This window comes from Cryptomeria japonica, chromosome 6 (assembly GCF_030272615.1).
Source record: "Cryptomeria japonica chromosome 6, Sugi_1.0, whole genome shotgun sequence".
Lineage (NCBI taxonomy): Eukaryota > Viridiplantae > Streptophyta > Pinopsida > Cupressales > Cupressaceae > Cryptomeria > Cryptomeria japonica.
This window is the reverse complement of record NC_081410.1, coordinates 613430914-613575092: the sequence shown is the minus strand read 5'-3', so window position 1 is coordinate 613575092 and position 144179 is coordinate 613430914. Positions and strand designations below refer to the sequence as shown.

At 37.2% G+C, this 144179-nt stretch overlaps 1 protein-coding gene and 1 long non-coding RNA gene across 9 annotated transcripts; one reads left to right on the top strand and one right to left on the bottom strand.

Annotated features, from left to right (window-relative positions):
- Positions 1–33066: 33066 nt before the first annotated feature.
- LOC131037732 (diacylglycerol kinase 1) lies at positions 33067–134637 on the bottom strand. Of its 6 annotated transcripts, none has more exons than XM_057969918.2 (14): positions 134524–134637; positions 134282–134413; positions 92929–93184; positions 92373–92495; positions 92063–92191; positions 83669–83754; positions 83105–83228; positions 82562–82610; positions 81540–81622; positions 61369–61436; positions 44886–44960; positions 34579–34666; positions 34226–34342; positions 33067–33634 (listed from the first exon to the last, which is right to left on the bottom strand). In XM_057969918.2, exons 3-14 carry the CDS (start codon positions 93151–93153, stop codon positions 33317–33319), a joined length of 1485 nt encoding a protein of 494 aa, XP_057825901.2. In that variant the 5' UTR covers positions 93154–93184; positions 134282–134413; positions 134524–134637; the 3' UTR covers positions 33067–33316. The 6 variants fall into 6 exon arrangements, with proteins under 6 accessions (XP_057825901.2, XP_057825902.2, XP_057825898.2 ...); XM_057969919.2 differs by adding an exon at positions 133414–133505 and having other exon boundaries at positions 134282–134578; XM_057969915.2 differs by lacking the exons at positions 134282–134413; positions 134524–134637 and adding an exon at positions 126929–127249.
- On the top strand, positions 94640–96915 carry LOC131856133 (uncharacterized). Of its 3 annotated transcripts, XR_009358278.1 has the most exons (6): positions 94641–95325; positions 95442–95550; positions 95652–95720; positions 96078–96152; positions 96380–96564; positions 96818–96915. It is a non-coding gene; the product is annotated as an uncharacterized LOC131856133 (long non-coding RNA). The 3 variants fall into 3 exon arrangements; XR_009358276.1 differs by having other exon boundaries at positions 94640–95550; XR_009358277.1 differs by lacking the exon at positions 96380–96564 and having other exon boundaries at positions 94650–95550.
- Positions 134638–144179: the final 9542 nt, after the last annotated feature.

Sequence of the window (144179 nt, the reverse complement as noted above, 5' to 3'; positions counted from 1 at the left end):
TATAGCAGATCGAGACCACTCGTGATAGCCGAAACATAGTCTGATATGTCCCATCAGGTATCGACATAGTTCAATTTATGTCTCTCTAATGCCCCGATGATCTCAATATACCAGTCTGCATTGTGAGTAAGTCCCTTGCGTTATTGGCATAAATCACCCCGAAGAACACCTAGCAACTCTCCATCCGCCTACATAGTCCTATCGAGACTCGGCATAGCATAAAATTGCTTCTTCTGATGTCCCGATGAGTCCTAATGCATGTTTACTTTATCGGCATAGTTTACACCGATATCCCCGCAGGTGCTTTTATCTTCATCGGGGGTCAGAATAGATTTTTTCTATTCCTCCCGAAGTCTCGATTAGTCTCCGATGCACTTTTATGCTTTATGCTTCCAAGTTTGTTTTATCGGTATAGGTAATACTGATGGTTCCACCTTCCCGATTCTCCATGTCATCGGGGATCGATACAGCTATTTTTGTAGTATCCCGATATGGTGTTTTTCTCTGATATGGCCATTTTTTTTTAAAAGCAGGACTAGTCTGATATGCCGGGCCCACCATCCTTTCGCTACTTCATGAAAGATAAACTCCACGCTATTTCGCCCACTGAAATAACACAGACCATCAGATCCTTTTCAAGATGCACATCCTTTACTTTCCACGTCATCCTCATGCTGGGCCCACTTCCCTTTCGCTACTTCACGATAGACGCATCTATTCTGGCTCCAAAAGGGCAGTATGGAATGACTAACATGCGTGTTAGTCATGCATTTTACACTGTCAATTTTGAAGTTAACAGTTGCGATTGACTAACCTGTCACTAACACGTTGTACGACAGGTCTATTTTGGAGATAGAATACTTGTGGCCCTTCGCGACAGGTTAGTCATTCACAACCACTAACTGCAGGATCGACGATGTAAAACGCGCGACTAATACGCATGTTACTCATTACTGACCGGGTATCGGTATAGCAGACCGAGACCGCTCCCGATAGCCGAAACATAGTCCAATAAGTCCCATCGAGTATCGGCATAGTTCAATTTATGTCCCTCCAATGCCACGATGATCTCAATATACCAATCCGCATGGTGAGTAAGTCCCCTGCGTTATCGGTATAAATCACCCTGAAGAACTCCTAGCAACTCTCCATCCACCTTAATAGTCCTATCGGGACTTGGCATAGCATAAAATTGCTTCATCCGATGTCCCGATGAGTCCTAATGCATGTTTACTTTATCGGTATAATTTACACCAATATCCCCACAGGTGCTTTTATCTTCATCGGGGGTCGGAATAGCCGTTTTCTATTCCTCCCGAAGTCCCGATCAGTCTCTGATGCACTTTTATGCTTTATGCTTCCAAGTTTGTTTTATCGGTATAGGTAATATCGATGGCTCCGCATTCTGATTCTCCTTTTGATACAGTGTCTTAGCGATACGTTAGTCAATCGCAACCACACGTTACCGACAGGTTAGTCAATCTCAAGTGTGCGTTACTGACAGGTTAGATAATCGCAGAATGTTGGTCACAATATGGATACTGTAAAATGAACTACTAACACACCTTAATTGTCCTATCGGGACTTGGCATAGCATAAAATTGCTTCTTCCGATGTCCTGATGAGTCCTAATGCAAGTTTACTTTATCGGTATAATTTACATCGATATCCCCGCAGGTGCTTTTATCTTCATCGGGGGTCAGAATAGACTTTTTCTATTCCTCCCGAAGTCCCGATCAGTCTTCAATGCACTTTTATGCTTTATGCTTCCGAGTTTGTTTCATCGGTATAGGTAATACCGATGGTTCTACCTTCCGATTCTCCATGTCATCAGGGATCGATATACCTATTTTTGCACTATCCCGATATGGTAAATTTCAAAAACCCTAAACCTTCAGATAGATAGTATGGATTGACTGACACGCATGTTAGTCTCACGTTTTACACCGTCAATTTTGCAGTTAACGGTTGTGATGGTCTAACCTCTCAATAATACGTTGTACGACAGGTCTATTTTGGAGCTAGAATAGGTGTCCCTTCCAGAGGCAAGATGGCTGAAGCTATTCTGGCTCCAAAATAGACCTTTTTGACAACATGTTGGCGACAGGTTAGCCAATCGCAAATGGTTTATTACAAATTCAACGGTGTAACATGCGCGACTAACATGATTGTTAGTCAATCCATAGTCCACTTTGGAGCAGGAGCCCCTATTGTACAGCTTGTTAGCGTTGTGTTAGTCAATCGCTGCCTATTCATTGCAAAATCAACGGTGTAAAACGTGCGACTAACATGCGTGTTAGTCATTGCGTACTAACGTTTTGGAGCGGTCATGGGCGAAAGCGCATAACGCACCTTGTTAATCGAAGAAACTTTTGATTAGCTCTGTGCATCATATGGAAATGTGTAGGCCTACAAAAATGTCCACAGACTATTGTGCAGAAACCTAGATTGTAGAATAACATGGAACATGTGGTGGATGAACTTAGTTATTAGAAAGCACTAAAAAATTAAGGCATAGGTTGATAAAAATTGAAATAATTTATAGACGTTGTTGTTAGTCTGACATATTTGCATGTCCATTTTGGAATAACAGGTATCTTGATTTGAAATATGGAGGCTAACTTTTCTTTAGAAACAAGCAAAACACAGGTCGCATTTTGGGAATGAATAAGCGATGATAGGTTGATGAGCCTGTTTATCTATGAAGACACTGCATTCCTGTCTGCGGTGAAGTTGATCCTTGGGCCTGAGTATGTAGAAGGTGGATGGAAGTACAGAATGAATGTGGACATAGTGTCTCTATTTATGGCATGGTGTCTGGAGCTCCGACCTATTCTGAAAGTCAAAGAAATTATGAATAGGTGTGTGAAGAAGGAATGGCTAGGTGGAATGGAAGCTTTATTAGGATTGGCATGAGACATGGATGGCTTTGAAAGTGTGGGCGAAGCGTGGATTCACGTGAGTGAATTCAATCCTCCCTTGCGACCGTTCTTTCTCTGGAGTGCAACATTTGATAAAGAGGCCAGAAGAAGTGTAGCATAGGCTAGGATGTATGGTATTGTGCAATACCTTGAGACTGTCGATGTCTGGGAAGTGGGTGTGGAGATGGCAAAATGGGGACCTTGGTCGGAATATAGAGCACTTGTGCAACGAACAGTTCCTGCACGAACAAAATGATGGGGTCGACCTTGTGGAAGAACAACTAAGAAGGGTCGTGTGTTGCATTTCGGTGAAGGATCTAGTAGGGAGATAGAAATTAACCAAGTTAGGAACATGGAAGTGTTGGACGTGGAAGAGGGAACAGTCACTGTTCATGTGGTGTAGCGAGATGGCACATACAACCTTTTTTGAAGCAAGGACTGTGTTTTTTTTTTAAATGTTTTTGAATGCGTTATGTATGGACTGTTATGTATACCATCCACTGACTTCGATGGTCTAGTCAGCTAGCCATCGAGGTTTATCTTGCAGAATGTAAACATCTTCAGAATTAATATAAAATATAGCTTTACCGGACAAATAAAAACTTTGTTGACACCAACTAGTACTCTTATCTTCTCTGTTTTGAAATTGTTGTTAACATTTTATTATATATGGTGGAAAAATAGATGTTTTTTATTGTATGTGCATGAAATTGTTGTATAACATCAAAGTCAAGCATTTCGATATATATGACTACAAATAAAATTAAATTCTTGTAGCACAATCAAGTTTCTATTTTGGTCATTTTGATCATTCTCAGAGCATTTTATATGCCATTTTGGTCATAACCAATACTTCATCGGTTGCCCAACCAACTATTTGCTGAAAAAATGCAAAGTTTCTCAAAAAATTGCAAAAAGTTGTCAAGCAACAATGACAACTTTTGGTCAAATGTGTATTTTTGCCTTTTATGCATTTTTACTTATACTGAACCTCCTAGCATGACTTCCTAACATTAAACTGATATGCCTAAATGCCTAATGAGGCATTAGAAGTCATTTTAGATCAATACAATAAGAACCCAATTCTTAAACAAAATGTAACCCAATTTAATGTAACAGAATGTGATTCACATTACAGCAAATTCTTAAATAGATTTATGAAGAGGACAAAGCATGTTTCATCAACAAAGAAAGTAATCAGTACATTTGAAGTAGAAACAATGAATCTTGTATATTAATGTCTGGAAAATGATAGTACCCAGAAGATACACTTGGAGATACTTCATTGCAATTTGCTTACACAAAATGACACTTCTGCTTCCTATCAAATTTCATAATACAGATGACTTTCAGTCCTTACAGCAATGATGTTCTAAAACCCCCCCCAAAACAAACTCCCTTCGTTATGCAAGATGACTCAATACAAATAGAAATGCTGAAAGACATGAATGAAAGGACACACCCTTTCATTATCTTAACAACAAAGTGAACAGAAATTAAAATGCCTAACTAAGATATCAATTACATTACATAAACTAAAACACCACACTAGGACTTTCGATCCAGTCGCCGTCCACATTTTTTAATATGCCCCAAGTAGGCCGGATCCTTATATGTTGTAGCATTGAAGATGGCATCCTTGGCTGCATTCTCAATCGATAATTTTTTTCCAATTGATCGGTCATGTGATTCATGTCAAGGACATCTGCTCTGGTGATGGCTTGGGCTGCATTAAGCATAGACTTGCACTCAACGATCCATACAGTTTTGTCTTTGATCACACCTGCATCATCTACCAGACTAGGAACCCCATGCTCAACAATCTGCTAGCATTCATCAAATTCAGAATTCAATGCCTTTGTAACTTCGTCATGTGTAACAAGCAGACCCTACAGCTTCTTTTTTTCTTTCTCTTTGGTCGTTGCATCCTGTAACATCATGTCGAGTCTATCTCGAATTCTGGTGTGTGAAATCATATTGTCCATGTTAGTCTGATATTCACCCTAGAATTCGTTCAATGCTTTCTCCATATTGTCATACCTCCTACTTAGCAACATGCAAGCAGTATCAGCCCTAATGCTCTTCATCTATTTTTTCAACTTGTTATGTTCATAAGATATCTTTTCAAATTTTTTCTTCCATTCGCCTCCTGAATTTGTAATTTGGGGAACAGGGTGCCCACTCCTCTTAAGGGTCTCTTCATATAAAGCCTTATACTTATTCTTCTCTGCTATCTCATGTTTCATTTGGGCCTTATTAAATTTTGAAATATTGATACCCATGTCAGCTGTGACTATAGGATCTACTTCTCCAACCTTCAAGGTCATCATGTGACCAAAAGCTTTATCTACATCAATGATTTTTGACCTCTTATTAGGAGGATATAAGGCCCACAATAACATTTCTTCCTCCTTTGGATCATATCTTGATCCAATAAAAATATCTTGCACTCCTTGGATGTTTAACTTCATATCCTTATGATCTAAATGTAACAAAGAATCAAAAATAAATGAAGCACGCAGGTCCCATCCTGGAAACACAATTATTCCTGCGTCTACTAGCAATTGCTTGCCCCTTGTGGGGTCATAGTCTCAACTTCTCTATCAATGTCTTCCTTCAACCTCATCATCATGTCTGCTTCATTATCAGGGGTCACATTCGGCACTGCTTCCCTCAATTTCTTACCCTTGAAGTGGTACAGGAATGATTTGAATTCCTTAGACTTAATGAAGTGATCATCAGATACAAAAGAAATGTGTTCTACCATTCTTTCATCTGTCTCTGCATTTAGAGAAACAATAAGCCTATCCTCTACCTCTGAATCCTTCTCCTTCTCAGGGGCACGGAGCTTGGAGACTATTTCATTTTCCCCTGAATCACTTTGGGCTGGTTCTCCCTCCATGTTTTCTAGTCTCTGCCTTCTTTCCTCTAGCTTCTTCTCCAAGGTCTCCATAACTCCTGCAAGCTCTTCCACCTCCTTATTCTTGCACATGTCTTCAAATTCATCCTCCTCATGGAGGTAGTCTCCCAAATCCTGTATTTTCCTGCTTGAATGGATGTAACCCTCAGGATCATAGTGTGCTCTAGATACAGGCTGAAACAAATTGTATATATCTACCAGCTTCCTGTCAATGGCCTCGTATGCCCTAGTTGATACAATTTTAAAATCATGAAAGTGAAGTTTGCCAAGGAGGAAAGCTTGCTTGTGTGCTCCTCCGAAATGATTGGCATTAGACACACTTAACTGCCTTACAATTTCCAAGAAGGCAATCATGTCTGGTGCAAGCTTAGGGAGAACATATGGATAACCCTCAAATCCATAGCATCGAACAAAAGTGAAGTTTTGGCACGAGTACCAATCACTCCATTTGTGATTGACCTTTGGATTTTGGTGCTTGTGAGGCCTAAGAAACTTCTTAACCTCCTATGAAAATGATCCTTGTTGAGGCTCACCAAAAAGCAAGAAAACTGGTTTGACAAAGAACTCCTCAAATTTGAGGTAATGAGAATGCCCAAACCTGTAATCCCAAAGGGAAACCCATAATTGCACTGGTTGCTCCTTTCATCTTTCCCAACTGTATTCACATTCAATTCTTCTAGCCATAACCCTCTAACTCTCCCATAAAATAAAATGATGTGCATTAACAGTGAGTAGTGCTTGAAATATTTGTCTGGATTGTCTTTCAGGTTTAAGAAACCTTCATGCAATCTGTCTACCAGGAAAGAAGCGAAGTCAAATGCCCTAGGCTCATGCCTCTGAACTTCTGCTGCTAGAACAAGTGGTCCTATGTTTGCCACATCAGGAGCTTCAACTCCTCCCACTTGACCACAAGCCATATATGTATATTGTAGCTACTTCTTAAAAATAGTCATGTCATATGGAGGACCTTCTTCCTCTATTAGCCTCCCCTTCTCTGCTTTATTTATAGCAAGGTTCCAGCCCTGGTATGTAGTGTCCATCTTCCTGTACACTTCTTCCAAATCTACAAAAGATAAAGGCAATTCCACCTCCAAATCTACTGCAAAAACTTCCTGAATTGTAGCCTTTGCAAAATGCACTAGAGCAGTCTCATCAGGAAACATAATGCATCGCTTGTTTGCATTATAATTTCTTACTAAAAGCTTCAACAAATCAATGTTCACAAACACATTGGGTACTACAAGTTTACCGAGATCCATTTTCCATAGGTTCGAAATTGGCATGGGGTTATCCTTGTAGAAGTAATGGAAAAGGAACAACTCGTGCCCTCGCACTGTGGTCAATATATCCCCAATCCCTTTGTATATGTCCTCTAACTACTCGCGGATTGGCAAATTTGTCTTAGCTCTTCATGACCTAGCTCCTGGAGATCCCATTTGGTCTATCATGTCTTGATTCAGCTTCCTACCCGATTTCTTTGTTGCAGTACTCGATACTTTGGTAGCTTTTCACTTCCCTTTTGAGCTTGACCCCTTCATTTCTGCAAATTATTTCACTCTATAGTCAGTAACTCAAAAAATTTCTTAGTAAGCACTTAATATCTTTCTGCAATTACTTCATGAGAAATGCTGCTCTGCAATATTGGCTATTTGGGACAGATTTGCATGCAATCATTGTAATTTATTATTGCAATCCTTGACAGATTTGCTTCGTGCGGCAACGAATGTACTCAATTTATGCATTTAATGGAAACTATGTTGTCATAGTTAGTTCTTCTCATTACGAAAACCAACAGCTAATCAGTGACACTCCTCCCAATGATTCAAATGTTTGCCGCCGGTTCTTATTACTTTACCACTTTTTGCTTTCTGATCAGAACAAACTACCCTGACCCACTTATCGGGTCTCGGAATACCTATTTTTTCTTTATCCCAATGGTTAATTTCATCGCGATGGGAATCACTTCAGTCTCCTCCTTGCCTTTTGTTTCAACGCTCCATCGGCATAACTCTCTCCAATGCATTCACCTTTGGTTTCTTTTTACTTGAGTCATCTGGTGTGGGCATAGTTTATTTCTTGTCCCTCCGATACTCCGATGATCTCAATATACCAACAAATAAGACCACTGCATTATTGGCACAACTTATCCCGACAAACTCCTTGTTATTACTGTTTTGACTTTTGGGTGATTTTGTTCCATAGTTTGCTAAAATCTGCAAAATTGTGCTTATCACTTCATCTTGCCTGGACGTGGCTATTCTTGCTCCAAAACAGACCTATCGTACAATGTGTTAGTGAGAGGTTTGTCAATCGCAACTAAGCTGCAAAATGGACGGTGTAAAACGCACGACTAACACGTGTGTTAGTAAATCCATACATTTAGGGTTTTTGAAATTTACCCTTTTTATGTCTTGGAATCCCCTCATTCTATTTCTATGTTACTTTTCCACTTAAGTGGAAGGGTCAATCCATCGTGAAGGAAGGGGTCCCCCCTTTACTTTTCTTTTTGCCTTGGGCGGGTCTCTATTAATGTTTTATTTTGTGCCATTTTCCTAAGTTTTTAGTTCTTTGTCAGGTCCTGTAAAACCCATGCAAGTTCTGGTAGATCCGACGGTGTGCGTAAATTCGCAAAGGAAAATAGCATGAACTTTACCTTTCGCAAAGCCACGAAAAAAGAGTGGCGGGCCCGGCTGGTGGCTTAAAGAATGAAGGTTAACAGACGCTATCTTTCGGTTGATCCAACGGCCCGCTTTGTTTTGTAAAGGAAAGATGCTCAAAGTTTATCTTTCGCGAACCAGCGAAAGGGAAGTGGGCCCAACGTGAGGATGACGTGGAAAGTAAAGAAGGTGCATCTTCAAAAGGATCCGACGTTCTGTGTTATTTCGTTGGGCGAAATAGCGTGGAGTTTATCTTTCGCGAAGCAGTGAAAGGATGGTGGGCCCAATCTATTCTGGCTCCAAAAAGGCAGTACCGAATGACTAACACGCATGTTAGTCGTGCGTTTTACACCGTCAATTTTGAAGTTAACGGTTGCGATTGAATAACCTATCACTAACACGTTGTACGACAGGTCTATTTTGGAGATAGAATAGATGCGGCCTTAGACTAGTCCTGATTTAAAAAAAAAATGGCCATATCGGAGAAAAAGACTAGTGCAAAAATAGTTATATCGATCCCCAATGACATGGAGAATCAGGAAGGCAGAACCATCGGTACTATCTATACCGATAAAACAAACTTGGAAGCATAAAGCATAAAAGTGCATCGGAGACTAATCGGGACTTCGGGAGGAATAGAAAAAGGCTATTCCGACCCTCGATGAAGATAAAAGCACTTGCGGGGATATCAGTGTAAATTATACTAATAAAGTAAACATGCATTAGGACTCATCGGGACATCGGAAGAAGCAATTTTATGCTATGTCGAGTCCCAATAGGACTATTAAGGCGTGTTAGTGGTCCATTTTACACCATCCATATTGCGACCAACATTCTGTGATTGTCTAACTTGTCGGTAACGCGCGCTTGCGATTGTCTAACCTGTCGATAAAATGCGCTTGTGATTGATGATACGACAAGTTGGAAAGAGTGACCGTAGAATCACTAGAAAACTAAACTTAGATGTGGCTAAACTGAATCAAGATCAAATAGAGTTTCTGTTGAGGGAGGACTCTACATATAAGAGGCTATATGAAAAAAAGTGATGAAGACAAGCAAAGACTGCAAGCAAGATTAATAGTTACAGACCTTTCATGTCGTAAAGCTTTAATAGTTAATACTCATTGATCTATATTTAAAGTGATGAAGACAAGCAAAGACTGCAAGCAAGATAAATAGTTACAGACCTTTCGTGTCATAAAGCTTTAATAGTTAATACTCATTGAATTATATTTAAAGTGATGAAGACAAGCAAATACTACAAGCAAGATTAATAGTTACAGACCTTTCGTGTCATAAAGATTTAATAGTTAATACTCATTGATTTATATTTAATATTTACGAAGAATAATAGTCATTGAGCAATCTATCTTATGTACTTGTGATTCAGTTTATCCATCATTTATAAATAAGTATTTTTTCAGTCTATAAAAAGAAATTGCCATCATACAATTAGTGGTTCTTTTAAATCCTCTATAAAAAAAGCTTTTAACCTAAAGTTAAGTTTCAGGTATAGATTCACCCGCCTTGCTTTGCGAACATTGATTGGGAAGTCATATTAACTTATTAAGAGAAGTGTGAAAACCATTCATCATAGAAGACATTTAGAAAAGCCACATAGAACCATTCAAAAAGCATGAAAAAGTGTACAACAAACCAATCATTAACCATTGATGTTTAAGTGAAGTCAATCACATTTATTTATTTTTTATTTTTTTTGACAAGGTGCCAAGGCCACTTAATATATTTTTACAACTGGTTCAAGGGACTAGTTCAAGAAGGGCTCACAAAGAAAAGAACCAGAAAGAAAAAACTTCGATCAATCAAGTTTATTGAAAATAACCATTCATGAAGCATACAAAGTGTCTTCCTAAATGAAAGAATATGTCTGATTACAAAAAGTCTGCAACACTGCTGATGTTTTATTAAACAGGAAAACTTTCGTAACAGTACAAGCCTATTATAGAGGTAGAGGTTGAGTATTTAAATGACTTTTGTTTCCCCCAGTGGTCGGAGTAAGGGGAGGCACATCATTCCCATCATCTTCATCGGTTACAGAGGCAAACACCTCCGCATACCTCTATTTCCAGTACTGAGCAAAACATCTAGCATCCCCTGTATCTGGTCACTTATGATTTTGTTGTTTTTAGCACATGCCTCACGAACTACTTCCTGTCTCTCATTCGCCATCTGCAAACCACGCACTTTCAGCTCAAAGTCCGTATTCTTATCGTCCAAGTCCATGACCTTTTTATTGAGTTCCGTGCATTTCTTAATGAGTTTAGTGCATTTCTTATTGAGTTCGGTGCATCTCTTTTTCACTTCAGTGAGTCTCCATTCAAGATTAGAAACAATCCCCTTTAGCCTTTCATTTTCAGCATGGGCCATTTCGACCTTCTGCGTTAGCAGTTCTACTTGCATGGTGTCAAACTTCACTATGTCCATCCCATCGTTCAAGTCTGCAAAGGGCGGTGGTGGTTGTCTTACAGACTTCCCTAAACCGCCGTCGGAGGTGAGATCATCGGCCATCCCATTCGCCTTCGAATTCGTAGCAGGCGTTTCATTTTGTGGAACAGATGTTTCGACACCCTTTCTTTTTCCTGTCTGTGGTCTTCCCATTGCCATCCCTACAAACAATGCCAAAAAGAAGTGTCTGTAGACGGGTGGGAAAGACAACATGAAAAATGCAGGAAACAATAGTTCATGCCAACAAGAAAGGAACTGCTATCTATTGCATTATTTGGAATGAATAACATTATGCACGATACAAAAAGTTAACATGTTCGGTAAAGTTGACATGTTCACTAAATTGGGCACTTGGGTGGCAGGTTACTTGCCAATTGGGAATCCATGTTTTGGGAAGATAACTCCATCAGTTAGCACTCCTCATCCTACATCCAACTTATTACACATATGCCATGAAACTATAATGAAAGTCTAGTGTATTTTAATAGATTTTTTTTTTTTTTGTTATTTTTTGTTGTTAATTCATTTCAGATTCAGTGTTCAAAAACAAACAATAACAATGGTATATTCAACTGTCGTAAGCTATAGTGGAAAGAGCACATGGTTCACAATTTCAATCAAACATTCCGCTTCATCTGTATACGTAAAAGAGTTGTAGGGACCCTGTTGGTACGCAATAACAAAACCTATGCATATGCAACATATAAGAGACCTTGAACAAAACTTGAACAGTAAACGACTATCATTGACTTTATTGTACCATCCACTATCATTATTAAAAATGTTGTGCACCAAAGAAATGTTTGTGAAGTTATTAAAGGGTAGTTGATGGTGCAGGATCACCATGAAAGAGTCCAACAAATCAAGCCTTTATAGTTATTTTCCTTAAAATAATAGGAAAGGTGCTTAAAATAGCAGGAAAGGTTGAATAATAATGTACAATTAATCTAAGACAAACAATAATTCAGAGGGTTTAAACTATGCTAAGGTAAAAGCCATGTCAATATAACATCTCCAAATCCCATCTGAATAAAGTCTATCAAGACTGAAATTCCACCACAGTATCTCGCTCTAAATATTTGGAAAGAGGAACAACAACTATGATCAAAGAATATTATCGCCTCCGCTATCTGGATTGTGCAATGGAGTTGATGGCACCATAAAATGCTTTACGCTTCTTCTCATTCTTATGCAACTCAGGAGGGGTGATGCCAAGTGATCGCAGCTTGTGACTTACCCGTCTGATCACAGGGCCGCGTTTAACATCCTCTTTTTGTGGCTGGACAGTTTCGCCAACTTTATCCTGCCACATACAAACGACATCATACGAGTGCTGCCTATTTCATTCCATTGAAATAAGGTAAAGGATGGAATGAGAAGATGGAGGAAGGGATCTTGTCATCTTCGAAACTTACCAAGAGTGGGGAATAGACCAGGTCTTCAATGGGCCACATCACCCACGAGTTTAGGGAATCCAACAAGACATCGACGAAATGACCTGGGAAAGGCAGCTGGGCATTTGCATCAAAGACTTTGATGATGCGAACTTTAGCACAATGTCGTGGGAGTGGAATAGTATGACACATTATACCCTTCCCCAGGCCATCAACAATGCCTTCCCCAACCACTGCCCCATCCAAGAGTAGGTGGACTTCAACTCCAATAGCAACAGCATGAGCATCTTCATTGGCGCACTCTTCTCTGTCTTCCACGATTGCCTACATCAGTAACGAGTGGACATGGTCGCTTAAATAAAATTCTTTATACATCTCGATCAAACATAGTCAAATGAATTCATGCCAATGCAGTACAACAATACCGGAGTAGTTGTCTCTCCCGGCCCGTTTCCCCCATCGCGGTCACGGTCTGCATTTGTACATCCATCATCATTTCCCCCAGACTCTTTCTCAATGCTTGTTTCTATCGGATTATGCTACAAAACGTGACACATTGTATAGGAGTGTAAGTACACATTAAACCCATACGCCTACGAACACTACTGGACCAAGGCCGATGAATTTTACATGACTAAGGCAATAACAGGAACACAGATAATGGACACAAACCACAACATCATAAAAAATGCTCTAGTATAACACTGCCCCTCACCGCCTGTTATCCAAAAGAAGAGCCCAATACCTATTCATCTCTTCTCTTATCCTCCAATGTCTGCCCCAATTGAGTGGACTCCTCTACAATCTTCTCGCCACTGCATGCACTCAAATTTCCATTCACCGTCTTCTTCAGTTTCTCCCTCTAAATAGACTTCTAAAGTTTCTCTTCCAATACCGCGACCGACTACATAAAAAAAGAGTTACTGTATAGTATAACACACCATGTCATGATATAGCACTACATGTCATGCACAATGGCACCACATTACCTGTTCATCTTTGCAGCTATCCTCCAACCCCTACCCCAGTTGAGGAGAGTGCTCTGCAATTGTCTTGCCACTGCATGCACTCAGTTTTTCAATCGTCATCTCCTTCACCTTCTTCCTCCTAACAGACGTCCGAGATTTTGGACTTGGTTTTTCGGGAACACTACACACGGTCTCATCCGGCAACTGCATTGACTGTTCTTTTCTCATATCGTCCATCGTCTGCCCCAAGTCACGAGACTGCTCCACAATCTTCTTGGCACTGCATGCACCCAATTTTTCATTCGACGTCTCCTTCAGCTTCTTTGACGAAATGCACTTATACATAACAGACGCCCGAGGTTTTCGACTTATTTTTTTGTGCATACTGCATTCTGTGTCATCTAATACCATGGGACAGTCCATGCTCCCTCCACGGACCCCATCAGCCTACAATGACATGGACGAAATAGTCAACATACTACGCAGTGCAGTGCAAAGCATACCATGCAATGACAACACACATATGGACAAGCCAACAAACAGTCACCTTTGATGACAAACGCGTCGCGTCATCTAAAGTTAGACTTGTTTTTTCTGCGGCATTCTTCTTTTCTTGCTTCCTCAACGAATCACATGCAGGCTCATTGGCTAGCACGTTTGTTTCAGGATGTGAAGTTTGCCTTCTTTTTTCCACAGCATTCTTCTTTTTTTGCTTCCCTGACAAAATAGGTGCACCCTCTTTTGTTTGATGACCTGAAGTCGGCCTTGATTTTTTCGCAACATTCTTCTTTTTTTGCTTCCCCAACGAAACAAATGCAGCCTCATTCACTCGCATGTTTGTTTCGCGATTAGCCTTCGATGACAGAACCTCCTCACCATGGCCTGCACTGTCACTTAAAATTTGGGCACCAGGATAGGATACCTCAATAAGTCATTCTTCACATGTTTAAAAGAATTTAGTAAACTGCAAAAAAATACGATCACTAAAAAATTACCTCTATTGCAATATTCTTTCTTTGCAGTAACTCTAAAAGCTTCTTCCTTCTTGCCTCCCTAACCGGACTGTTGTCGTACACTCGCATTGCTTCATTTATCTCTTCCTTCCCTTCGGTAGGAAGCTCATCATGTTTTTTCTTGCCATATTTCATACAGACCCTGTCAGTGACACATTTTTTTGCATACTGCATCGTACACCCATTTGGTATTCAATATTAGACTCCCTAACTCCAACAACGATTTCTTCCTATGATCCGCGTTGCGCTTTCCACTTCCACACTGTTGACAACTACGTCGTGCAATCCCCAAAAATGGTAGTTGATGTTCTCTGGCTCTATGCATATTAAGCCTCCCCAAATCCCAAAACTGACGACCTCCATTTTCGAAACAATAACGGAAGAGACAAAAGTAGTGCAACCTGCCATTAATATGTTCTCTTTTGTGATCGGCCTGTTGCTGCACACAACCAACAGAGATAAAGAGTCACATTCAATTTTGCACTAATCAAGCATTATAAAGATAATCCAACATATAATGACTAATAGTGGACCTCCTTGTTACTCGCCCCTCCTTGTTCCTGTTCATGAGCGCTGACAGAATCATGTTGTCGTTCAGCCTCCTGCTCTATGCTCACCTCATTCTCACTACAAACATCCCCTTTTTCACTCTCACCGCCTCGAGCATCAGTATAATCGCCCTCATCTACACTTCCACTGGCCTCATCTTCCTCACCAGCACAACCACTATCATAATGTTGTTCAATAAAATAGCACACATCATCGATCCATTTTATGCCCGTGTATATATCTACATTTCCACTTATAAATCCCAACTTCCACCAACCATGCCATGCAATGATGGAAAAAATGTATAATGCAATGAGAAATAATTTCCAGTGTGGTTGTGCAGTCACTGAGAAGTCGACTTGACAATGGGTTAAAAATTGGAGACCCGACTGGTGACTCATTCAGATTTGAATCCCCAACTAGTCCCTGACCTGAAGGCCCATCCCTTGACTCTTTCAAATTTGGATCCCCAACTAGTCCCGCATCTAAAATCCCAACTCTTGAGTCTTTCAGATTTGAATCCTCAACTACTCGTGGATGTGAAAGTCCAACTCTTGAATCTTTCAGATTTGAATCCCCAACGTGTCGTGCATCTAAAAGCCCAACTCCAGACCCTTTCAGATTTGAATCCTCAACTACTCGTGGATGTGAAAGTCCAACTCCTGAATCTTTCAGATTTGAATCCCCAACTTGTCGTGCATCTAAAAGCCCAACTCCTGACCCTTTCAGATTTGAATCCTTAACTAGTCTTGGATACGAAAGCCCAACTCCTGAAACTTTAAGATTTGAATCTCCAACTGGTCGCGCATCTGAAAGCCCAACTCCCAACTCTTTCGGATTCGAATCCCCAACTACTCCCAGATGTGAAAGCCCAACTCCTGAATCTTTCAGATATGAATGTCAAACTCGTCCCGCATATGAGAGCCCACCTCTCTCCTGGGTATACAAATTAGTTCTCCAGTCATAAGCATTAAACAGTTACAATACCAAGCAATACTACATGTTACATAATTCATTAAAACTACTTAGCTTACAGGTAGGCCGATGTCACGTGTCACTGGGAAGCGAACACGTCCAACTCCCAGGAGATCATCTGCCTTTAGCTCCAACAACCCATAATCAAGATCAGCATTTTCCCTCAACCTTTTTCGCAACGCAATTGACATGATTGAACTGAAACATAAAAAAAATGCAATTCATATTCATCACACTATCAATAAGACCACACATTCACTACAAATGACACAGCCAACACACAACCGATTATGCCCACATTCCAATACAAAGTTAGCATGTCGTTGTGTTATGTACAACCCAGCTAACAGTTTAGCCATAAACTATCCATGACATTCCTCTCTAGAACATATTTGGTTGGAATTGCAATTAAATAATGACTATGATCCATCGCCAACGCTGTTAAAAAGGCTTCCTGTGTTCTCCCCATCCAAAATACAACACAAAAACTAGACTTTCTTAAGGATTGATAAAGAAGGATGCAAAACACACTTAACAGATTGGTTGTGTCTATTCCGGCTCCAAAACGAACCTTTCCTACAACGTGTTACCGATAGGTTAGTCAATTGTAGCCACTAATTGCAAAATCGATGTTGTAAAACAAGTGTGCAACAATTAAGATGGTCAATCTATGTCAGAGAATAAACAGCGATTCATTACCATTAACAAAGTCTTTCATGATAATTAATGGGTATAGAGACCTCCAATTCATTTTTTGAATGACACAAATCTTTTGAAACGAGTGTCTATTCTAAAGCTTCCATCTCTTTGTTGACATGGGAATAGTATTATTTATTAAAAACGTACTCTTAAGTTATGAAAAGAAAAAAACACTCTAAAGGATAGACACATGAGGAGTTCATCATGCCAACCCGGGACACCTCAAACAGAAGCCCAAATCACATTTCAGATTGGAGATGGATCATCAAACACATGTACTTCTCAAACATCACGAACATCAATAATCTAGAAATACAAATACACTACGATGAACATTAATACTCTCATGCAAATCAACAGAATGTATACAAATTTATAACACATAGTTCGCAAGAATCAGGATTTCTGGTTCATATATTCAACACTGGTTTCATGATTCAAAGATCCATAAATAACAATCGTACTGCGTTTAGGTTCGAAAATTATATCTTATTGTCTAATATGGTGCATCAATAGCATATAATAAAACACATCAGCCAATTACATTGTTCATTTTCATTATTATCAAATTCAGTAAAAGTAAGGACATTAATATTACATGATCAAGAACTGAAATTTATACATACATTTGTACCACATAAAAAAATTTATATACAACAAACTATATATATATATAAAACATGCGCCTTTCAAAAAGTTGCACAAGCCCAAAGATTATTAATAAGGGGAAATTAAAGTGCAAGTAGTATTAAACAAGGGAGAGAGAGCAACAACCTAAGAACGTCTGGACATTTGCTAGGGGACTACTCAATAGTCCTTGAAAATCAACAACCTACATGGATAACTAATGTTACTGGTAGTCTACATTGGGAAGTACATGCATTTCAAAAGACATAAAAGGAACCTACATGTTCATATATGAAATTGCAGTTTAACATCCAATATAAACTACCACTGACTAATTTATATCGCCTAAATTATATATGTCAATTTGCCATAGTACCAGAGCTGTACCAGAGTTGTCTATATCAACCACCTATTTTCGTACTATTGTTGTGCGCTCAAGGACAGACGCCTCTATTCCGACTTGAAATCAATGCTATGGTCTGACTAACACGCAACTTATTCACACGTTTTACACTATATTTTACATTCAATGGATGCAATTGGATAACATGTCACTAACACGCAGTACCATTTGTCTATTCTCAAGCCTTGTTATTGACTAACTCCATCTCCTATGGTAAATTGCATCGTGTGTTAGCCTTTGGCTTTACCGCTGTTAGTTGCATCAAATCACAACTCGTACATGAACAATGGTCCAAGAGGTTGTGTCTCTTCTGGTTCCAAAATAGAAAAATTATACAGACTAACAACGTTGTGCTAGACAAAAGCAGCCATCAAATGCAAAACCTACGATTAAAAACCTGCCACAAACATGGGGTGTTAGTCCCCCCATTTTGTTTTTTGCAGCCACAATAGAGGCATCCCACTGCGACAGTAACTTGAGTTTCGTGCTAGTGTTTTCTCTGACAAAAGTACCAAGTTTTTGCAGCCCGCGGCCTCTTCTTCCTGCCAGGATGCCCTCCAAATGTGATTCCTTCATTCACAAGCTTTTAATGTGCATGTTATGCACAATAAACTGGCAGTAACCATGAAGCATGTTGCAGCCATCCTCCAGCATTTCCACATAATTTTGGGTGGGCGCCAAGGACTGAAACCGAGAACTCGACAACAGCTCCACATCACATACCATGGGTCAGAGCACCACGAGAATTTGGCATGGTATGCATGTCTTGGAAATATATGTTGATGCATGTTGTTGGTATGATACGTCCACTATCGAGCCACAATACACATAGCCTCCCACATATATATGCATATATGTTTATTCTACACTTTCCGAGTGTGATTAGGTGCTTCCAACTTGTGTCAGACATGTCTATTATGGCTTCAAAATAAGATTGTAACAACGACATGAATCGACGTACATGACACACATCTATTCTAGCTCCAAAAAGGACATATCGTACCAATGACATGCATCAACATACATGTCCGAGAATAAATATATATATGCAAATACAAGTGGTAGGCACCTAATAGCTACATGAAAGACAAAGTGAGGCAAAATGTTTTGTTTCAAATTGAGCTTCTTTTACATGGTCTTCACCTCGTTTACATGTTATGGTTTTCCTTTTGATGCAAACAAACTCCTCAAAATTAGGTTGTTGACTGGTTGATGCAACCATTCCTTGACTGTGTGTGACTTGCTCTTGTTTAGGAGTTGATCTGTTGTTTGCTGACAATTACGAGTTGATCTATTGTTTGTTTGATGATAGCAAACATGGCACCTTTTTTATTTGCCTAATGTGGAAAAAGTAAGACTAATGCGTGAACGAAAACATTAATGTTGAAGGGCTCCTTGTTGAAGCAGCCTCTGTCTATTCTGGCTCATTGTTGAAGGGGGATTTATGGGACTATAGGTTTTCTTTTTTTTATCTAATGAGCACCTGAGAATAATGGAAATAGAGCATAATATTTCCATAGTTTCTTTTATCTATGTTTTATTTTGTTGTTTTCCTCTGTATTGTAGAGGACATGTTTGTGTGTGTCTCTCTCTCTCTCTACGAGTGTGTGTGTGTGTGTATTGCTTCATATTGACATATATATATATATATATACACCAAACCGCAAACAAACAATGCAAACCCTGACGGTTTTCAACAAAATCCCAAAAATTAGCCGTCAACAATCAAACAAGGAACCTTGGTATCCTGACACGACCATGCCTAATTTTCACAGACAGAACATAAAATGACACGGGAAATAAAAAAAAAATTATTGAATGTATTAGGGTTTCAAATTACCGCAGCCACCTAAGCCTCCACCCAAATTGTTGTCCTCTTGACACCTCCTGAGGGCACACTCACAACCACCTCTGCGATACAAAAATGATATAAAAATTTACAATTTCAAACAGTGGGTTGACGAAGGAATCATAAAACTATCTTTATCTGTTAGGGTTTGAATTTACCGATGCCGCCATAACCTTACACAACAATCTTCAATCGTACCACCCCCTGTACAGTACGATACCTCCTCCCTGCACATGAAAAAAAACCTGCGTGTTAACAGACGATAACAATACAACTAACAATATACCCCGACAACTTGGGTTATGCATGCGGTCGGCTTTTCTCCTCCCCTTCGGAGCCACACATAGTTTAAGAATGCACACCTATAACTACAATTGAAGCGCAACTCCTTTGCTCAGTGATTCAGCCGGGCACATGAATTTACAGCCTGAATTTTCACAGTCGAATATTTCGTTTCGCCTCCACCAGTGTGTTCTGCTTGTAGCTACCGGACAAAATATATTTTCAATTTTTGCGAAATCGAGATTTCATTCAATTTTTTTTTAAAAATGAATTGAAAACTGTGCCCATAACACGTGACCGCCGCCCGATGTTAGTCATGTTAGTCGACTCGTGGACAAAATAAAGTAGGTTAGCCAAAAAAATTGCCGCGTGGCAAAATCGAAATTGGCGGTCACTGAAAATGTAAAATGCTTGCCTGGCGGTATGTTAACCGCCTCGCCCGATGTAACCGTCACATCGCGGTGACAACGACCAGGAATGTGTTAACTGCGAGCAAGCTTTTCCGTCAAATGCAAAATGACAACATCATCCATGTCATCGCAGCCGTGAATTCCTCCATGTCATCTGTGGGTCCCAGGAACGTCGCTCTCAAGCCCCTCTCATGGACCTGTCGTACTTGAATGGTATGCCTTCGGCATCATATGGAGGCATGTCGTTTTGGAGCCAGAATAGCTACAGCCTGCTACTAATGTGTTTAGGCATGCACACCAACTTCATTGGTCGAGATGGTCATACTGGCTACAAACAATGGATTTCATTAATTTGATAGGATATCATACTATCCTCATGCCATCTTTGCCCTCATCCTTATATTAATTTATCTTTTCTTTTTACCATCTATTTGTGTAAAAAAGAGTTTGGGGTTTGTTGTCCTTGGAGATTTTATGCTTATTGTTTGCAATATAGATCAATAAAAAGAAAGAAAAATGATATTTATGTAATTATGTAAAATCAAAAATAAATATAGACAATGAAAGTTTGATTCGATGTGCAATGAATGCATATGTATCCTCTTTCGACAAGAAATTATAAACTCTCCTTTATAATAACTATCCAAAATTTTGTCTTCTGACATATAGTGTCATGGTTTAAACATTATGTTGATAAAGCGGCCACCAAAATTCAAATCCCTGTTAGCCCATTGTGCTCTTGACTGCCACGCATAGTTTTTTTTAGAAAAAAAACTATCCAAAATTTTCAAATATTTTTATGAGATGGAATAGAATCTATGTTGAGTTGGTTCTATATATATAGGGTGGTTGTATGTTTGCAAGATGAACAGAAAGCCACATTCAATCCACCATTTAATCCGTGAAGAGTGATACATTATTCAAAAAGTTGCAGGCATTTTCATGGGAATCAATCGCACAAAATCACAGGAAATACGAGTCATCAACCATAAAAAATCATCGGCAAAAAATCACCATTTCTGCAGAAATAGCAGTCACTAGAGCAAAGGAAATTCATGGCTTACATTTTTCATGAACAAAGGGTACTTATCAGTCACGAGCAATGGTATTTTGACCAACTGTGCAATATAGTATTTATCTCTAGCAGAAAAATTGTGGCTTTAATTTCTACACTTTAAAAATAAAAATAAAAATGTAATTAATGAACAAGAAATTGTGGGGAATAGTAAACAAGAATTCCAAATTTGTAAGGTAAAGTATTAAAGTTAAAGTTACTATGAGATGATGAAAATTAAATTGTATTTGCTCAATTTAGATTTTTTTTAAAAATACTCTATATTTGATATTTATTGTATGAATTACTTTACTATTCACCTCTTTCATCTGATGATGAGCTTAAAACTTTTAATTAATTTACAATATACTTGCACCTAATATTCATATGTGTTCATTTATTTGGTTCAGTAAAAATTATCAAATGGTAAGAATAAACTAATATTGTAAATCAACTCAACAAACATAAAAAGTTTATAACTGAAAGAAAACTATTTTATGGTGAATTTTAGATTACTCTATTACAATTCTTTAACTGTAACTGGTGAAAATATTTTGATGCTAGTTAATTAGTCAATTTAGATTTACAAATCTAAACGACAAGTACTAGCCACTACGTGATACTTGTTTAAATTCAAGATGAGTCATTATGTCTAACTACATAAACAATATTAGATTTCTCATTAAACAAATAGTCATTGCTACCATAGATTATATGAATGTAAGAACCATTTTGTTAAATAGTTTACCCTCTAAATGAATAAAAGTGAACAATTGCAAAATATACAAAGGATGATCCTCCACGTAAGATTGCATTGTGCTCAAGCAACAATTGTAGAACAGAAAATAGAGGTAAAGAGAAGATTGAATATTATTACTACAAGAAAATAGGTCTCGCAACTTGGAATTAGGGATTCTCACAGTGATGATGACTTTATTAAATATCAAATATATTTTTATTATTTTAAGAAGTCCTCTCATTAGAATTAGAAAGGGATCTGGTATAAATGAAATTCAATATGGATGGCTACCTAAATAGATTGAGAGTTAGTGGATCTTCAAAATTGCATTCTTATATAGGTCATAAGACAACTTGATTGAACAACATTGATGGTTATCTAATAATTTAGTAGATTGGCAAATCAAAGATTTGAGGAGGTGGAATTTCAAGAACCTATGAATTCAATTCAAGAGTTGCACCTTTACAAGAGCTATAAGACAACTTGATGGAGCTCTATTTAGCCCAAGAACTATTTTCAAAATCAAGTTTTTGAAGAATGTGTGATTTTGTTTGTTTCTATTGTTTTAGTTTGTGGTAAACATATTTTGGCTTAAATATGTTTTACTTTCATTACTAAAGTTTTAGAGTGGCTGCTATAATATAACCCATACCTTTTGTTGTTAGGATAAGGTGACATTAACTTCACAATCCTAAGTTAGTTTCATGTGTCTAGATGATATTTAGAGAAAAATATTTAATATTTATGAAAAAGAGGTGGATCTAATCATTGATAGCAATTACACAACATAATTGCGGAATATTCTTTATAGGTGTCCATATTTATACTAGGGCCACATGGACTTGCATGTCAATGCATGTAATAGCATGTTTTCCATAATGGGGTGTTAGGTAGCGCATGCCAGTGCATGTCAGTCATTGGAACTGTCAAGGGTAATGGAGCACTCAAAGTTGAACAATTTTGATTGGCTATGGGTTCTATGCCCATGTGAAGGTCATGTAATAACTTTTTTTTTTACTATGTTTCTAGGTGGAAAAATAAACTGGATGTATGGCTTTTGAGATGGTTTATGTTGTTTGTTTTAAGATACCACAGTGGTATTCTAACCTCACCTTTTCTATAAATTGACAACTTCGAGTAGTAGCACGTTGTATTATTATTTGCACATAATGGAATGTTGTTGGATTGAAGATGAAAAAGGTGTAATGGAAGTGAATGTATGATAATCTCCTAGATTTGAAGATAATACATACTTGACCTCTCTTCTTTGTGGAGTTTTTTTTCTCGCAAGGGTTTAACCATGTAAATCATGTATTGAGATATGTTTCTCGTGTTATGTTGTGTCATTCTTTGTTGCTATCTTATGGTGACATAATCCATTCATTTGATATTTTATGTTCATCTAAGTTAGTTATGTTAAGCATATTAAAGTGGTTGATTTAAGCATGACATTTGATATTAGAACTTGGCTTGCATAAACAAGAGTTGTTGGAAGTGTTGGGTCTCAAATCAACAGATTGGATAGGTTCTAAGGAAATGCCAACTCCTATGATCAAACCCTCCAATTGACTTGGCCAACTTATAGAGTGAACCTATTTGGTTACTAACTCTCTCACTTTAGGCTCTGCAGGACCTAGGCGGGTATACCTACTCACTAGTTGTTCCTTCAACTAATGCTTTTTATAGCAGATTTAGTGTCTTAATCTGATATCTCCTAGTCTCAAAATGGCATAAGTTTCTTAAACAGACTGATTTCAGATGTGTGTTTTGATCTATGTATCTTACAAAAGTATATATGTTACACTTTGGCTAAATTACCTACTATACCTACTCTACTAATCCTAATGCTTAAAGGTAAAGGGTATGGTTAAAGGGTTTGTTTACAAATGATTAGTGCCTTTCCTCCTATTTGGGCTACAGAGTCTTATATTTCTTCAGGACTTATTGTGTAAACTTATGAGACAGTTTTTAATCCCACCACCTCTCGATGAGTCTGTCAATTACTGTTTCTTATGAGCTCTACTTCAATGTCTATATTGTAAACTACTTGAATGAATTTAACCCTAACTTTTAAGAGACCATCCAAGGAAGAAATACAAGGAACAATTACAATTCGCGAGTAAATCTTTTTGATCCAAATCTACAATATAAAACACAAAAGTTTACTGAAAAAACACGAATAACCTTATCCACTTTTAGATAATATCATAAGCAACTGCCTTCTAAAAATATGTTAACTCTCAACACATATGAGAAAGAAAATGCAACTGGTTATTTTTGATAAAAAGTTTAAAAGTACAAAATTGCCTCCACCTCTTCTATCTCTATTCTCTGTTTTTCTTCTCTCTTTACATTTTACATCACACATATATATGTGTTTGAATGGTTTTCATACCCCTTTGGGTGAAAAGACACCCCCCTTTTAAATAAAAATAATTCCAAATCCCGAAATTGCCTTAGTTTATGTAATTAATTGTCACTTTACAAGTTGTTTAGGCATATTAGAGGTATTTTAAGGCTATTTTATGGGTATATAATGGATAAATGGTCTTTAAATGATGTAAATACCCCCTTTGGTGCTTCATACTCCATTTTTTATGCCCATTATTGTGTTTATGTTATGGTTTCATATTGTGCAACAAATATACAATATATTACTTGTACCTATTCAATATATATATATATATATATATATATATATATATTTAGAATTTTTCTTGCTCCTTGTCTTGGAATTTGGAATTCTAAAAATTGCAAATTTTAGGGTTCCAACAGGAGGCTTGCAGGTTGCAGTGGATGTTCTATGTGTTAATATAGTTTTACAGATATGTGAAAATAGAAGGCATGAAATATAAATTTAAAATGGATGTTGTCAATGCATCTATGGTGCTCAATGGAAGTTCATAGGTGTTCCTCATGGAGTTGGTCACGTGTTTTCTTCTTACATAATGGTGATTTGAAGCTCCTATTTGGCAATATGTGACTATACTCTTGCATGGTGATTATATTCCTCTTCCTTGTGGTCATGTGTAGTGAAAGAGTGTTCATGTTGGTGTGTGATATTAGACCTTCAATCACATGTGAAAACACTTACTATTTGGACTACAATATTGAATCTTATGTTAGGTTCATAGTTTCAACCTCTAGATACATGAAAGTACAAGATGTTTCCTCATGGATTACCTATGGGTTGTAATATTCTAGATAATTTGTTTTCTCTTTTTTCATTGTGATTTGTGGAGTTGGTTGTTCTATGATCTAAATGTCCTTGGACAACTTGGTAGGTTTGGTAGTTTTCCCTTTTTAAAAAACTAGTTTGTAGATATTTCCATTTATTCAAATGACATATTTGATGATGCAAATGTTTAAATTCTTAAATGGATTAAAATTTATAGAGATGGTTTTTTAGGTTTTACATGTTAATTGAAATTTGTGGTTTGTCGATCTATCGAAATATTATGTTCAAACTCTTAGAATTTTCTAGATGAAAATAATTATAGATTTACATGGTTGACTAAAAGGTTCTTGTTGATCTACAGTTACTCTTATGTGATTTTGTTTGATAAATCAAATCCAACATTGATCCTAGTGGTTAAAACTAGAAAATCTACATGTTTTACTTGGTTACCTCTATTTTGCATGTTGTTGATGTAGGGTTGAATCCATTTGTTTAATTATTTAAGATTGGAGCACAAATTATGTATTTGTCCTTTAAGATGTTGCATCTATGTAGATCTTGTAAAATTGTTTGATGTGGATTCTATTTCATGTCTTAATTTTGTCACCTTATTGGATTGGTATGTTTATTGCAATGAGAAATGGATTTTTTGGAGTGGCCGGTATAGTTGTTCATTTGAATCTATAGTAGTTGTCTAGGTGCATGAGAAGATTTGTTCACTTTTAGCAGAGTTTTAGTAATGATATTGATCATGATGTCATGAATAGATCAGTATCATTTTCAGTGAGAGTTTTATGTAATTACATAATATGTATTATCTTCTTTGTTTCAATATTTTTGTTTTAATCTATTGTTATTACAATGCATACTGAGCTATTAATATTCATTGATTAGAAGATGGACGATATGTTGCAATGGTTGTTGGTATCATAAGAAGCTCTTGAATTCCGCCTTTCGAGTTTTAATGAGAGTTTATTGACATTAAATTATAATGGAAAATGATGTTTGATCTTTATTTAGGAGATCATCATGATTCTTGGAGAGATTAGTATCACAATTCAATGGAAGCTTTGGCAATGATTGGATTAATCACTTGGTGATGGATGACCTTTCTTGTCGGTGTCGTGGAAGAGCTCTTAGATTTTGTTGTTGTAGTGAGAGTTCTTTCACACTTTCAATGTTATTAACAAGAGATTGTTACCCTCGTGCATTCAAAGAGATGTTAACATCTTTGTTTTTCATGGAGGATTCTTGGTCTTTGGTAAGGTGTCAATTTTATGTTTTGTTGTTTTGAAAGTTGATTGTTCATTCAAAAGTGTTTGATAGTGTGTCTTGAGATATGAATCTAGTTGTGAGGACTTATTTGAAGAGGTAAAGGAAATGGTATATAGCTTTGTACATATTTTCTTTCATAGTGGGAATAATCGGTTTGTTTGATCTACCTTTAGTATGAGAGGTTTACGTGTATCAATGCTATATTTACTTCATAATTTGAACATTAGATGTCAATATCTTTTTAATTTGAAAACAGTGAAGGAGTTTTTTCTTTATATAACTTGGTACATATTAGTGGTACAAGGATATTGTTAGATTTTTTGGATCTCTTTTTTAAGAAAATTTCTTTTGGAGAATGGTAATGAGAGATTTTTTATGTCTATCATTGCATGGTTCCTTAACACTATGCAATACAGGAGTTAGCCACATCCTCTATATGCAGAAATATAAGTAGACTTGGTATGTCTTGATCTATTTTTATATTTTATATTTCTCGTGCAATTGGAGTCTATGAATGTATATGTCATCTTCTTTGATATCTTAATAAGTTGTTGATATGATGATGATTTTGCATTCTTCATTTATTTAGGATCTTTGAGTTATGCAAGTTTTAGATTAGCTACCCATTTGATTGTGATGAGATGACTCAAATATGCATTGTCTACATCCATTAAAAAATTCCAATATTGTGTCACGAACCCTATTTTTCCATAATTATTTAATTAGGAAAATAATGTTTATTTTTCAAATGAAATTGAAATGAAATGAAAATAGAACTATTAATGAAATAAGATAGGAGATCGAATGTACTGAAATGAATTATATACAATTGAATGATCAATAATAAAAAAATTTGTAAATTGGGATCGTCATTGCTAATGAGCGATTGAGTGCAAGTGAATGCAGGAACAGGTGAACGATGATGAAGGCGAGAACATGGTTCAGGTAGAGTTGTCTTAGCTCTTGTATTTTGTTAGAATAGATGGAATCTCTCACACACCACATTAGTGAAGTTATGCATATACATTTATGTCTGCATTGATGAGTGATTTTAAGTCATGAAAATGTTATGTTTTATTTGTCTATGAAGGGTGAAAAATCGTTAATAATGTGAATTAAATAGTAACTCTATGATTTAACGTCCTTTATATATAGAAATATGTGAATTACCGAAACTATAATTAATGTTTGGTTTTCGAAATTAAACAATATTTGTACATATTTTATATATATACTAGGACTCGATCATATACATGTATATGGTAGGTAAATATGGCTCATGTTTAATTATATTGATTATTTTTAATATGATTATTTATAAGTTGAATGATTGGATTTTAATGATGGTTTTGTTTTTATATTGATGCAAGTTAGATATACATGGTAGTTAATAACTTTGGTTTTATCAAACACACATAAATACGTATATATTTTGAGGAGAATAATTAAATTAAGTTTATGCAATCATCGTCTTATGCTACAAACATGATTATTCATAAAATGTATTTATGAATATTCGCATTATATAAATTATTATATTATATTATTTCTTTAAACGTTTAAGTTTAATATTTACTTTGCAAATTATAATATAGTCGCATGTTATATATATTTTATTAGAAAGGTGGTGGGTTTAGTTGTTATAAGATAGCGACTATGTCACATGGCAATTTGGGTGGCCGATTAGACTATCGGTTAACTCAGACCTGGGCATAAACTATCGGTTAATGCAGACCTAGCACCTAGGCATAGACCATTAGTTAGATGCAGAAATTTAGAGGTTTTATTATGGAGATTATGGCATTTAACTATGCAAAGGCTATCAACTAAACGTAGAACTAAGAGGAGCATCAACATGGAAATGTGGCCATCGACCTGGCAGCTTAAACAAGGAACTCGCTAAAGACAAACACTTAAGTGTTTGTGATTACCTTTCACTTTGCCAACCTCTCCATGGAGCGAGTAATCTGCTATAGTATCCACGGTGAATGAGAGAAGAAGTCCACCATAAACTGCAGATAACTCTTTATTCCACGTAGAAATGGAATCGACTAGTATATCCACGTTAGAATTAGACCTCAATCGGTGGCTATAATTGTAGTAAGTAATGAGATAACAGGCACGTGGTGCCATGATTCTAGGATAGTTAGCGATAGGAAACTAATGCGTAGATAAATCATGCACGAGAACAGCAGAATTTGTATTAAGAATGGCCATCTCTATTAGACGTGGAGATGAGAGAAGAGTTAAACAAAGACTCAAGTAATAAACTTCAAATCAACAACAATCACTGAGCCTCTAAATGGGGAGAGATCGTAGGAGAAATTAGGATAAATAGAGATGTAGGATAGGAAGATGAACATATATACGCAAGGAAAGATGATAGACTCATGGAGGGAAGAAGAGAATAGTAGAGGAAATAGAGAAGATACTCATATAGTATCGAAGAGAGAGAGAGAGAGAGAGAGAGAGAGAGAGAGAGAGAGAGAGAGAGAGAGAAAAATTGCTTTAAGAATAGAGTGATAGGATAGATTGGTGATAGATTTGCAAGCAAGGCGTAGATCTATTTGGGAGGAAGAATGACAAGAAAAGATTAGAAAGAATAGAGAGAAAAGATTAGGAAAGGATTGGAGAATGGAATATAGAAGAAGATAGGAAGTTAGTGGGAAGCAAGATAGAGGAGAGCAAGAACGAAGAAGAGCGCCAAAGAGATTTGAGATAATAGAATAATGGAGATTTTGATGTGTTTACGACCGAGTCATAAAAGATCAATGATGATCATCTCCAGTATAGTGTTGAATTTAGAGGTTACGCTCGTGAATGAGTATTAATTACTTTATTATTATAAGAGGAATTCCCAGAATATAGAAAGGATATGGATTAGGAATAGAGAGCTCATGAGATAGAAGAGCGTCGAGAAGGAAACCATTGGAATCTGGACGTATTGTAGACAACGTGAAGTTATCAAAGATCGTAATAGCCATGGATTGCGCTTCTTGAGGTAGGCTCAAATCTAGTATGTTTTGTTGAAAGGATTTAAGAGATTAAGAATGATCTAGATTTATATTTATGAAATATTCTAATGGAAGAGTTAGAGTCACAATATCAATCAATTTATAATTGTTTAAATTACGATCATGCAAATATAGATGCATTAATGATATATTTTATGAAAGTTGGTTGATAAAACTTAGTGAAACTCTTAGAAATTAGATCACCCAATCCTCTAGAAACAGAGTCAGAGGATAGAAAGAGAAACTCTGGAATTGAACTACGAAAAAGATGAGATATTAGGATTATGATTTATTAAATAGTGGTGTTTGAGAAAAGAGGTAAATGAACCAAAACACATGGAAATATAGAGAGCTTAGATGATATAAAATTAGAATTCTAAACCATAAGAAATGGAATGCATGTTAATGATTACATTATTTAAATGTTTTGGTAATTGAATAAAAGAATGTGTGCTCATTTTATTCAAATTCTATGTAAAGATACATACATGTGTTACACCTTCTTAATATTTTAATTCTTGTCTTTAAATTGCTTGAAAGATAGAAGGGAAAGATTGTTTTCTTTTAGATGTATATTTGATTATCCGTAAAAGATTGTTTCCTGACAGATAGGATTGGTTGTAATAAAAGATTTATTCTATCAATTTCTATTCAAACGAAAGATTGTCTTCTTAGCATAGTATTTTTATCTTGCAAGAAATAGGAAGCTAGAATTGAAAGGTGAAAGATTGTCTTCTGTATGAATTTATTCTAGATTTATGTGAACAAAGCTAAATAGGCTTGTGTTTATGGAAAGTTACCTTCCAAGACAGGTGTCGAATGTGGATTATAGAGAGAATAATTGCTTTTCCAACTATCTATTTTTGTTGTGCATGGCATTATACTCGGTCGAGTAATCAAATTGAATAAACCATTGAAATAGATGAAATTCTTTTATTTTATGCTCTCTACCATATCCTTGAATGATAATGAATGCTTGTTTCTTAATAGAAGTAGAAAATTGAAAATGCATGTATCATCTAGCCACACCAGATTCCATCTTGCCTTTCGAATTCTTTTGCTAAGCAACTCGTGCAGGGTCGGGTATTCTTGATTGACCAAGAATTTCGGGGAAGCGTAAGCTTCAAGGTTGGGCGGAAAAAGCGTCTGAATCTTGTTCTCCTCTTCATGCTAAAGATTGCATTGGCGATAGCTTGGGTTGCAGATCAACGAACGCATCTCACCCTTTTCTTTGTATTATTATTATTGAACTTACAACAACTTGAAATGTGTAAGTATTGTATGATTGAGATACTACTTTTATCAATTTATTGAATGAAGAATCTTTATCTTTTATAGAAATTTCGTGTTTACTACGATCTGAATAGACTGATTAATTGAAGTTATTAATGAAAAAGTGGAATGTAATAGACTTATTAACTGATTTATGAGTTTATTTAAGAATAAAGAGTATTTCGGCTATATTTGAAGTTAACACGATTTATGTCTTTACATATTGTTACAAATTCAGTTAGTTGGCCCTATTTATGGCCATTTGTGCATTAGTATGTTGAATTTCAAGTAAGAGGATGAGAATACAAAAATTTAATTACAATTTTGGGTCTACTATTGATGGCATGAAGTTCTATCTATGATTGTTTGTTTACTCTATTTTTAAGGAATGTTCTATTAAATGAGACAACTTGTGGTTGCTATTCCAAATTTGGTATGAATAGTTACTCAGACTTTGCTACTATTTGAATTTAATGCTTGCATTTATGTATAAATTGGTGTAGGATTTAATGATAGTTGGTGAGCTTCACCTTAGCATGTTCCTTTTTTCTTCCATGGGTGACATGCCGGAGGATGTTAGTTCTTTCCCTGGCGCAAGAAGGCCATGGGCCTCAATTATTACAATTAATCATTATTTGTGCAATTAAGGGATGATTTTCTATGGTACAGGAAGGCCACGAGCCTTGATTACTACACTTGATTATTATTTATGTTTCAATATGGTTGTAATTGCAATATATAATATCAAGTGGGAGAATGTTAGCATAAAGTGACATTAACCTTGCAATCTTAAGTCATTTTTATGTGTCTCCCATGATCCTTGGAAAGTTGCCTAAGGACATGATGGACAAAAATATTTAATATTTATAACAAATTGTAATTACCAAAAATAGAGGTTGATCCAATCATCAATGGTGCTTGGAAGGTATAATGGTAGAATATTCCTTCTAAGCATCCATATTGAAATGGGGCCAAATGGACTTGCATGTCAATTCATTTAATTATATGTTATTTGCATATCCATAGTGATATGCCAAACAATGCATGTTACATGTTAAAGCCATCAAAAGTAATATAGCACTTAAAGTTTACCAATTTTAATTGGCTATGGATTGCACAACCATGTGAAGACCATGTAATAACTCATCATATTTTATTATGCTTACAAATCGGCCACTAAAAGTGGCATATGGTTTTGGAGATGGTTTTTGCCTCATTTTGAGATACAACAACGGTATTCTTACCCCAACTTTCTTATAATTTGACACCTTCAAATAATAGCATCGTATCATTGCTTGCAGATAATGAAATGCTATCAGATTAAATACAAAAAATAATGACAAAAACAGAGGTATTGTAATCTCATATATTTGAAGATAATCTGAAGTTGACCTCTCTTTTTCGTGAAGCTTTACCTACAAGGGCTTCTCCACATAAATCCTATGTTGTGAGATGTTCTTGTGTTGCTATTTTGTGTCGTCCATTGTTACTATTTTAAGGACATATAATCTTCATTTCTTTTATGTTTAATGTCCATCTAAGTTAATTTTATTAGGCATGTTAAAGTGGTTAATTCAAGCATGACAAATATATCTCTATAACTTAGTCGTATTAAAGCAGCTTAATTTTAGATTTGCATATAACACATTTTCAGTGTGGTCTAAATTTTATATCTCAACTATTCTATACCAATCTAATAAAGTCGCCCTAATGACTAGTGCCACGTAATAATGTTAGCTATTATGTTATTTTTATATTTTAAAATTTTGCAAAGTGTCACGTTTTTAATTTCACAGTTTTAATTGTCAGTTTTAATATAGAGATGAACCCGCTTGTGATAGGTACTCCACTTTTTCAAAAAATCATATTGTGTTATCGTGTTTGTGCTCAATGCTTATTTCTTAATACATGAGTACATTAAGCAACAGGCTTAAAAAATTTATGTATATCCTCTTGTCTCTATTTCTGTTCTTTCTTTTTTTCAGAGAATGCAAAACAGCAATGGGCATGAGTTTTAAAAGTTATTAGCAGGGTTGGAGGCTTGATGGGTATTGCTTATAAGGTTTTACTTATTTTAGAATACTTTTTAAGTGTTTGTTTTTCTACTTTTTAAGCATTTGATACGAGATGCCCTAAAATCCCTTGAATGGCTAGGGAACACCATGGAGTTCCCAAAACGACCAAAAAAGGAGGGACATCAGCAAACCTTGTGAACAAAAGGGGGTGGGGATCAAGTGTCCCCTCTAAGTCTTGAAGCCTCTTAGAGCATCCAAGAATATTAAACATTATTAGATTGTATTGTACACAACCAAAATCTCAATGCTACATTTTCAGCACTCAAAAGTGCCAAAATATCATATACTTACACAAAAATGGTCAGTCTTCTTTTCCAGGATAAATATGACAACTCAACCATGATTACTTGAAAAGAATATGTTATAATGTTACACAATATGCTACAAGCAATGTTAACCCTTGACATCTGTCCATCCTTATCCTCTAAAATTCAAACACCATCAGTCAAATACCATACCAGTTCATGATGAACGTAAATTGCTCCCTACTAAAGAAAATAAGCCTTTCTAAAAGAGTAGATGAAAATATACTGCAGTTACTGATGGAACAAATGAATAATGGCAATTGACAAATGATCAATCTATGTGATCTGCATCTATTTTGAAGGTACTTGCTGCACCAAATTTTCTTCTTAATTCAATTTCATCTTCATCTCCAATTTCTTCCTCTACTTCAGCTTCCTCTTCTGTAGTTGCGATAGAGTCCTTTGCATCATGTATGCTCTTAGCTATACGGTTTTCAGTAACAAGCATTGTAACTTGTCCAAAATGAGATATTTCAACAGTTACAGTGTCATCATTTGTTGGAAGAGGCTGCTTCCAGGGCTCTCCATCCATTCTCATGTATGTGTGTTTTGTAGCCGCCTTGTGAAATTCAAAACGAATCCTATGTGCCTGCATCCAAAAAGCGCACACAAAACATTACATAATCATGCATTGCAGTGTCTGAGATGTAAATGTTCTATCACATGCACCATAAATATCCACTAATATGCACATTTCGTTTAAATACACAAACATAATGAGAATAATGTTATGGGCATATTATAACTCTTTTCCCAAATAAGTGTAATATGATTCTTGTTGGAAAACATGGATAGGATGAAATTCAAACCAAGACCAGCTAATTTGTTTGGTCTACCGCTAAGCTAATTGCCTTGGTATAGCCTTTATGAGTGTGGATTGTTACATCCAATAATCCCTTTAAGCCACAATCCAGCTTATGTTCTAGCTATAGACGTCATTTTGAAGAGCGTGAACAAAGTAGCACTCAAACCCAAAGGTAACCATATAAGCCAATAGGCTGGTCTGCAACAAACCTTCTAGCCCTCTCAATACACAGTTTTCTTTTTAGAGTGTAGATTGTTACCTTCGACAGTTTCATCTAATAAAATTATCTTTTAAAAGTTAAAATATAGACAGTACAAGCAGTATTATAGAATAGTGGTCACTATCTAATTAAAGAAAGTAAAGTCTCTTGTGGACCTGTGCAAGGCGTGTTCCATGACCATTGGGAGTCAGTATAGCGAGTCCATGCCAACCATCTCGGAACCCAACCACTTCTATCAGTCCATCATCTACAAATGGAGGAGTCAATCCTCTCTTCATGTAATTCAAGAATAAGAAATAGTCAAAGTTAGGAATTATATGTATAATCCTTGTGATAGAAACTTCAAGGATGAATTCAATTTCAAAAACTAAAAAAATATTTTAACGAATTAATTGCAAGTGAAAATAAGAGGAAGTATGAAAATCAAATCATTGTCATGAAAAAATCAAAATATAGAAAGCAGAAAAATTATCAGCAAAGCTTTCTAAACCTGCGGATGGGAACTCACCTCTCGAGATTTTTTATCATTTGGCATACCCCAAGGATTTAAGCCACCAGAAAAGCTGGGTAAATTGAGGCAAACAATTGACCTAATGCTGTAATACAAACATAATACATGTTAAAATGACTTAATTAAATGCTTAACATGCCAAATGAATCTCAGATGTGAAATTAAACAATATACCAAGCTAGATATGACTAGCAGAACACCATATAGTGGTATGACCATAGAAGACAACTATTCTTTTAATCCTACCTAAAAGACAAATAATGAAGCCATCAAACAACATAATTGCCAACACATAAGATGATTTAGTACAATTTAGGTGGCTTAATATAGCCCATTTTTGTCTTTAGATGCCTACACAGAGGAATTCTTCCATGAACCGTTGTCACTGCCATCCATAACCCCATCACTGTATTCTAACAGAGTAATGAGATTTATGTTCTCTAAAATACTTTATTTGTACTTCGATAAGACTAAATTATATTTTATAAGGGAAAATTCATACATACTCTGCTCAAAAGGATTGTAGAAGATTTCTTCGAAGGGCCTGACATGAGCTACATATCAATGATCACTGTGCATTAAACTCGTGTTATTGGTTTGCAGATTCTATACAAGGCTTGTTTAGCAAATATAGGCTAACTAAACCTAGATTCGCAGATAGACTGTCTAGTGTGCAAAGAGAAGGATACTAGGCACATCAAGTCTTATTATAAAATCCATTACCAGCTTTAGGTAAACAAACATTTGTAGGGAAAAACGTTGATTATTTTGTCATGTTCCCACCTATCAACCACTTCTCACCTGCCTTCTAGCACCGAAGAAAACATAAATAAATAATAAGAGAACTAAATACTGAAGGCCAACTCCTACACCCTTGCTTACTGACCATAGGGAGCATTAATTAATTTACTAAGAGCAGAAATGATATTAACAACAGCAACGATTATGATTATTAAAAGTAGAAGTTAATAAGAAGTGAACGATTTCATTAATATACAAAGAGAACAGATATTAATAATAAAAGAAAATCAGTATACAACGATAAAGATGATTATTCTAGATACTTTATTAATGGCAAGGAAGACAGCGATTTGTTTTGGAGGCTTGAGTCACGTCTCTCCCAATAATCGTGTCCCTTACCCCATGTTAAATAGTGGGCTCTTTCCTTGCAAAACGGCATCGAAAGATAGGAAAGAGGAAAAGGCTGAGTCAGTGGATGTCAGCAATTTATATCTTGCTGCCAACAGTATGTTGATAATAATTGTATACTGTTAATGTTTCTATCTGAAAGTATTCTGCTGTAACTTATGATATCTAAAATATAATTAATAATAATATTATATTGTAAAATAAGAAAGAACTCTTAAATTAACATTAAAGAGTATATATCTGCTATTCATTCTTGCTACTACTGTCATTATTTAAGAAGAGGGGATTGAGTTGTTTCCAAGAGGGGCAGTCTAAATCCAGCCAATAGGATGATTCCCAAGATAGGGTAAGGATCAGTGTCCCATAAGTTTTGATGTCCCATAAACTTTGAGGGCATAGTCCCAAGATAGGGTAAGGGCTTGGATCCGTAAACTTTGAGGGAGCCTACTGAATTTGGTATATAAGCGCTTGGCAACAGTCACCTGCTTCTTCCTTAAAACTGGAGAGGTAACAAGGATTGAAATTTGCACTAAGAATTATAGATGATAAAATTAATTATTTAATATGATAGAATTAATTGTCTAGTATGGAGGATTGACAATTTATTCATTAATAATTGATAAATCATTTAAAACTATGGAATATCACAGATATGATTTATGTTAAGGAAAGAGCTAAGAATAGAGTTGTCTCCTAATCAATTTAGTTTAAGTCATAAGAATATTGAAATAAATTAATTACTGTTATAACAGACCTAAACTTAGTAGGGGACATTACATATTTTGTTAATTTCTTAGGTCTATTTCCATTCACCTTTTTTTGGAAGGTGAAGTGTATTAAACCTTTTGAAGGCATTGCTGCTCTGAACTGTCTGATCGAGATTGTATCCACAATCTGGTTGTTACAAGGGGAACATCTCAGACAGACTCAATCTCACAATAAACTCCAAAGAAGGTTGGTTCCCTCCATCTTTATGCTACTATCAACTTCAGGGAACAGGGCAGAAATAAAAATAAATGTGCATAAAAAGGGACAGAGACTGTCATGCCCCCAATCCTATCATAATGAATTTAGTCAAATAATTTATAATAATAAAATTCCTTAACACATCAAAGAAATTAGAAATAAATAATTACTCAGAAAATCGTCTTGTTCATAAGACTGTGATTTTCAGTTGACAGTAATTATCTTCACAAATGAGAGGGAGTGATGACTCCTAAATCTGTACCATACATAAGTGTACAGCAATTCAATTCAGCAAAGACTTGTAAACCCAACAAAGATTGTCCAATGCTAGCTGATAGGATAGATTACTGGGATCGCTGGTCAATGCCTTTTGTACTAATAAAATATAAATACTGTGCTAGCAGGCCCCATCATCAGGATAACATAAGGTAGAGGCTGCGATTACATAAGGTTAAGGCAGTGATTATTATCTCTTCTACCAAAATTAGTTAAGCATAACGCAACGGTCAACTCCAAGGGACAAGTCTTCCCACTTCATTGAAACGTCACCTTTGCATAAAGTCACATCCATTATGAAGAGGTAGTGTGGTATACAAGAATACCACCAAGCAATCGAAGGAGGCGAAGATATTAATATACTGGCAGATCATTATTATATGACTGGTGATTATTGTGGTGAGAGCAGATTGGTATGTTGTATCTACTTATGAACTAATGCTTATTTATGTTATGTTACGTCTGCATCCTATCATAATTAATGAGCAAATATATGTACGATATAAGTTATTATATATATTCTAGTATAAATACATAAAAAAGGAGTACTGTCGATAAGATTTGCATTTGGCAATAATAGGAGATCTGATTTATACTTAATTTCATTTATGCACATATATATTCATAATATAGAAGATACTAGCATGTTCATAGCCCAATTACTTAATCATTTCTATTACCCCACTCCCCACCCCCAATAAGGAGAAGGGTGGTGTTGTTAGGGAGAGGCAGAGTAAATCCATCCCAATTCAGGTGAGCCCCAAGGGGGATCTAGACGGATGTTCCTGAAACCGGGACCCAATTATGGAGGTTGTGTCATCGCGCCCTAGACAAGTAAATCCCCATTCAGGGTTGAGGATTAGAAAGGAAGTACGAATTGGGGCTTGAATATAGCCACTATCAATAGTACTATGAATAAATATGATTATCTAGTTTAATAAATTAATTAAAGTCAAGTTGATAATAAATAATGAGTGTTAATCATTGGAATTGGTAGCTTCCCAGTAGGAGACATTACAGAGACTAATCTAAAACATAAGATGAAAAGAGATGATGCACCAAGAAGGAATGTTCTATAGCCTTTATAAATGAAGATTAGCACAAAAAATCTACTATTCTAAATCTAACATCAATAAGCATGATAATCATCTGCAAGTGATAAGAAGTCCAATGCTGCTAATAGATTGAACTATCCACATAACTCAGGCCAGAGGTACAAGGTGATATAACTAGAAGACCTTACTCAATGCTCCAAAGAAATAACCAGTTGCATATGGCTTCAAAGACTCAACGACAATCAACTTGCAAAAAAGTAAATGTAAGGCTGAATATTTCACCAAGAAATCTCTTTAACAGAAATGGAAAACATTTCAAGGCCAAAGACCTGGTCAAAAGCTTCAAAAGCAAAAAAACCTTTAAGCTAACTACTCTATTATTAGCAAACTTATGCTCAAGGTAGTGAAAAATAAAATGTTCCACATCAATTGATATGTATCGTTCACAACACATCATTAAAGTAGATACTTTAAAATGGCATAATCCTATATCATCCTCACAAATCCAAGTTTTACATCCCCAATGTTCACCACTTCTACAATGGATGATTGTGGAAGAAAACGAATAAATAAATAAATAGAAAGGTCAATTAAGAGAATAGGATAAATAGGACAACAATCATTCAAGGTCTCTTTGATTGATCCCCTTCTTGGAACCCGATGCCTCTTCACTCATGATTATTCAATGCTTATTGTCATTATGATGTTCACTGGCTTTGATTAATGATAATTGCCTCTTTCTTATTCTAGTTTGTTTCTAGTGTAGGAGCACCCAGAGGCCTATCATGCCTCCAAAGGTCAAAATTTGAAGTTTTGTCTTGTTTTGTAAGATTTAATATGAATAAGGTCATTTTGGACCATTAGAGATCATATGGGATCATTTTGTGAAGTTTTAGGCCAATAGGGTAAAAGATGTAAAAGTTGTTCAAATATTGTCAAAGTTGTAATGACAACTTTTCAAAGTTGTAATGACAACTTTTCAAAGTTGTAAAGCAACTTTTTAATATGTTGTTAAAGGGTAGTTGTAGGTTGGTTGGGGGGTGAGAAACTAATTGTTATGTCATAAATATGTCTTGTAATATTGTTGCAATATTGCTGCTATTTCTTTTGGTACGGATTGTACAGTGAATTTAATGACTTGAAACCTATTGGACTTGAAAACCATGTGAATCTACTTTCCATTGCACTTGGTCTCATTAAATTTCATCCAGCATTTTGAAAGATATTGCATTTTTTGAATAGACAGGTTGAAAGATTGTATTTTTCTGTGTGTTAACTGTCTGCAAAAATGAATGGTACGGATTTGTACGGATTTGTACGGACTTACATTGGTCTGAAACCAATGGGAAAAAATAAATACACGAGTCTACTTTCATATTCTTTTGGTTTGATCAAATTTCATTAAGGTTTGCATGAGTTATGCCATTTTTGGTGAAAGCAGATCTAGGATGAAACTAGGGTTTCCAGCAACACAAAAAAAATCCATAACTTCCTTTCCACCGTTGGATCTTGATAAAAATTGGAGGAAAAGTCTATATATATGTTATCTTCAATCTCACCGAAGCGATTGGCTTAATAGTTAATTATTTGTTTTGTGAAAAATATTAATGACTGTTCTCACGTTGCAGAGTTGCAATCCTAAAAGGAACCTAAGAAAGGGAGAGTTTGATGTTGTGATGTTTTGCTTTGGTTTGACCAGTGGAAGAAATGATTGTATAGACTCTAAATATGTTGTGTAAGGCTTGAATAGGCCTGCCTTTGTATGGAAGTGAAACAAATTGAGAATCTATTGCTGTTATGTCAATGTAAAGACAATTTTTAGTCCTTGGCAAGAGAATTTGAAGTGTTGAAGTTTGGATTGGGTTGTTAGTTGAAAATCTCGGACTCGGCAAACCAAAATTTTGGACTCGGACTCGGACTCGTGAAAGACTCACGAAAGACTCGGCAAAAAAAAAAACCGTAGTTTTACAAAAAAAACATAAAGAAATTAATGCATTTAGAGAACATAAGTGCCATAATTGAAACATTACACATGTCATATGATCTACAAACAAGCAATATTTGAAATTTCATCATTCATGGCAACATATTCAAGTTTTGCAGCATATTCAAGTTTCAACTTTCAACTCTAAAACGTATAATGGCAGCATAAGTGTATAAATGTTCACAAAATTACATATAATGATATGTCCAACTCCAACTCCAAATGTGAAAAACAACAATGTGAATGAACAAACCAAAGAGAAGACTACATCTTCCTCTTTGTATTTTTCCTAATATAGCTCAATTTTCCAGGCCTTGAGCTAGAAGTAGTAGCAGTGGGTGTTGTGGTATCTAAATAGTGAGATGATTCTTCTTCAAAGTCAAAGTCCTCATCATCATCCTCATCTTCTTCCTCATCTTCATCCTCCATTTCATCCAATCTTGCTCCTTCTGCATCTTGTGCTGCTCCTCTCTCTATTTCTGCAATTTCTTCTTCGGTAAGGAGGACATCATCACCATCATTTTGTTCATTCATGGTCCAATCACCATATGGATCAATTTCATCCAAGTCAATGGCCTCATGTGAAACACCCTCCACCTGTCTAACTCGAAGGTGAAGGTTGTACCGAACAAATACTAGATCATTGAGCCGCTTTTGTGACAATCTATTTCTCTTCTTTGTGTGAATGCTCTCAAAGACACTCCAATTTCGTTCACACCCAGAAGCACTGCATGGCTGAGACAAAACACGGATAGCTATCTTTTGAAGATTAGGCATGCCGGCACCATAATTCTCCCACCATAAATCTACAAAAAACATTTAGAAATATTAGAATTGAGAAAAAAATGTAACAATCAAGTTTGTAGGTTTTTTCTTGCACAATTGAACTAAGTTACTAAATTTTTTACCTGGTTGTTGTTTTCCTCTCCTATCAATTGCTAGTTGTGATGAGAAGAGTCTCCCCTCTGCACTTTTGTAGATCTTGAACAATGAACATTTCCAGATTCAGAAATAGATACTAGATAGTCAAAGTGTCAAACTCAAATTCAATAATGAACATTTTCGAATTCATAAATAAAGATAGAGCAATTGCAAATGTCAAATCTCACCTCCAACTCATCAAGAACCTTGTCTCTCAACTCAAGATCAGGTGTCATCTTATCAATGCATGTAATAACACCTGCCATGACCTCCTCATCAGCCCTAAATGAATCAGAGAAGTAGAATTTCGGGTTCTAAAAGTAGGCGAAGGCATGTATCGGTTGGTGGAGTTGGTTTGTCCACCTACGATCAATGATGCGCCAAAGGATTTCACATTTTCTTGTATTTCCACGATAGTAATGTGAAATGGCCTCTTTGGCCCTATCCATGGCCTCATAAATGAAACCCATTGGCATGCCCTCTCCATCCACCATATGAAGAACCCTTACCAAAGGTTCTGTCACCTAAAAAAATGAAAACAAATTTTAAATTAATACAAAATCAACCCCTAAAAAATAAAATCAGCAAATAGACAAGATTGTATAAACTTTACTTTTGTGTTTGTTACTTACCGCAGTCAACTCCTCTCCACTTTTATTGAACCCTTCATCAAAAACAATGCTCACAATCTTCTCTGCTTCAGGTCTTTTGGAGTATGCAGACCCCAACCAAGCATCTGACACAAACATCTGCTTAAGATGAGGAATGGCACTAAGAATGCTCTGCAAAGTGATGAAGTGGCTAGCAAATCGTGTCACTCTAGGTCGCACAAGGTCCTTGCCATTTGTGTGTTTTCTCATCAAAGCAAGCACCCAAGTATGGTTGTAGATGAATTTGGTGACACTTTTTGCATCTTCAACCACCTTCTTCACCCATCCAATCTTCCCAATGTCCTCTAGCACCAAGTCCAAGCAATGTGCAGCACAAGGACTCCATGTAATCGAAGGATGCCTCTCCATAAGCATTCTACCTGCAGATACATATGCAGCTGCATTGTCCGTGATAATTTGGACAACATTCTCAACTCCAACTTCCCGAACCACACCATCCAACAGATTACACAAAGTCTCTGCATTTTTTATTTCATTTGAGGCATCAACAGACTTTATGAATACCATTGCACCATTTGAAACCACCAAGAAGTTGAGAAGAGTCCTATTCCGTCCATCTGTCCATCCATCAGATAAAATGCTGCATCCTTTTCTCTTCCCATACCCTTTCTGATCATCAACCACACCTTGTGTATTTTGCATAGCTTTCTCTAGCAATGGCCCACTGAAGTCATGACCTGTTGGGGCCTTAAACCCCTTACCCGCAACTGTACATGCATTAACAAAACTTTCCCAATACACATTGTTTGCTGCATTGAAAGATAGATTATTGTAAAACCAAAAGTTTGAAGCTGCTATCCGCGCTTGTTCATGCTTCTCTCTATTCCATCTTGTACCTTCAAGTGAAGGTTGTGCACCTGGAACATTGCGTGGTACAAAAAAATTAGGGTCTGATCTAACAGGAGTGCCACTAGCCTCACCTTCATTGTCACCAAAAGATGAAAGTGACTGACGACCCCGACTGTGACCAATGGGACCCGAAGTGGACAATGTGGGATTCATTGCAGCTGCCATGGCTTCTCTTGTTTTTTGCCTTTCTTCCTTATGCATATCATTCTCAGCAAGAATGGCCTTCATCTCTCTAATAATTTCAGGAGTTGATTTGGGGCATGCCTCCACACCATATCCAGGTATTTGTGCAAGGTGGTATTTTAATCTATTGATTCCACCAGTCATCCATTTTGTGCATTCAGTGCAAGTGACCTCCCCCTTTTTGCTTCCTGCAATCCCATATTTCCAAGCTTTATCTCTTTGTCTTCCTGACCTTGGGGTTGCCCTTGGAGTTGAACTTGCCATTGCTGATTTAACATGAAAAAAAGAAAATCAGCAGGGTTTTATGGAAAATCAACAAAAAAAATGACAATGAATCATTTGGGAAAAATAGCATTCAAAAACAAGAAAAAAAAAAGAGGAAATAACTTAGGAAAGAAAATAGAAAAAAATTTGGCAACATATCCCCTTGTTTTTCAAGATTTTTTTCAGTTTCAAAACAATGAAATGATTCAAATGAAAAAAAAAGAAAGAGAAAAAATCCTTACCTAGATCTCTCTTGCTGTTTTTTTCTTCTTCCCTCTACTCCTTCAAACCCTACAAACCTGCTAAAACCAAACAAAACTGAAAATGAAGTGAAAAATGAAAAAAAAAAGCATTTTTAACCCTTCACGGGCATCTTTTTCTGGGCCCACGAGTCCCTGCGAAAGACTCGCGAGTCCGAGCAAAAGACTCGCACCCACACGAGTCTTTCCGAAAGACTCGCGAGTCTTTCGTAGGGACTCGCCTGGACTCGCCTCGCGAGTCGACTCGCGGCGCCAAAGGACTCGCGAGTCCGTGGCGAGTCCGAGGCGAGTCGCCGAGTTTTAAAACTATGGGTTGTTTAATTAAAGGAGGTGTCTTGGTAGGTTGCCAAACGCAAGGAAAGAGGTTTGATCAGTCAATATTGAATGGGAAGGTTGGGCAATGATGAGAAGAATATATGCCTAATAGACCTAGTGGCAAGGTGTCTAGGAATGAGCACCTAGGATGCATATAGTTGCATTGAAGAGTCCATTTTGAGTCTTTGTGCATTTATAAGGTTTGAAGTTTTACCTCTGCATCAGTTTCTCCCTTAATCGCAGCATCATGAAATTGTTGACTAGTCAATGTTTACTAGAATATTAGTGTTTATTGTTTGCTGCTTGGTAAATCACTGATCAGGTGACCCTCCTTTTATCCGTTTCTGGTAAATGCCATCAAAAGATGACCCCTGAAGTGCCTAAACTGCATGTAGTTCAGCCATATTATTAGTTTGGGCTGCAAGAAATTTGCTAAGTACCATCAAAACATGACCCCTGAAGTCCCTAAACACCCCTCCAATCCCTAAATCCCCAAAGGTTTTTTCAGAAGCTCCATCAAAGTTGATTTTAATCCAACCAAGTGGAGGAGGGATCCATAATATTTTAGTTAAAACTTTTAAAGAAACAACATGGGCCACTGTCTAGATATCTAGAGAGTAGAATCCATCTTCTCATTAATGCAAGTGGATCCAGCTGAAGACTTTTGTATGAACTAGGATTCTGTGGAACAATTCATTTTAAAGGGTCACGTCATTTTATTTTACATTTGAGTTCCTTCAAATGGTGCTAAAAACCATTTAACGTCCCATTTCTGAATTAAATTAGCCTATTTTTATTACCTATAGGCTGAAAAGCATCATAAATAGCATTCTCATTTTTTGTTATAACCATCTCTGAATTCTGGTTTCAATGGTCTCCACTTTTTAGCCTAGTGTGAACTATTCAGATCAATTTCAAAAGTTCGAGGAGCAAGGGCCCAACTGATGAGAGATACAGAATAGTTTCATCACTTCGAGTTTGAATGTAGTTAGAACAGATGGAAAAATCAATCCGTATAAGTGCTCGAGTTTTTGCAATCCTGAAGAGAAACATATCTGTTTCCAATTGATTGCTGTAGCTTCACTTTTCTGGTTCAGAACAGTATATGCTTTACTCAATATCAATATCCATCCCTGACCATAACTGAGAATAACCTGGATTATCATAACTGACCATAATATCCATTCCAAATTTGGTTTATCATATATGCACTGAAGATTAGTTGGAATGACAATCACTTCACATAACATTTGCACACAAAAATGATCGTTCTCAAACAGCATTACCTACTTTTCAAACCAATGAACAATTTTATTAAATATAAAAATCCAATTAATTCCCAACCTAAGTATTTTGACAAATTAACGTAAGGCATGAAAATAGAAATGCAGGACTGGAAGCCTCTATATACCTGCGAGGTATGTGAAGTTCTTCCCACAAACCATGGTGGTTTGCAACTTTCACTTTAGTAAGTTCAAGGATATTCCTGTAATGTAGCCAAAAAAAGGAACTCATATTCAAATTGAGTCATTGAAAGATATGTTAACAAAATATCTTTTGTTCTAACAGATTACAACTCTATAATGAAGGCATTGTGTCTGGAAGCTATCCAAAAACCTTTCTATAAGAGAATGTATTTAATTCAAAAATTAATTATGCAAAATAATCAGTTGAAAAAATAAAAGATAAAAGAACTAATCTCATACAAATGGATCTAGACTCAATAAATCTGTTACAAGGTGCTTCTTCCATTTGTGTACTCCTCTAAATGTCCTGGAAGATTCCACAAAATGAGATTGGGAGATATTCTGTGCACTTAGTGATAGAGGAGATGTGAGCATTACTGATATTAACAAACAAAAAACTGCTCATGTGCCACATGGATTGTACAAGTTGTATCTTATAAAGAAGCATGCAAAAACTCATCAAACAATGCATAGAACAATGAAGCCACTATATTAAAACCAGTTGGTGTTTGGCAGTGCAAATGTCTTTGTTGCTCTTGTTCTAGATAAGATAAGAGGCACAATTGTTATTTTTTAGCATTTGCGAAACTTGAAGTCTGTCAAAGTCCACATAAAACAGATTGGAGATTTGTTTAGTCTTTCTTTGAAAGGCCAGTCTTTATAGTGGTGGCATGCCTTTAGCATCGATATATTGGATGAAATCTTAGAGATTTACTCAAAAAGACATCAAAACCATCGAAATTACTTTCAAGAACCACAAGGGATTGGGCACCATGGGGTCAGCTTTAGAGAAAACATAGTCTTAACTTCTAGTTTGCCTACTTCTTCAACAATTGCAGAGATGTCCTAAGAAGCATATCCTAGATTGGCACATCCCCAAGAAAAAGAAGAGAATAGGAATGGGGAGGAGACATTCTGTCCTTGTCCCAATGTCCACGAATGGGGGTACATCATAAAATCCACAAGATACACTTCTAATAAATACACAGCTTGAACTAAAACTTTCAATATCAAACATTCTAAAATGAATATGTAATAATTTTGTATTCACTTCTTGAAGCTCAAATGCATATGCATATTTGTAAAATCAGCTTTCAATATCGAACATTCTCAAAGACACTAAAACTTTGACAATTTCTCATTCTTGGTGACTCAAATCTGGAACCATCTGCTCTAGGAATTTCTCCATCTTGAAGTTCATTTTCTTCATAAGCTTTTGATGTGTTAGCATGTACAACTGAAATCTAGGAATATAATTATATCCCTCATAAAACACCACTTCTTTATTTATTTCCAATCATTCTCCTTTAAGCATTCCAGTTTCCACAATATCCTCTTCAGCTATTTTGCACATTATCATATCTTTTTGTTGTTCATAATGGAAACAAGAATATGGGAATTTGAATGTCGCAAGAACATAATTATCTCCTTACCTCGAAGGTTTTTCTGAGATATTTTCAATTATTTGTGACTTACCATTGTATTTTCATAAGCTCTAATCAAATCAAAGAATTCTAGTAGTGAATGCTTTCGTTCATCATTGTGATCCACAGTAGCAAGTAGGTGAGGTGCAAAACTTCTCTCTCTGTCTTTTGATTCCACAGCACTATAAGAGACCACGATATTGCTACAACTTTATTCATTGTGTTTGGATCAAATAATTTTAATGCGTATGATCTACATCAATGTTGAATATATCACTTAATTCAATTTCGCACTGACCAATAAAGTTATTCTTGTGAAGCTTATTGACCACAAAAGACTGAAATTTGGGCAATGCTTGGGACATTTGCTTCAAGCCTTTCCTTCGTGCTCTTATTAGGCGTGTTTCCTTTAGGCAAATGCCCACTATGTCCTCTTATAAGGTACGTTTTATTGTAATGTCCCTACTAGTTAGAGATTACTGTCCTGCAAAACAAATTGTTAGAATACAACATATAAATATATATATAAGCCATTTTTAATTTGCAATCTATCTTTAATACTTAATTAACATAATCATAATTTTCATCTAATAAAAAGGATACGAATGCCATACGAAAGTATGTCCTTAGGCGGCCGTGAAGCTCACCTTCTTGGAACCCCTTGGTTCCAAGCCCTCCAGGAAATCGAAGATGAGTTCGAATCCTATCTTGGGTGTAACCTCTTACACCCAAGCCATCCAAGGAAGACCCTTGTCTATTCCTTGCCTTGGGTGATGCCTCCATCATCCAAGTCCTCAGAGGGGATCGACTAGATCCGTCTCTTCTTGGTTGAGTTTAATCAACCAAGCCATACATATGCATATCAGTTTTCAGTTCATAATCTATCCCTTTGTGTTAACATGGATTCCTAATGTATTCTTTAACTTATATATATCAAATGTGCTTTACCATCTTTAACATATGCATCGCATTTTAAATACCTTTGTATTACATAATCCTTCCTAGTGTGTAAATTTGTGTATACAACAATTAACATTATCATATCCCTTACCTATGTTTAATGACTAGTGAATATTACACATTAATTAATATATATACAGTCACTAGACTACACTTAATATCAACATATCCCTTACCCTTGTTTGATGATATATATTAATGAACATTACACATTAACTAATATACTTATATTATTTAATATAAGTATCCACCTATTCCTTACCTGTTGTCCGCAGCAGAAAGCTTGTTCCCCAAATCTTCTACCGCACTCCTTCCCATCCTCCCCTCCTAACCCTTGCCGCTGCTCCCTTATATATCCCGTGAGGGGTTGTGCCCCTCCACGGGTCCCTTCCACATGAAGGGGTGCGGGGGTAATCGCAGCCTAGGCTGCGGTTATCCACGCACCACTTCGTGCGGAAGTAACCAGGCTAATATAGGATGTTAGGAGTCATCGGGTTTGTTTAGTATTTAAGTCATGCTTTTTTGGTAATATATATATATATATATATATATATATATATATATATATTTAAATATATTAAATATTACATATTATTTCCTTTTAAATATATTAAATATCAAATAACATTTCATTTAAATATATTAAATATTACATATCAAAAATATATTTAAGTATCATTCCATTTAAATATATATATAATTATTTAAATAACATTTCCTTTATTAAAACAAATTAAATATATTTCCTTTATTTTCATAGATTACTTATATTATTATTTTAGTTATTCATTTACAATAACCTTATTTAATTAATCCACATAAGTGATTTTACATCTCGTGATACCGTAGGGGTTATCACATTTATATATGTTGACCACAATGTTTGTTTTGACAAAACTTTGTAAAATAGGCACCTATCTATGTTGTGCAGGCTTTCACCCTTTGGTTGTAATTTTAGAAAAGACAAACTCTTCTAAAGGTGTGTTGGACTTCAAACTATTTTCTTTTAGCTACTGGCTTAGATCTTCCTAATGTTGATTGGAAGATGCTAACTTGACAGAGAAACTATTTGACTTGATTTGTCTTATTGCTGACTTGGAGGTGTACCACGATTCTTACATTTTGATTGTAGCTCTCTAAAAACTGTCAAAAGTTGTGCTAAAGTGCACTGACTTCTATGCTTTGTTTGATATGACTTCCTTTTTTTGACAGCAATTTATCCAAAACAAAATGACAAAAGTTATTAGATAGTGCACCTGCCTAAGGCGCGGTTTCCTTTAATTGGCCACACCTTTTAATAAATTGCAATACTTCACTAAAACATGTGTCATAATTCATTCACCAATACTTGTTATACACTCCTTCCAACTTGGTAAAAGAATTTGGTCTTTTCTGCCTTGGTCTTAGCCTAAGTCATGATCCACACTAGTCATTGAAATCCATTTTCACTAACTGCTCACCTGGGAATCGTATTGTCCAAACTGGTGGTTGATTAATCTTTGACTACAATTTCTTCTGTTCTGCTTTTTATTCTTGGCTGAAGTCTAAAATTGTCTCCTCAGAAGTGCTTGGCCACAACTTTTTCCTTTCTCTTTTCATTTTTTCCTAATCTGATTTTCAGATTTTATGTTGAAGCTTCTTCTTTTCTTTATTCTTTGTAAAGGGTTCCAGTTCCAGTTCCAGATTTGAAAAGGAAATGGGCAGTGATACATGTCTAGGTCAGCGGTTTTAGAATTTCAGGAAAATAATGCAAGTTTCATCCTATTAATGACAATCAGTTCAATCTGTGCATACATAAATATATGTGATGCTGTTAATGTCTCCAAAGTGTAAATCAATGTCTTCAAAAATCTGAATAATCAAGGATTTGCAGGGTTTTCATTGCATACTTGTTGTGATGAGCATTCAATTGATAACTTCTGTTCAAGGAGCAGATTGAATTTGGTTTCAGTTGATTACTAGGGATTTTGTGTTCGTATTTTGGATCTATAAGAAGATTATTTCCAATTGTTGGTCTCATTATTGTAAGGCAGTAATGATTTAATGACCATTTAACTTGTGTTTAGGTTGTTATTGGAAAGAGAAATTGCATTATAACTCTGTAATGGATAGGGCACTGATTTGGATTTGTTTCTCTTGTCAAGCCTTGGCTGGAAACACTTAAAATCTGTTGAATCTCTTTTGTTTAGTCTATTTTGCTTTCATGTTTAAAATATTTCATTTTTCTGTATCCTCATGGAATATTAAGGTATAGAGGCTAAATTTAAGAGAGATTTATCTACCATTCCTCTTATGTGTTGGAGATGGAGACACATTGTGCTAAAGTAATTTGCTCTCGGCAATATTCAAAGCAGATGGAATTGTGCTTGAATCTGATGGAATGTAAAACACCCATTACCCATACACTTGACAACCATGCACATTTCATAGGTCTGTAGCTTGTTGTTTGGCACAAGTTGTATCATATACTTAGGCCAACAATTAGGAACACCCTCCTGAGTCTTGTGGAGCTCAAAGTGCAGAAGGCTTTTATAGCCTTGTTTGTTGGCTTTTCTTGTCCTTGGTTTGATTATTGCGCAAGATCCTTGTCTGAAACACTTTATCCCACTGTTTGGGCATTGTGTTCTTCCTTAGGATTGGAAGTTGCAAGAAAATGAACCAACACTTTCCTTGTTAGTGTATCCAATGGGTGTGAAATTTGAGCAAAGCTTCTAATCAACCGATGATAGTAACCCACATGACCCAAGAATCTTATTCCCATGACATTCCATTGGGATTCTTTTTCTACAAATCTTACTTTGGCATCTCCTCTGCTCCCTTTGTTCTACAAGCCTTAGAGATCACCTGAACTCCACACCTTAACCACTTTGTGGTGTCTTCCCATTTTTGTTACGGTACAAGGGCATTTATTTTGGGAAGTACAATGCTGGTCTATGATTTGTTCCTCTTCTTTACATCAACTTCTATCCTTGTAATGCTGATTTATTGTGTGCTTCACATTCTTGTTCAACACATAAATCATTTAAGATTATAAAATGTTGTGTGAGGAATTTGGAGAGATAGTTCAGAAATGTATCCTTCTTCACTCCTAATTTATTCAAAGTTATAACCTACATGTCTTCTTTCGACTTCCTTATGTATATATTCTTTAATAGATATATCTGATAATAATACCAACTCTTTTGTAAAATTGTCCTCCCTTTGTTGATTAGATTTCAGTAGTCCCTCAACTCATCATCCCATTTATAAGTCCATCTTTTTTTTTCTATCTCACTTCTCAAAGACGATGGTACCAAATGTTTTGCTACACAATTGATAAACAACTATCTATTGTAAAGTATGCGGATTTTGTTGGCGGCATTATTGTACACGGGAATAACATTAGTTAATTATGTGTAATTGTTTTGGTTAGTTGGCAACCGAGGGGTGGAAGTTGCGGTGCGACAGTTGGCGCTCGCACCCCCTCGGTACCCTTTTATACTTCAGAATGTAACTTGTAAAACACACTGATGATGAATAGAACATCTGATATACTCGTCTGATATTTACGGCATTATTCTGCGTTATGTTCTTTATGTCTTAAGTTATTCACCCGAGAGGGCAAACATTTGGCGCCGTTGCCTAGACGAACTCAGGAACGGAAGACACGGATGGCGCACAGACACAATGGGCCTACCCGTTGGTGAAGTAAACCCGGAGGCCGACGACGCGCAGACAGAACTTTACACAGGAGAAGACACGGCAATGCGAGAATTTTCGATTTTGCTCCAGGTAGCCATTCAGACATACGTTCGACGAGAAGCGGCGGAGGCAGAAATCCCACCAAGTGTCGTGTGGACAGCACTGGAGGTTAGCCCGGCAGTAAACCGGTTAATGAACCACCTCCCCCGGTTGCTTGCACAGGCATCGCTGGCACAACAGGCCCGCCTGGAGGAGATTGCCCAGGAAGAGCGACGACAACAAATCCTGCAACGCTACGAAGAGAACAGCCGACAGGAAACAGAAAGAGATGGCGCCAGGCCAGGAGGGAATTGAGCTGTGAACTTCTTATTTTCAAATAAAAGTGTCATTGACACGAGTTGTACTTGAGCAGATGAATTAATAAAGATATGTTTTGATTTAAGAATTGAGAGTTATGGAAATGTGCGACAATTAATGCCAAACCTATTGAATAAAGATAGGAATCGAAAACCGGAAACGAACGAGTGGGAGGCCGCGCAGAGGGCTTTGATTCTGGAGCAGCAAGTAGAACGTAGACGGAGGCTGAGGCAACTTGCCGAAGGACAACCTGCCGAAGGGGGGCCTGAGGGGAACCAAGGAGGTGTCACAGAAGGTGCAGAGGCCAACGGAAATTTCTATGCGTCGCCAGATCATCGTAGGACGCGGAGCCACGAAGAATTTCTAGAAGAAACAAGGTTACGGCGAAATCTGGTCGAGGAGACTAGGGATCAGTTTAGGAACTTATCCCTTACGCCACGAAGTGAAGATCACCAACGGGAAGCAGGAGTAGGAGCGTGTCAGAGCGAAGGGGAGGGCAACAATACGGGTGTAAGTGCCACACGTGATAGGCAAAACACCGTACCTCCAGGACACACCACCGATGCCACCGGAGGTAGCAGCGCAGGGCCGCAGACACAGACACAGACACAACCGCCTCCAGGAAGACGACCAGGGATGGCGAGCAAACAAAAATTACCAAAGTTCACAGGGGACGACAAGGAAGACCCCTTACGGCACTGCCGTACATGTGAAACCATTTGGTCTGCCAACGGAGTAACAGACCAGGATGACTGGGTACAGCAGTTTCCAGCCACGTTACGTGGAGTCACCATAGATGGGTACTCCGATGTAGATAAGCAAAAAGTGGCCACATGGGCTACCCTACAAAAGGAATTCACGGAGGAGTTTCGGTTGCTCCGTGATGACAACGAAATTGTGACAGAGATATACTGTACCAAGCAAGGTACTAAGGAGACAGTATGGGCATACAGTCAGAGGCTAAAAGAACTCTTGGGTAAAATGGAGAGCCAGCCGGCTGAGGGCTTAAAAAAACGATGGTTTGTGGAAGGATTGAAATCCTCCCTACGGACAAAAATGAAGATTGTACCCCCGACGTCATATGACGACGCCTATAACAGGGCGATGGATCTAGAAAGCGAATACAAAACATCAAGGAAGAAGAAAACTAATAAATATTCATCCGACGATGATGAAGATTCTGGCAGAGAGAGCAGTAGCAGTGGCGAATCGAGTAAAAAGGTACACGCGCTCCAGAAGGACATGGAACGAATGCCGAGAGAATTCAAAGCTATGAAAGGGAGTAGAAGTAAGACGGAAGAAAATGAAGTGTGGTGTACAGACTGTAAGAGTGACGGACACACAAAGGGTACTTGCCCGAAGAAGGCATTCTGTGAGATTTGCCAAATGATGGGACACTCCACCAAGGAGTGCCCATACAATATGAAAACCCGAAGCACGAACCAGGTGTTGTTCACGGAGCAGGCCACAACATCCGCACCAGCAGGTACGGGCCAGCAGACTAACACAACGGCATCATCTAGAGGATACCGGGATAATAGACGCGGCGGCGGCGGAAGAAATAATAACAATAACAACAACAAAAACCGGATCCAGTACGATGCCAAGGGTCGGCCGATGATTCAATGTAGGGCCTGCAATCAGTGGGGACACTTCGCCCGCGATTGCACGAAGGAAGCCAACCCTCAGCACCTCTGCCGATGGTGCGGGCCAGGCGACCATGAGGACGCAAATTGCCCGAAGCCTGGTGTACACCTTCTAAACATAGAACCTACGAAGGCAAAAGTATTGGCAATCACAAGGGCACAGGCTAAAAAGATTGCCTACCCAAATCCCCACACGGAGACTGAGAGAGTGCGGGAGGCCAGAGACGAGATCACAAGGGAAATGGCCGCACTAGGACAAAACAGTCACCAGACAACAAGTCCACCACGGACGAAGGGAGAAGAGGAAATCTTACGGCAAATATTGCAGGTAGAGGTACCCGTGAGAATTCAAGACCTCCTGGAGACTATGCCGCAGCTAAAAACGGCTATTTTAAACTCTGTACCCCCACAAGTAAAAACGAGGGAGGTCGTGAGCCCCACAACCAACCCCGTGTTTAAGGAGGTCGTGAGCCCCGCGGTCGACTCCATGTTGTTGGTAGTCAACAGCGGACGCCACCCAACAGTGGTAGAAATGGGTATACTAGGGACCACCTTAACAGACACTATTGTGGACAGAGGATCAGGAGTAAATGTACTCCCAGAAGCGACATGGAAAAAATTGGGAAAGCCTACGTTGTGGCCCCCTACGTTCAACCTGCTAGGGGCAGACCAACATGGGATTAAACCCATTGGTACCCTCATGGGCCAGCAAGTGATGGTCGGCACGCAGCCATTCGTGCTGGATTTTGTGGTAATCCCCCTAAAGCAGAAAGGATATGACGCCATCCTGGGGCGGGGGTGGCTCATTGCAGCAAAAGCGAACCATAACTGGAAGCGGAATACCCTTTCTTTGGAAAACGTCGGGAGGAAGTACGTAATTGATCTCCGTACGCAGATGGTGAGCGAGGAGTTAGCCTCTTCCTCCGACTCGGAATCTGAGGGACACCAGTTAGCGGAGGGTGGAAATAGATGCCGCATGGAGCCCAGTGATGAAGGGGTGTTAGAACTGAAGGCATGCTCAGGGGACGATGGGGACTCCTTGAATGGCCTCTTCCATTGGCAAATGGGAGATTATGAACTATTTACACCCTCGTGCAACGTATTGAGCATCGAAGAAGAACCAGATATATTTCCCCCAGAATATGGCGAGTATAAGGAAGGGGAGGCAGCAGTGAATGAGACGCCGGCACACCAATTCCTGAAGGGGGAGCCTATTAAGTATCAGGAAGCCAAGTTAAAGGAAATGAATCTCGGGGAGACAAGTGACCCCAAGATCATCCTTGTCGAAGATGACTGGAATCCAGTGTTGAAGGCCGCAGCCTTCAAAATTTTCCTGGAATACAAGGATGTCTTTGCATGGACATACAAGGACTTGAAGGGCGTGCCCCCAGAGCTATGTGTGCACCGAATAACGTTGGTACCAGGAGCCCAGCCAGTGAGGAAGCGGTCGTACCGAATGAACAAAAATTATGTTGTACGAGTGAACGACGAAATTGAGCGGATGTTGGAAGCGGGCATAATCTTCAGAGTGCAGACAAGCGAATGGGTGTCCCCCATTGTGATTTCCCTCAAGAAAGAGGCCAATCAGATCCGGATCTGTGTAGACTTCCGGTGCCTAAACGCTGTCACTGTTAAAGACCCGTTTCCCATACCCTTCACAGACAGCATCTTGGAGGAAGTAGCTGGACATGAAATCTATTCCTTCATGGATGGATTCTCTGGATACAACCAGATATCCATCGCGGAGGAAGATAAGCTGAAAACAACCTTCGTGGTGGAGGACGGTGTGTACGCATACAACCGAATGCCCTTCGGTCTATGCAATGCGCCTGCCACCTTTAAGCGCATTATCTTGCACATCTTCGACAAGATGTTGGTGGGGAACTTTAAAGCATTCCTGGATGATTGGTCTATTTACAGCGAACAGGACATCCACTTAAAAACTCTCGGAGAATGCCTGGAGAGGTGTCGAAGGGCACGGTTGGCCCTCAACTCGAAGAAATGTAGATTCATGGTACCACAGGGAAGATTGCTGGGACACATTGTGTGTAAAGAAGGATTGAAAACGGACCCGGACAAGATTCGGGTAATAGTAGAAATGGAACCTTCGACGGACGTCACGGGGGTAAAATCCTTCCTTGGTCATGTGGGGTACTACAGGAGGTTTATCAAGAACTTCGCGGAGGTGTCCCACCTGTTGGATCAATTGACAAGGAAAGGAGAACCATACATTTGGGCAGAGCCACAGAGCAAGGCCTTCGAAGAGCTGAAGACAAGGTTGATGGGAGCGCCCATACTGGCATACCCGAACTGGGATAAGGAATTCCACGTTCACGTGGATGCCTCAAACTATGCCATCGGGGCTACTTTAGCCCAAGTAGGAGGACATGGGCTGGACCACCCCGTTTATTTTGCCAGTAGATTGCTCTCAAAGGCGGAGAAAAACTATAGTACCACAGAATGTGAAGCACTTGGTATGGTCTATGCCGTACAGAAATTCCGTCATTACCTCCTGGCCACACCATTCACATTTTACATAGACCACCAGGCACTCATGTATTTAGTAAACAAGCCCATTATACAGGGGAGGATAAGTCGTTGGCTATTGCTACTACAGGAGTTCACATTTTTAATTGTGGTGAGACCAGGGCGAAGCCATGTCATAGCCGACCAACTATCTCGGATTAAGTCGGGGGAACCTCCAGAGGGAGTAAATGACGATTTCCCGGATGCACACTTGTTCCAAATAGCCGTACTCCCTTCGTGGTACAAGAAGATTGGAGAGTACCTATCGACGTCCCGATTTCCGGAGGGTATGCCTCCAGGGGAACGAAGAAAGCTCGCATTAAGGAGCAGGACTTTTTCGCTCATCAACGGGTTACTCTACAAGATGGGGCCGGACCAGATATTAAGGCGTTGTGTCATGGAGGAAGAAGTCTCGAATGTATTAAGGGAGGCGCATGAAGGGCCCGCAAGTGGACACATGGGTCCAAACACCACAGCCCAAAAGGTGCTTCTCACAGGACTATGGTGGCCAACGGTATATCACGATGCCAGGGAGTGGGTCGTGGGGTGCGACACTTGCCAACGGGCGGGCAAACCTCTGAAGCGAGACTTCATGCCCCTCAACCCGTCGCATGCACAAGAACTCTTTGAGCGATGGGGACTCGACTTTGTGGGTCCTCTTAAGGCCAGCCGCACACGACGGTGCCGGTACATTATAGTTGCGACAGAATACTTGACCAAGTGCGTGGAGGCAAGGGCTCTCCAGGATAATTCGGCAGTAAGCACAGCGAAGTTTATTTATGAACAAATCATTACACGATATGGTATACCTATTCAGTTGACCAGTGACCGGGGAGGCCACTTCGTGAACCATGTCATACGGCAGTTGACATCAGACTTCAAGATTTTTCACTCATTCTCAAGTCCGTACTACCCACGTGCCAATGGCCAGGCGGAGGCCACAAATAAAATAATAATGTCGGTGATATATAAGTCTTGCGGAGTGGAGAAGGATGACTGGGAGGAGCGCCTACTGTCAGTACTTTGGGCATACCGAACAACTTACAAGGTAACTACTGGATAGACTCCCTTCCAGCTAATGTATGGACAAGAAGCCGTGGTGCCAATTGAATTCATGGTGCCGAGTCTACGGATTGCCATCGATAATCGCCTTGGCGACATGGAAAGCTTGAGGGAGAGGTTGTACGCGCTGAACAAATTGGACGAACGAAGGATGATGGCTTAGTGGGCGACAGAAACAGCCCAACAAAGACGGAAGATGTGGCACGACAAGCATCTCTGGCAAATGAATTTTACTCCCGGACAGCTGGTGTTAAAATTCAACGGGAAGAACGAAATTAAACCTGGGAAATTCAAAGTCCGCTGGTTAGGGCCCTTCCGGATACGTGAGGTCAATACGAACGAGGCGATAAAGTTGTGGACGCTGGACGGGAAGGAGATACCAGACGCAGTCAACGGGTCGAAACTAAAGATCTATCACGAACGGAGGGAACCGGGACCCCCTAGTCAATCAGCCACTAAAAATTAGAAAATTAGAAAATTTGAAAAAAAAAACAAAAAAAAAAAGAAAATTTGAAAAAAATATATATAAAAGAAAATTTGAAAAGAAAAAAAAGAGAGAGAGAGAGAGAGAGAAAGTGGCCACCGTACGGTGGGACCACCGAAGGTGGCATCACCATACGATGGAACCACCGACGGTGGAACCATCGTGCGGTGGAACCACCGTGCGGTGATCGCACCGATGGTGGAACCATCGTGCGGTGGGACCACCGTGCAATGGAACCATCGTGCGGTGGAACCATCGTGCGGTGGTCACACCGTGCGGTGGGAGCCACCGAAGGCGGTCGCCAAGCAACCGCGGAAGACTATAAAACGCCGCAAAACATCAAACACCACCGTACAACATCGAACACCGTCGAAGGAAGAACATAGCGAGGGGTAAAGGAAGAACATAGCGAACACCGCACAGCCAGACCACCACGCCACCACGCGACGCGAAGGGTAAAGGACGAAGATGCCGCGCACCGCACGGGCTGACCACCAAGCACCGCACGGCCACCACGCACAGCAACGCGCAGCAGCCGCACCACCAAGCACCGCACGGGCCGACCACCAAGCAGCGCACGACCAGACCAAGTCCGCACAATCCCACGCAGCCACACCACAGGTAGACCAAACAGCAAGGGTTACGCGCAGCAGCCGCAAAGGGAAAAATAGAGCCATAGGTAGACTAAGCAGCCGCACGAAAAAGAAGGCCGTTACGAAGGTGTGGATTTTTTCTAAACAAATCAGTTACAGGGAGATCGATGGATTCAGCAGGGAAAAGGAATTGGAAGAAACAGCTGCACACTTCTTCTAGTACTAGCCAGAGGGATAGGGGTAGCAATATTAGGGTTCTAGCTTCAAGAGTACATGTTGCAAGAGGCACCATGGATGCCAGCAAAAACAAAAACAAAAACAGAAAGCACCACAGGCTGCCGCAAGTGCGAAAAACACAGTGACGCCACAGAATGTTACTTTCGAGGGCCTGAATGGATTGGAATGCCGAAAATGGTGGCAGGACACCCCTGATAATGACCTGGTAAAGCAAAACCTCCGGAAGGCACAAGTAGAATGGGCTATTCGGATGCCCGTGTTCCCTATCCGGGAGTACGAGGGTGCCCTACGCTTCATGGTGGACACCTTCGACAGGCACACATGCACCAGCACGTTTGAATACCTCCGGAGGGATGTCACTATATCCTTCAAAGCAAGGGATTTCACGAGGGTATTCGGCATTCCGAGCAGCCAGGGCAAGAAAATAGACTTGAAGGCCAAGAAGATGACACGGGAGGAGAAGGAGCAGTGGATTAAATTAGTCTCCCGGAATTTGACCATAGCAGAGTTGGACAGCGTGGCTAGAGCCACGAAGAGTCGCGGAATCCGTAAGACTTTTGTTGCGGAGGGCCACTGGAGATGCATTATGGATGTCATCAAGAGCAGATTGACAAGGTCGGGTAGGGCGTCGGACATTGCCCTCCCTCAGATTATGCTGATGAATGGGCTGATGAATGGCATCGTATATGACTGGGCAGCGTTACTGGCAGAGCGTATGTATGAGTTTCTGACGCTCCAGCATCGCACATTCTATATGCCTCATTACGCTATAGGGTTATTCTTGGAGGCCACACGGGAAGTAGTGCCGGAGGACGGGTTGGAGGTACGGCCACAGGGACCGTTGACAGCGGGAGAGCCTCCAATAATGTATTGGAGGCACTTGGACATTGGGCACTCTTCCGCGCAGCGGAAACGGGCGGCGGATAGGGCCTCGGCCTCAGGGGAGCCTGACAGCGAGAGGGAGTCTAGCAGCACGGAGGATTTGGAGGAGGAAGATGAGGAGGACGATAGCAGCCAGGCAACGGAGGAGCCTGTACGAGTCCGGTTTGCCCCACCTCTGTTACCGATGGGCACGACTGTGCCAGCATCTGGAGTAGGCGGCACTTGTATTCCAGCGTTCGGGCAGCGCCATACGCCTGTTACACTTGGTCCCCTCCAGCACAAGCACCAGGGAGCACCTCGGGCCCAACCACAGCGGCACTTACCGAGGACATGGCAGAGTCAGGGACAGAGGAGTCACCGCATCAGATAGTGGGCGTTGAGGAGCAGGGGCCTACGGAGGTGGAGGATACCGAGCCTCACGTGCGGTTGGACGTCGTAGGTAGTGACGCTGTGGTGACTGTTTCTGCTTCGTTGTTGGAGGAGCCGACGACAGCGACCCATCCCCCGGTCACAGAGATGCGTGCTGACCTCGAGGCTATGCAGAGCTGGCTCACACAGCAGTTTCAGATGACACTGGCACAGCCGGAGGGAGCTGTTGTATTCTCACCGTGTCGAGAGACTAGAGCGGAGGTAGTTGACTTGGCTGACTCATCAAGGGAGGCACATGGACTCACAGTGGGGAATGAGGCGGGGGAGGTCGCCTCTGCTGGGCAGGCACCAGGAGATGGTGCACCTTCGGTGGCGGAGGCAGTACCTTCACAGCAGGATACAGTAGTGCCCGTACCACCAGGGATTTCCCAATCTTCGGCACAGACGGGGGAGGATGTTGAGACTTATCTCGCTGACATGGCTGATATGGTAACGAGGGGTAGGCGGGTGGTGGCCGCCGCACAGACGCAAGCATTGCAGCAGGTGGTGGTGGAGCTAGAGCAGGTCCTACAGTTTATGCGGGTGGGCTGCCCGACAGCCTTTGCTACCTGCTTTGAGTCTCAGGGGTGGCCGACTACGGAGACAGAGGAGATGCTCCAGGCTTGGAGGCTGCGTCAGCCCGTTGTGGAGAGTCGGGTGACGGCAGTTGTCCGCGAAATCGAGCAAGTCTACCGGGATGCCTATTATACATTGAGGCGTACACAGCAGGAGTCTGCAGTTAGGGAGGCTGCCCGAGTAGCGTTGGAGAGGGAGGTGGCCAGTCAGCAAGCCTCATGGGCAGCCGAGAGGGCGCAGTTGTTGGCACAGCTAGAGATGGCCCGCACAGAGACGGCTGAGATCCGGACAGCGAAGGCCGAAGTAGAGACCCGTCTGGCAGCCAAGCAAACACGGTTGGTATGCGCGACGGAGGCAGTGGATACAAAAGAGAAGGAGTTGCTAGAAGCCACACACATGGTGAAGACAGCTTTAGAGAAGGTCCTCGTGGCGGAACGGGATGTGGCTGCACGCACTCAGCAGGTGTTTGAGCTCCGTGCCCGCTTGGCGAACCAGACACCGACATCTCACACTTCTGCTTCAGGGACACTTTCTCAACCCCCTCCCTAGTCTTTTAGATATGTTGTATAGGTTGCATTATCTCCATTTTTGTAAGTCGCCTGGAGACGACTTTTCTTTTTGGGGGGGATGATGTTGGCGGCATTATTGTACACGAGAATAACATTAGTTAATTATGTGTAATTGTTTTGGCTTGTTGGCAACCGAGGGATGGAAGTTGCGGTGCGACGGTTGGCGCTCGCACCCCCTCGGTATCCTTTTATACTTCGGAATGTAACTTGTAAAACACATTGATGATGAATAGAACATCTGATATACTTGTCTGATATTTACGGCATTATTCTGCGTTATGTTCTTTATGTCTTAAGTTATTCACCCGAGAGGGCAAACAGATTTAACAAATAATTTTATGAATGATTTATAACAAGAGTTCCAAAATATAATCATCAATTGATTTTATTCATTTCACATATGCCCTTATACAAAAGTATAGTTCAAGGAGCAATTCCAACATGGAGTCCATTCCCTGATGATAAGAGATATATATAACATAAGAGAGAGAGATATATAAAACATAACTAAGACAAAAATATGCTAACTACACTCACATTTAATTGAGTTTCTCTCACAATTCAAATATATCAATAGTGTGAAGATATAAGATGGTACGTGATGCTCTCATAACTTTGCAGTGTTTTGGTACTCTTCATTATGCAGCTACATTGAGTTGGTTTATGAGTATATCATTGAGCAAAGAAATTATTGAAGCTCAAATAGACTATGCAATGAATGGCACTAAAAAAAGTTTTCTTTAAAATTGTGTCATATCTAGAGAACTATTTCATATGTCAATAAACGCATCGCTTATGATGTATTAAAATTTCTTGACAAAAATGCCATCCACATTTAAAAGAGGAAAATGCATTTTCAAATGACCTAGATCTAAATTTTGCTTCTTGTTATAGTAAACTTGGTCAACTTTCCAAGCATAATATGTGATTCACCTTCTCAATTTTAGTACACACAAAACATCAACCCATTTCAATTTCGTAAATCAAAAGTTACAATTATTAAAAGCATGACTTGAGACGTACTTTGAAGAAGGATGTGTAAGTGAAGCAACAAACCATCCTTGTGACCATCCAATCATAGCATAAGCTCCCTATCAAAAAATCAAATAAGAAATATATTGTAAGTATCTCAATGCAATACACATGGATTGCATGTGACAGGAAAAAAAATTAAGCCATTTTCTTAAGAATGCAATATACTTAAAAGATATTCTACCAATAAGAATCATTTTAGCATTTTAATGTGTACACACACACACATGGTGATTATTATATAGAAATATAATTGAAACATTTCAAATTGGAAGACTGAATGCATGGAGCATGAGGGAATTGGATGGAACACATGTCAACAAGTGTATGCGTGTATTTATTATTCTATGGGGAAATTACATTGGTGGCCTTACTAAGATTGTAAGCTACCTATTAGACATAACTAATGTGGTAGTATTACATCATTAAAAATTTCTACGTACAAAGTGTAGTCTAGTTCAAGTGGAAACACACACACACACATGATGATTATTGTATAGAAATATAATTGAAACATTTCAAATTGGAAGAATGAATGCATGCAGCATGAGAGAATTGGATGGAACACATGCCAACAAGTGTATGCTTGTATTTATTACTCTATGGGGAAATTACATTGGTGGCCTTAGAAAGATTGTAAGCTACCTTTTAGACATAACTAATGCAGTATTATTACATCATTAAAAATGTTTCTGTGTACAAAGTGTAGTACTCTAGTTCAAGTGGAATTCATATTGCTTTCATTATCTTCTAGGTGCTTCAAACCATATCTACAATTCTTCAGCTATCTTCATTTGTATTAACATATATATGGTGATTATTGTATAGAAATATAATTGAAATATTTCAAATTGGAAGAATGAATGCATGGAGCATGAGAGAATTGGATGGAACACATGTCAACAAGTGTATGCTTGTATTTATTATTCTATGGGGAAATTACATTGGTGGCCTAAGTAAGATTGTGAGTTACCTTTTAGACATCATCATTAAAAATGTCCATGTACAAAGTGTGATCTAGTTCAAGTGGAATTCATATTGCTTTCAATAACTTCTAGGTGCTTCAGATCATATCTACAATTCTTCAGCTACCTTCATTTGTATTCTAACATTTCTAATCAAAGAAATTTCATTTCTCCAGAAGAAGACATGATTGTACTTGCAAATGCAAACCACATAAATAACCAAATGAATTACCATCAATCAATATTTTGTGAGAATACAGAACACAATAATGGTTAAGCTAACAAGGATATGGTTAATGATATCAGATTTCCACAATCCATAATATTAATCAATGCTGAATTTCTGGATTAGATTGCGTTTTAGTTTGATGCAAAAACTAAAATGCAATCTAATCCAGAAATTCAGCATTGATTAGGGATATAGTTATCATACAAATTTTGGAGCCCTAGAAATTAATGAACCTAGCTAAAAAAAGTAGGACTATATTCAAATACATCGATGATTTGTGAGCCAATTCACAACCACATACTCCCATAACATATAACTAATTATTTCAGCTTTTCACTCTATTCTTAACATGACCTAAATATTTTCCATTATTATAGTGCCAAAAGTTGGTTGGTTGTGTTTGAGATTGCTAGTATTTTAATGTCTAGACAACACAAAACAAAACTATTATGGAAATTGAGCACATAAAGTTTACCAAGATATTCAATGATTAATATAAGAAGTGAAAGCTTTCTTCGAAAGGTTTACATATATGAGAGAAAGCCTACATTATGGACATGGGATAAATAAAAAGAACAAACCAAAGTTGTAATGTCCCTTTTTTATCTAGCCTAGAAATGTAATTAAATAATCCAAATTATTATTTAATTATTGAATAAGGTCATTGCCTACTAAATTAAGGTGAATTCCTAGAGTTTCCCAAAAGGTTATTAAAGGGCATGTGAAGGCTAATTTGGGCATGTTGACTTTATTCTTCTTTTGTGATTGTAACCCTTGTGGTTTGTGCATTTGGATTTGATCAAGCTCAGCCTCTTGAGGATGCAAACCCTCTTGGGAGATCAATTTTGGTGGTGAAACTATCCACCCTAGCTAGTGATTGACGGAATCACTCAGATTTTGAAATTGGATTCAAAGTTGACGTTTGGCAATTTTGTCAAGTCTCATTCAGAGATAAAGAGATTGGGAGTTATTATTTCTTCTGAAGAAAACACACACACACACTTATACTGAGAGGGTGGGTGATTCAGTATAAGACCAACTTTTTCAATTTATAGTTTTGCAATCATAGAAGCAATGAACAAAGCATCCACACAATTAAGATCTAACAAAAAGGAACACACAATGCATACACCCTTACAGGAGAAAACCACAACAAGATATTGCTTTTATAACGAACTTCTTACAACTTTGTAGGTACCAACCTACAAGAACTTCTTACAACTTTGTAGGCACCGACCTACAAGAGACACCAATCCCCTCTACTAAGCACCAACTCAGCAAGAGACTCCAACCTTTGAAATCCAAAGTCTTTATAATGTAGTTGGATCTGCCCTTGATTCCCTTCAAGGTCTTCAACAAAATCTGCCTTGAACTTCTGAAAACTCCACTCATATCTGCAATAAGGTTTTTCAATAGATACTCTCAAATCTGGAATATACCTTCACAAGAATTTTGCCTTTGATCTGCTCATTATTTCTGAAATAAGCCTTCAAAATCTGCTCTCAAAAGGTCCTTAAGTCTGAATTAAGGTCTGCTGCAAATTTGCCTTTTAATTTTGCTCTTTAGACCTCATTAAATTTTCTTTGCATTTGAATAATCTTCAATGAAGGATAGATAAAACGATCCTCAAAAAATTCTTATTTATACCCAACCAAACAACCCTTCACCCAACACTTGCACTCATTCAACCAGGTTGGCCAGCTAATAATTGTTTTATATTTTTATTGTTTAAAAACACTTTGCCCAAAGTGCGTGCACCTTTCTTATAGGGCCAGACCTTGTTTTTAATTTACTTTTCTTGCCCAATGTTGGCGTGTTGTGACGTTTTCACACATCGCCCCATTGCAAATGGGGACCCATGTTTTTTGCTCGTTTTGTTCGTTTTCGCTTTGCTTTTTCTAGGGTTTTGTTAGTTTGTTAGTTGTCTGGATTTAGGGTCAAGCCTTAGGGTTCTAATTACCGTCTTTTCGGACCAAAATCCAGTCAGTTTTGGGGCTTTTGAGTTTCCTTTTCTAGAATGCAAATTTTGAATGCAATGAATTTGCCAGAATGGTCTAATTTTCAATTGGAATGTTCATGCAGAGCTTAAACTTGTCTAAGTGTTGAAGATGAAATGTGAATTTTTGTCCAATTGAATATTTTTGACCAAATTTTGACTTTTTTGAATTTTGATCCTGGGCATTGGAATTGATTTGTTTTCGCCTCGTGAAGTGTTAAAATGTGAAAAATCTTGTTATTTTGGCCTGTAGGAGCAAAATCGCTCCTGTCCCTCAGTGAAGGACGGGAGCTCAATCTCAAATATCTCATCATTCCTGCAGAGTCCAGACAAATTTTACGTTTGAAATAATGGAGAACGACGAGATCTTTCCATTGAATATAAATTGAAGATTTTCATGAGCACAGAAATGCCTCCAGGGGAAAGATCGCTCCTGTCCCTCAGTGAAGGACCGGAGCTACAAATTCAATTTCGCCTTGTCCTTGCAAGATTTTGATGACTTAATGATTTGAGGACGTCCAAGGGAAGATACTTTGCCAAATGAATATAATTTGATATGCAAAAACGAAGGAGAATGACCTATATTGACCATATCGCTCCTGTCCCTCTCCAAGGGACCAGGGCGAGGTACCTTGTAGCTCTCGTCCCTCTCCCAGGGACCAGAGCGATTTCCTTCATTATGCAAAATCCAGACAAAGGTCAAGGCAAGTTTACGTTCAAAAACAAGGAAAAACATGAGATAAATGCGTTGAATATAAATTGAAGATTTTTGGGACGTCCATAACAGTGCTAATTGCCTAAATCGCTCCTGTCCCTCAGTGAAGGACCGGAGCTACAAATCCAATTTTGCTTTGTCCTTGCAAGATTTTAACGTCTTGACGATGTGAGAAGGTCCAAAGAGGTACATTTTATCAAATGAATATAACTTGAAGTGCTGTCGGGGAGATCAACAGGGTAGCAAGTCCGGCTTGAGTGAGGTCCTGATCCTGAAATTTGGCTAAGTCTGGAATGCCCTGATCCTGAATTTGACTAAGTCTGGAAACTGAAAAAACCTCCAAAAACTAGATTTTGCAATATAACTCCTGGAGGTCTGAAACCACTCTCAAACATCCTGAAAGTATATATGGAATATAACTTAAAGTATAAGAAAGAAGAAACATAGAAGGAAATGTCACTTATACTTAAATGTTATATTCCATTAAAATTGTCCTGATCGAGAGTGCGACAAGTCAAATTTCGCTCGTGTCCCTCACCAAGGGACCAGAGCGAAAATGCTTAGTTGAGCCATTCCTGACCTTGTTTGGACGAATCGAGACATCAAAGGCATGGTGAAGGACGAAATGAGCATGATAGAGCATCCAGACTTGATCAAAAACAATGAGATGATGAAGTTTTGCCTAGAGGGTCAAATTCGCTCCTGTCCCTCACTGAAGGACCAGAGCGAAATTCTTCATAAGGTACGATCTAGGCAAAGATCAAGCAAATTTTATGTTCGAAGGCAAGAAAGGAGGTCAATCGAACCCGTTGAAGACAAATTGAAGATTATCAAACGTCAACAAAGGACCAAAATGCTTAAGTTCGCTCCTGTCCCTCAGGAAGGGACCAGAGCGATTTTTGTTGTGGATGACTTTCTTGCACAGTTTGAACCGATCTCAAGGCATGGATGAATAGAAGAGCACATTACGAACCCGTTGAATATAAGTTTTGAAGGTGACAAAGTGAAATAAGGCCCATAGAGCTAAAATCGCTCCTGTCCCTCTCCAAGGGACCAGAGCGAAATTCTTATGAAGGCTTAAAATTTGAAAGTTTATCAAGCATCAAGTGATCACGAAGGATCAAGGAACTTTATTTTGCACGATGATGGTGATTGCAAGTTGGAGAACGCAAGCATGAACCCAAAGACTTGAAGTTCGCTCCTGTCCCTCAGGAAGGGACCAGAGCGATATTGATTATAGTTGCTAATTCCTTCAAAAATCACGTTAAGTCAAGGTTTTGCAAAGGGGTAAAAGGTACAAGGTGTCTTTTGAAGATGATATGCAAGAGTTTTGAACGTAAAAGTGTTATCAATTAAGTTAAAGGACTCATATCGCTCCTGTCCTTTGGACAAGGACCAAGGCGATTTTTACTAAAACACTCATGTTCCGACAAAATCAAGACAATGCAAGGATAGCTAAGGTCAAGGACGTCCTTTAAGAGGCAATGAACGAGGAACCAAGGATGAAAGATGACACGTTTTGGCTAGAGCTTCAGGATCGCTCCTGTCCCTCTTCAAGGGACCAGGGCGATATCACATCTAAGGGACATTTATTTGCAAGACAAGTCACTCAAGTTTGAAAATCCTAGCGAAAATGCCAATTCCAACGTGAGGTTAAAGGCTTTGAACGTCAAAAGTGCAAAAAATCAAGACCAAGTGATGGATCGCTCCTGTCCCTTAGTCAGGGACCAGGGCGATGAGGTACATATTTTCCATGTTTTTTAAAATTTTGGCGCTCAAACGCATTTTTGAATTTATTTAAATGCTAGGAAAATCGATATTTAATTAATGGCATTTAAATTTAGCGCTTGGTATTAATTGATTATTTTTGCCTTGTAAGAAAATCGAATTTATTAATTAAAAATGAAGGCATTTAATAATTGATTATTAATTCATTAAAAAATTAAATGGAGCGCTTGGTATTTATTTGTTTTATGGAGGTCGGCCCTTGTTATTCATTTAAAAATCATTTAAATTGCTTTATTTTTACAAAGTCGGCCTAAATGGTGGTGAGAGGTGTGAGCGCTATAAAGGGAGGGGTAGTTTATTTCATTTTCACATCATCATTTATCATCTCTCATATGCGACTTGGAGAAGGCAAAGGAGGAACGAATTTCATTTCAAGCTAGAAGGCACTAGTAACTTCCAAGGTGGCGCGAATTTAGAGTTTCCATTTGTGCGAACTTGTCAAATCCATTGGAGAACACATCAAGGCTTGAAGGGTGGCGAAGTTGATAAGAGGAACGTTCTTTTGAAGATCACATCAAGACTATCGAATTTCAAATTTTGCCTAGGCGAATTCCTTTATTTTGCATTTTAGAGTTAAGCTCTCAAGTAAGGTATGGCAAGATCTCTTGTTTTAATTTCAAATTTTGATCGTCATTGCCTTAATTTTGAATTTTGAAATTTTGTTTTGCCTTAGCTCAGTTGTTTTTAGGAAATGATTAATAAAGGACTTATCATTAAGTTTCCTAAAATTTGCTCTCTAATTTATGTTATGTATTGCAAAATCATGTTACTAATTTTGAAATGTTGTGTAGGCGTCAAATGGAGGTCTCTTCAAGGAAAATCAAGCCGGATCAAGGACGGTCTTCGCCAGGACGATCAAGCCAAGACATGGGCGACCTCTTCCAATCCAGCGTTCCAAGGCGAGGTACATCATCCTGCACATCAAGGACAAAAGGAGTTAGAACAAGAGTTAATCAAAGATAGCCTCTCAACGACATCAAATTAAATATCTAGCAAGCTTCAAGTGTCAGATGAGGTGGCGTCCTAGTCATCATTTCTCCAATCAGAGAAGTCCATCTCAGCATGTCCAGATTCAATGTACTTAACTCATGGAAGGTGGCACAAACTCCGATGTACCTACCCCGGCTATCCATTGGTCGATTTTTCTAGAAGGGACATGTGTCCAAGCAATACAATTTTATCATTGGTCAAGCATTAAATGTTATGTAATGGTTGTAACAAACCCTAATTAGGGTTTTCATTGTAAAATCTTGGCCATTGATCTTGAATTGATCTAAGCCATCAAATTGTATTGTGGGCACTATATAAGCCCAAACATTTCATTTGTAAAAGGAGAATTAGAGTGAAAGAGATTTTTAGATAGAATTAGAGAGATTTGTAAATAGTTGAAAGTAGTTAGAGAGTAGAATAGGAGGACAAGGCAAGAAATTGTTGCCATTGATTGTAAACAAACTCCATTTTCATTGAAGTAATGGTGAAATATGTCGTTTTTCTTGCAATTTGCATGGTTTCTTGTTGAGTCTTCAATCTTAGATGGTAGATAATTAGATGAATGGAGGAAATGTGATTGATTGATGGTGGAATTCGTACATCCATACTACTAGCAGTTTGTTGATTGCAGACTTGCCTTGCGTAGTCAACTGGAATCATTCAGCCTAAGCTCAATTTCAATTTGTTGCCTCTTCATTGATATGCATCAACTTGGATGGTATCTATGCCTGCGGTGATAACTTGAACATCATAAAGCTCCCCTTAGAAGATTGCACTAGTCTTGTGTAGATGTTCCATTGATGTCAAAACAAGACCTAGTTAGAGTTTCATCAAAAGGTCAAGTCATTGCTCCTACATTCTTAGTATTAGGATTAGATCCTCTCTTCGCCCTTATCCTTTTTCTATTTTTTTTAATCTAAGTTAGTAAGAGCCTGTGTCCAGCAAAGCAGATCGGAAGTTCAATGTAAGTCCCCTTGTGATTCCAGCAAATCACATCATACCACTGGAGCTTGTCCACACGTGGAGACCCCACTAAAAGAACCTTGGAGTCTACCTAACTGATCCTTTACGCGAATCTTCAGCAGTTAGAGACTATTTTCTCAAGAGAGGATAAGATGCCTTTAGGTATTTTATTCTGTGTATGATTGTGTACAAAATACACGTCAACAGAATTGGCGCTAGAAGGAGGGCTTGATCGCGATCAATGTTTAACAGCCAGACTCCAGATTCTATCACTTCAAATTTACGGAGGTTATCTCAAGAGCTTTTGTCCCTCCTCCCGCGCACAACAGAATTGGCGCTAGAAGGAGGGCATGATCTCGATGAATGCTTAAAGAGCTAGACTTCAGTTTCTATTAATTCGTGTCTGCAGGAGTAATCTTAAAGACTTCTTTTCACCCTCCTCCTGCGCACAACAGAATTGGCGCTAGAGGGAGGTCTTGTACGTGAACTCCAGATTCTATCACTTCAAATTTACGGAGGTTATCTCAAGAGCTTTTGTCCCTCCTCCCGCGCACAACAGAATTGGCGCTAGAAGGAGGGCAGAGCATTTGAACGTCAGATCCTGAGGAGCGCCTGACAGTGAACACGAACTCTTGAATCCAAGGAAGATCAGTGGAAAGCTTTTTCTCAAACACTCGAAGGAAGGTGATCGCTGGATCGTCAGTTGGACTTACACAAGAAGGAACCAAGCTGGAACCAGTTGAACGTTCAAGTTGAATCCGAGATATTCAAGATCTCTCTTATTCCAGAAAATCAAAAAAAAGCGAAAAATAGAAAATCCAAAAAAAGTGAAAAATAGAAAATCCAAAAAAATCAAAAAAATCAAAAAATCAAAAAAGAAAGATTTCTCAATGGAGCGGCAACAGTTTCACGAAGAGCAACAAGTTGATTTTCCTGAACTTTGGTGGAGGTTAGATACACAACTTTATCCACGCAGATTGTCCGAGTTTGCAAGACCAGGGCAGTGTCGAGTTCACAAGACTGAGGAACATGATGAAATGCATTGCTTGAAGTACTTATCAAGGATGGAATCGGCAGCGCAGGGAAAAATCTTCTTTTGGGATGTCCCTAGGCCAGAAACAGAAGAAGGCAACTTCAGTGTCCCAGAGACTAAAGATCCTCTTCTAAGCTTCATGTGGATGATCGAGAGTCAGCTCATTTTGGATGGCGTAATGCGTCTTGAAAACATATTGCTACCATTGTGGTGTAGAATTCACAACTCACCTCACTCTGAATTTACTTGCTCAGTATGTGAAATGGCTATCAATCAAGTCAGAAACCAGTTTGGAATGCCAACTTTGTCCGAGGAAGAGTGTATTATGAACATATCTTGGGGTGCACATCTTGCAGCCGAATTTAGGAGAACCTATGAACAGGACATTGCTCCAACATCTGAATGTGAGAATGATCAATTGTACGTTGACGATACCAATGCACCTGATGATCAATGTATTACAATGGATAGCCTGCCATGCCTTGCACCTGAAAAAGAATACCATGAAACAAAAGTTGAAGAATCAGTTGAAAATACAATAATAAAGGAAGATCCAGGAGTTGAACAAGCAATTAAAGAGGATGACTCATTCCTTGAAGAATTCTCACTTATGCTACAAAAGGAGATCCTTGAGATTGAATTGCAGGAGTTTTCAAATGGCCTCATTGAAGAAGACAATCAAGTTGAGATATTGAGTGAAGAGCTACAAATCATCATAAGTGAGCCCAGGTATGAAGAACAATTCAAAGGGGCGCTTGAAGATTTCATCACTCTTATGCTATTTGAGGAAACATTGAAGGATCTTGTAGAGGAAACGCAAATGGAATCACTGCCAAATTTTTTTCTAGATAAGCAAGTTACTGGGAGTGATATGATCCACCATCAGCTCCGACCTCCCGAGACTATACTTGAAGAAGAAAGGCCACCTGAGATTATCTTTGATCGACTAGAGGAGATGTTTGAAGCTCAATCTATCAAGGAGACTCTCATTTTTGAAGATATGCTAACAAAATTTCATGAAGATGCCTGGTTTATGCAAGATATCTCAGTGAAAACAAAGAATCTTGAGCTATTCGAGGGGGCGCTGAGCTTGTTTCAAGAGGAACTTCCTAATCAAGATCAACATGTTGCGAATGCTCGTGGAATAGTTCATCATCAATGGCGACCTCCTGAAGCGGCTGGTGATCTCGCTTCCAACAATATAGTTCCGTCTGAGCTTGAAATATGCCAGGTTGTTTCTTTCCTTAATCCTAGCCTTGAAAGTTATTATGATTTTGGTTATGGGGATTTTGGGAAAACAACTTGCATTTGGATTGATCATGGTCCTAACGAATTACCTCAGTTGATCATTTTGAGTGAAAACTTGCTTGAGTATGAGAAATGCATGGTGAGAGTTTGCTTTTCTGTATTTAAGGATGAATTTGCCCGATTGAGAACCATCACGTTTGCCATGCTCCTGTTGCACAACCTGAGAAATCATGTAAAGTCATGTACATATTTTGCTTCTTTGAGTCGTGTCGAGTCTAGGACTCTTGTATATAGGTTTAGAGTAGGTTTTCTTTTTGTGTTTTTAGATTAGAGGTCTTTTGAGCCTTGTTCTTAATTTGCCTTGAGTCATTTGACTCATGATCTAGTGTGGCTCAGGTAGTTTAGTTGTTTTCTTTTGGTGTGCGTTTTAGTTTAGTTTGCTTTGGGTCGGTTTGTCGGTCGGTTTGCTTTAGTTTAGGTGTCTTGAGTGGGAGCCTCCATCTTGTGAGAAGGGCGTTTGTGTTGTTGCCCGCACGCTGGCAATATCCTGGATCTTATGTTAGACTCATTTCTTAGATATCTATTCATGAAGTGCTCGGAATCCGAGGTTGTTCCTCTTCAGCTTTATCATCTGATCAGGACCTGTATTTGACTTGGAAGGGAATCATTTTCTGTGTCTTGATGCCGACATCTGTTGATTACTATATCTTCACACATTAATAGACTCCGAGTCATTATGGTTTTTAGGCAAAGCTGTGATTGGTGAAAAATCTAAAATCTGGCTTCAGCGCCACCGCAATCCTCAAACCCCAGTAAGCTTCACTGCTTACAAGCCAAAGGAATTGACGAAGAGAAAAAGCAATATCAAAAGGAAAAAATGAGAAAAAAGAGAAAAAAAAAGAGAAAATGAAAGAAAAAAATGAAGAGAAAAGTGAAATGAAACGAAATATCAAAATTGGCTAAAGGGAATATGCGAGTAACTCCATCGGGGCTATAGACGCCTGGCTGGCAATGGAGCAATGTTCGTGAGCTTGCGGCGATAACCTCGTCGGGACTATGGACGTCTGACTGGCAGCGAGGCTCTATCCAGGATGCTTTTGAAGTTCAGATATACTACGTAGCCTATCACAGGGGAACCTGAAAGTCATAGTTGTCTTGTCGAGAGGAATGAATACACTTGCACACACCTGGGTAATCAAAGACTAAGTGTCTAGATATGGTTAAGGATTCTCCTTCTACTTTGAGTACATTTTCTAATCTCTTGATGAGCTAGGTTGAATTTTCCAGAGGTTCTAGGTGTCGATTGAGTCTTTATCTCTGAAATGTTTTTCAACATTTATTCAAGGTGGCGCTAGATGTTGTGACGTTTTCACACATCGCCCCATTGCAAATGGGGACCCATGTTTTTTGCTCGTTTTGTTCGTTTTCGCTTTGCTTTTTCTAGGGTTTTGTTAGTTTGTTAGTTGTCTGGATTTAGGGTCAAGCCTTAGGGTTCTAATTACCGTCTTTTCGGACCAAAATCCAGTCAGTTTTGGGGCTTTTGAGTTTCCTTTTCTAGAATGCAAATTTTGAATGCAATGAATTTGCCAGAATGGTCTAATTTTCAATTGGAATGTTCATGCAGAGCTTAAACTTGTCTAAGTGTTGAAGATGAAATGTGAATTTTTGTCCAATTGAATATTTTTGACCAAATTTTGACTTTTTTGAATTTTGATCCTGGGCATTGGAATTGATTTGTTTTCGCCTCGTGAAGTGTTAAAATGTGAAAAATCTTGTTATTTTGGCCTGTAGGAGCAAAATCGCTCCTGTCCCTCAGTGAAGGACGGGAGCTCAATCTCAAATATCTCATCATTCCTGCAGAGTCCAGACAAATTTTACGTTTGAAATAATGGAGAACGACGAGATCTTTCCATTGAATATAAATTGAAGATTTTCATGAGCACAGAAATGCCTCCAGGGGAAAGATCGCTCCTGTCCCTCAGTGAAGGACCGGAGCTACAAATTCAATTTCGCCTTGTCCTTGCAAGATTTTGATGACTTAATGATTTGAGGACGTCCAAGGGAAGATACTTTGCCAAATGAATATAATTTGATATGCAAAAACGAAGGAGAATGACCTATATTGACCATATCGCTCCTGTCCCTCTCCAAGGGACCAGGGCGAGGTACCTTGTAGCTCTCGTCCCTCTCCCAGGGACCAGAGCGATTTCCTTCATTATGCAAAATCCAGACAAAGGTCAAGGCAAGTTTACGTTCAAAAACAAGGAAAAACATGAGATAAATGCGTTGAATATAAATTGAAGATTTTTGGGACGTCCATAACAGTGCTAATTGCCTAAATCGCTCCTGTCCCTCAGTGAAGGACCGGAGCTACAAATCCAATTTTGCTTTGTCCTTGCAAGATTTTAACGTCTTGACGATGTGAGAAGGTCCAAAGAGGTACATTTTATCAAATGAATATAACTTGAAGTGCTGTCGGGGAGATCAACAGGGTAGCAAGTCCGGCTTGAGTGAGGTCCTGATCCTGAAATTTGGCTAAGTCTGGAATGCCCTGATCCTGAATTTGACTAAGTCTGGAAACTGAAAAAACCTCCAAAAACTAGATTTTGCAATATAACTCCTGGAGGTCTGAAACCACTCTCAAACATCCTGAAAGTATATATGGAATATAACTTAAAGTATAAGAAAGAAGAAACATAGAAGGAAATGTCACTTATACTTAAATGTTATATTCCATTAAAATTGTCCTGATCGAGAGTGCGACAAGTCAAATTTCGCTCGTGTCCCTCACCAAGGGACCAGAGCGAAAATGCTTAGTTGAGCCATTCCTGACCTTGTTTGGACGAATCGAGACATCAAAGGCATGGTGAAGGACGAAATGAGCATGATAGAGCATCCAGACTTGATCAAAAACAATGAGATGATGAAGTTTTGCCTAGAGGGTCAAATTCGCTCCTGTCCCTCACTGAAGGACCAGAGCGAAATTCTTCATAAGGTACGATCTAGGCAAAGATCAAGCAAATTTTATGTTCGAAGGCAAGAAAGGAGGTCAATCGAACCCGTTGAAGACAAATTGAAGATTATCAAACGTCAACAAAGGACCAAAATGCTTAAGTTCGCTCCTGTCCCTCAGGAAGGGACCAGAGCGATTTTTGTTGTGGATGACTTTCTTGCACAGTTTGAACCGATCTCAAGGCATGGATGAATAGAAGAGCACATTACGAACCCGTTGAATATAAGTTTTGAAGGTGACAAAGTGAAATAAGGCCCATAGAGCTAAAATCGCTCCTGTCCCTCTCCAAGGGACCAGAGCGAAATTCTTATGAAGGCTTAAAATTTGAAAGTTTATCAAGCATCAAGTGATCACGAAGGATCAAGGAACTTTATTTTGCACGATGATGGTGATTGCAAGTTGGAGAACGCAAGCATGAACCCAAAGACTTGAAGTTCGCTCCTGTCCCTCAGGAAGGGACCAGAGCGATATTGATTATAGTTGCTAATTCCTTCAAAAATCACGTTAAGTCAAGGTTTTGCAAAGGGGTAAAAGGTACAAGGTGTCTTTTGAAGATGATATGCAAGAGTTTTGAACGTAAAAGTGTTATCAATTAAGTTAAAGGACTCATATCGCTCCTGTCCTTTGGACAAGGACCAAGGCGATTTTTACTAAAACACTCATGTTCCGACAAAATCAAGACAATGCAAGGATAGCTAAGGTCAAGGACGTCCTTTAAGAGGCAATGAACGAGGAACCAAGGATGAAAGATGACACGTTTTGGCTAGAGCTTCAGGATCGCTCCTGTCCCTCTTCAAGGGACCAGGGCGATATCACATCTAAGGGACATTTATTTGCAAGACAAGTCACTCAAGTTTGAAAATCCTAGCGAAAATGCCAATTCCAACGTGAGGTTAAAGGCTTTGAACGTCAAAAGTGCAAAAAATCAAGACCAAGTGATGGATCGCTCCTGTCCCTTAGTCAGGGACCAGGGCGATGAGGTACATATTTTCCATGTTTTTTAAAATTTTGGCGCTCAAACGCATTTTTGAATTTATTTAAATGCTAGGAAAATCGATATTTAATTAATGGCATTTAAATTTAGCGCTTGGTATTAATTGATTATTTTTGCCTTGTAAGAAAATCGAATTTATTAATTAAAAATGAAGGCATTTAATAATTGATTATTAATTCATTAAAAAATTAAATGGAGCGCTTGGTATTTATTTGTTTTATGGAGGTCGGCCCTTGTTATTCATTTAAAAATCATTTAAATTGCTTTATTTTTACAAAGTCGGCCTAAATGGTGGTGAGAGGTGTGAGCGCTATAAAGGGAGGGGTAGTTTATTTCATTTTCACATCATCATTTATCATCTCTCATATGCGACTTGGAGAAGGCAAAGGAGGAACGAATTTCATTTCAAGCTAGAAGGCACTAGTAACTTCCAAGGTGGCGCGAATTTAGAGTTTCCATTTGTGCGAACTTGTCAAATCCATTGGAGAACACATCAAGGCTTGAAGGGTGGCGAAGTTGATAAGAGGAACGTTCTTTTGAAGATCACATCAAGACTATCGAATTTCAAATTTTGCCTAGGCGAATTCCTTTATTTTGCATTTTAGAGTTAAGCTCTCAAGTAAGGTATGGCAAGATCTCTTGTTTTAATTTCAAATTTTGATCGTCATTGCCTTAATTTTGAATTTTGAAATTTTGTTTTGCCTTAGCTCAGTTGTTTTTAGGAAATGATTAATAAAGGACTTATCATTAAGTTTCCTAAAATTTGCTCTCTAATTTATGTTATGTATTGCAAAATCATGTTACTAATTTTGAAATGTTGTGTAGGCGTCAAATGGAGGTCTCTTCAAGGAAAATCAAGCCGGATCAAGGACGGTCTTCGCCAGGACGATCAAGCCAAGACATGGGCGACCTCTTCCAATCCAGCGTTCCAAGGCGAGGTACATCATCCTGCACATCAAGGACAAAAGGAGTTAGAACAAGAGTTAATCAAAGATAGCCTCTCAACGACATCAAATTAAATATCTAGCAAGCTTCAAGTGTCAGATGAGGTGGCGTCCTAGTCATCATTTCTCCAATCAGAGAAGTCCATCTCAGCATGTCCAGATTCAATGTACTTAACTCATGGAAGGTGGCACAAACTCCGATGTACCTACCCCGGCTATCCATTGGTCGATTTTTCTAGAAGGGACATGTGTCCAAGCAATACAATTTTATCATTGGTCAAGCATTAAATGTTATGTAATGGTTGTAACAAACCCTAATTAGGGTTTTCATTGTAAAATCTTGGCCATTGATCTTGAATTGATCTAAGCCATCAAATTGTATTGTGGGCACTATATAAGCCCAAACATTTCATTTGTAAAAGGAGAATTAGAGTGAAAGAGATTTTTAGATAGAATTAGAGAGATTTGTAAATAGTTGAAAGTAGTTAGAGAGTAGAATAGGAGGACAAGGCAAGAAATTGTTGCCATTGATTGTAAACAAACTCCATTTTCATTGAAGTAATGGTGAAATATGTCGTTTTTCTTGCAATTTGCATGGTTTCTTGTTGAGTCTTCAATCTTAGATGGTAGATAATTAGATGAATGGAGGAAATGTGATTGATTGATGGTGGAATTCGTACATCCATACTACTAGCAGTTTGTTGATTGCAGACTTGCCTTGCGTAGTCAACTGGAATCATTCAGCCTAAGCTCAATTTCAATTTGTTGCCTCTTCATTGATATGCATCAACTTGGATGGTATCTATGCCTGCGGTGATAACTTGAACATCATAAAGCTCCCCTTAGAAGATTGCACTAGTCTTGTGTAGATGTTCCATTGATGTCAAAACAAGACCTAGTTAGAGTTTCATCAAAAGGTCAAGTCATTGCTCCTACATTCTTAGTATTAGGATTAGATCCTCTCTTCGCCCTTATCCTTTTTCTATTTTTTTTAATCTAAGTTAGTAAGAGCCTGTGTCCAGCAAAGCAGATCGGAAGTTCAATGTAAGTCCCCTTGTGATTCCAGCAAATCACATCATACCACTGGAGCTTGTCCACACGTGGAGACCCCACTAAAAGAACCTTGGAGTCTACCTAACTGATCCTTTACGCGAATCTTCAGCAGTTAGAGACTATTTTCTCAAGAGAGGATAAGATGCCTTTAGGTATTTTATTCTGTGTATGATTGTGTACAAAATACACGTCAACATGGCGCCATCTCCTACAGGGGTCAGCTCTCTCAGGGACTTAACAATTATATTTAAGAAACAATTTTATTACCCTTTCTCTAGGGTCAACTAAGGCAGATTTAAAAACTTTAAACTCTATAAGAAGTGCTATAAATTTAACACATGTTCTCTTCTTCATTCAAGACTGTCATTGCTTGCCTTTCACATCAATGACAATATTCCAACATATTCTATAACCAATTGGACACCTATATTCACATGGAGCTTTACTATTTTGGAATAAAGTATTTTTTTCATATCGGACATAGTTTTATGAAGTTTCAAATTATTTGCTTGTTAGTAGTATATTCATTTGATGTCATTATGAATGTTTGATTTAATCAAAATATTTGAAATTGAAGATTAAAGTGACATGTTGGAGAAAATATGAAAGGTCGTTTTGAGAAAGATATAAAAATCGTCAAGCAAGATATTAATTCCCTATTCTTCCAGATACTAGCACATCCTTTGAAACAACTCCGTAACTTTCATGGTTCGAGCAATCTTCCAGGTGTGAATCATCTTCCATAAGCGGAAAGCTTCTAGCTTGGCCGTAGTGTGGAATCTTTGGAAAAGATAAATTTCAAAGTACAGGAATACTTGGTGTGGCTTTCATATTTGGAACAAGCTTTTGAACTAGCTGCATCTTCCACTTTTCCATCATGTGAACAAACCTTGTGTGCAAGCTAGAGTATTGCTATGGGTCAAGTATTTGATTGCTGAAGTCGAGATTGTAATAAAAGATTTGTTTCCAATTAATAATCAAATTGGGTTACTGTTTGAGGAGAATAATATCTATGTAGAAAGGAAAAGTCAATCACTACATATTCCTTGGTCTTGACTCTACAAATTATATGAGTATGGCATGAGATTTTTTAATAAGCACGATTTCACAACATGAGTATCTACATTTTGGCAAGAGAATCAAGTCGTGCGAATACTATGATGGTTGTGAGTGATAGCAAATAACTATCACTACGAGCCAATAACATAACCACCGCCTAGCAAGGTGACTATCATTAGCTTTTAATAGGCTCTATCATAGACTGTAGGGGGGATTTTTCCATTACTTTATTAAATCACCCAACATAAGGTGTTGTATGATGCACCCACAACCTAACAAGGATTGCTCAACAAGTAGGACGAAAGGCCTACCATTCTAGCCCTAGTAATAGTTTTAAATGCATCAAAAAAGGAATGCCACATGGGGTAAAAGAGCCAGCCAAGATCCCAACTCAACTATGAATCTTAAAGCATACACATATGACATCACAAACCTAACAAAGAGACCAAAATGAACCTACAAGAGCACAAAACAATTAGAACAAAATCCATAATTAGAATGACCATGTTGTTGGGTGAGCATGATTGTAGGTGACCCAAATGTTCCTACATCAAACACACTTGGAAATTGAAAAATTATTCCATGAGCTCAAGGCTCATGAACTTGTGTGAACCTCAAAATTAAGATCCCATGCTTGTTTCTAATCCAAAGTGTTTTTTTCTACTTCCTTCTTCATCTTTGTTAGACATTCACTTCATGTCTTCTTATTCCATGGGAAATCTGCCACAATTTCTATTTCATTACCTTCTTTCCACAAACCTAAATCTTCATTCACTACTATTGCTTGATTGCCCCTTATAGTCAAGATGCAAATTTACCTCATTGATAGTCGGAAGATACATATTTCCTCAAGAAGCTCTATCTCAAAGTCTTCTACTACAAACTTCTTCAAGACCTTATATGGTCCCAACAGTTTCTTTTCCTCTCATTCATGAGCAAAGATCAACTCTCTAACTTTAAATGTATATTTCTTTTGAACTTCAGAATTTCTCTTCGAATCTTTCAGTAATTCCTTGGGATATTCTTGCATATGTCCATCGCCTACTTAATTTGTTCTACACCCTTTTGATAACAACTTAAAAGGATATTAAACATGTCTGTCAACAAAATTCATCTTATGTGGAACTTTATCCATCCTAACCGTTGTTCCATTTCTTGATACTTTATCTAAAAATTGTTATTCAAAATTCAAACATACTATATAATCGTTCCCTACCTCATCATTGTCTTTTAATGAACTCAAAGTACACTTGCTCCCATCCTTCAAATGGCATAAGTATTCTTCCTTCCATCATGTATACCATCTCGATCAAACTGCAATGGTCTTCCCAACAAAACATGGGAAATATTCATAGGCATAATATCATACAAGATTTCATCTTTAAAACTATTAATCTGAAAATTGACCAAGCATTGTTCACTTACCAAGAGTTGATGCTCCTTTTATGCCCATGAGATTTTGAATGGATTTAGGTGCTTGATCCTCTTTAGCACAAGATTTTCCACTGTTTCCTTAGACACCAAATTGTCTTTGCTTTCGCTATCAACAATGATGTTGCAACATTTTACTTGAGATTTGCATATAATTCTAAAAAGATTCTATTAAGTGGCTCTCTCTCCTCTTTTTTATGGTTTCAACAAAATTCTTTTAAATGTAAGAGCCTCACCATGTTCTAGTTCCTCCCTGTGTTCATGTGAAGCAAGACTTTCTTCGTCTACTTGAGCAATATGATTCATAACCGCAAATCAACTACACTTGGCACGCAATAGATGTGGGCATTCATAGGGCTCTATAACCACCCTCTCCACATATCTATTAGATGAATCCTCTCCCTCTTCCTCTTACCATAATATCCTATTCCTCTTGAAGTATGCCCTCCATCTTACAATTTGGGCTTGAATTACTATTTTGTGGAGTGTTAGTTTGTCTATGTTGCTCTCTACTACTATCAATGTGTCCTCTACCTCTCACTCCAGGATTATTCTATTGCTTCCTTATCAACATTTTTTCTATCTTTTAAGGCATATATAGGCCTCCTATACTATCCTTACTAGGACCATATTCATCTCATCTTCGATTGATATTTGATGTTCATTGATGTACCTTATAGTCTATTATTAAGTTTCTTCTCTATGACAAGCTCCAATTTTGAGCTTGTCATCCATGTACTCATTGACCTTCATCTCTCTCTTTTTAAAATTTTGTAACTGTTTTATTAAATTCAATTGATAGTATGCCAATAAGAAATTAGACATCAATTTTTGCAACCATTTTATCCCATGATCAGCTTCTCCATTCCTCTTCTATATTTATGCATATGCACATGATCCCACCAAAAGAATGCATGAACTTTCAACTTAGTATTAGCAAATCAAAATACTTTTTCATTTTTGAACTCCAATTTATGAGCTCCTTAGATTTCAAGCACCCACTATAACATGGGGCACCATTCGTGATATATTTCTTATGCGCAACATAGCTCTCAATAATGGTTCGTTCATGTAGTCTTGTGTTCCCTGCTTCTTCATCTTTACTCACATTATTGACAGGCACACCTCTTCTCCATGTTTACCTTTCATAATTGTGAAAAGTCCAATATTGCAGACCTACAACCACTTTTATACGCACTAAGTGTTTGTGAAATTTATTACCAGGCTGCTGCTCATTATTTCTAAGGGCTTTTGGAAGTGATTCAGACATGTTTACCCATCATATTAATGAAAATCCAATTTTATAGACCTATAATAAAATAAAAAAATGTTTTTGTGAGCATTTGAGTCTTTTTTTGTTTTTTAAATGTGCTGGGAAAAGGGGGACGGCTGGCCGTCCCCGGGATGGTTAGGGGACGGGGGGATGTCCCCTTTGTGAGTCACTGCCGTCCCCAAGTTTCCAGGACGTTTCCCACAAATTTTGCAAGTTTGGGGACGGCGGGGGGACATCCCATAGCCATCCCCAAGTCCCCAAAACGTCCCCGGTACGGGGATGGGGGATTTTAACCAAGGGACGCGTCCCCGGGTTATGTAGGATATTATCAGCCATTTTGCGGCAGGCAGAGTGAGAAAAAAAAATATCACAATCTATCACAATTAACCTACAGTTCTGAAAATAACAACCCTGATGAATTGAGAATTCAAAAGCACAATGAGCTCTAAGCATGCAACAATCATATACCTGATTCACAAGTTGATTTTTGAATCTTTCTGGATGCAATTTCCTTTCCGCATGAAAAGCATATGATACTTGTGCATCCATGCCTACAACACAAAAAAATCATTTCATGCATCAGTTTTTTCAATTTCCAATTTTGTTTGTGACAATAGTAACACAGAATATAATAGGTTATTTAAATTAGCTTATTAGATTCAATTTTATTTAATGACACTTGTAGCACATATTAAAATGAGTCGTTAAATTATTTTAAATAGTTTCTTTTTTATAAATATTATTCTTATGCTGATCTTAAACATTGTTCTTTTGCACTTTGATTTTCTGTTAATAATATATTATTAAATGCATATAAAACCAAATTATCATTTATCTTTTTCATGCTAGAATAAATTCCATAGTTGCCATGCAAGTATTTGTGTTCAATTAAATGTTCAAAAATAGTTTGCTGTTGTTCAAAACAGATTATACCAACCAGCAGTGAGTATTGGAAGTGCATAGGATGTTAGGCTATGCCCATACCAAAATGTATTGAAATATAGGGGCAAAAGAGAACTATGAAATTTGTGTTTGAGTGCTTAAACTAGGTAAATAACATCATAACCTATATTCAACACAAATACTTTAAATTAGACAAAGGAAAACACTAAAACACAAAGACTCCATTTCTGGAAAAAGGGTAGAGAATAGAGTATGGGCAGGCCCATTCCGCCAAAATTCAAATGGAATTCAAAGCCAACAGTTGCACAAATCCTTCGCATTGAACAGGTTAGCACCTACACAGCTATCAACCCAAAAACATGCATTCTATAACAAAAATTTAATATCCTCTTTTATTAAATATATCTCTTATAAAGGGATATTTGAACTTCAAGTGAACTTTAATTGTATCTTTCCTCCACATTGTGGTATGCTTAACAGGAATACCCTGTAGCATTGCTTTGAATTCATTGATATCTATAAAAATGGTTAGCCAAATTCAAAATGAAGAGTAGCCTATAGTTTTCATGCTAGAGGCATATTCTCACCTAAGCTGAAGTAATTCCAAAATCCTCCACGAAAGGTATGATATCCTTCCTACAAAAAAGGGGTGTCCAAAACGTACATCAAAAACAAATATTGATTCAGTGAAAATTTTATTTCAATCCAATAAAGCAACCCAGATTTTGCACAATTCACCATACTGTAGTAGAAAACTTATACAAAAAACATAGGAAAATTTAAGGATTAAATAGAGCTGAACAAGAATTTGTATGAAAATCTATCTTTATGGTTGCACATGACAACTAATACGTATTAAAAAAGATCAATACATATTGCGAAATCCATAGCAGATTAGAAGCTGATTTGCACTGATCAAAAGCATGATAAAAGCCTTTATAAAACTATATCTTTATTCCATCACTGCAAGGCCATAAGTTGCTCATATTTTGTGAAGGATATGAATGCATTTTAACTAATTTTTTAACTACATAGAAAAGTGCTATCATCAGCCACAATGCCAAATTCTATCATAAAAAGTTACAAATTAACATAAACATAAAACACTAGAATTAGTTATTCTTGACAACCTCATTTAGTTGGTCGGACTGAGATACACGTTTGAAAGCATGAAGAGAATGTGGTAGCTCTAAAGGTGGCAATGGATCAAGCGAACCTTCTGTTGGAATTCGCATCCTCATGATTACATGCCAACTGAAAACACATTACAGAAAAACTCACTTAAGAATACAAAGAGAGTGCCATAAATAATTTACTGAAAAAATGATAAAAAATCTGACAGCACTATTCACAGGAAAATATGATATATATTGTTTTCAACATGTCTTTAGTCACCTATTTATATAAACTACTTTTTCTATTAGCCAAAAAAACATGGCTATTTCAAAATCTGAGCTTGAGTAAACTATTTGGTCTGGATACAATACCTAAAAACATATGAATTATAATTTACGAATGTATATTTGAGAAGACATTATTGTTGTTTCCAGTTAATGTTATCTATACTTGAATTTGAGTAGTCAATAAATTAGATAAATGGTTTGTATTCTAAAATTACATGTAAGTTGACATGAAAAATTAGCCAATGGTTTGCTTAGCTTTATTTTAAATTGAGGATTTAAAGAAACAAACACCTGTCTACTTTCATAGGTTTTGCCTTCGTCACTTGGAATAAAAATTTCTTTGCAGATTCACGATTAGTTCCAGGATTCTTCTTTCCCTGAAGCACAAATTGTTTGGCTTAATATTAATAGATTCTAAGCCTAATCATGCAAGATGTAAGCAAATAATCCAACTTCAGAATAAGCATGTTTCTTTTCATTAGACTATAACACAAAATTTACAATAGAGTTATTCTTGAATTTTTAAAGTAGATTACAGAACTGGATAAAATTCACACCAAGAAAAGATCTAGTGATACTTATAATACAAGTAAACAAATAAGAAAAGTATCCAAGTCAAAAAAAGCTCAAAATAATAGCTTCAAGATATGTTAATAATACTAACTTCAAGAATAGACCTGAACATAAGTATCTGAAGATACTTGTAGTGTGAATTGGTTTAAACACGAAGGAATCAAAAGCTCAAAAACTGATTCATAAGGATTGGAGGACACAATCTCTAAAAGGCTGACATCTTTATGTCCATATTTGTGTTTTCACATGATATGCCACAACTGTATATGATTATGTGGAATAGAAAATCACAATAATTAAAAAAAATTATCCCACGAGTTCAATTCATTTGTATCATTTGCCATAATTTTTATAACATCTCTTGTCTTCTCTGTTTTTGGGCCTAATAATATCCTAAATACATTATTATGTCTCCTTTCCTTCTAAAACGTGCCTCTAATTCCACTAAGACACAGGCTGACTGCATTTTCCAACAATTTGCTATGGCTTGATAAAAGAATGCATATACTCGCTGACAAGATGCGTATATTTACATTAAATAAGAAAATAAGAATAATTACCACCTTAACCTTCAGGAATGCAAACTTAATCAGCACTGAGCCTACTTTCATTGGGACCATAGTCCAATAGAGGAATTTAGAATCCAATATGGAATGGGACACAGAAAGAAACTATGTATGATGTCCTTTTTAGTGCATTTGATAAAAGAATGCATATACTCGCTGACAAGATGTGTATATTTACGTTAAATAAGAAAATAAGAATAATTACCACCTTAACCTTCAGGAATGCAAACTTAATCAGCACTGAGCCTACTTTCATTGGCACCATAGTCCAATGGAGGAATTTAGAATCCAATATGGAATGGGACACAGAAAGAAACTATGTATGATGTCCTTTTTAGTGCATTTGATAAGGATTTTAATGTCATACTGGGTGAGGTGAATTTCCATTTAATAACATAAAATAATACTTCTTCAGAACTCATTTGATACATACTTCATTTTTGTACCTAGTTTTCTCTTTTATCTGTGTGTACAAACAGCAGCGCTTGAGCAAGTTCAACAGAAAAAATTTCACATATGTCAAGGGTCTAGCAGCTTCCAATTAAACAGTGATAAATGTATCTACCAGTTTTTCTCACTTTGGGGTATACTACGGTACCCAAATGGTTAAACATCATGAATCAGCACTCACATTACCTTTTACTTCTATATCAAGAAGCAAAAATAGTGACAGAAAGACACAATTTAGATCAATCATTTGGTCAAATGCCTGTGAAGGTCAAAGACACCTTGGTCAATTGCATGCCAAACACCAGACCCCTCACATAAGCTGGGAGTAAGTTTTGACAGTATGTTGAAAAAGCATCACAACATCACCAACCAAATCACTCACAATGTTAGTACGTACCACATACAATAGAAAAGACTGGTGATTCAGATACATTTCAATTGAACTTGGCAAACCTGATTGTGCATTCATAATTTACTGAATCTCAAAATCTCAAGACCTAAGAAACACTGCACATGAAGTAAACAATCTGAAGGCATACATCCAGAAGGGAAAAGTTAATCATTTGCATTTCTATTCAGCTGATGAATCAACATCAAAGAAATCAGAACAGCAATCTGATTCAGAGGAAAAAGAAGAAGAGGAAAATGAAGGCACTCTTAGCCAGCTTTATAGTTTCCAGAAAAATGTGTCTTTCAGAGTTCATCAAGACCTATGTGTGCAGCGAGTAGTTGCACTGATTGATACAGGAGCTACAAATAATTTTATTGCAGTGGTTGCTCGTAGAGGACTCAAGTTAAACAGGTTGATGGTTTCAAAGTGATGATAGCTGATTTTGTATAGTTCCAGAATCCTCTACGGTTCTGCTATCAACTTAATCTAAAAAGCTTGTTCATAGACCCAGATATATCAATTTAATTCAAATCAGACTTGCTCACAGATTGAAATATTCAGGAGACATCATAAATATGGAAGTTCATTTAATAAACAATCTGCCCTTAAATCCAGAAACAATAGTGTGCAAATAGAAGGTTTTGTTTACAAGACAATGCTTTACAATGAAAAATATATAAAGTATTAACCACAGTGCTGCTGATTACACAGATTTAATGCATTTGACCCTTACAATTATTTTTCTATGAGCTATCCTATGAAGCTGACAGTCACTCCTTAAGATGGGTCAGTGATCTGACTGGAGATTGGATGTGGCCAATTGGCCACCCTTGGCAATGGCACCGACCTTAATTAAACCCAACCGGCTCAGTTCCTTGTGCAGCCCTTGAATGACCATATGCCTTATGCCATGCTCCTAACTGCTGTGCTGCTATACCCGATATGCTTATTTGCTTCCTCAGAACCCTACATCAGCCTGCTGAGGGTTTTATCTCAGGAGACCAGGATGCTCAGAGACAGAAAATTTGCAATATCCCTGATGATCTGAAATTCCTCCTTGTAGCTTACAAGTAGGAGCTTAATCAAAGAATTCCCTAGGTCGGCCCAAGGTCGGACAAAGGAAAAATATAATGGCTTTGGACAAATCGGCCTCCAAACAAATACTATTATTTAAATAACTTATTATTAATTACTAGAATTAAAAACACTTTTATTTGTTGCTTTTCACAATGCACAACTAAGTCTCAATAGGGGACATGACAGTCATCCCCTCCAAGATGTTGTCTGTCCTCAAGCAACTTCAAATACGGATACTCAATGATCTCCGTGCCTTCCCACGTTGCATCTTTCGTCAATAGGTTCTTCCATTTAACCAAATATTCCGGCATGACCTTGTTCCTCAACTTCTCTCCCCTCACATCCAAGATAGTTTCAGGTTCATGAATCAACTTTTCCTCATCATCTAGAGGTGGAAACTCAAACAAAGGAACAATATGTTGTCCAAGAGCCCTATTGAGACATGAGACATGGAAAACATTATGCATTATGTTGTTGGCTAGAAATTCTAGCTCATAGGCTACCTCACCAACCCTTCTCATTACCTTGTAGGGACCATAAAATCATGGCTTCAGCTTCTCAATTCCACTCTCTTTGAGGGAGGATTGTCTATAGGGCTGCAACCTCAAGAACACCATGTCATCAACCTCAAAAACCCTCTCTGTTTGGTGCCTATCAACATATATCCTTTTCTGGTTCTAAGCCTATTGTAAGTTTTCTTTGAGATCTTTTATGATATCCATGCTATGTTGTATCACATCCTTTGCCCTTGGAACTTTACTATCTGTAAAGATTAAATCCATGAAAAAGTAGCATCATAACTATAAAGTGCCATAAAGGGAGCCATACCAATTGACATGTGATGTGTTGTGTTGTAGCAATATTCCCCAAAGTAAAACCACTTGACCCATGTTGTTTGGTATCACATCCTTTGCTCTTGGAACTCTACTATCCATAAAGTTTAAATCCATGAAAAAGTAGCATCATAACTATAAAGTGCCTTAAAGGGAGCCATACCAATTGACATGTGATGTGGTGTGTTGTAGCAATATTCCCTAAAGTAACCACTTGACCCACGTTGTTTGCTACCGTGTAACACAGTTCCTTAAGTAGCCCTCTATCCATTTGTTCACAATCTACATTTTCCCATCAGTTTGTGAATGCTAGCTGGTGCTTCTTGTTAATTTTGTGCCTGTCCATTGAAAGAGCTTTTGCCAAAACATGCTGAGAAATCTGTTGTCCCTGTCACTTGCAGTCTTCTTACGCAAACCATGGACTAAAAAATTTCCTTTTAAAAATAGATTTGCCACTTGTGGAGCCTTATATTCTGAAGGAATTGCATGAAAGAGGACATATTTAGTGAGCCTATCAACAACCACATATATACAATCCTTACCTTGAAACTTTGGCAACCTTGTAATAAAATTTATGGATATGCTCTCCCATTTATAATTTGGAATGGGTAGGGGCTGCAACAAGCCAGCTGGAAAAACATGCTCTATTTTGTTTTGTTGGCATACCATACACTCTCTAACATGTTGCAACACATTATGTTTGAGCCCAATTTGTGAGAAGCGTTCTCTTGCTTGCTTGTCCCTCTTGTAGAAGCCCGAAAAACCAGCAAGTGGTGTGTCATGACACGCCCTTAAAATCCTCTTCCTAACCTCGGATTCAAGTATAAGATACACCCAATCTTTGTAGAGGATGAGCTCATCAACCGCCTAAAACCTATCATCTTGCAACTTCTCTTCCAAAATATCATTAGCAACTGAATTCTTAGCATACTCAGCCATTATAGAAGCCTTCCAGTCAGCAGATATATCAGTTATAGAACGGAAATAAGGTTTCCTAGAGATTGCATCAGCCATCATATTGTTTTTCCCTTTTACATACTCAATGTCAAAACCGTAGGCTTGAAGTTTGTTTGCCCATTTTTGCTGCCTATCATTCAAATCTCTTTGGTTGAAGAAGAATTTCAAACTATTAGATCTGATTTGAGCAAAAACTTCCCACAATCCAAGTACTGTAGAAAATTGGCTGGAGCATGAATGATAGCTAACATCTCCTTATCATAAATTAAAAAATAAAATTGCTGTCTCCTTTAGCTTCCTACTCTCAAATGCTATGGGATGTTTATTTTGCATCAAAACTACCCCAATGCCCTCTCCCAAAGTATCATATTCCAAAATAAAAGCAAGCGATAAATCTTGAATTGTCAAAACAGGACATGAACTAATTACCTCCTTAAGTTTTATCAAAGGCTTGTTGGACTGTTGGACTCCCAAGAGAATGCCCCCTTCTTTGTCAAATTTGTCAACGGAGCTGCAATTTGTGAGAACCCTTTCACAAATATGTCAAATTCCTTAGTCTAGGCCAATCTTGGATTGCCTTGATCTTCTCCTCATCCACAATAACCCCGTGGGCACTAATCTTGAACCCCAAATATAAAATTTCAGTCAACACAAACTCACATTTGCAGACCTTACCGTAAAAAGAATGTTGCTCAAGTATGCCAAGCACTTCATCTAGATGCAATGGTCCTCCCAAGTCTTATTGTAAATCAAAATGTCATCAAAGAAGACCAATATAAATTTCCTCAACTCAAGAATGAATAACCTGATTAATGCATGACTAGAAGGTGGCAGGTGCATTGGTTAATCCAAATGGCATGACCAAAAACTCATAATGCCCATAGTGACATCTGAAAGTTGTTTTCTGCACATCCTCATCTCTTACCTTAATCTAGTGATACGCCCCCCATCACAAATTGATCTTGGAGAAATACACCGCACCATGAAGCTCACCAATCAATTCGTTCATCCTAGGTATAGAGTAGCAGTTTTTGATTGTCCTTTTGCTGAGGTATCTATAATCGACAGACATTCTCATAGTCCCATCTTTCTTCATGACCAAGACCATGGATGAAGCAAATGGACTAGAACTAGGCCTTATGTGCCCCATATCTAATAGGTCCCTAATTGCTCTTTCAATCTCTTCCTTCTATTTCCTAGGCTGGTGATATGGAGTTGTGATGATTGATTTTGCTCCCTCCTCAAGATCAATCACATGCTAGAACCCTCTATCTAGTAGTAGAATAGGTGGAATGTCGTTGAAGACCTTGCTATGTTTGTCCAAACTGGATTGAATATCAACATTGTAGGATCTTCCATTCCATGAGGAATGTGTATTTGTAATCAAACATTCAGCTGCCCATGCCACTTGGTCTCCTACGAAAAACTCTCTCCATCCTCTTAATTGAAAACATCATGGGTCCCCCATTGGAAAGGCTATGTATAACTACCTCTTTCCCATTAGATTTTGTTGATGTGTTTTTTAGGACACTTCGAACACAAAATAAAATACTAAGTATTATATCCTCTCTTGAACAAAGAAACCTCATCTGATATATGACATGATCAAATGAGACAACTCCAAGGTTTAAAATGCAAACAATCGACTTTATGCTCGCAATAGACTTAGTGTGTATGATGTGAAAATGCTGGTAATCACAAAGGGGCTTACGCTTATGAACACAACTAGAATGTGGAATCTCACTTACCCGACTTGGAAAAATAAATGGCAAAAGGATAAGGGATAAGAGATCAAAGCTAATCCTAAGAACAATGATGATAAGGGATGATGCTTTGATAGACGAATTAAATAATCAAGCGTTGCTTCACCATGCAAAAACAACTACACAAAACTGATACAATCTCCAAAGGATAACGAAGGGTTTTCATATTAAGAACATTCATTCAAACACCCAATACTGACACAATCCAAGTGAATATCCACAATCGAAGTAGTGCTTCATGAGGTTCGAACTAACCATACACTGCAACTTACAATCAACAAATTACAAATGGTATGAACTAGAATTCCAACAAGTATTATCACATTTCTCCAGAACCAATGAACTTTATCTAAACTTAAGAAGTAACAAGAAACCATGTAAAATGTTGCAATGACACATAGAGATCCACCATGCTTCAATGAAAATCATGTATTAGTTTCAACAAGTCTTGGCAACAATCTCCTTTCCTCCCACTCTACTACTACTTTCTATTCATTAACTATTAACTCTCTATTCACTATAGACATCCCAGTTACAATTCAAAGGCCAGGAGTGATTCAAGATCAATGGCTAAGATTATAAGATAAAACCCTAATTAGGGTTAGTTACAACTAATTCCTCTTCGACCAATGAGAAAATTACATCATTTAAGACACATGTCCTCCTTTGAATTTGAACCAATGAAAAAATAGGTTAGGTACATCGAACTTTGTGCCTTCCATATGGGTAGTTATCTTCCTCGTTTGATGAGCCAGATACATTGAACTTGGACAAGTTGATGTGGCATCTCCTGATTAGTTTGATGATGAATGGGCAGCAACTCAGCATACTTGTCTTGCAGATCATCACAAAGAAGTGTTTGTGTTTTGAGCAATATCTCTTCACACTCAACATTGTTCAAGCCCGATGTGATGATGATGGGACATATTCCCAAATTGCATCATCATTGGTGATCAAACCTTTAACTTTTCTTAACTCTTTTGAAACTATCACAACGTTTTTTATCACCTTTCACTTTCAAATCTCATGTTTGGGAACTTTCCTTCTCTATGATGCATTTCAACTTCATGTTTGGGAATTCCTTATGATGCATTGCATTTATCTTGGATATCTTGACTCTTCCTCTTGATAGTCTTTGACCTTGAAGTGTAGAACACGTCCTTGATATGATTGAGCTCCATGTAGTAGTTGTGAAATACTTTGTTGTATCTCCATCGTCTTGAATTTGAACCTTGATTCCTTGATTTCCTTGGCGTAGAGCAATCTCCTATGTTGAACTTAGGATCTTGGATTTCCAAAGGAAATTCAAGATAATTGTAATTGTATCCCTACTCTTGCTTCGTTGAGGTGTACCTTCCTTGATGCATCCTCCATGTGATTAAGGTTGTGATGATCTTTTTGTAGGGCAATGTTGCCTTAAACCTCTTGCATCCTCACCATGCTTGTAGAGCAATTAGAACATTGAACCTTTGGTGATTCTCTTGGAATGTAGACTTCGTCTTGAATGTGTTGGATCCTTCATCCTCATGTCTTGCATCAAAATGCTATGTTCCATTGCATTCCCAGGGCAGGGACAGCAAGACACGGGGGATGAATTTTGGGGATGGCAATCCATTGGCCATTTTGGGGGGATGGCGGGGAGATGGCAATATATGTATCAAATAAATATATATATATATATATATAGTGAGTCAGAAACATATCCACATGGAACACAGTGAAAATGCATTTCTTTTGTGGTTGAAACATACTTTATCAGTAAAGACTCTAGAGTCTATGAGTGACACTAAAGACATTGATAAAAAGGTGAAACACATGGAATTTATATATGAGGATCCTAAAGAAAATAATAGATACCAATTTGTACATAACTAGATTCCTGACCTAACCAATAAATCATTGCAATATTTAAAAGGTTAAAAATCACTTTGATACTGTAACACATGTTTCTATCATTTCTAAAATATGGTCCCTACGTCAATCCATAATACAAATTAATTACATTAATCAGAAATGCCTGTGTGGCTATTAGTGGTTAAATATAAATGAGTAAAAAGTAAACAGATGTCCCTCACCCAGCCAAAAGAAAAAGGTAGATTGTTTCCTGTGCCTAGTGGGACAGTTGCCACTGGTGGTGGGTTCTCGAGTTTGAGGTCACTTATTACTCCCAAAAGCCAACCTGCAGTGCCATCTCCCCCTGCAACCTGCAATGGTCATATTTAGGAACACTTAAAAAACTTTTCCACAAAATTAAACAAAAGCACAGCACCAATCGTAACAGTTTTCTCAAGTAAATGGTTGTAACGTGTAACATATTCTTTTATATTAATGACTAGCCATGTAACAATATAAAGAACACTCTAACCTATAATTTTTAATACTCACTATTATTCGCAAATTTGCCCTGATCTCAGCTGCAACCACATCATTTTGAGCTTTCAGCTTTTCTAAATTTCCTAGAAATGTATGCAAGACCTGATCTGGTGATTTCTCCCCCAAATCAAAGACCTGCAGTAGATGTTAAGAATATAAATAATTTAAAGAATTGATGCCCCAAAGATTCATGGTCAAACAAAAACACATCATGTAGTGTCCACGCTCCAGAATGAAATAACCCCTTTATAATGTCCACAAAAGAGCCTTTAGGTTATATGGGTCGGCAAAATTACACATACAATTTCAGCTATATTGTTTGTAGATTAGCTTCTTTCAAATTCAAAGTTATCATATTCTCATGTTCTAGAACATCCTTAATGCAACTATGTAGCTTCTTGAAAAGCAAGCTCAGCCTTAACAAAGGTCTGTGACACACACTTGGAGAATTGGTATATGCTAATCATGCACTATCACCAAAGACATTCTCCCAATTGTCAAGCAAACAACATTGGATAGAAAACAAAGAAAAAATCCTAAATAAGTTTAGTGAAGACATAAAGACTACCTGAGAATGATTCAAAATACCACGGTATGTAGTAAGAAGCTGCACTCCAAGCTGACCACCACTCTTAGAGTTGATGAACACTAGTACAGGGAATTTGGGTGCCTTGATTCCTTCCTTCACTGGTGTGTTAAAATCTCCCAAATAATATTCTGGAATTTTCGTGTCCTCAATTAGTTGAGCTTCGTCAATATCAACAGTCGACTGATGTCTTGATGAAAAATTCATTTTTGCCTTTGTGCAGAGAACCTTTGTCTTGCTACATGTACACAAATGAAAGCAGCATTTACTGAATTTAAGTGGATAAATTCAAAGTAAACAAGATAGCCCATTATTGCTTCTAAGTGACTCATCAAATGACCAAAATGAACATGAGCAACATATTTTAATAATTAATCATATGAAGAATATAGGCAAAATCAATCCCCTTCCTATAACAACAACCTGAAGAAATATTATTATTATTATTATATCATTATCGTAAGACCTCTATACATCTCTTGCGGTGGTCAAAATATTCGAAATGTGTTCTAAAATTTTGTTGCCCTTATTTATCTCAATTATATAATTGAGAAATTACGAATTTTAATGAAGAAGATCCAAAATTGTAAGCATTTCTATCAAATTTAAATTCTAAAACTTAAAGACTTGAAATTTTAAAAAGTAGATAACTATTCCAAAAATGATAAATTTCTATCACTGGGAGGGGAATTATTCTTCTAAAATACAGCTTAGCAATATTAGGATTAACCAATAAACTTTCAACGTCAGTTCTTTGATCTTTTTTTCTATTAAACTAACTTCATTTTCTCCGTACGTAGATAAGAATTTAATATTTTATAACACTCCCTTTTTTTGTGTGTGGTGTCAAATAAAAAGTTGGATGAGTGAAATAGGCAAGAGCGCAAGAGCAGAAAAGTTGACTAAAAAACACATGAAAAAGAAAGGAGCTCGGATGAAGTGTCACATTTTAACTAAGTAGTCTAGTTTAATTATTGAATTATTATATATTAATTGTTTAATATAGATAATTTGATTATGTTGAGTTAAATAAAAAAGATTATGATGATGATTAATTGTAAGTTGTGTTTTAATAAATGCATCAAGAATCGTCAACACTCTCTTAAGTTGGAGAGAGTATCATTGAGAAAAAGGTTATATTCGGTGAAGATAACCTGTCATGATGGAATCAACACACACTGCCTAGAATCATGTAATTAGGTTGCATATGTCATATAAATGAGAATAATATTTGATTTTATAAATTTTCTTATATTGAAAATAATTTCATTATTTGTTAGATATGGTTGGAGCCACTCATTTGGAGAAAGGAGTTGAAATGCCTTGCTTTAACTTAACCTCATGAAATTATGCAGTATCCCATAAAAAAAGCATCATTAATACCATGAATGTTTCATGTCTAAATTGCCAGAAACCTCAACCAAAAGTGATAATCGTATTGTATTAGAATGAAATCTCTTTATACAAATCTAGATAAATTAAATAATTGGAAAGTCGTGTCAACATTGAGTCCTGACACAAATATAACACGAGTGTGCTCTAGTTGTTGGACAGATAGCTCAATATAAAGATTCTGTCAAAATTAACCCAAATTAAATTAAAATTGATATTCATTCAATATATATAGAGATAACTATGTGTCTAAATATGTATACATGTATACATAACAGTTCCACAACACACATTATTAGTTCCTGCCTGCAGGAAACTATAACGGAGGAGTTGAAACTAACTAGTGATTAAACTAAGCTGCAACAACCAATCAGGAACAATCTTTTTTAAATATTTCCTTTCCATATGCTATTTCTATTAGTGAAGTTGCATATTTTTTATGAGCATTTTAAATAGAAAATGTTTTGGCCGCCTATGATTGGCATTGCAGAGGAGTGACAGACTTTTCCAGAGATGTTCACAGTTTTCTATACGAGAGAATGCACGACTACCAAAGGGAGGGCGAGAAAATAGAAGTCTTGGGGTATTCATTTCTGGACATGGCACTGCATATTCTGCCATCACTGATGCTGCCCCAGACCCCGTTGCCATTACCGTCCACCTGTCTCTGCATTGCATTCAAAACCGCTTATATTTTTCTGGTACAAAAATACTTTTTTGCATGTAATGTGTAAACAGCCCACGTAACTTGACAGGTCTAGCATGCTTTGCTTCTTCCATGTCACCTCCTCGTATGGACAGCTAACCTTTTGTCAAAATCCATTTCTCATAAATGTGATTTGCTTAGGCAAATGAACTGTTTGTTCTACAGGTTTCTGAAGTTTAGTTCATTTTACTGGATCCTGTCAACGGACACAAAGTTGAACTAATTGTCATGTTAGGGTTTGTGAAGAAATTGTTCCTGGAGGGTTTACAAACATTTTCAGCGTATACATCAAAAAAATGCAGCTACCTATGTCTAAATCTTTACTGCGTAATCTCTTTTATGTTTTGGATTCCTATATTTATTTACCCTATCTTGTATCTATGGTGCTGTTGTTTAGGGTTAATAGTCATCATAACAGACACTAGAATTATATGGTCGAGAAGGAGATGGATGGATGGCAGTCTCTGCAACTTTGTATAGAGGCTCTGATGCCCTCGGTAGCATGGGTAAAAAACATGAATGGCTTTGTTTTTTTTCTCATATTTAGTGTTTTGTTTGCCTGGTTTGCACATTTAGGGTTTAACTCATGCCACATTATTGATTGAAGAAATAGGAGGAGAAGAATCAAAGTGACTGCTATGAGAATTTTGGGCCTGCTGAACAAGCCACACATTAGGTATTTATGCTTCTGTATTATTTGGGTTTTTGCAAATCAAGGGTTTAAGGATTTATTCGCATACATTTTCGGTAAACCACACACCAGCTAGGAAGTTTAATGGTATTTTTTGTTGTTAATTACTCTACATGAAGAAAATAATGATATGGGTAATTTTCGCTATAGCTAATGGGTTTTGACGTTTTTGCTCAACGAAATTCTTACTGTTACTGGTAATGGCACAAACGATGCACCAGGAATCAGAAATAGGGCTTGCCATGCACATTGAATCTTTTTTACCATTAATACTTTTTGAAGAAACTGTTACAGGCTAGAGTAAAATTGTATAACGTGACCTAAGCATTACATACTTGGCAGGACAATTTCTTTGGGGGCTTGGTTATGAAATCCGTGGTCATATGGAGTAGCCTGGCTATGTAAAAGATGCATAAAGTAAGTATATTAACTGCAACTGCATCATTTTAGCAATTGGTAATAAAATGGCTCAGATCAAGGAAGGGAAATTTAAAAAACAAATTAGGCTTGTAGGTCTTTAAACTGATTCATTTCTGTATACAGGGCAATGACCCTAACTATTCCTGTTTTTACATTAGTAAGCAATGTTTACCCTAAATTTTATGTACGTTTTGTTTTCTGTTAAACCTTTCTTTCCTTACCAGAATGGATAAAGCTGCAAATGATGGCACAGGTGCGGCTCAACTTCAAGACAAGAGAACTTCAGCAGGACACTTTGGCAGGCCTACCTAAAGCCCTCCGTTCGAACATCTATCACCATCTCTTTCTACCAACCGTTGAAAACACTTACATTTTCAAAGGAGTTTCAAGAAATATGCTTTTGCAATTTGTGAGTTTTCTCTACAATGCCAGACATGATTTTTCATAGCAGCATTCCTAATACAGATTTTGTATTCACTTAATTTTATATTTAATTCTGATTACTTAACTTTTGTATAATATGTATTTTTTTGGTTTTGCTTAGAATGCAATTAAAAAATTATATTCAATCCATTATCTTTTATAATTATTTGTAGACTTAATAGAAAATTAAATGATTAAAGCTGAATAACTTCGTAGAGATCATCTTTTCATGCCTGAAGGTTGCAGAGATGAAAGGAGAATACTTTCCACCAAATGTAGATATCATTTTAAAGAACCAGATTCCTGGGGATTTTTACATAATTGTTTTTGGAACAGTTCCTAATCCATCTCAACACTTTTATCATCGACATTAAACTCTCAACTGTCTATTTACAGAATATATTCACACATGCAAATGGAAGCGAACAGGTGAGAGGGCAAGCATTACCCATTGCTTTAAGTTTACAGATAGTTCATTAATTGAACTGAAAGTGATTCATTCATTACATTTATTTTCCTAGTGCAAAGATCTGCTTAACAATCTTTTTAACTCTTTTACAATTTCTAGAAAAAGAAGGAACTCCAAATTTGATTGGGGAGATTGCTGTACTTTTGGATGTCCCCTAATGATCCAAATTGTTTAATATCTAATCTTTGGAAAGTAGTCTTGGAGTTCCCATATATTAACTTTAAAACTCATCCAGATCATTGAAAAAAAGATTATGATATCTCCTGACAGTCTTAAAAGCTGCACAGAATCATTCAAATGAAATAATGTTTAGATTAAATCATTTGCACAAATCAAAATTTAAAATGTGTTGTTAAACCCACCATATATTTTGTACTGTTTAACTCAATGCATCACTATATATGTTAATATGTTTACGATTTCTATGATTTGTCTTACCACTATAGACCTTAATATGTTTATGATTTCAATGGTTTTTCTTGTGAATAGGTTCGGGAATCCAGTCAAAGCAGGAGTTTCTGTTTGGGAAATTTGATATGCGTATGATATGTAAGTATTATTTTGGCTCAAATAACATATTTTAAGCTTTTGATCTGTTTACATATAAATTATAATTTATCTTAAATCATATTAATGTCTTCAAAAGAATCTACTTAGTAATATGATTTTATCTTAAATCAAAACTTAAAGTATATTGTTTAAACCTGACTTCATTTCCATACTAATAATTATTATATAATTTTAAAAATGATTTCATGAATTTCATTTGAATTCACAATATACTTTAAAAACTGACTTAATTACACTCAACAATCCATCATTAAAAAAAGAAAAAAAGAAAGAAAATCAAGACCTAAAAAATTTCTCCCCTCAAATCCAAAAAGAGAAAAGGATCCTTATTAATAGATTCATAACACAAATATATTGTATCATATATGATTAGCTTACAGGATAAATTTTGCAGTTCCATTCAGGAGGAGACGAGCATGATGAGATAGATTTTGAATTCATGGGAAACGGTTCAGGGCAACCATACATCCTGCACACTAATATCTTTGTCGAAGGTGTAGGTGGCACAGAGCAACGATTTTATTGATGGTTTGATCCTACCGCTGACTACAATACATACACAGTCACCTGGAATCCCTTTCAGATCGTGCAAATCCTCTACCTCCCAGTTAAATTAATAAGCAAAGCTTAAAGAACTGTTACATTTTTTCTTATTTATGATATCTAAAACTTACAATGATATACAGTTTGAGCAAATTAATATGGCTGAAAAAGATTTGAATCTTGATTCAGGTTACTGGTAGATGGAATTCCTGTCAGAGTGTTTGGCAACTTTGAGGGAGCAGGTGTGCCATATCCCAATGAGAAGCCAATGAGAATGTTTTCAATCTTGTATAATGGAGATCAGTGGGCAACACAAGGAGGCAGAGTGAAAATTGACTTTTCCCATGCACCATTTGTGGCCTCATTCTCCAATCTCACACTTGAAGGCTGTGTGTGGAATGTGGAGGACTTTAATGGCAGCCTTGCTTTGTGTACCTCCACTACCCAAGGAAATCACTGGTGGGATGGACCAGAGTTTAGCAGTTTGAACTATGCCCAGCAGGGACATTTGAAGTGGGTTCGTGATAATTATCTTCTTTATGATTATTGTTTGTTCAACTTTGAACTGCAAAATGTCATTATGCAATTATTTTTAATTGATGGATGAAGAGACATTGTTTTTTTTTTTAGGTAAATGAGTCTTTTGTGTGTTTTATCCTACTAGGAGGAAGAATTGGTGGATCATCTAAATATACACAACATATGCAGAAATTTGCACAGAGAAACAGTTCATAATTTAGCAAACATAATGCCTACTATTATTCTATCTTCAATTGGCATAAACCAAGCGGCCTCAAACTTACAAATCTATGCATACAACAAACACAAGCAAAGACTCTCGGCAGGAACTTCGCTGCTTGCAGCTCTTGTTGATTCTACATGAGCTAGAATTATTTCATCATCATAATTCCCATAGCTAAAGTGTTCCATTGGTTGCATTTATATTCGAGAAATATCATTTCAATTATCCATTCCTAGCTGATATTAGTTAATCTAGGTTAGTTCATGCTTGTTTTGTGTGAATTTTTTTTGATATTATTTTAAATGTTTATACTAGAAACAGAAGAACTAAAATAAAATATATAATAAAAAGTAAAATTAAAAGGAAACCCACGTGCCTTGCCAATGTTTCCACGATTTGCATGCATCTTTATCGTGGAAGCATGCTGAGGAGGTAGTAAAACCCGCCTTTACACCTGGAAATAATTTTTCTTCCAGCGGGGAGGAGAACTTGGGGAAGGCGGTGCTTAAAACTGTTTGAAGGCCTTTTCAGCGGGGAGGAGATTCAATCTCCCAACGGCACTACACAATTTCAAAATCTTAAAATACATTTTACCAATTCTCATTCTGGTTATTCGTTGGTAGATTTTTGTTAAGTCTCAGAAAATGAAGTCGATGGAAAAATTAAAAAATCCAAGTGTCTTTATGGATATTTCAGTTAACCATACCTATTAGTAATCATAAATCTTTGTTATTTACAACTTTTATATCCAACACAAATGGACCAAAAGTTGAACACAAAAAATGATTTGTTGTTGTAAAAACAACACATTATTATATAAAATACAACTTATATTCAAAATAAATGAACCAATAAGTGCTTCTTCAATTTCACTCATGATCACATCGAACAGGTGGTCCCATCAGGCCTCACAATCAGGAAAAGCTTCTGGCAATTGAGCCCCACCTAGGTTTTAGGTAATCATAGATATCTCAATGTTCAAGGGTAAGATTGATGCAATTTTGTAGATAATTGTTAAGATCTATTAGATTCCTACTTTTCCATGCATGATCACATCGATTATAAAAAAATCAAGAAGACCCTTCTAAATTTCTCCTCGCACATTGGGAAGAAGGCAAGTGGAGAGAGATCTAAATCAACCTAGGATCAAATCTTGAAAGCTTCAAGGATGTAATGTCCCCAATTTTTAGGAAGTCATCCATATTCACAGTTTCACTTGTTAACCCACCTCCGCAGGAATCCAGTGGTTAGGAGGTGGAGTATGCAAGGAGGCCCCATACTTTGTCATTTATTTGGCCTTGGCAAGTTTATAAGGTGTAAATTTTATAATATTACATTACAAGTCACTTTTTCTAAAATTGGAAATACTTTATAAAGTGACTTTATAAGGAGGGTGAACTAATATGCTAATATTATATTATAAAGTTACGTTTACCTTTAAGTGGTAATAATACATTAAAGGGGATTAATAAAAGTTAATGGAGAATTATAACTTGACCCCTTGAGCGCCCTTTTCTAGACAACATGGGAGATAAACTTTAATATATAATTGGCCCCACTCATAACAAATTCGACCCATAAGGTGGACACCTAAGTTGAGGAATATTCCTTGTGGAATCTTAACATCATGCAACCCTAAGTTGGGCATGAGGCATTGGGAAAGGAGAATTCACGTGAAGATTTGGGCATTATTGTTATTCATTTTTTGGAGACTACTTTTCATCAGCAGGTCTGCAACGTGGTTGACAGAGATCTGAGAGCAGATTGGAGACGAAAACCTCCATCTTTGGTGATAGGACGTAGCCCCTTTCCCTAATTCAGCATTTGGACACACTAAGAACTTCATTTCAGGCCATTGGGGGCTAAAAATCAGAAGTTTGCAGGGATAGACAGCAATTACAGGGCTTTTACATCAGGTCTGAGCATATTTGGATGATCTTACCAGTAGCCCCTTTCCCTAATTCAGCATTTGGACACACTAAAAACTTCATTTCAGGCCATTGGGGGCTAAAAATCAGAAGTTTGCAGGGTTAGACAGCAATTACAGGGCTTTTACATCAGGTCTGAGCATATTTGGATGATCTTACCAGCAATTCAGACATTATTCCAACAGATCGTAAAATTCCCAGCTGAGCTACACATCGAATTCTTGCCTGGAGTTTGTAAAAAATATTTACAAGGGTTTTAACTCAGCCAATTGCACTAAAATTCATGGTAGGCAATTAGGATCAGCAAATAAGAAGTTATTTTGGAGAAATGAGGTCACATGTGATCAGCATATTGAATAATACAAGGAAATTCTTCATTCCTGGAAAGCCACGCGTGGCAAGGACTTAAAATTCCATCTGGGTCTGCATATTTCTTCATCAATTGTTTTTAGTAATTCATTCTAAAGTCAATAAAGTCAATTGGAGCTGTCAGCACATTTAGGAAGCTCCTATTTCATCATATATTGAATTTCAGTCAAATAAGGAGGCTCAACTAGGCAAGCTCTGGATACTTGATATGCTATTTCACCACTGTGTGGAATAAATTAGCCATTATTTGTCATTGTGTTTACAGCAATAAAGAAATCACAATTCTGAATTCAATTTTCAGTCTTATAACACGCAACATTGTGCAACATTCAAAAGTCAATAACATGCAAGAAAACCTCAAAACTCTTCAAAACCTAAAAAATCTACACGCTAGTCAAAGAATTTTATTTAAACAAACCTGTCAGATTGTGCCAATCAGCAGTTGGCATCTTTCAAAGGATGAATATTATCCAAAAGATGTTTAGTTGACCATGACATGCAATTGTCATAGTTGTGGCAAGGAGATGATTAGTGTGTCCAAGCATACATAAATGCCTTTTGTGAGCTCTATAAAAGGTTCGGCTCATTTGAGTTGGTGTAGCATTGAGACCTCAAATACTATAATGGATTGCACCCTATTATCCTATCCAAGATGAGTTGAGTGAGGTCAAAACGATGGGAAAGGCCTATTGCTATGCAACAATCATTGAGGAGCACCAATAGAAGAGCAAGCAAGAAACAAGTAATGCACCAAAAAAGCAAAGCCTTCAAACAACATAAAATCGTCCAAGATAGGTAATTAGTGTGACAAGTAATTAGTGTGACAGACACAAGAGTTTTGATCATTCTAACATTAAGTGACATGTTCAAATGAGCTTAACAAAAGAAAAAGTAGAGGATATTGATGTCAACCCCTCAAATTCAATCATTGATACAAATTCCAACATCCTAATCAACATTGCATTAGCGACAACCTTCTTACCTAAGGAAGCTAAAGCAAAGCATCTATTTTGTTCACAGATGTGGGTGAAAGGGTATCTATTCAACTTCATGATCAAACGTGATAGCATGAAGAATTTAATCTCTTCTAAAGACAATTGAGAAATTGAAGTTGCCAATCATGGCCCATCTACAACCCTACAAACTCATTTGACTCAACTTTAGCAATACCCAAGGTATATGTGTCATTCTCCAATGTTGTTTCTCGTATGCTATTCGTCCTTTTCCCGAGGAGATAGTTTGTGATATAGTGCCAATAGAGGTTTGTAAAATACTCCTTGAGCATCCTTACAACACCAATCCTAGCAACATATTTATGATAGTGGAAAATAAGAGATACCATATTCCTAGAGTGAATTCATTCTCAACATCTATGCACCAACTCCAAAGAAGATTATACAATACAACTGATAAATCAATGATGAACAATTAGTACCAAACTAGTACTGAGAGGGGGGGATGAATCAGTACAAACACAAAAACTTTTCCTGAACTGCTTTCACAGCAAAGACTGTACTCAGTTGGTATACAGTATCACCGATCTAAAACAGGATACTACCGGTAACATACTGTGAGACTGTGAAGGACCTAAACCGGTAACACTTAGATCATCACACAACCTAATATCTTATTTCCACTTCACCCATATGCATACACAAGTAATCTACCATTAGAAATATAATAACTTGCTAGTTCAACATGAATTACCACTTGACAGAAAATAACAAGGCATCACATGAAAGGCATCACACATGACACACTGATTTTTCACGTGGAAACCCAACTGGGAAAAACCATGGTGGGGTTGAATACCCACAAGCTGTTCTTTGAACTCTTTTGAAGTCTGCTCTGTTAGGAGCCTAGTCCGGTTAAAGACTATTAAAACAAGTTCTGCTAGGGATCACCCGGTTAAGGGATGGCTAAAATACCCAGTTACGGGTTAAACCCTGTTAAAAGTTACCTTGTTAGAGGATTTTAAGAACTCAATGGTTTTGAGTCACCCTGTTAAAGGATTTACAACAAGCCAGTTAAAGCTACCCTATTAAAGGATTTTCCAACTATTGAAGTGGTTAGAGATCAACAGGTATTACAATGATCTGGTAACAGCACTCAATGCCTATGCAGATCCACTTTAGTTCCTTCCTTCTGCAATCACACTCTGCAGGTATCTACTCTCGTATCTAGTCTGGCAAGAATCACGTATCTCTACACTTAGATACACACACGCAACATTTGACAACAACCTCAAAATGAAAAACAACATCGACCTTATAGGAAACAGATAGGTCGGTAGCATAAACCCTAAACCCTAAACATTTAGGTTAAGCAATTCAATTGGTTCAATCCTGACCATTGAACACATTGCATTGAATACAACAGTCTTGAACAGATCTCAAGACGTTCTCCAACATTCGTTCTTCACCGCTTCTTGGAGGTTGATAACCCATCACGCGTTCTCCATCGTTTACAGAGACTTCGCACATTCCCGAGGTAGATAGGATCAATCTCCTTCATGCAAAATCCTTCACGCGCACAAGGCTGGCATGGCAACACAATCGAATCTTCATTGCAATGCTAACTCATCACACAATGTCATCGATTGAATCACACAGGCTTGGAACACTTCAATCGGAAACCCTGAAGTTGAGACTACCAACCGGTAGTCATATCATATCAAAACCTTGAAACAAAACATTCCATATACCAGTTCACATTCCAACATACCGCTTCACTTTTTCACATATACCGGTTCACAATATCATACCGGTTCTCTTGCCAGTTGCTTACATCAATATACCGGTTCACTCTTCAGCATATTGACATCAATGACAACATACAATATCATCATGTCATCATACTCTGCACATATGCCAACAATCTCCCCCTTTGGCATTGATGGCAATATACAAAGTTATCTCTCCGCTTCACATCTTCTCCCCCAAAGTTGCAGATATCTTCTCTACATCACATCTTCTCCCCCTTTGACAACAATGCCAAAGTGGAGGCACAAGCTTCCCTGTTCCACTATGCTGGTCCCCCTAAGGAGTAGCATCTTTCAACACATCAATCCTAAAAAAAGATGTATCAATGTAAGACCTGACTGATGTGGAGCACACACCTTAGTTCACCTCTTGAAGGGGCAGAACCCCTAATTCACCTCTTAGATAGGTAAATGTAGCCTTCGGTAGAGGCTTGGTGAATATGTCTACTAACTGTTCCTTACTGGAAACATGTTCCAATACAACCTCTTTGTTCTGAACCTTTTCTCTCAAGAAATGATACTTGAGCTCAAAGTGCTTGGTTCTAGCATGCAAAAACGGATTCCTGGAGATGGTAATTGCACTTGTGTTGTCACAAAATATACTTACCGGTTCAAATACAGGAACTTTCAAGCCTTTTAATACATGCTTCATCCAAATCGTCTGAGTGCAGTTCATAAAAGTTGCAACATACTCTGCTTCTGCTATAGACTGAGAGATACAACTCTAGTTTTTACTCATCCATGAGACTAGTCTACCACCAAGAAAGAATGCACCACCGGTTGTGCTCTTCTGGTCATCCACATTACCAGCCCAATCAGCATTTGTAAACACTCTCAGGTTGAAGTCATTATTGTATGGATATCATAATCCATAGTCAGTAGTTCCCTTCAGATATCTAAGAATCCGCTTGACTACTACCAAGTGGGATTCTCTTGGGCTTTTCTGGAACTGTGCAGTAATGCCCAATGCATGTGCAATGTCCGGTCTGCTATGTACTACATAGTGTAACTTACCAATCATTGATCGGTATTCCTTCTCATTTACAAACGCTGAGTCATCCTCTTTTGATAATTTACAACCGGTCACCATCGGTGTACCAACCGGTTTGTTGTCTTCTATGCCAAAGGTCTTCAACACCTCTTTGACATACTTGGACTGAGTGATAAAGATTCCATCTTTCATTTGTTGAATCTATAGTCCAATGAAGAACTTAATCTCCCCTATAAGTGACATCTCAAATTCCTTCTTCATCTCATCTGCAAAGTCATGACTCATCTTGTCATCTCCACCAAAAATTATGTCATCAACAAATACTTCACAGATCAGAATCCGATCTCCTTCTGATTTCAAGTAGATATTGCTATCTTCACTTGTTCTTTCAAATCCAATCTTCACAAGATGGGAGTGCAAGCGTTCATACCATGCTCTAGGTGCATGTTTTAGTCCATACAAGGCTTTATGTAGCCTACACACCATGTCACTGTCTTTTGATAGGGCAAACCCATATAGTTGCTCTATATACACCTCCTCTTCAAGTATTCCATTCAGGAATGCAGATTTTACATCCATTTGATATACTTTGAATCCCTTAAAGGCTGCATATGCAAGAAGCATACGAACTCCTTCCAATCTGGCTACAGGAGCTAAGGTTTCTCCATAGTCTTCTCCTTCTTCTTGGGCATATCCTTTACACACCAGTCTGGCTTTGTTTCTTACCACTGTGCCATCCTCATTCAGCATATTTCTAAAAACCCATTTGGTGCCTATGACATTTTTATGCTCAGATCTGGGTACCAAAGACCATGTACCATTCTTTTCTATCTGGTCAAGTTCCTCTTCCATTGCCTTGATCCAGTCTTCATCTTTATGTGCCTCTTTAAATGATTTAGGCTCAAATTCAAAAATCATACAAGAATTTTCTCTAACCTTTCTTCTTGTAAGAATTCCTGCATCCTTATCTCCTATGATCTGCTTTGGATCATGATTCAGTTTAACATACCTAGGGATGATCTTAATAGATTCCTCTTACTTTTCTTCTTCGTCCTCATCTTCATCAGCATCAACATCTACCAATATAGGAGCACAATTACTGGTACTGGGCTGTTTTGCAACCGGTTCCCAGAAGGTTACTACTGGTTCATCTCCTACTTGCTCACTGTCGGTTTCCTCCAGTTTCTCAAAGGTTTCATCAACTCTAACATTGATGCTTTCAACAATTCTTTGAGTCCTATTGTTGAAACATTTGAGAGCTTTACTCTTGGTGGAATATCCTAGGAATATTCCCTCATCACATTTTGCATCAAACTTGCTTTGATGTTCACTCCTCTTGATATAACATTTGCTACCAAACACTCTAAAGTAGCTTACCACTGGTGTCTTACCAGTCCAATACTCATAAGGAGTCTTATCCTTACTTTTCTTGATGAGTACTCGGTTCATTGTGTAGACTGCAGTGCTCAACGCTTCTCTCCAAAAGGTGTGAGCAACCTTCCCTTGGATCAACATAGTTCTAGTTGCTTCAACCACAGTCCAGTTGTTCCTCTCTGCTAGGCCATTCTGCTGTGGAGTCCGGGGGGCAGACAATTGCCTCTTGATGCCATTCTCTTCACAATACTTGTTGAATTCACCAGAAGTGAATTCTCCTCCTTGATCTGTTCTAAGGCATTTGATTCTCTTGCCGCTTTCTTTTTCTACCAGTGCTCTGAAGGCTTTGAACTTTCCAAAGGCTTCAGACTTGTCCTTCAAGAATGTGACCCACATCATTCTTGAGCAATCATCAGTAAGAATCATAAAATACCTATCTCCCTGCACACTCCTAGTTTTCATAGGACCACACAAATCAGTATGCACAAGATCAAGTAAATTGTCTGTAGTGAAAGATTTACCTTTGAAGGTTGAGAAAGACATTTTCCCCAGTTGACACTCTCTGCACAAAGGATTTTCCAGTTTGCTCAGCACAAGCAATCCTCTAACTGCCTTGATCTTACTGGCCTTCACAATGTTATCAAAGTTTACATGGCAGAGTCTCCTATGCCATATCCAGCTATCATCAAACTTAGCCATAAGACATGTGCTGGTATTTGCATTCAGCTGAAATAGGTTACCTTTGGTCTACATACCGGTGGCCATCAGTTCATCATTCTTTCCTTTGATTTTGCACACTCCATTTTTGAATTCCAGAGTGAGTCCATTATCATTCAGCTGGGCAACACTCAAAAGGTTGTGTCTGAGACCTTCTACCCAATACACATTATCAGCACTGCTTTTTCCAGTCAAAGAGATAGACCCTCTACCTTTTACCATACATGGTGCATCATTACCAAAACGAACCACACCACCATCATATTCTTCCAGAGATAGAAACTTACGCCGGTCACCAATCATATGGTGAGAACAACCACTGTCAATAATCCACTCATTGGAATTATCAAAGCGGGAGACAAGAGCCTTCTTGTCTGACACATCTTCCTTGACTACTACAAACACAATATCTTCACTTTCTTCATCTTCTGATTCCTCATCAATGACACCTTCATCAACTGCTACAAAATAGTTTCTCCAGTTTCCTCCTTTGAACTTCTTGAACTTTTCCAATTTGTCCTTATTATCACCATTAGGACAGTTTACAGCAATGTGTCCTATCTGATTACAAGAAAAGCATTTCAAAGGAAGTTTACCTCTGTATTTACCGGTTCCCTTAGGAAGTCTCTTGGCAAGAAGAGCTTCAAATTCCATCAGGATCTCCTCATCATCCATTTCTCTGCTTTGTCTTGGTTCACAACTGGTGCTTGCTTCTTTTCCCTTTCTAGATGGTGCAGTAGATGTTGTAAAGGCTGATTCAGTCTTCTGAATACTGCCATCATAATTATTTAGCTCATAGGCTATCAACTTTGCAATGATGGAGTCTAGGGATACCTTTGTCTTGTCTATAGACCTCAACTCCTGAATAGCAGCAACCCTTATTGCATAGACCGGTAATAAGGATCTCAAGACTTTGCTGACAACAATGGAATCATCTATTTTGCCTCCTGCACTCTTGATATCTCCAACAACAATTTTGATTCTTATTCCATATTGTTGAATGGTCTCTCCTTCAATCATCTACATGTCTTCAAACTTTCCCCTAAGACTTTCTTCCTTAGCTTGTTTCACATGCTCATCACCGCCATAGATATTCTCAAGAGCATCCCATACTTCTTTGGGATTGTCTTTATCCTGGACATCAATAAACTCAATGTCAAATAAACTGCTGATTAGGGCTTCCATGACTTGCACATTCTCCTGAATCTCTCTCTTTTGATCATCGGTGAGAGTACTGGTAGGGATAACATAAGCATTCTCAACATAGCTCCAGTGTTGAGCACCCATGCTTCTGATGTATATCTTCATTTTGTCCTTCCATATTTTAAAGTTATCTCTGTTGAACTTTGGACCTTCCCTCTTCATCATTAGAATAGGATCTTTTCCTCAAGCGGTTAAGCTTATAACACAGAGGACCTGGAGGATTCTCTGATACCAATTGATAAATCAATGATGAACAGTTAATACCAAACCGGTACTGAGAGGGGGGGGTGAATCAGTACAGACACAAAAACTATTCCTGAACTGCTTTGACAGCAAAGACTGTACTCAACTGGTATACAGTATCACCGGTCTAAAACAAGACACTACCGGTAACATACTGTGAGACTGTGAAGGACCTAAACCGATAACACTTAGATCATCACACAACCTAATATCTTATTTCCACTTCCCCCATATGCATACACAAGTAATCTACCATCAGAAATATAATAACTTGCTAGTTCAACATGAATTACCACTTGACAGAAAATAACAAGGCATCACACATGACACACTGATTTTTCACGTGGAAACCCAACTAGGAAAAACCATGGTGGGGATGAATACCCACAAGCTGTTCTTTGAACTCTTTTGAAGTCCGCTCTGTTAGGAGCCTAGTCCGGTTAAAGACTATTACAATAGGTTCTGCTAGGGATCACCCAATTAAGGAATGGCTAAAATACCCAGTTAAGGGTTAAACCCTGTTAAAGGTTACCTTGTTAGAGGATTTTAAGAACTCAATGGTTTTGAGTCACCCTGTTAAAGGATTTACAATAAGCCGGTTAAAGCTACCCTATTAAGGGATTTTCCAACTGTTGAAGTGGTTAGAGATCAACAGGTATTACGATGATCTGATAACAGCACTCAATGCCAATGCAGATCCGCTTTAGTTCCTTCCTTTTGCAATCACACTCTGCAGGTATCTACTCTCTTATCTGGTCTGGCAAGAATCACGTATCTCTGCACTTGGATACACACACGCAACATTTGCCAACAACCTCAAAATGAAAAACAACATCGACCTTATAGGAAACAGATAGGTTGGTAGCATAAACCCTAAACATTTAGGTTAAGCAATTCAATCGATTCAATCCTGACCATTGAACACATTGCATTGAATACAACAGTCTTGAACAAATCTCAAGACATTCTCCAACGTTCATTCTTCACCGCTTCTTGGAGGCTGATAACCCATCACGCGTTCTCCACCGTTTACAGAGCTTCGCACATTCCCGAGGTAGATAGGATCAATCTCCTTCATGCAAGATCTTTCACGCGCACAAGGCTGATGTGGCAACACAATCGGATCTTCATTACAATGCTAACTCATCACACGAAGTCATCAGTTGAATCACACAGGCTTGGAACACTTCAACTGGAAACCCTGAAGCTGAGACTACCAACCGGTAGTCATATCATATGAAAACCTTGAAACAAAGCATTCCATATACCGGTTCACATTCCATCATACCGGTTCACTTGGACAAACATACCGCTTCACTTTTTCACATATACCGGTTCACAACATCATACCGCTTCACTTGCCAGTTGCTTACATCAATATACCGGTTCACTCTTCAGCATATTGACATCAATGACAACATACAATATCATCATGTCATCATACTCTGCACATATGCCAACAACAACTATGCATAGTCAGCATTCAACACCTCACCTCCAATTATAGACCTACCTATTACAATAAAGACAAATCATATTCCAAAGACCACGTTTGAACAAAACTGTTCTATGCATGTATACAAAGTTATAAAAAAGGTTCAACTCCCACAACAAGGCAAATGGTTCATTGAGTAACAACTATAAGAGAAAGTTTTGTAGCTACTTCCTAGACTCAACACAATCAAGACTATTGCTTCACAAGGAGGGGAGGTTAGTCCAATAAAATTCATTGACAATGGTAATATGGTAACACTAAAGCTTTCTCATGGCTTGTGGCAACAATGAGGCTAATTCCCAAGTCTACGGTACACCAATGCACATCACAAAGACTCATGGAAACACAAATCAACATACACTCCAATGAGTGTCCCACAAGCTCCAACAATGCCATAGAACATTTTGGCCAAAATCAAACACTTTTTTGGTAACCATACTTCATATAGACATTCTATGATTTCACCATGGCTACAACAAGGTCCAACACACCTCCAAGACAAACTAACATGCCAAACTCATTGCAATTTTTACCACATAATTATAAACTTAATCCTGTGGACTTCAAACAGTGTGGTCAATTACACAAACAAGATAGCACCCACGAGATTTGTGATATGTCAAGTCTTCTTCCAATCCATCATGAACACAACAACAATCAATTCAAATCCAAAATCATTAGCAGGTGAGAATCAAAATAGGAAACAATTAAAATTCCCAAGGGGACAGTTCAACTTCCTAGCAACTCTTGGCCTCCAAGGAATGAATCTTTGTAACTTATATGACACATTTATGTAACATAGTTTAGGCAATTGAATGGATAGGAGATGAGAGATAAACAACAATACACATTTCTCAAGGGTATGCCATGTACAAAACAAATAGCTAGATAAAATCACATTCACTATTTTAGTTGTATATCTCTCTATCTTTGTTTTACACAATTGTTTACAAGCTTCCGCATGTGCCATAACTCATCTAGATCTTCACCCAAAGAGTTGTCCATAGAGATTCAAACCCTACGTTGTAATGTCCCGAACTCAAGCCATGAGGCTTAAATATGCATTGGCTGTCCTTTCCTTAGATTACCCAAGAGGAAGATGACTTAGAGCATCATTGGTTAAGTGTAGTCTTTGGATTGTTCTCTATTCTATTCTTAAGTTGTGGGCACATACTTTTATGCAAATTAAATGATTTTAACTTGTGGGCACATCTTCTTACGAAACTTTTGTACTTATAGACTTAATATTTCCCCCTTTTGAGTTTAATGACTTAAGAGACATGCACTTTTAACTCATTTTTATTAAACGTGAGCCAAAAAGGTCAAGGGGGGCATTAGAAAATAAGGAGGCTACCGGCTCATGTTTGAAGGTTTCATTTGGAGCATTAGATTGGGCTTGCAATGAATTTATCACTGAGATTAAATCATTCTTTTGGGAGTCATTATATAACATATTTAAGAGCTCAGTATGTGATCAGACTTTTCTCTATTGCTGCTGCAATCTCTTAGCTTGAGGCTTGAAACCCGTCAGTAACCCTGGTTATAGAGAGATATATGGGTTACCCTAGTCAATAGGGTGTGTTTCAGAGGAAGGGATTTGGCCTTTGAGTGGCTAGCACATCATTTTCAGAGCTGCCTATCGCATCAGGTTTTGGAGACAATTTTGGAGGTGTGATTCAGAGATATCAGAATTAGATTTGGACATCCTACAGCAAGATTCCCACATTTTCTTGAGCATCTTTGAGGCTAGCATCAACAAGGACAATGGTGATGTCTCGGTGAGACCCAATGCTGATTTTCTGAGGTTTTTGGCCCGAACAACTCTAGGGTTTTGAAGGCATTTTCTGAGGTATTTGGGCATTAATCTATACACTGCTGGTTACATTCATCTCAGAAAAATAATGTAAACTGTTTCTCAAATTTCTGGGCAGTTTTAGTGTGTTTTCTGTAACTTTTTGATATTCAGAAATTTCTATAAATTCAAAAAAAAATCAGAAAAATATTCTTAGTATAGATCTGAGTTTGTGGAAGGTTTATCTATTTGCAAATAAAATTGTAGAATTTTTTATTGCATATTTTTGGAGATATTGTTGTTTTTCCCTTATCACTATTGGGGCATATTACAGTGGTATTAGAGCTGCACATCTTGACAGCCTGTCTAGGTTGGTTGTATGCGTGGAAATGGTGGTCATAATATTGAAAAAAAGAAGGGAATAATGGATAGCAGTGACCAATGACCTACAATGGGTGAAGATGAGAAAAACAAATGTTTGCAGAAATGCTAAAACAGTTACAAAACACCAATCTTTAATTGAATCAGTTGGCTCATTACATAGTGAATGGAAGAGATACGGTGCCTGTGGAGAAAGTGGAAAATAGCAAAGCTACAGAAAACAATGAACACTCTACCAGAAAACCTTTCACAATATAGACCTTTCATGCCTACCCATCTAAAAGAGTATGAGCCTATACAGGTGGAACCCATGAAGAACAATGAGGATGTTGATATTTTGGCAAAGTATCAAGCTTTGGGGACAGATTTTCAGTCAGGTCATCAAACACACAAAGCCAAAGTTGAACCAGTGGAATCAAGGGAAAAAGAATCATGGACAACAGAAAAGGTTGCATCATCTATCCTTGCTGAGCTTTGATGGATCATCCAAGGATACAGCTAGAGCTTGGATTCATAAATTGGAGACTTACCTCACCCTGAATCAAATGAAGGAGACAAAGGCCATCAATTTTGCTACCCTTCACCTTGAAGGAGCGGCACTTGTGGTGGTATCACAATTTAGTGACACAGGGTCACGGTGCGATAGTTTCTTATGACTATTTTTGCACTACATCGATGTAACAGTTTGACTACAAGGATTTTGAGGCACACTCCAAAGAATTGGCTTAGTTGAGACAGGTTGGGACACTTGAAGCATACATTTCACAATTTCAGCAGTTGTCAGCAATGGTTTCAGATGTGATTGAGAGGACGTTGACTTATTGGTTCATAGATGGTTTGTCAAAACCTCTCAAATGTTGGGTTGAAGCTTTTGATCTAGCATCTTTGTAGGACGCTATTAAGTGTGCAAGGAACATGGAGCTATCCACATCGTAGGCTAGATTTCCTAGCAAGTTTCCGTAGAGTTCCTTATCACAGAGCTTGATGTAGAGAAAGGACAAGAAACCAGAGTTTACTAGACCAGCTAGTGAATTTTCTAGGCTGGTTGGTGGTGTCCTCGTGATTCGAGTGATGAGTTGAGACAAAAGAGGCTTTGCTTCAACTGTCATGACTCTTGGACACCTAGACATAAATGTAGAAGTGGGGGCAAAGCCAATTGGATTGAAGTTTTTGAAGATCCTAGTGATGATGAGTCAGATGAGACATAGGTGCTCAACAAGCATCATGAGAAAATGGATGTAAAGACAACTACAAATAAGCATCAAGATGATTTGACAAACCTCTCAAAACCTCTCAAATGTTGGGTTGAAGCTTTAGATCTAGCATCTTTGTAGAATGCTATTAAGTGTGTAAGGAACATGGAGCTATCCACATTGTAGGCTAGATTTCCTAGCAAGTTTCCATAGAATTCCTTATCACAGAGCTTGATGTAGAGAAAGGACAAGAAACCAGAGTTTACTAGACCAGCTAGTGAATTTTCTAGGCTGGTTGGTGGTGTCCTCGTGATTCGAGTGATGAGTTGAGACAAAAGAGGCTTTGCTTCAACTATCATGACCCTTGGACACCTAGACATAAATGTAGAAGTGGGGGCTAGGCCAATTGGATTGAAGTTTTTGAAGATCCTAGTGATGATGAGTCAGATGAGACATAGGTGCTCAACAAGCATCATGAGAAAATGGATGTAGAGACAACTACAAATAAGCATCAAGATGATTTGACATAGATGGATGGCACGAGGTGCTACCATAACTAGCATTCCTCATTATAACGCCTTCAAAATAAGGAGCATTTTGCAAGGATAGTGAGTCGTTGTTCTAATTGAAAGTGGGGCTACCCACAACTTCATTGATTTGTCCTATGTGAAAAAATGTGGCTTGTGAGTTGAGGAATTTGATAGCTTCCGAGTGTAGATAGCAAGTGGCAAGATGTTATGTTGTGTTAATCGTGTTCCACAATTGAGTATGACTTTGGGTAATTACACCCTTACTAGTGACTTTTATGTGGTGGACATTAATCAGACCGATGTTGTGTTGGGTGTTCAGGGGCTGCATTCTATAAGTCCATATGTCACAAACTTTAGACCATGCAATTGAGTTTCACAACAAATGGTTAGAAGATGGTATTACAAGGCTTATCTTCAAATGCTCCTAGAGTCATTTCAACCACAACGATAGATAGAGTTGTTCGGCATTCAAAGGCCTAGTGGGCAGTGTAATATTTCATTTCAAATAGGTCTACTGCTACAAGGCAACATGGCTATCATGTTGACAAATAGGGCTTGTTGGACAAGCACTTCAAATTTACTACATGGTTTTGAACATGTTATTGAGCTTGTGGATAGCAAGTATGTTGTTACAAATCCCTACCATCATCCTAAACGATTCAAGGGTGAGATTGAAAAGACTATTTGGGAGTTGCTTGATGTTTCGCCTATGGAAACTATTTCAAAGACATAAGAAGTAAATGCACAGTACAGAATAAGAGATGCTAGTATGCCATAAGATAGGTGTTATAACTCCAAAGAACAAGTATATTTTCCTTCATATAGAGAAAGGACAAGAAACCAAAGTTTACTAGACCAAATATTGAACTCCCCAGTTACAATGATGATTTCCCAAGGGAACAAGATATAATATATAATACCCGAGGGGGTGTGACCAACCGTCGCGTCCAACTGCTGGAAGTACCCGTTGTACCCTTTGCCTTCGCCCTCTCTCGTATCTCTTTCTCAATTTCTTCTCATGCTTCCCGTACCCTTCACTTCTTCGTCTCCGAGTCTGGGCACGTTGCTTGTCTGGCTTGGGTGCAGGTTACAGCCAGCACTTCCTCTTCTTTGGTTTCCTCGATATTGAGCAAGTTGACACCGAACTTCGGGTAGGTGGCGTCTTCGTGGTCTCCCGGTCCGCACCATTTGCACAAATATTGTGTGGCCTCTCCCTTCGGGCAATCTCGGGTGAAGTGCCCCCACTGGCTACATGCTCTGCATTGTATCATCATTCGGCCTTTGGAGTCGTATTGGATCCGGCTCCTTGTATTGTTATTGTTGTTATTGTTGTTTCGTCCTCCCCACCGGTTATCTCGGTAGCCTCCCGATGTTGCATTGTTGTTCGCTTGGGAGCTACCAATACTGCTTGATGTAGTTGGTTGTTCCTGCGTAAGCAATACTTGTCGGTTTCGTGTTTTCATGTTGTAGGGGCATTCCCTGGTGGGATGCCCCATCAACTGGCATATATCACAATAGGCCTTCTTTGGGCAAGAGCCTTTCGTGTGGTCGTCCGTCTTACATTCTGTGCACCAAAGCTCCCCTTCGTCAGTCTTGCTCGGACCTCCCTTCATAACCTTCAGCTCTTTCATCATCCTCAGCATGTCCTTCTGCAAGGCTTGCACCTTTTTGCCAGACTCGCCATCGCTGCTGCTTCCCTCGGACGAGCTATCCTTCTTCTTCTTCTTCTTGGATGTCTTGGTCTCGCTCTCGAGATCCATCGCTCTATTATATGCATCTTCCTACGAGGTTGGTGGAACAATTTTCATCTTCTTTCGGAGGGAGTGTTTCAGTCCCTCCACGAACCATCTCTTTTTCAACCCATCCGCTGGTTGACTCTTGATTTTCCTTAAGAGTTCCTTGAGCCGCCGACTATAGGCTCAAACCGTCTCATTCTTGTTCTGCTTTGTGCCATAGATTTCGGATACTATTTCATTGTCGTCTTTGAGGAGGCGGAACTCTATCTCGAACTCCTTCAGGTTGGGCCATGTGCTGACTTTGGCCTTATCCATATCGGAGTACCAATCGATGGCCACTCCCCTTAAGGTTGTTGGAAATTGTGTTACCCATTTGTCCTGATCGGTAACACCGTTCGCTGACCATATGGTTTCGCAAGTGCAGCAATGGCGAACGGGATCTTCCTTCCTGTCGCCGTTGAACTTCGGCAGCTTCTGCTTACTTGCCATCCCACTGCTGGGTCTCGCTCCTCTGGTGCCTTGTGTGCTTGTACTTGGTGATCATCCGCCTCCACCTCCTACACCTGACCCTCCACTCGTGGGTCCTCCGGAGAAGGTTGCTGACCCCAAACCGAACAAATTGCCTCTCGTATGGTACCCTTGTGCTCCCACGACACCTTTGGCCGTATCGTCACCTTCGATCGTCTCCCTTCGGTTGTCCTCCGAAATGGACAAGTTCTTTAGTAGGCCTCTGGTAGCGTCGATCAGGTTTAGACTTCGCCTTGTTTGTTCCACCAACTCTTCACGACTTCTTACCCTACAGTGGTATTCTAGCGAACTGTAGAGTTCTCCTTCGGCACCCTCCGTGACTCCTAGGTTCCCTTCGGGCAACCCTACGACAATGTAGAGAGTGTAATTCTCTCTGTCTATCTCTGCCTCCGCAACCTCCGTGACACCTCTTGGGTTCCCTTCGAGCAACCCCTCAGCCGGTCATCCCTCGGCAAGCTGCCTTAGCCTACGCCTTCGTTCTATCTGTTGTCTAAGATTCAACACTCTTTGTGCCACTTCCCATTCGTCACTTTGTATCTTTTTATTTTTGTCATTATTTAGTATATTGGGCATAAATCACTTCCATACATAGCAAGCACACACCATGTACACAAAACAAAAAAACTTTTATTATTTTCCCTTTTGGCCACAATTTATGTCAACATTGGGTCGGGATTATTACAGTATTGCTTTATTCCTCCCGTAGGGGTTCAGGAGTTAGTTTCCCCTGCGACGTCTTTCATCACGCTCTTCTTCCTACCGCCGATTGTTTTCTTCGTACTCCCGGAGGACCTATCAGCATCGCTCCTCATGTTGGGTTTCCTCCCTTCGGTGTTGGTGGGCAAGGGTTGCTTGGGCTAGGAGACATGGGAGTTGGTGCAACAACCTATTTGCCGTCGAACTGATGTTGAGAGCGTCCCAGACTACACCCTCAGGTACCTCTTCCTGTGTAGCCTCCCCTCATACGAAAGTCTCTATAGCCGCCTGGAACTGGATCACGAAGTCGCCTGTCAATGCGTTCTCCCCTTCGTAAAGTTCTCTCAGTCGGCTATCATCCCCCTCGATGCTATTGCCAATGGGCTGGCCCATTATCCTCTGTAGGCCATTCACGCTCCGTGGCTACCCAGATTCTGATGGCAACGGTACCAGATGTTTCGCCTATGGAAACTATTTCAGAGACATAAGAAGTAAATGCACAATACAGAATAAGAGATGCTAGTATGCCATAAGATAGGTGTTATAACTCCAAAGAACAAGTATATTTTCCTTCATATAGTCCCCAATTACAATGATGATTTCCCGAGGGAACAAGATATAATATAATACTCGAGGGGGTGCGACCAACCGTCGCGTCCAATTGCCCTTCGAGTGAACTAACTGACTCCCATAACACACAATTACCGATGATGACACAACATAATGACGACACTATAACATAATTGATTATTCCCGACTACACTTGATACAAGACATATACAACCTAGTTCTAGCCCCTTTGCTTCTATTGTCTTGGTGAAGAAGGAAAGCACCATGAGGATGTGCATTGATTATGATGCACTAAATAAGAAGACCATCAAGAACAAGTATCTTATTCCGCACATTGATGAGCCAATGGATGAGCTACATAGAGCAATCTATTTCTCCAAAATAGATCTTTGTTTTGGATACCATCCAATTAGGGTTCAAGAGCAAGGTGTGCATAAGACAACTTTAAAGTGCCACTATGGACATTTTGACTGTTTGGTGATGCCCTTTGCATTATCTAATGCTCAAGCTAGTTTTCAATCTTGCATGAACCATGTGTTCAACAAGTAGTTGTGGAAGTTTGTGCTAGTTTCTCTACTGACCAGCACATGGGAAGATCATATATGGCACCTAGACGAGGTGTTAAGTATCTTAGCAGCTAACTCTCTTTTTTTGAAAACCTCTAAGTGTGAGTTTGGCATGATAGAGCTATTGTATTTGGTATACATCATTAATGAAGGTGGTGTGAAGGCAAACTGGAAGAAGATTTAAGCTATACTGATTGGCCACCACGAAAGAACGTGTCCCACTCGAGGGGATTCATTCGTCTATGCACATGTTATAGACGGTTTGTGAAGGGATTTTCTTCATTAACCGCTCCTTTGACAGATTTGAACAAGAAGGATACCTTTGTTTGGACTAGTGAGACTCAAAAGATCATGGACCATCTTAAGAAGGTAATAAGTACTTTTCCTATTTTGGCTTTACCAAATTTCTCTAAACCTTTTGTGGTTGAGTGTGATGCATCCAGTATTAGTATTGAAGCTACTTTTATGCAATACAACCACCCAATTGCTTATGAGAGCCAAAAATTGAATAAGGTTAAAAATAGGTTCTCTACATATGACAAGGAAATGTTGACAATCATGCATGCACTTGAAAAGTTCCATCAATATCTTGTGGGCAGCAAGTTTATAGTGAGGACTGATTATAATAGCCTCAAGTATTTCATGGAGCAAAAAGGATTAAATGGGAGACAACAATACTGGGTGGGTAAACTTCAAGAATATGACTTTGATATTGAATTTGTGAAAGGGAAAAATAATGTCATTGTTGATGCATTATCTAGCAACCCTTCATTCTGCTCGCTTTCAGGAATTTCAGCCACTTGGAAGGATCACCTACTAGTAGAATATTCAAAAAATCAGTATGCTTGTGAGATTCTAGATGGTAAAATTGGTGATGAAAGGTATAAAGTGTTGAATGATATCATCTATTATAAAGATAGAATCTATTTTGTACTAGAAAGTAAGCTAAAACATAAGATTCTCAGTCAGGTCATTTAAAGACATACAAGTACATCAGTGAAAGATTTTCATGGAAAAGTATGAAAGATGACGTCCTCAAGAATATAGAGTGCCACAGGAATAAAGCTGAAGTTTCTTTTCCATCAAGGCTAATACATCTGCTTCCTATTCCCAATCAAAAGTGGGAACAAATATCAATGGATTTCATTGCTAGGCAGCCCAAGATCAATGGTAAAGATTGTACTTTTGTTGTGGTAGATAGACTCACTAAATATGCTCACTTTATGTCAATGCATTTCGAGCTTAAAGCACACAATTTGCTGGTCAATTTTTTGAACAAGTGTTCAAACAACATGTGCCAAAAAGAATTGTAAGCAATAGAGATTGCATATTTGTCAACACTTTTTGGCAAGAGTTGATGAAGTTGGCTGCAACAAAACTCGATCATAGCATTAGCTATCATCCTCAAACATAGGTGTGACATACACCACATATCATGAGCATAGGTGTGACTCCTTTATATGGTTATGAAGCTTCCACATTTGTTGACTTGATTTTTTCTAATTTTAAAGCACCAAAATCTCTTGAGTGGGCTAAAGAGAACCAAGATATTATGACCCCTTTCAAAGCTTTATATGGTTATGAAGCTTCCACATTTGTGGACTTGAGTTTTTCTAATTTTAAAGCTCCAAAAGCTCTTGAGTGGGCTAAAGAGAATCAAGATATCCTTAAGGCACTTAAGGATAATATTCAGACTGCACAGGAACAAGAAAAGAAATATGTTGATTGCCATAGAATTGAAAGGTATTTTGAGGTGGGAGACATGGTATTTTTGCGTCTTCAACCTTATAGACAATCCTCATTGAAAGTAAGTGGAGTGGAAAAGCTTAAACCAAAGTTTTATGGGCCTTTCAAAGTCATTAAAAGAATTGATGAAGTAGCATATGAGTTGGAGCTGCCATCTACAAGCAAAATCCACAATGTATTCCATGTGTCATGCCTCAAAAAGGCTCTTAGACAGTTAGTGATTTCTTCTACAAAATTGCCCCATATGGATGAAGAAGGTAACCTGATACTCATTGTAGAAACAATCTTGCAAGTAATAGAGAAGAAACTCTAAGAAGTAAAACAAATTTTGAATATCTAAAAAATTGCCTTTGGAGGATGCAACATGGGAAGGAGAGGAGATTGTTAAGCATCCTAGTCTACAAGCATTCCATGGATGGGAGAACTATAACATCCCCAACTCAAGCCGTGAGGCATTGGTTGACCTTTACTTGGATTACCCAAGAGGAAGATGACTTAAAGCATCACCAGTTAAGTGTTAGTCTTTGGCTTGTTCTCTATTCCATTCTAAAGTTGTGGCACATCTTTTTATGTAACTTAAGTGATTTTAAATTGTGGGCACATCTTTTTATGTAACCTAGTGACTATTAACCTAAAAACTTAATACTTCCCCCTTTTTGAATTTAATGACTTAAAAGACGTACTTTAAGAGATTTTTATCAAACATGTGCCAAAAAGGTGAAGGTGGTGCTGGAGAATAATGAGCATATTGGCTCATTCTTTAGGTTTTCATTTGGTGCTTTAAATTGAACTTGAAATGAATTATGGCTGTGATTAATCATTCTTTTGGGAGTCAATATATAGCTTATTAGGGTTCTCTTGGAGCTTATTATGTGATAAGGCTTTTCTCTATTGCTGCTGCAATCTATTGGCTTGAGGCTTGAAACCGTTGAGTAACATTGGTTTCAAAAAGATCAACAGACTCCGTTGAGTAACCTTGGTTTCAAAAAGATCAACAGACTCCGTTGAGTAACCTTGGTTTCAAAAAGATCAACAGACTCCCCTAGTTAGTAGGGTGTGTTTCGGAGGAGGCGATTTGGCCTTTGGGTCTCTATCACATCATTTTCAGAGCTGCCTATTCATATCAAGTTTTGGAGACCATTGAGGTGTGAGTCAGAGATATCAGAATCAGATTTGGACACCCTACAGAAAGATTCCGGCATTTTCCTAAGCATTTTTTAGGGTAGCATCAGCAAGGGCAAGGGTGATGTGTTTTAATGGGCAGTTTTAATGTGTTTTTGTAACTTTTTTGTTAGAGAATTATATTTAGAGTAATGCTTTTTTTGCTTACGTTCACTTAGTTTGGCTTTATTTAACTCCTTTATGCTTGTTTTAGTTCCCCTAATATTAAATTAGGGCTTCTCTTGCTTTCTATAAAGCAAGTCATTATGCATTGTTTTAGTCATTCTGTAATCTTTGCTTTTGAGGAATATAGCATGTCTTTCTCGCTGCTCTTGTTTGTGGAAGGTGTCCTTATTTGTTGTTTAATCTTACAGACTTGTATTGCAAAATTCAACATTTTTTTAATTTTAGAAATTTCTATAAATTCACAAAAAAATAAGAAAATTATTCTGCATATAGATCTGAGTTTGTTGAATGTTTATGTATTTGCAAATAATATTTCAGAATTTTCTATTGAATATTTTTGGAGATATTGTTGTTTTTCCTTTATCCCTATTTGAGGATATTACATATGCCCCAGTGCATATATATGCATACATGTATGCCACTGGTCCTCATAGCAGCTCAATGGAGATCATCACTATATCGATTAAAAAGAAAGTGAGAAGTATAAGGATAGAAGATAACATTTAAACTAAAAGCATTGTATCAAAATGAGTTAACAAAAACACACATATATACCCACTACTGATTGTAGTAGCTCAATGGAGCTCACCAGCATATCAATTGCAAATAAATTTTACAGTATGAAGATTGAAGAGAACCCTATGAGCTGAAAGCAATTTATTAAGAAGAGGTGAACTAAAGGCAAGGAAAGGAAAAATAAAAGCAAATAAACACAAGTATAAATGTCAAGGATTTATTTATAGCCTTGAAGAAAAAAAGAAAAGCAAATCAATCATACTGGGCTTTCTAAATATGATTTTCAGATTCCTGCTAGCAAGATTATTTATTCTGACTGGACATTAAAAATGTTTCACAGATCAGATCCATTATGATCTGGAAACTGCACATATTACAACATGATGGAGAAATTAGATGGAAGTGGGAGCAAAATTAAGCTAGTCTGACTGGGTGTGCCACAAACCAGAAAACAAGGTAAAAAGAGAGTGATTGGAGTGATATCCAGTCTAATACATAATCTTAGGTAATAAGTAGCAGAAATGTTAAATGTATAGATCCTCAATCTAAAGACATAGTGAGGCTTAATTTCTCTCTAGATTGAGCAGATAAGAACTATTATAGAAAGGAAACGGCCTTAGAATTTAATGTGGAATTGTATAATTTCACAAAACGCCTTGTATATGAGGTAAATAACAATGTGGAGAAATAGCTCATTATATCTTCATGGAGATATTAGTTGGAAGAGAAAACTGAATACTAGAAAGATAATCCGACTGAGAACTGAGAAAAAACATTGATATATATGTATACATGTATGTATACTATTATATTGAGAAAATGGCCTTCGTATTTAATGGTGGAATTGTACAATTTCAGAATGGGCCTAGTAGATAAGGTAAACTACAGTCCGGTGGAAGAACTCATTATATCTACAAGGAGAAATTAGTTGAAAGAGCAAACTGAATATTAAAAAGATGATCTGACTGAAAACTCAATAAACCATTGATATGCATGCACATGTATCATGTATGTATGTAGACCTGATCATTACAGCTCTATCTCAATGGACCTGATCAGTATATAGCTCCATCTCAATGGACCTGATCAGTATATCAATTACAAAGAAATTGAAATACAGCAATAGAAAGAACCCTATGAACTGAAAGCAATATATCAAGAAGAGGTAAACTCAAGTCAAGAAAAGGCATAGCAAAAGCAGATCCGAATACAAAGATATGTTGAAGCTTTATTTCTAGTCTGAAAGAAAAAAGAAAAGCAGATCAATCACATTGGGCTTTGTACTCATTTTAAAGTGGCATTGCTAACCAATTACGATACCCTCTATCAATTGACTAAAAATCATAGAACCTTGCAAGGATTAATTTTTACCTGGAAACCCAAAAGTTTAAGAAGACAAGATCTATTAATACTGTGGACAAGGGTGTTTCGCTCCAAAAATTGTTAAGCTATTCGGATATTGACTACATACAGAGCAAGAAAAGGAGGAGCTAAAATGAAGCAAAACAAAAGAGGCAGCGGAAACTAAAACACTTCAAAGGATGATTTTCAGATTCCTGTTAACAAGATCATTTATTTCTAACTGTGCATGAAAAAGTTTTCACAAGTTAGATCCATTGCTGTGCCTATTAAAACTTGATGGAGAAATTAGACGGGAGAGAAAATAAATACAGGTCACTCTGACTGGGTGTGCATAAAACTGACAAACAAGGTAAAAAAATGGGAGGTGTTTAGAGTTATATCCAGTGCAGAAAATTATTTTAGGAAATCAGTGGTAGAAATGAGAGTGTGTGCTTACAATATGTACAATTTCAGAAGTTTTTAACATCAGTGTTTTGAATCACACTTTATTTCTATCTTCATTCTAATGACAGATCATGTGATGAGATTTTATCTTATGTCATTTGCTTCTTGTGTCTTAGGTTATTTAATGTTTGTTGTTTCATGTCATAGGATTAAGACACTTATCATGAACTTGTGTCATCCTATCTCTCTCACCTTGTCCATATAAGCAAGGCTTCTCTTCCATGTAATATCATCTTGTAAATATTGTATCATTTGATTGGTAAAATACCATCTTGTTGTGTGAAAGCTGAAAGGTTATTTGATGTTGCAAATTTTGATTGCTCACTTCAACAATAAGAACCATTATGGTGAAGAAAGGGCCTTAGCATTTAAGGGTGGAATTGTATTGTTTCAGAATGGGCATTGTAGATGACGTAAACTACAGTTTAGAGAGAATGGCTCATTATATCTCCATGGCGATATTAGTTGGAAGAAAAAACTGAATATTAGGAAGATTATCTGACTGAAGAAATTAAACTAGGAACAAACAACATCAAACACGAACAGCAAAGAGTAATATCCATTCTGTCAAATGGGATGTGCACAAGTGGTATATGAACAGGGCTTTCAAACTGGAGACCATGATCGAATCCCTAGGAGACATATTATATGCTTATCACCATTACGTACCCATATTTTACGAATGCCAGTAGTAAAAAGATTTTAAATTTATAAACATCAAGATTAAAATATCACCGATTTGAGATTAACTACAGCTTCTCTATTTTAGAAATGTGAGTAGCAGAGAGAATTAAATTTAGGAACTGCAGGAAAAAAAAATTTATTGAGCATATGAGATTAGCAGATCTCACAATATGGAAAAGATGTCTTCAGAATGTCAGGACGAGGGATGAGGAGACATTAAATTTAAGAACCTGGCAACAAAAGTCACTAAGATTACAAAAATTTAAGCGAGATTTAACTACGGTTTGTTAAAGGTGGACCTGGAAGCAATGAAGATATTTTTTTCTATCTATTCTAAGCTACACATCTACAGTCCCCAAGCAATTAATTCCCAAGCCAAAACAATCAAACAAAACCGGGAGAACTTATTTATTTTAAGCAACGATTTTCTTCCATTCCTGTACCTGACGAACCTAGCCATATATTTTAATGCAATAATCAAGACGATTCGATGGAGTAAGGTTATTAAGCACCGTCAGCTACGGTAAACGTCTCGCAGACAAGCAGCTGTCTTCTTTTTTGCAGGAAAACTCGAATCTGGGCCGAATTAATTAAAACCCTCTTCCTCGCAACTCAATTAAAGATGAAATGAAAAGAAGAAACCACCTCGTAGGACACTAAAACACCGCGTACAAACTCCGACCAACTTATATTCTATTTTAAGTTCTTTTAGATATAAAGCAAGAAACATTATGGGTAATCCACACTCCACAAGGCTTTATCTTACTCAAAAAAGCACGGTGTCGGGTCAAAGGAATGGATCGCTTACACCAATTGTTAATTATGGTGAGTTGAATCATACGAACAAGTTTATGTGCGGACCAATTTCTTCTATTTCTTCCCCAGTTCCTTTTCTTTCTTCCCCAATTCCTCGAAAATGCTAATGTCAGATCATCCTCAAACAGCGCAGTTTATGAGTTCAACTTCAAACCTGAGAAGCAACGTTCGACTAAATTGTTTTTATTCCAAAGATTCTTCATGCGTTTCGGGTTTTGTTTCCAAGAGTATCGCACCTGTTAGATGACAACGCCTTAGATAACAGAACGCTGAACGCCCTTTCTTTTCCTCCTCCTCAGAATGGATGCGATTATCTTTTTGGAAGAGGCGAGATCAGCAAAATATATCCGTTTATCCAATGGAAGTTATTTAAAACAAATCTTTCCTGCTTTCCGTTAAAAGGTTATTTAAGATGATTGCATATCCCGAGTGGAATAATAAAGGTGGAGAAGAACGGTCAATCGACCTTTCCCGTCAAAAGCGGAGTCCCATCACCAGAAAAGGCGTGAAATGAAGCACCAGACACAAAGCGAATACTCGCCGTTGAAAATTGGTGGGACAACATAATTGTCCAATATTTTCGATGCAAGAAAGCTGCACACATTGCTTTCTTATTTATCTTCGATATCCTACCGTGACATCCCTATTTAATATGAAAACAATCTAAATGAAGAAGAAATAATTATTTTAACGTCGATTAGACTAAATATTTCTATGGGCCAAAATGTAGCTTAACAATTTTACAAGACCTATTAAAGAAATTGAAAATGCCATAAAATTGAGATTGTCCATCCCTTGAATTACTGGTTTCTAAAATGTCAACAAAATCTTTCATTTTGTTTCGGAACTTGGCTTTTTTATTTTAGGCAAATGTTGAAATCCATGAAATCTACTGGTAGTCAGTAAAGAAAAGCATGTACAGCTCAAAAAGCTGCATCTAAATCTTCTTTTCCTTCTACATCTTGGATCTTCTACCTGTATATCTCAATCAACAAATCTGCAACTCTTATTATTTTTTCTTCTTAAAAAGATTATTCAATTTGTTCACTCTTAGTATCTTAATATAATTAATTAGAATATTCTTGTAAGCTGAAGACTCCATGATGTAATGTCATTCTGTCTCCATAACTTCTTGCCTGCAATAACTACACCTATCTGTCCACTTCTCTTTAAATATCATCCATCTTCTAATTTCATGTATCTATGATTTGTATTTTCATTGATAGAATTCAACACTGTGTTACAAAAACACATTTCCCCCCTCCGGGCCCAAATCCCCCATCCCCGAAACCCGTCCCCAAAACATTTTCCCCCCGTCCCCCGGCTTCTATTGTTCTCAAATTGCACGACAAAAGTTCAAAAACATAAACTGGATGCTACTATTTAACCAAAAAACTGTTAAAATGCTTCTGCAGTGTCAAAGACTTTGGCAGGGGAGCCACCATAATTCTCTCTGCTGGTGCCAGAGACAAACACACAGAAACATATATAACCAAAATGATCTTCTCGAATACAGCATTTTCTGTTCATTGCTGTTAGTTTCGAGGGGCTCAGGACATAATTCACAAGTTAAAAGTTCTTTCCAAACGAAGCCGAGGCGCTCCTTCCATTTTGCATAAATTTACAACAAATCACAGGCTAAAGGGGAGGAAAATCAAAGACGGCCCAAAAATGAAGTCAACACAGCCAGCAGCATTATTTGAGGAAATACAGTATAAGAGATCTTAAATTAAAAACCCTCCCTAAAAAGCCCCTTTAATTCAGAATGCAAATTGTCGCTAACATCTACTTCAAATCCAGGACCATAGGCCACTAGATCCTGCTTCTATAATCCCACAAATGGATTCTACCCAGCACACATTTTAAAGGGCATTAAATCTAAATCCTCGGTAGAATTATAAGTATGGTAATCTAGGATAAGACATGCACTCCACACAAAAGAAGTTGCAGTCACAACCACGAATTCTTGAAAAGACAATATATCAAAAAAGACCTTGGAGAACTTATTGAGAATTTTGATTTTCTCAGGATTTTGTACCTGGTTAGTTTTTCCATCAGTTTTTATACAACAAGGCTAGAACAGTCAGTCACCAGCTACAGCGAATATGTGGCGAGCGCTTCTGGAATTTTTGCAGCCCGGAGGACTCGAACGCCAGCTGAATTATTCGATCACAAGATTTCTACATTCTTTTAGCAGTCTCTGTATATAAACCTAGGCCTAGTTGGGCTTCGTTAATAGGTTTAAATTGTATTTGCAATCCATTTTCCCGGAAAGGGGGCTATCAGCACACGCAGCCGGCGAATGATATAATTCTTATATTTGAAATTGGCCGCGCAATTTCACGTGGTCTTTTTGGTTTGATCTTAACGGACGCGTATTGAAATGCTTTAATGCCATACATCCGTTTTCTCGGCGTGTAAATAATGTTGTCTAGGTAATTTCATAGGCAATGAGCGTACATTTTCTAAGTCATTTCCGCCATTGAAACCCACTACTTGGTCAAACATTGTCATCTGCATTTTATTATTGGTTCATAGGACCCATCTCCGAGGGGGAGAATATTATTTTTGTTTTGTATTGGTTATATACTAATGGCTTTATTTAAAACTTAAAAATAATAAGTATTACATTTATATATAGGGGCAAAAAAATTGTTCAATAAAAATTAGAAACATTTAATTTGATGTGTTTGCAACACTAAAATACATGAAAACAAAAAAATCATTTTATTATTTTTTAATTATATAGTATTTTTATTACAATAAATATATAATAACATTTATATTTTAAAAAATCTATGGCAAATACAGTGATATATGTCAAATTTTAATAAAAGTTAAAAATAATAAGTATTACATATAAGTGCAAAAATTTTGCTGAATAAAAATTAGAAACATTTAATTTGATGCGTTGTGACACTAAAATATATGAAAACAAAAAAATCATTTTATTATTTTTTAATTGTATATTATCTTTGTTACAAAAATATATAGTAGCATACTTGTATTTTTAAAAATCTATGACAAATATAGTGATAGATGTTAAATTTTAAAAATAAAATTAAAGCAAAGAAAGCAATCTTTATTTAGTTATTTTTCTTAGTTGTCATTTGATGTGTTTGTGACACTAAAATATATGAAAACAAAAAAATCATTTTATTATTTTTTAATTGTATATTATTTTTTTTACAATAAATATATAGTAGCATACTTATATTTTAAAAAATCTATGACAAATATAGTGATAGATGTTAAATTTTAAAAATAAAATTAAAGCAAAAAAAAAATCTTTATTTAGTTATTTTTCTTAGTTGTCATTTCTAATTGGATAAGGAAGAAAAGAGAGCCTTTTCCTTTTAGTTTTTCTTTCACCATTAAAATAAAATAAAAAAATTGTTCTAAGAATCCATTTTTTTCTCACTAGAATAAAAATATAATGATATGATTATATAAGAATAATAATATTGATATAATCTTGGGGATGACCTTAGAATGGAGTGGTTCGCTGCTAGCCTCCTCCAGCCTCCTACATGGGAGGTCTTCTGATATACGTTTGAAATGTTTACAGCCATTAGATGGAAAACAACAAAAATATCACAATATTTTATTTATATTAAATCTTATAATAATATTTAAAAACAATTTCATTTGATAAAATACAATGTTTTTTTATAATTAAATACATAAATTCTTCTTTATTTTAAGTTGATTTTATTGTTAAAAGTGATTTTTTTAAAGACATGGAATATTTTTTAGTTAATATATATCTATTTGGTATTTGATATATTTCGAATAAATTAGAATTGAAAGATAGTTTTAAATCTAGATTTTAGTTTTTTTTAAATAAAAATATAATTTTATTTAATTTATTTATATTAGATAATAAATGTTTATGAATTTTAAAATCATAATTTATTACAATTTTAAATTTAATTGAAAGCTTAAAAAATATTGTGGTGATTTGATTAGAAATAGAATTATACTTAAAAGTATTTAAAATATTTATTATTAATGTCAAATTTATAATAATCCTAACTATAACCCTTATAATACCTAATTATGGTTCAATTCTAGTAGGTGCATAGATAACCAATTTTAAAAGAAAAAACCACAATTGTAGTTAAGTTATTAGACACAATACAATCTCTAAAGATCTAATCTAAATAATGTGAGAACATACCCTAACTAGCACTACATTATGCATCATTTAACATATGATAAATCTTAAGGTTGGGATTTGGATTGTAATTCAATTAATGTAAACGATGTTTGTAATCTATTAATTATATTTTTTAGGTACATGTTTTATTAACATTTTAGTTCTAATAAATTTTTAAAAAATTGTTTTATTTTTTTTAATTATTTTTTAATTTAAAATATTTATTATTTATTATAATTTTTTAAAATTATTGTTTTTATTAATATTTGGATTTTTGTATATTTTGACTTTGCATTTAGTTTATTATATTTTTATTTTAGATTAAAGTTTGAAATTTAATTTTAATTATTTATGTTTTTTTACGAAATTACAAATAATAATTAAAAGCTATTAGAATTAATTTAATTGATAATTATTCATCTTATGAATTTATTTCTCTATCCTCTATCTGTCTCTCTAAATCTTGCTCACACGCTCCTTGTTACTCCTCCCCACCTCTATCTCAATATCTCTCAAACTTTCACACGCACCCCTTGTTTCTCACACTCTATCTCTATCTCTCCCCCCCTCTCTACTTCTCTCTATTACCTCCTTTATCTTGATCTTGCTCCCTCTAGCTCTATCTTCCCATCTCTTCCTCTCCCTCTCTATATATATCTCATTATCTCTATCTTTCTTCTATTCACTCCATCTCTCCTACTCTCTCTATATATATCCTTCTATCTCTCTCTATATATCATTTCTTGTATCTTTATCTTTTCATGTCTCCATCTCCTCCTCTCATTGTCTTCGTCTTTCTATCTCTATTTCTCCCTCTCCCTCTTCCTCTCTCCTTCCATCTCTCTCTATCACTCCCTCCTTTTATATCTCTCAGCTTCTCCATCCTCTCTTTATTTCTCTATTTTCCTCTCCCTCCCTCTCTACCCATTCATATGTCTATCCCCCTCTCCACATATTGCAAACGTAACATGATCATGTTGGTAATGGAATCTAGTTATCTTCCCGATTCAAAGATTTTTTTTAAGTCATGTTTGGATCCCTATAACTAGATGCATAGTTTATTTTAAGCTATCACTTCTTGATTGATACCTTGATTGCACAAACAACATCAATTTTTAAATGACCTACCAATTGAACTTAAGGACTCAATAAATGTATGCATAATACACCAATTTTTTTCCTAATTAACTTTCCACACCTCTTCGGCATGCCCATTGCACACCAAAGTGTGATTGCTAGTTTATTATCAATTTAGAAATTTAAGATTTTTGTTTTAGAATATAAATATCTTGAATATTATATTTTTGAGATTATAAATGATTTTTTTTCTTTTTAGAATATTTTGAAAGTTATTTTATCTATTTAGAAAATTAAGATTTACGTTTTTTTAATTAAAAAATCAACAACAATAAATTTTGTTTTATAATATTTTTAATGAACATTTATTTTAAGGTGCATTATTTATATTATTTGTATTAATTTCTTGTTCATATTTTATTTACTAAATTTAATTCATATTAATTTTTTACAATAATTTTACAATTTATTATATTAAAATAATTATTTTTAAAAATTAAAGTAAAAAAGAAGAAAATCAACTCTGCAACTTGTACGAATCCAAGGAGGATGTCCTGTCACCTTCCTCGGATTTTGAACTAGTCTGTTGGAGTTCGCTTGTGAGGTCATCGTGGTGTCTTATCGTGTGATGCATGTCCTCTTCCCCGTGTGGTTTTTAATTTTGAAGGGATTGATTTTCTTTTTTCACCTCGTGTTTGCCTTTGTCGTGCTATGTCCTCTTCTTTATTTTTCTTCTTCCTTCGGCATGCTTGTTTTCTTTTGTGCCAATTTGCCTCTCGACTTAGGTTTCGTTTGTGCCCTTTCATTGAGGATGCTCGTGCGAGATTGATGGGTAGTTTGAGTAATGAAGATCCCTCTTGAAGGAATGATGAGAATGGCATCATTAATAATGAAGGGGGTTTGGGAAATGAGGTCGTCATTCCGCATAAGGAAGAGCATGAAAAAATCTCTTACAAGGCAGTGGTTTCAGAGCATTCGACCACCATTTGTCTTTCTTCTGCATGTTTTATTGGATCCTTTTGCAGGCCTGAGCGCATGGACACAGAGACCGCCTCGGGAGGAGCCGCAACCGATGGAGATAAACGTGAACCCAGGGTTGATAGAGCGACGGATGACCCCGGAGGAGGAGGAAATGGTAAGTATCGTCCTCTCGGGTTGAAAACCCTCTCCCTGTCGCCTAATGAGGATATGGTTAAGGCTATTAGGGTCGAGCAATCTCGTTTAAGAAATATTGCAGTTTTCTGCATGGATAGAGAATCGTTGCCTTCGAGGAATTTTCTTGATGATTAATTAAATTAATGAAAAGTCAAGAGACATGAAAGGAAAAGTTGTGACTCCCTTGACAATGAGATATAAAAGGGAGAAGAAAACCTCATTTGAGAGGGGGGGATAATTTGTAAATGAGAAGCGCAGATCTGATTTAAATAATAAGTGCAGATCTGATTATGAAAGGTTGCGTCCCTTTCAAAGAGTAGAAATAATGAAGAGTTATTTCAAAGGGTGCTAATGGTGAAAGAGTATGTCTCTTGCCAAAGGGCATACATGATGAAGATGTGTGACCTCTCCCTCAAATTGAGAGATATAAAGGGAAGGAATCAAAAGCATCTAGTGACATCACCATTGATCAGATGAGATTAGAATTGTTATCAAGTTACAGGCAGTAACATTTGTGTTCTTGGCGGTATGCATGGGAATGTGCTTAATATGTATGCTTAGTATATGAAGCCTGATAAAGTTGTTATGCAGAAATCTAGTAATAATATTGTTATAAACTGCAATATGTATGACAAACATACTTAATTTCATATATATTTATAATACATGAGAAGTTATTGTACTTATAGTCTAAATCATGTTATTATTGTCAGTATTTAAGAAGATGGGGATGAGATATTCCAAAGAGGGGCAGTCTAAATCCAAGCAATAGGTTAAGTCCCAAGATAGGGTGGGGATTAGTGATCCATAAGCCTTGAGGGTATAGACCCAAGATAGGTAAGGGCTTGAATCTGTAAACTTTGAGGGAACCTATTGTAGTTGGTCTCTAAGCGCTTTGGTAACATACATAAATCCTTCTCCCTTAAAACTGAAGTAGTAACAAGGTCTGATATCTATATTAAATATGATATTAATCATCTAATGAGGAAAATAAATAAGCACATGTTAATAACTAATCGAAAAATATCAATCAATTTAATATGTTGAAATAGATCAGGTAGGGGACATTAAAATTGTGTTGTGCAAGCCATGTGATATAGTGTAGTTAGGATTGTGCATGTGCTTATACAACATTTGCCTTGCATCTCCTTCAATCTAAAATTGGTCAATGCAAACGATATAGGGGAAAGGACCCAACAATTGAGGGTGTTCCAATTCTTGTGATAGAAGTTGTTTTAATACCCCCATACTTGTTGATTTAATGTTCAATTTTTGTACAACATTGCACCAATAGTTGTGACTTTAAAGTTGTTATTGTTGATGATGAGTACCAATAATTGAATGAAGTATACACTTTGTTGTAAAAAGCAACCAATCATGTGATGCCATATTAGTTGCACAAGTATTGGGGCCCCTTTTGCATGCCTATTGGTCTTACCTTTTATGGGGGTTGTTTTGGACACCTTGGCAAAAATAATGCTGATGTGGCATCATATTTGATGATGTGGCCCTGAAACCTTAGTTATAAGGAGGGGACTTGCCAAGTAAGTTGATGTAAAAAATTGAGAGTGATTTGAAATTTCCATGTAAGATTTTGAGAAGTGCAAAGTTAGGGTGCACAACTACTAGGTCCTCTCCCCTAGTAAGAGTTGATTTCTGATGTGTTTTTGAAAAAGCGTGTAGTTTCATTCAAAATTAATTCTATCATTGAAAGGATTTTTATTAATAAAGCAACTTGTACATCGTCAAAGTAGAGTAAATGCTTGATCATTAGGAAATATTTGATATTTATCACATGAATTCGTCATGTTATATCTATTTTGATTGGACATTATAAAGCCACTCATATACAACTAGCATTATATTAGAATGAATCTAGTAAACATTGTAAAGTGGTACAATTTGAGCCCCAGATTTGTTAATTGCATTAAAAAAGTACTTAAAATTTTGAACATACTAAAAACATGAGCTTTTTTTAACAAATATATAAAGAATGAGACATAATTAAGACCTTAATCTATTAACGTAAGAAATTGATATATGAATAGAGGATTTATTACCATAGATATAATACTCCTCATTAGAATATAAAAATATTAAAAATAAATTTAAAAAATAATTATAATACTTACCAACCAGTAGCAACTCTTTTTTGATATTGTTGTAATTGTAAATAACAATTCCGTTTTTATATCTTTGTAATTGTAAATAGTTTTTTGCTTTTCTGTAATTACAAACTTATATTAGATTGTATTTTTTAATTTAAACCAACTAAATCAAAACATTATAAATAAATAAAAATATGAATATATTATTTACAAATTACAATGCACCATAACTTTGATGCAAAAACTCTTACACAATTGAATTTAACAACAACAAAACATTGACATAATGAATTGTGAGAATCTAATATCATTAATTTAAATTGCAAAACTGACTAATAAATCCACAACAATTTGGGGTTCAAATTCCTCTACTCTAATAAATCCACAACAATTTGGGGTTCAAATTCCTCTATTTTCAAGGAAATTTTCCAAATTTAAATGCTCAATAAAAATAAATAAAGCCCTATATTAAGAATTTAAAAAAGGGCTTTACATTAAGAAAAGGCGTAATGCTTTACACAAAAATTACAGTGCACAAAAGGTCTTTACATTAAGAAAAGGCGTAATGCTTTACACAAACTTACAGTGCACATCTCAGATCTGGAGACAACCATATGTTTCAAAAGGTGGACATCTATAGCTAGAGATAAATTTGTACGGCAATTTGGCTCAGTGAAAGGCAAATTTGGGGAAAATTAGTTGCAGAGACAGGCCATATGTAGGGCAAATGTTCAGATCCCGCCATAAGTAACAAGTAATTCGTAAAGCTTCCATTTTATCATGAAATTTAAGAGTTTTTCGTACTCTGCATTCTAGGTAGTTTCTAACCTAAAACTTCATTTTTAAGTTACAGTCAGAAAATTTATGATATGACAGAGAACGGATCACTTACCGCAATTGACAGTGGCGCAGCGCTGATTTAATTTTCTCGCAATTCCCTATGCTCTGAATTTTCTTCAATCTCTGTCTCGGCTGCTGAATTTGCTCCGCAATTTGATTAATGCTGGCTTTTCGCTCTGGAGATCTGAAAGCGACGGACAATTCTCCGTAAAGATAGAAAACAATATAAGGCAAGAAATGAGTCTACCGTCCCCTTTACAATAATTTCCTGTCAAGTTCATTCTATTAAATTACGGGAGAACGCGTGAAGAAACATTTTCCAACCACGAAGGATGCACGCCAATCACGTGTGAGAAGGATAATGATAAGGTAAAAATGGATCGTATACCAATAAAGTGCAACGTTGGGTTTGACATTTTAGTCTTCACATAATAAACAAGTTTTCATTCATTAATAAAGAAGGAAGAAAAAAAATGTGTGTCAAGGAAGCCTGTTTGCAACAATCAATTAGTGGTGAGTACCTGTATCCGTTTTTACCGTGTTATAGTAGTAGTAAATGTATATAGCGTATTTTTTTTAAGCAACCAATAGATAAGTGTCATTTAGTGGCGATCATATGTATTTATACTATTATAGTAATAGTAAATGTTTTGTGGTTGTTTATTTCTATATTTAAAAAAAGAGCAATCGTCTGATTTCCATATAAAATGGTATATATCCACATAACAGGACAGTTTTTGGTCAGATTTTTTCAGGTTTTAACAATATTGCATAGGGAATTATGAGGATTGGAATGGTAAAATCTAGACATTTGATTAGATTGTGTGAGTTTTTTTCATCAACGTTCACACTATATGATGGAATGCTAAAAGAAATGAATGGTAAAAACTGCATAAAAATCTATCTCATTATTATGTGGAGATTAACTACTTCGAAAAAAATTCTAATAGCTTCGCATATTTTTAAATGAGGTCCCATTTTTATATTATATTAATTTAATAATACATATTTAATATCAAATATTATAATTTTATGTTAAAAATATTTTTAATGAAATGTTTTATAGATCTGATTGTATTAAATAATAAATTTATATAAGTATTAATTTTCTATAAAAAGAAACAGTTATACTTTGTATGTAGATAGTTCAATCTTTAAAATAATAAAAAAAAAAAAATTAAGTAAAAATTACACTTGAGATAAAAAAAAAAAAGAATATGGTTATAGTACAAATTTGTTACTTTATGTTACAATTATAAAGTCATATTGGTTCATCTATTTAAATTGGGAGTTATTTATGAGAACGATATGGGATTGAGTTACACTTTGAGACACATCCAAGATTCAATGATCAATCTTAAGGTGTGTCTACTATTAGATATTTTTAAGCAAATATGTTATGGCTACGAGTGTTCTATATAAATTTTAATTTTTTTGTTAAATGTTATGTAGCGAAGTGAATCTATATATATTTTTAAAAATTTGTCAAATGTTATGTAGCGAAGTGAAAGCGTATAGAACACTTGTAACTATGCAATAACATATTGGCTTTGCTTATAGACATGAAATAATTATGAGATCAACCCATTTGAGTCATGAAAATAAATCACAACTACTTGTCTCTCATGTTATCTAGAAAGGCCATTCGCTATAGGGTGCTTAAAGGTGGGTGAGAGTGTACATGAATCAAGGAGAGCAAAGAAGAATGAGAAATGATTTAATGCAAACACATGTTAAATGTCCAATAAATAAGCTTGGGAGGAATTACTTCTCACATGAATAAAAGAGGCAAGGTGAATTTATTAACGATTATTTGAAGCTATCACTCGTAGGTGTTAGGGATTGTCCATGAATCAAGGAGAGCAAAGAAGAATGAGAAAGGATTTCATGCAAACATTTGTTGAATGTCCAATAAATAAGTTTGGGAGGAATTAATTCTCACATGAATAAAAAATGCAAGGTAAATTTATTAACTATTATTTGAAGCTATCACTCTTGAGTACCTAACAGGTGGGTGGGAGTGTACATGAATCAAAGAGAGAAAAGAAGAATGAGAAAAGTTTCATGCAAATGCATGTTGAATGTCCAATAAATAAGCTTGAGAAAAATTAATTCTCACGTGAATAAAAGAGGCAAGGTGATTTTATTAATGATTATTTGAAGCTATCACTCTCAAGTATCAATATAATAATATGTGATATGATTTATTGTAATCCATAGCATCTTATGAGAGAAAGAAGATTTGCTTGCGGGAATGACTCAATAAACTTGTGGTTTTTTAACTATTTGTTAATTCTTTGCAAAGATTTGTTGATGACCTAGAATTAATTGTCATGTGAACAAAAGAGGGTAGATGAAGGGAGAATGTGAGTTTTAGGCACTCTTGTGAAAATGGCATTGTGCAAGTGATGTTATTAATAGTTATTCATACAATTCTAACATCAAACAAATTTGTTGGGTGCAAGTTTTGAAGTGTTGAACATTTGCAATTTCTTTGTCTTTTTTATTTCCATAAATGACTTGGTGAGCGACGGATCTATCTTATCTTTTATCAAATTTTGAAAAATTATTATTTTATAATTACATGTTTTAAATATAGAGTAATTTTGATTCAATAACAAATTATATAAATATTAGATTCTTTGAATAAGAAATACTTTTTACTTTTAACTATAACTATTGTGTAAATACTTTAATTGCTAAAAAGTTAATCTTATCTTAGAAAAATCTTTAGATAAATATAGATCTATAAAATAGAAAAAATAAATTGTACAGAAATAATATTCTAAAACACGAAACACTATTATTTAAAAAAATAGAACACTATATGGTAGAGCTTGTTCAAATTTTAGGGTTTCTTTTACATGTGTAGATGGGTTTTGGTTTGCTCTAGTTTAAAAATCCTAAATCGTTATTTGGCTCTGATGCTTCCTTATTCTATTCTATCATTGATCTATTGTTGCTCATATCTAATTGCTTAAGTTATAAAGTATGTATTTATGTTCATTGAATTATCGACCCCATCACTAGCAATTAGTTGTTGGTTATTATCCTCCCAACTTTATGGTTACTTAATCCATCCCACTATTGCCTCCAATGGTGGTCCTTGTTATATTTTTAGTTGGTGGTAGATGTCAATCTATCATTGCAGTGCATGCTTTTGGGCTTATTGCAAGTTCTAGATTGTTAGTTAAGACATGACTTGCAATGCTAAAAAATGAAGATGTGTATCATCATGTCAAAGTGGGATGTAAATTTCTCTCTCCTTAAATTATATCATGAGAATAAATACTTTCTCAAATTGATATGACTATGAAAATCAAGTAAAATATCTCAATATTATTAATTTAAATGTCAAATTACATCTCATATGTAGAGTGCCTAATCTAGGTGTTACCACATAAAATGAGATATATGATAGTACAACTTAGATTCTCATGCCATGAAATCAACTCAATCCAAATAATTATGTACAAGTACAAGTGATATACAATAAATGATATATGAAATATAATCAATGAGTCTCTGAACGCCATTGACCCCAATAGTCATCTGCAAGTCCTAGAGACAAGAACATGGCTCAAACACTTTTCTACCTAAACATGAAGCTTACGCTTCCCCAAAATTCTTCATGACACGCAGAATACCCATTCCTACATGAAATGCCTAACTACCTACAAACAATATGAGGGAACCCCAGTGCAACCTTACATATCTACATGCATTTCTAACATAAACAGGCCATGTCCTACTATTAGGATATGACAAAGAAACATATCGATATAATTTTTCTAGGCTACATTAATTTATTTCAATGAAAATATGGATTTGGCCAAAGTACTTGAAAATATCTCGTTTTTATAAAAAACTAGATCAACCTTCTCTGTTAGCCCATATTCAATACCCGTCCTAGAAGGTAAACCCATCACATGCAAGAAAATAACTACTTTATTTAAATAAAATACATAATAAGAAAAACATGCATATGCTCTTAAAAATAACTCTCTTACGAATGATAACCTCATGATACTACATGTTTATGTTTCCTACTAAGAAACATGCAAAATTTGTTGGATTACATATTATCTTTGTATGCAAGATGAAACCTATATGACTCTTTGTGCATAATGATCTTGATGTAAATTTTCTTTGCATTATCCATTTCAATGTATATATGTTCATTGTTTCTAACCATTATCATGTTGTTTTGTAACAAGTAATAAACAGATTTAAGTAATTAAATGAAAGATACAAGTAGATGTCTCGTGATAGTATGCATGCATGCATGTATGTATGTATATATGTATGTATGTATGTGTAGTGTCGTAAATTGTACACCCTTCATTGGGTGGTACAATTCCATGCTTAGGTTAGCACTCACCTTAGTGTGTTTGCATCTTGCATTTCAATTCCTCCTTAAGCATTTAATTAATTAATTTAATCAAATCTAAAGTCTTCTTTTATCCCTCTACACATCATAAAATTGAGCCCTTTATCCTAAGTGTGCCCTTTTTATTTTATTCTCCCAATAAATCATTTCATCAAATGCCCTAATTATGTCTTATTTTCACCTTTAAGGCTTGATTTCGCATATCTAGATATCTCAAATTCCCATATACTCTTGGATTATTCTTTAAAATCACAATATCTCACTTCCTCAAAAATTTGGCAAAAAGTTGGTCAGATTGTGTGTTCGGACCAAGTAGCTACCTACTTGGTCCCGAGTTTTTCTCCCCGAATTTTGGGAGCATGTTTTGGCGATATTTTAATATTCAAATCCAAGAGATTGGTAGAAAATATTATTTCTAGGTCAGCCTATGACTCGAAACAAAGTTAGGGTCTCCTAGATAAAGCCTTCTAGATAAAGTCTTCTTTTCTTCATTTGAAGGATCTAAGATCTAGCGATTGAAGGAGCCTCTTGTGAAGTGAAAGAGCAGGTTATGTGAAGTGTACAACAACAAATCAAGCATTCATAAAACATTCACCAAGTCTACATCAAGAATTTTCAACATCCATTAGGAGCTTTGAAGACATTGAAGAATAATAGGAGATCACCGACTAATGATTTGCTTATACCTCTCACTTAGGGTTTGGTATGGTTTCATGTTATTTTCATGTCTTTGCATGAGCTTCATTTTCAGATTTACATTCATGCTTTAGATTCATTATTGCACTAGTGATTTGAAGCATTTACATTTACAATCATTTAGGGTTTACTCTCCAAACTGTAGGGTAAAACTCTTTTTGTTCATTTAGGATCTTGCATACACACAAGATTCTTGCACCCACATTTTCAACACATTATCGGCTATTTGTGGAGGTGGATGATGGTATGATGAAAGAATAAGTATCCGGTAGAATACTGAGAGGGGGGGGGTGAATCAATATATTGAAAAACTGATACAAAGTTCCCAAACTCAAACTCAGTCAAACAAAGCAAACATATCTCAGTCAAGATCAATATTCATAAGAATACTTGACATCAACCAATTTATGACAACTTTAATAGTAAACAACTTCAATCTTGTAAACATCAACGATGCTTAATCATAACTCAATATATCCATCTCTCAATGCTTCTACATAACATGCCTTATCATAAATTTGTTGGCATTTTTGATGATTATGTTGCGATTGTCATTGATGGACACACACTTGCATTGAGATCACTTTTATATGTATGAGTTAAAGCTCAACCGGAATTTGTTGCAACCGGTATGTTGTATTATAGTCTTTATACTATTGGTGATTTGCAGAATGTGTTTACCGGTCTGAAGCGGTATGTTGACTCCAAGCGGTACGAGGGATCAAAGTGGCAAAACACATATTTCCTAGTCTTCATTTTTGTCAAACCGGCAACCGGTATTTTGTGTAAACCGGTAATACTCTGATGAGTTACCAACAGGCATTCTGTGATGAGTTATCAACCGGCATTTTGTGATGAGTTACCATCCACCGATTGTTTGACGGTGCCGACACTCTGGTGGTGCTTTTTGTGTCGTGTTACCAAGTATGTCTAGATTCATTGAACCTAGGAAATTGGATTGTAAACCTATTGGACTGACATGAAATCAGATTCCTTCATAAAGACATCATGTCTAGGGTTTTAAGGGGTTGCTACGGTTTAAGGTGGTTGATGAGTTTTTGTAAGAACGATCTTAACTATGAAGATCAAGTTTTTTGAGGTGTAATAGAGTGTGAGTTACTGAAGACTGAAATAATGCTGAAATGCATTAGCTATGAGCCAGAATGGATCTAACCAAGCAATCTGTGCTATTTGCTAGTTCATTCACTTGTTGATTACTCACATCTTTGACAAGTCTGAAGCCCTTAACCGGGTAGGCTCAGAGTAGCCTTTGTAAAATCCTCTAACAAGGTGGTTCACATCTGTGGATCTAAAATCCTCTAGCAAGGTAGTCTTTGATTGGACTTATCTCCTAACAGAGATTGAGATTCCTAACAGGATCTATTCTGGTAAAGAACATTGTATGACCTTAACCAGTCTGGTTCCTATTCTGCAGATAGTTACTTGTGAGTTTCATCTCACCGTGGTTTTTCCCATTTGGGTTTCCACGCCAAATATTTTGTGTTATGGTGTTATTGCTCCTGTGGGTGAATGTCTTATTTGCATTTTGGTTTGCATGTGTGTTAACCGGTTTGACTGTTAAACTGTTCTATCGGTTTATCACTAGACTGTTTAAGTGTTTATATACAGTTTTTTTGGTATACTAATTCACCCCCCCCCCTCTTAGTATTCATCAATTGGTATTAGAGCCTATCTTTCTATAAGTCTAATCACTTGGAAAGAGATATGGGGGAATACACTATGAGGGAACTTACTCATTAGCTCACTCAGTCTGAGCAAGCCTATGATGAACTCATGGTAAAATATAAGGCCTCTCAGGCAAAAAGGAGAGAACATGCTGAAAAACTTATGGAGCTATCTGAAAATTCTTCTGATGAAGCGGATATGGAAGCCCTAATTCAAGAAGTAGAAAAGTTGAATGAATCAAACTCCAACCTAAGAAAGGAGTTGGAAGGACTGACTATCCGAATGTGTCAAGAGCTTGAGAACCGGAGGAAAACTGAAGATCTGGTGAAGGACAAAAATCATGAGATCTCCAAGTTGAAGCAAGAGATCAGTGCACTTACTGCTCACCTTCATGAGAGTAGAATGGAAAAAGAAGAAGTACAAGGTGAACTGAACATAGCCATCTCTGAGAATGCAAACCTAATGGAGACAAATACTGCTATTTCCAAAGAACTCTCTAAGTCAAAGGAAATACTTGCTAAGTTCAACAAGAGTATTGTTAAGCTAGAGCAAAAGCTTGAATCGGTCAAACCGGTAAAGACTACCAATGGACTTGGTTTCTCTGGTCATGAGGAAGGTGTGACCTCAGGTACAAATGTTGAAGCATCAAAGAAGCAACCGACATTCAAAGGTAAAGGTAAACAAAACTTCAAACCTATTTGCTTTAACTATCTTAAAGAAGTACGTAATGCTAATGTATGTAGGAGAAAAGCCTATAATAATTTTCCTTACTTTATAAATAATGTACCTAGATCCAATAAGTTCAATGGTAATTGTTATGCATGCGACAAGTATGGGCATAAAGCATCTGAATGCAGGTTTGTCATGAACAACACTGGAAGATATCCTCAAAGGACTCAAGGAGTTGGTCTGGAATCTTTTGTGAACCAGAACCCCAACTAGTTTAATGCCTTTAATCATCAGTCAGGAAGCGGGGGCTATCAAGAGGCAACCGGATGGAGAGAAAACTGTTGGATTTGTCATGGTTATGGTCACACTGCTGCAACATGCAGAAGGAAGAATGGAAACATGAACAATGGACCTTGGAGAGCACCTGGAATGGTTTGCTATCACTGCAACAAATCGGGTCATTCAGCAAGATTCTGCAGAAGTAGAAAGAGTATATCGGATGATATACTGGTCACTCTGGAAGGAAAAATTGATTTTGAAACTGTTCAAGCATATATGAACAAAACCTGGAAGAAGAAACCAGCAATGTTGCAAGAAGAACTGGTTTCTACACCTAGTGTGGAAATCACGGAACCGACAAACTAAGCTTCAGAAAATCTTGGGGGGAGCAAACGGCGAAATGTTTCGAACCCCCGGTTTACACCGGTAAAAGACCTTAACCGGTATGTGATACCTGTCTTTTGGCAGAAGACCGGAAACAGTAAAAGGCAAATTAGGGTTTACGCCCTAATGATGGAGCATTAATTACAATAGGTGAGGAATATGCTTAAAAGGAAATTTCAAATCATTTCTCACTATCATTTTTTGAGCGAAGAAAAAGTGATTTATGCTACGACTCAGAGAAATTTAGAAACCTTGAAGGAGATTCAGAAGCAAATTGCAAATGGTCAAGAGAAGAACGCAAAGCGGTGATTTTGCAACGGATGAAGTGTGAGGTGAAGTAGAATCTGAAAGCCCTAAATTCACGATTTTCGAAAGGTATTTCTCGAGTTTTCTATTTTTATCATGGCTTCTGCATCTCATACTAGCTCTAGTGCATATGTCGATTCAATAAACTTCATTCAACGCAAGTCCAAATATAATGTCCTATCACAAGTTCTTGTTGGAGTAGTAGTAGAAGAAGGAATCTCTGATTATATAGATTGTAAAATTGAAGACCTAGGGTCTCTCGCAATCCACTCGCAGCTAGGTCTATTATGTGGAAGGATAAAAATATCAAACCGGAATATAGCATTCTGGAGAAGAAGAAGCTTCATAATACGATTTACTTTCTAGAGGATTTCATAGATGACCATATTAGAATCATCCTGAGCAGAGTTCATGGTGACAAAATGTATCTTGAGAGAACGCATGATATCACACCGCAAGTTGTTCATGCCGTCACCGGTTTCTGCAACGTCGGTGAAGTACCAGCCCTTAGGAAGATCATCAAGACTGAAATGACCAAGCTCACCAGTTCAGTGAGTGACTCACGAGGAATGACTGTTAATTCCATCAAGGATGACCTCGTGAAATATGCGTGCATGGTGATTGGATACCGGACATTCCATGCCAGCAAAATTAACTTTGCATTTGTTGCAGCGGTAAATGCCGCTTACCAGATGATCAAGGAAGATGCATTGTTTGATCTATGCACCGGTATACAAAGGCAACTCCTGTTGAATCTTAATTCAATCAAACAAGATAATGCATTGAAATTCAAGTTTGGTCAACTACTAGTAGGATTATTTTTCTACTTTCAAGGTTACTTCCCAAGAGTGGGAGATATTCAATGGTTTGCTGACCAACCGGTTACCAAGCAAATCAAAGAAAGCCTGCAAGCAGTCAAAACCGGCTACCCTGAAGTTCTGAACAAGTACTTAGATGAGTTTAGAAGCAAGATGAGCCTAAGGATGAAGATATCCGGTGACATAGTCAAGAAATATGAAGAGGACATCTGCTTCACCATCAAAGTGGATGAATGCTTAATGGAGGCCGTTGAGCCTAGACAGGAAGAAGTAGAGCCTATGGGCTATGAGGTAATGAATGATATGTTGGATGGGTATGCTTCTACCCTAATTGCCTCACCCCTTGATCCTAAGACAAAGAGAACCAACACTTATTTAGAAAGGGTTACACCGGTTGCAGAACCCTCAGAAAAGAAAGGAAAGACAGTGCCTTCAGCATCAACACCAATTACTGTAACAAGTCCCAAAGTGACCAAGCGGTCACCAGTTAAGAAGAAACCAAAAATGACACCTGCAAATGTCTTCGAGAGGAAGCGGAAGACAAAAAACAATTCACCTGACTCAGAAGAAACTGTGTCAGAAGAACCGCCTAAGAAGAAGACTAGGCAAACAAGGAAAAAGACAAAGAATGAACCGGCATCATCTGCGCCGCTAAATATTGATATTTATTCTTACAAACCTTTGACACATTATCAAAGAACAATTAAAAATATTAGGAGAAA

Bases quoted from the DNA above. Each gene is read 5' to 3' on its own strand.
- LOC131037732 (XM_057969915.2), bottom strand. The intron at 92,496-92,928 runs GTAGTCTTTATG...CATCTACTGCAG, and splicing joins GTATTTTGAATCATTCTCAG to GTCTTTGATTTGGGGGAGAA. The intron at 82,611-83,104 runs GTTGTCAAGAAT...CCTTTTTTGTAG, and splicing joins AGTCCGACCAACTAAATGAG to GAAGGATATCATACCTTTCG.